This window comes from Chlorocebus sabaeus, chromosome 20 (genome assembly GCF_047675955.1).
Source record: "Chlorocebus sabaeus isolate Y175 chromosome 20, mChlSab1.0.hap1, whole genome shotgun sequence".
In the NCBI taxonomy this organism is placed as follows: domain Eukaryota; kingdom Metazoa; phylum Chordata; class Mammalia; order Primates; family Cercopithecidae; genus Chlorocebus; species Chlorocebus sabaeus.
Genome location: NC_132923.1, coordinates 113534622 through 113643940, shown reverse-complemented (window position 1 = coordinate 113643940; position 109319 = coordinate 113534622). Strand labels below are relative to the sequence as shown.

At 49.5% G+C, this 109319-nt stretch overlaps 2 protein-coding genes across 4 annotated transcripts; both read right to left on the bottom strand.

Annotated features, from left to right (window-relative positions):
* Window positions 1-2961: 2961 nt before the first annotated feature.
* ASAP3 (ArfGAP with SH3 domain, ankyrin repeat and PH domain 3) lies at window positions 2962-59027 on the bottom strand. 2 transcript variants are annotated; one of them, XM_073007709.1, is made up of 25 exons: window positions 58786-59027; window positions 29463-29535; window positions 29222-29367; window positions 26066-26140; window positions 24850-24899; window positions 17066-17177; window positions 16753-16838; window positions 16221-16296; window positions 15953-16039; window positions 15668-15777; window positions 14043-14112; window positions 13637-13724; window positions 12306-12354; window positions 12026-12216; window positions 11806-11939; window positions 11455-11549; window positions 10722-10899; window positions 9125-9210; window positions 8846-8961; window positions 8215-8282; window positions 8014-8121; window positions 7666-7861; window positions 6276-6498; window positions 5560-5717; window positions 2962-4312 (listed from the first exon to the last, which is right to left on the bottom strand). In XM_073007709.1, exons 1-24 carry the CDS (start codon window positions 58912-58914, stop codon window positions 5579-5581), a joined length of 2685 nt encoding a protein of 894 aa, XP_072863810.1. In that variant the 5' UTR covers window positions 58915-59027; the 3' UTR covers window positions 2962-4312; window positions 5560-5578. The 2 variants fall into 2 exon arrangements, with proteins under 2 accessions (XP_072863810.1, XP_007978269.2); XM_007980078.3 differs by having other exon boundaries at window positions 5627-5717.
* A 21658-nt stretch (window positions 59028-80685) lies between these two features.
* On the bottom strand, window positions 80686-105594 carry E2F2 (E2F transcription factor 2). Of its 2 annotated transcripts, none has more exons than XM_007980076.3 (7): window positions 104833-105594; window positions 98716-98821; window positions 95964-96177; window positions 94992-95150; window positions 93108-93222; window positions 90473-90665; window positions 80686-84395 (listed from the first exon to the last, which is right to left on the bottom strand). In XM_007980076.3, the coding sequence occupies exons 1-7, from the start codon at window positions 105082-105084 to the stop codon at window positions 84127-84129; spliced, it is 1308 nt and encodes a 435-aa protein (XP_007978267.3). In that variant the 5' UTR covers window positions 105085-105594; the 3' UTR covers window positions 80686-84126. The 2 variants fall into 2 exon arrangements, with proteins under 2 accessions (XP_007978267.3, XP_007978266.3); XM_007980075.3 differs by having other exon boundaries at window positions 95958-96177; window positions 104833-105593.
* Between the last annotated feature and the right edge of the window lie 3725 nt (window positions 105595-109319).

Genomic DNA, 109319 nt, shown 5'->3' with positions numbered 1-109319 from the left:
GCTATTTTGTTAGTAAGGCTTTGCATTTTGAACAAGCTCCTAGGTGCTGGGGTTGCTGCTGGTCCCAGAACTACACTCTTGAGTAGTGAGAGCTTGTGGGGGAGATTATTTTTATTTTTTTGAGACAGGGTCTCCCTCTGTTGCTGAGGCCAGAGTGCAGTGGAGCAATCAGGCTCACTGCCTCGACCTCCCTGGCTCAAGTGATCCTTTCTGCCTCAGCCTCCTGAGTAGCAAGGACTACAGGCGGGAGTCATATATCACGCCCAGCTAATTTTTTAATTTTTGTAAAGACTGAGTCTTGCTATGTTGCCCAGGCTGGTCTGGAACTCCTGGTCTCAAGGGATCCTCCTGCCTCAGCCTCCCAAAGCTGTGATTACAGACAAGATTCATTCTTACGTGCACCAAATTTTGAGAAATACTGATCCAGGTGCAAGGCTGCCAGGTCAGGCCAGTGCCCCCTCAGTGGGGTTGGGTTTCGAAGGGTCATCTTGGTGGAGTGGTGGAAACAACTGTGTCTACCTTCCCCAGCCATGCACAGATCTGCCTTCCCATGGAATGATCTCCAGTGATCTCCAAGTATCTCCTACAGACCCAGTTCTCTTGCTAAATGAGTTTAATGGACAGAAAATGATCTTCCTGTGATGGGAGTGGAGCTCAGGAACCTGGAGGGAAGGCATGAAAAGTGGTCCACAGGGTGTGCAGGTTGCGACCGCGGGAGCTGGGGTTGGGGTATCGAGTGAAATCTCCCCATTTTCCTGACCGAACGCCATTTCAGCTTGGGTCGCAGAGGCAGCTTGGTGTGAACACCTATCTTCTAATTGCTTTGTGACTGGGATCAAGGTAGGACAGAGTGGGTTTTTTCATCCATTCAACAAATACATATTGAGTGTCCAAGCAATGGACAAGACAGACCCGGTCCCAGAAAGCTTGAGACTCAGTCTATGGGCAAGAGAAACCTTAAACACAAACAGACATGGTCAATTAATGTATTTATCATAGCTGGGGTGAAGGGCAGGAAGCAGTGAAGGACCTTAAGGACACATTTGAGGGGACCTGCACTATTTAGGGTGTCATCTTCTCTGAAGAAACGAAGTTTAAACTTTGGGCTGAAGCACACAGCGGCCATGGAGGGGAGGAGGAAGAGTGTTCACGGAAGAAAGGAAGAGACATTCAACATATATTTATGGAGCACCTAATATGTGCCAGGCATTTCTTGTTCTGGATATCCAGAGAGGAACAAAACAGTCCTCTTCTCTTGGAGTGAGTTCCAAATGTGCAAAGCTTAGGGATGGGAGGGTGCCTGGCCTGCCTGACAGTGTTGGAGGAACTGAAAATTTGGCATGGCTGCAGCACAGAGGTGAGGAGTGTGGGGGAGAGGCAGTGGGTGGGACCTGAGCATGCAGAGCTACCAGTCACATTTGGGAGGTTAGACTCTAACGGTTTGGGATTTGGGGAGGCCTTTTGGCCAATCCCAGCCAAGCCCTTCTGGGTTGAAGCGATTCAACCTCAGCAGCCTGAGGCTACTTAGGATTGCCTTTAAAAAAATAAATAAATAAATGGCCAGGAGTGGTGACTCATGCTTGTAATCCTAGCACTTTGGGAGGCCAAGGCAGAAGGACTGCTTGAAGCCAGGAGTTCAAGACTAGTCTGGGCAACAGAGAGAGACCTTGTCTCTACAAATTATTTTAAAAAGCCAGGCATGGTGGCATGGGCCTATAGTCCCAGCTACTCAGAAGGCTGAGGGAGGAGGACTGCTTGAGCCCAGGAGTTCAAGGTTACAGTGAGCTCTGATTGTGCCACTGTACTCCAGTGTGGGAGACAGAGCCATAAAAAAAAAAAAAAAAGAAAGAAAGAAAAGAAAAAGAAAAAAAAAGAATTTTTCTCAAACTTCTACCCAGTCCCCACCCTAAGCTGTGTGACCTGAGCATGGTGCGCTGCCGGTCACCTAGAATATCCAGGTATGAAGGACCCTAAGAAAACATGGAGTCCAACCTCTTTATTGTATAGATGGGAAGACTGAGGCCTAAAGAGGGTGATGATCCTCTCAGGGTTGGACCCTGTTGATATCATCATATCCCCTCTGCCTACTTATCCACCCTGCAGGTCACTGGAAGATAATTCCTGGACACATCTTGGACAGCTCCCCACATTTCTCTGATTAGGAGCTTTGGGGTGATAGGAAATTGATGCCCTCAGAAAGGACACCCTCAACCAGCAAGAAACCAGAGTTGGTGGAAAACATCCAGTTTCTTTACTCTCAATGGGACAATGTGAAGGCATGTTGTAGTCAATACTGTTTCTCACAGGTCCTCAACAAGAGTTAGAGACAGAGACTCGCTCTGTTGCTCAGGCTGGAGTGCAGTAGCGCCATCATGGCTCACTGCAGCCTTGAACTCCTGGGCTCAAGCAATTCTCCCACCCGAATAGCTGGACTATAGGTTCTCACCACCACACCCAGCTCTTTATTGCTCTTTGACTTTCTGTTTCACTTCTCTATTCCCTCATTATGCTTCCTGGGATCATTTCACAGATAAGCTACTTGCTCCCAAATCCTTGTCTCAGGGGCAATCAGCAGAGACAGTGGCAGAGGACCACGGGATAGCTAGAATTTCAGGTCTCCAGACTCCCAGTCCAGTGTTCTTTCCAGGGTTTCTCAACCTTGGCATTATTAACATTTTGGACTGAATACTGCATTGCTATGGAGGGTTGACCTGTGCACCATAGGATGTTTAGGAGCATCCCTGACCTTTGTCCACTAAATGCCACTAGCACCCTCCAGTTGGGAACAGTCAAAACTGTTTTCTGCTTTATCAGAAGTTCCCTGGGGCAAAACACTGTGGTTGCAAACCACTATTCCACATCAGGCCATCTCCCTTGCCAGGTCCAGAGAAAGAATTTCAAGCCCCAAGATTCTGTTCCCCTCCCTGTTGCTCTTTAGATCACATAAATGAAACCACTGGAAACTGACCCCCCAATCTTTTATTAGAGATGAGTGAAATAACAAATCTGAGATGAATGAAACCAGACACTGGGGGCTCAAAAGACAACCCTGTTCCTGTGGGAACCACAGACTGGTCAGGTCTCCAGGGGAAACAGCACAGCCTCCACAGTCAGGCAGCAGTGTTGGCCATTGGTGCTCTCTGGTCTCCCCTGCTTGGCTTGGCCCGTTCCTGCCAGGGCGCAGCACCCAGCAACTGGCAAGTTGAGATGTTAGCAGCTGATGATGGCTTAGGTGTATCTGCTTTCTCATTGGGGCTGAGCAATGATAGAATTTCTAGTGCTGCGAAGCAGAACCCTTAAGTCTCTGCCCTCCCATTTCTATTACTCTCCCTTATTTCTTTGCCTCTCCATTCCCTCAGACTAAAAGGCTCCTGAGTTGACCAAGAGAAAGAGAAGTGGGCATCCATCAACCCAGACCATTTCTTTCCTTCCTGCTAAATCAAGGACACAGGCAAATGTGGGTGCATTCGACTCTACTACTTGGCTGGGGAATATAGGAGAGTGCCTAGGGAAGGCTGTGCTGTCCCTCAAAAGGGGTGACATTCATAATATTTTTATTTAACAGCCAGTATAGCATGCATGTTGACCAGCCAGAATGGATGTGGTCTATAGACAACTGCAATGGTCACACAGGTATAAACCCGCTGAGTCCAGAGTCATGCCCTGGAATCTGACCCTGCCTATTCCCAAGCCCAACCCTTAAGAACAGCTTTCCACCAAAGGACCACCCCTGCAGGGCCCCTGTCTTACTCGTGCGGCATCTGAAGTGATTAACACAGGTCCAGACATAGAGCTGGAATTTAGTAAAGGAATACTAGACTAATAAATGGCTGGCTGAGAAGACAGTCCCTACTTGGCAGGGTCCCTGATTTGGAAGTCAGTGATGGAGGGCTCTCCTGCCCTTGTGAAGCCCCCAGACAGATGGGGGAAATAGAGTCTCGATCTGATGAGGGACTGAGAGTTCTGCAACTGAAGCCAGCTCAGGAGCACTCAGATCCAGCCACAGGGCTCCCAGGCCCCTAGCGGGTAATGAGATAGAAAAGAACTGCTATCAGCCCTAACAGGGAAAGGCCATGTGTCCTTGGTAGGGACATGGCCCATGGCAGGAAGAAGGCCAGTCACAGAGGTACAAGTGACAGAGAGAGTGAGATCCAAGAGAACAAACATCTCAGCTCCCCAGTTTTGTGAGCGCTGAACGTTGGGGCCCAGAATGGGACATGAGGGGGCCAGCAAGGAGCTAGTCTTGCAAAAGTTGCACAGAACTTGCTGGGAGACTCCCAGTCCTTGAACCATCTCCTTCAGTGACGCCAACCTGCAGAAAGAAGGATGAAACTGACACTTTCAAAGCACCTGTAACACACCAGGTGTTCACCTCACTCAGTTTCACATCTGTCCTATTGTGGATAGATTATTCTCACTTTACAAAGAAACTAGGCTTGACGAAGTGAAGCCACTTGTCCAAAGTCTCCTTACTCTAAAGCCCAAGCTCTTGCTATCATACACACCACAATCACAGGCATCAATTAAATGCCATCTGATGGATACTTGGTTTTCAGGGCAATAGTGGAACCAGGATGTGGACATAGATTTGTGTCTCGTGCCTAACTCTGGTGGATTAAAGATGATGATTCCCCGGACAGAACCAGCTTCTGCCCCTGCCATTCTGACTCCCAACATAACCAATGCCATTCTGAGGAATTCCCAGAGGAACAAGGGACAGAAGAGGCTTCCTTCCCAACACAACTGGCTTTGATCTGTGCCCCCTCCTAGGTTCAATTAATATATGCCATTGTTGGAGACTTGGTGATTCAGCAGGGAGAAGCTGCATTAAGGATGACAGCTCTTGCCCTGTCCCTGTCACATCCCTCTATGCCTGGGATCTGAAAGTCCCTGTGGATTCCAGGAGACTAATGAACAAGGGGAGAGTTAGGCAAACAAGGGCTGGTACATGGCCACCTAATCCTGCCTCTTCTGCAGGGAAGTGATGCCTTCTCTGAGCAACTGGCCTGGATAACACAACTTCCCTCATCCTCCCCCAGGGAAAAGCCAGAGCTTGGGCCTCATCACCACTGCCATCCGTCAAGGCCTGGGTTCTCCTCAGCTTCACCCAGCCCTGGGCCAGAGCAGGGAAAGAGGAGCACCAGGACAGGGACTGGCCAAACCGCAGCCACCTAGCACCAGGACAGGGACTGGTCAAACCACATCTGACTGGGTACCAGCACAAGGACTGGCCAAACTTTGCCCACCTGGACACCAGGACAGGGACTGATCAAACCGTGGCCACCTGGGCACCAGGAGAGGGACTGGCCAAACTGTGGCCACCTGGGCACCAGGACAGGGACTGGTCAAACTGTGCACGCCTAGGACAGGAACTGGCCAAACTGTGGCCACCTAGGCACCAGGACAGGGACTGGTCAAACCGTGGCCACCTGGGCACCAGGAGAGGGACTGGCCAAACCGTGGCCACCTGGGCACTAGGACAGGGGCTGTCCAAACTGTGGCTGCCTGGGTCCATTTGTACCCCAATCATGGGGAGGTCTCCCACCCCAATACACTTACTCTTGACTAACTCTGCCTCTCAGGCACCCTGCCACTGCCCCTCGAACCATGGTCCCAGAGTTCCTACCGGCATGTTCCTTCTGGGCAGAGGCTGCCTGGCTGAGGGACCATCTTCCGGGCTCCGCGCCCCCCGCCGATAGGAGCGAGTGCTCTCAGAGCTGGAAGGCAGGGAAAGGCCAATGTGACCCTCGTGTCCAGAGAGCCCCTCAGAGTAGGGAGAAAGGGCTCAGGAACAGAGTCAGTCTGGGGGCTTAGGATGGGTGGGTAGAGTCCACAAGGTCCCCAGACCAGGTCCATCACAGGCCCAAGAAGGCTGGAACTGACCTCCAGAAGACTCTGTGGATATCCCCAGTCTACTTCTCCCCAAACTCCAGACTGAATAGGTTTGCAAGGAAGGGAGAAGACTGGATCCTGGGTTGGAGGTGGGGACAGAGTGAAGACCCCACTGAGAGCCTCTAGAATAAGCCACACAGAGGGCTTATTCTTTACTCCAACATCAGCAGGCAGGATCCCTGGCTCCTCCTCAGCTCTCCATGCAGGATTTGGGAGCAAGTGTGTGAAGGGGAAGGGGTCCCAGGGTCCAGCATTTCTGCATAAGTGATGGACCCAGAGATGGAGTGTGACCCAGGCAGGTACTGTTTAGAGGTGTGGAAATCAATGGATGCTCGGAGAAGTCAGGGGATTTGCCCTGGTCACAGAGCTGAGCCCTCACCAACCTGAACCTGACGGGGAGGTACATCTCCAAAGCGGTGGTCCCGGATGTCAGGCTCGGTCTGGAGGTGCCTGGGGGTTCTCGGAGGCCCTCTTCAGAGTTGGGTGGGGCTTGGCTGGGACCCCCAGGTTCCACGGGGCTCATGAGGCTGGAGGAGGAGGCTGGACTGCCCAGGCTCTCAGGGGTCTCAGGGGCCTCTGAACTCAGGCTGGAGACTTCAGAATGATCTGGAATCAGAAATGACAAAGCTTTTCTTTATCAGTTGCTCTGTGCCCAACCTCAAAGCAGTCTCTGGCCTCTAGGATCTTTTTTCTTTTTCTTTTTCTTTTTTTTTTTTTTTTTGAGACAGAGTCTCACTCTGTCACCCAGGCTGGAGTGCAGTGGCACGATCTTGGCTCACTGCAACCTCCGCCTCCTAGGTTCAAGAGATTCTCCTGCCTCAGCCTCCACAGTAGTTGGGATTACAGGTGCATGCCACCATGCCTGGCTAATTTTTGCATTTTTAGTAGAGATGGGGTTTCACCATGTTGGCCAGGCTAGTCTCAAAATCCTTACCTGAGTTGATCCGCCTGTCTCAGCCTCCCAAAGTGCTGGGATTACAGGTGTGAGCCACCACGTCTGGGCTAGGATCTCTTCTGGTTCTCTGCCAATAGTCCATTCCCCATCTACCTGTCCAGTATTCTCCTTCAACTGATGACGCCTTTGTTCGCGGTGGCCAGGACCATGCTGACTCACTTTTTTGCTTGTGCGTACACCCCATCCCAGTTTGGATTCTCCTGCCCATCCCTCAGGTTCACTCAGATGCTGTCCCCACCAGGAAGCCTTCCTAAACCAACCCCCAGTCCCAGCAGGACATGCTCCCTCCCCAACCGCCCTGACCTCCCAGAACAAGTCTGTTCCTTCATTCGACTAATAGTTCTTGAGAACAGCCAGGCTCTGCATTAGGCACTGGAAAAACAGTATTCAACAAAACACTCGAAGTTCTTGTCCTTTTGGGATTCACATTCTATATCACACTGTGCCTTGTATTATAATGAATTGCATTCCAGTTTTTATCTCCCCTACTAGACTGTGTCTTGGTAGCCCTCAAAGGACTCAGGATGAAGGAGATGCTCAATAAACTCTTTTCTCTCTTGTTAAGTGGAGCATTGAGGAATTTGGAATAACATGGGCTGATATTTGAATCCTACATCAGAGACTTATTACCTATGGGATCTTAAGCATGTGACTTAACACCTCTGTTCTTTTATCTGTAAGGGGAAGATGAGAACCCCTATCTGGGAGGTCATCGTAAGGATGCTATGGACTAACATATGCACTCAGCTCAGTGCCCCAGCATATACAGGCCCTCTGTGAATGGCATGGTGAGCATTTATCTGGGCATCCAACTGTACCTCCACTGGCACGTCTTGCACACCCTTGGACCACGGTCCGAGAAGAGTTTTTGACTGGCAAGGGTGGGGGACAGTCCTCACTCTCGCCCTGAGGGGTGGCTGCTCCCAGGCTGGTGACAGTCTCATAGGTCTTGTTGCTGATGTCCAGCCTCCCACTGGCCCAGTGGGCCTGGACCGGGAGCTTCAGCAAGCAGCGCTGCCAGGGCAAAAGAGTGAGGATGAGGGCAGCCTGGTTCCTCTGGTGTAGCCCTGTCCCCCCACCTCACCACCCCCGCCAACACACACCCAGCCCAATCTGGCTCTTTCCTTCTGCCATCCAGAGGTCTGAGGGACAGGGCTGGGACCCACCTTCTCTTCCTCATCCTCCTCACTGTCAAAGCCAGGCTCTGTAGAAATTACCCAGGAGTAGTCCACATGTAGAGGGAAGGCAAGGGTCCCCGCCTGAGCCTGCTCCAGCTGCCAAAAACAAAGGCTTGGCAGTTCAGAGGGTTGGGGGCTCAGCAGGGAGAGAGAAAGGGTCAGGGGCCCCTTGCCTCCCCGAGACCTCACCAGCTCCTCACACTCCTTGTGGTGCTTCTTCCTGGCTATGTCCAGAGCTGTCTCGCCTGCTTCGTTTACTGTGAGGGGGGGAAGTCAGGGGTCATGGTCATGGTCATGGTCATGGTCAAAGAAACATTACAGTTTAGAGATGAGGATGGGCCTCTGTAATCAGAATGTCTGGGTTTGAATCCTGGCTCTGCCATGTTCTGGCTATGTGACCACAGGGCAAGTTATATAACCTTTTGGGACAAAATTGTTTATGATGAGTACTTGGAACTACCTGATGAAGTGGTTATGAGGATTCGTTTAATTAACACATGTAAAGCACTTGCCCCATTGCCAGGCATATGTTACACAATAAATATTAGCTATTACAATCATTATCATTCAGATCCAGCTAATATTTATTTGCCTAAGTACTTCCAGAAATATTTTCTTTTCTCTTTAGCAGTCCCTCTAGGTCAGTGGTATTATTCCCATTTTATAGATGAGGAAGCTGAAATTCAAGAGATGAATGACAAACCCCTAAGATCACAGATGTGGTCAGAAGTAAGCCAGGATTAGAGCCCGAGACCATCGGAAGTCCACACAAGGGGCAGTCAGGAATAGGAGTCTGACAGAGGAGGTATTCAAACCCCACCTGTGCCAACCAAAGCTCTCCCCTTCAGCAGCAGCTTGAGGCAGTCGGGCTGGTTGTAGAGTGCTGCGTAGTGCAGAGCCGTGTTCCCATCAGCAGCCTTGGCATCCAGGTGACCACTGGGGAGAGGAGGGTTCAGGGAGAAAGGAAGGGGAACAGATCAATGAAGGGATCAAAGTCAGGGGAAAAAGTGGGAGGGGAAAGGAGGGAAGACAGTGGGAGAACAGGAAGGAAAGGAGCAGGAGTATGAGGAGCCAGAGAGACAGGCAGGGAGGCTCTCACCCATTCTGGATGATAAAATCCACCAGAGGCAGAGAGGCCTGGCTGGCAACTTTGATAGCCAAGTGTAGGGCAAGCTCTTCAGGTGCCTGAAAACACATCCACTCCTGAGTTTCCCCCTAGTGCACCTGCCTCCAACCCAGTATTTCCCTCTTGCACTCTTGCTACCCTCTTATCCTCCCATAGGAAGCTGCCAGAACCCTGGAGAGATGAGACTGCAAGGGCAGAGCCTCATGTTTGGCAGGAAGGTGAAGGGCCATTCTCTCAATGTTCCCTTTCATGGCTCTTCCTCCTCTGCCCCCAACAGGTGTTACCCAAACTTCTTTCTCGGCTCTGGGCTCCTCTCCCTGATTGTACTTCCCCACCAAGACCTCAGCAACCTCATGTTTTCAACTACCACACACGTATAGGCTGTTCCAAATTCTTACCTCACCTAAGTGCTGCACTGCTCATTGGATAGCCCACCAAGATATCAGACAGACAGTTCAAAGATACCCGTTTTTAGTTTTTCTGAGATAGGGTCTCGCTTTGTCACCCAAGCTGGAGGGCAGTGGCGCAGTCACAGCTCTCTGTAGCCTCAACCTCCTGGGCTCAAGTCACCCTCCCACCTCAGCCTTCTGAGTAGCTGGGACCACAGATGTGTGCCACCATACCCAGCTAATGTTAGTTGTTGTTGTTGTAGAGATGGGGGTTTCCTTATTTTGCCCAAGCTGATTCTGAACTCCTGGGCTCAAGTGATCCTTTCACTTTGGCTTCCCAAAGTGTTGGGATTACAGTGCGTGAGCCATCGCACCCAGCCAACATCCAATTTTTGATGTCCAATCAGTCAGCAACTCCTGTTGATTTACTTTTTCAAATGTCTCTGATATCCTTTCCCCATGCTCATGTGTTTGTTCTTGGAATAGCCAAAGCAATGTGGTCTTCCTGGCTCTAAACTGACCTGCCCTTACATTTCAGGGCTACTGAGGTGAAAGAAAAAGATATGAACATTTATTGCATACCCATTGTACACTAAGCCCTTTATATACATGACTTAATTCTCACTTCATCCCCATGGGTGCTATTATTAACCCCTTTTTTTTTTTTTTTTTTTTTTTTTTTTTTTTGAGACGGAGTCTCGCTCTGTCGCCCAGGCTGGAGTGCAGTGGCCGGATCTCGGCTCACTGCAAGCTCCGCCTCCCGGGTTCACGCCATTCTCCTGCCTCAGCCTCCCAAGTAGCTGGGACTACAGACGCCCACCATCTCGCCCGGCTATTTTTTTGTATTTTTTACTAGAGATGGGGTTTCACCGGGTTAGCCAGGATGGTCTTGATCTCCTGACCTCGTGATCCGCCCGTCTCGGCCTCCCAAAGTGCTGGGATTACAGGCTTGAGCCACCGCGCCCGGCCTTATTAACCCCTTTTATAGATGAGGAAATGAGACTCAGAGAAGTAACCTGCACTAGATCACACAGCCAGGAAAAAACAACGAGGATTCCCACCCAGGTCTGCTTGACTGAAGCTGTGCTCCTTCCCACTTACCACTCTGATGGGTGAGATTTGAGCAGATGTCAGAGTGTGAGGCAGGTGGGTTATAAGTGGCCCTTGGAGGGGGTTCTCACCTGTGCATCAGGCCCTGGCAGCGGCTGTCCAAAGTCTTGCCCATTGGCAAAGGCCTCCAGTACCGACAGGAGGTCCCTGTTGCAAATGGCTGTCCAGAGTCTCCGAGGCTCAGGTGTGCACCGGCGTGCAAACCTGTGCTCCACATACTTGGCCACGATGTAGTCCCTGCGGGTGCCCCTACCAAAGACAACCACAGGATCTCAGAGCATGGACCATGTCTGTCCAGCTGATCCCTGGGGCCCTCCCACAGGAGATACAGCTCTCCTTTTCTCCAGAACCATGTCCTGAAGATGTCCAGATCTCAGGCTCCCCTTCCCCAGCTCCTCAGGCTTTTTTTGTTTGTTTGTTTGAGACAGAGTCTCACTCTATCACCCAGGCTGGAGTGCAATGGCGCAATCTCAGCTCACTGCAACCTCTGCCTCCAGGGTCCAAGCAATTCTCGTGCCTCAGCCTCCTGAGTAGGTGGAACTACAGGCATGCGCCACCACGCCTGGCTAATTTTTGTATTTTGAGTACTGGTGGGGTTTTGCCATGTTAGCCGGGCTGGTCTTGAACGCCTGACCTCAAGTGATCCGCCCGCCTTGGCCTCCCAAAGTGTTGGGATTACAGGCGTGAGTCACTGCGCCCAGCCTCCACAGACTTCTGATCTAAGACCTTTCTGCGACCCTGGGAGCTGCGGAGGCAGAATCCCGTAGGCAGGGCAGGACGCCCCCTCTCTGAGAATCCCCTTACATGTCACTTTCAGGTGAGGGTTTAGGGCCGCCATGTGAGGGTAGCTGGGCCTCCATGACCTCATTGAAGCTCGCGTTTCCCATGTTCAAGGCCAGCTGGAGTCGTGGGAAAATAGGGGTGGGGCAGAGTAAGACCGGGTGGTTAGGCCTGCACTGGGTGGAGCTCGGAGCCCCCAGAGTCCCACCCCTCGGGCGCCCTCCCGGTTCAGGCCCCGCCCCTGACCACCAGCTACCTGGCTTGCCCCAGCCCACCTTGGCCAGGTCCCACCCACAACCTGCAAGTCTCGCCGCCGGATGAAACTACACCCCTATCTCCGCGTCTGGCCCCTTCGGGGCCCCGCCCCGCCCTCACCAACAACTCGGAGGGGCCCAGCAGGTCCAAGGTGAGTGACTGCATGCGCGAGAAGCGCACGCCCAGTTCGCGGTGGACTCCCGAGCACTGGATGCAGGTGAGCACGCCCAGGTTGGTGCTGAGCCACGTGGGGTCTGCAGAGGAAAGCAGCTGGAGCCTGGAGGTGCAGCCCCTCCCCTCTACTTCCCCCTCCCTCCAGCCCGGGCCCCCGAGGCTTGACCTGCAGCTCCGCAGTCGCAGCACTGGCTATTCCCAGGCCTGCTCTTCACCTCCGCGATGAGCAGCTTTGTGAGGTCATGGGGCTCCCCGTCATGCCCGGCGGCCCCCCAGGACCCCGGGCCACCGCTGGGCTCCCCAAGGAAGGCGCTGCTCAGGGCTTCGTCCTTGCTGTTCTGCAGCACTGACACCCACCTGCGGAGATTGAGCGGGGTGGGACGGGGATATCGGGCGGGAAGAGATAGGGCCGCCGCCCCCACCCACAAGCCTGGCCGGGCACTCACGCCTCACACTCGTGCTCGTCCTCTGCCTGGAAGTGGTAGGTCCGGTTGTCTGTCGGGAGAGAAGGGGGCTTCTGGCCCACAGAAATGCTGCTGGCCTTCCCGAAGCCCAGGGAGCCCCCGCCAAAAGCCGCTGGGCCACATGGAGATGTGTCCCTGCCAAGTTGGACTCTCAAGCTAGGAGTGGGAAGGGAGCGGAATGACAGTGGCCAACAGCAGGGGCAGTTTCTCAGAAGTGGCCTCCGAAGTAGGATCCCAACAAAGCTCTCTCTGCGTGAAGCCCTGGTTCCAGGCTCAGATGAGGTCTCCCAGGGCATAGAACCCCAGAGAACCCAGCTCAGAGGCAGGGCATCCTCTGAACCAACTGTCACCATCCCACTGGGCTCCTCCTGGTCTCCTCCGGGGTGACCAGGCTACCTCTCTGGTCTCCCTGCTTCCCATTTCCTCTTTTCTCCAGCCTGTACCAGCTCCCAACTGTTGTGCCCAAGGCTCTGCTCTAACTACACCACTGTCCTACTGCCCTGCTCCAAGATCTCCCATGGCTCCCTATTGCCAGGAAATAAGGTCCAAACTTTTAAGAGGGATTTCCAGGCCTCATCTCTCACTCTGCTACATGAACCCTCCACTCTGGCCAAACTGGCCGGCCCCACTCTCCTGCTTCCATGCCTTTCATCATGCTAATCCTGTCTCCTCAAAAGCCCCCACCCCACAAACTCTTCATTCTACATGTCCTTCAAGGCTAAATTCAAATACTCTCTCCTCCAAGAGCCTTTCCTGGTTCCCCACAGCAGTGCAGGCCTTCCTGCTCCCTAATCTCCTATGGGGCTATATCTGCACCCATCATCTGCACAGCCCCCTCATCTTACAGTCCTGGGTACCCACCCCACACCCCTGCCAGAGAGCTTCCTGAGGACAAGATCTAGGTCTTTCTCAGCCTGTGTCTGCTCTCACACAAAGCCTGCACCAACGGCTCCAAAGAACGAAAAGTGGAAAATGTAAAGAAACAATAATTTCATCTCCTTCAGCTCTGGGTATTTGGGGAAAAAAGGTACAATTTTTTTAAAAAAAGAAATGATTTAAAAACCCAGATGATCCAAATCCACTCAAATATACTCTATATAAAATAGTCCCATTTATTATGGAAAGTGGGTGCATTTTGACGTTTAATGTGATGTGGGTGTCCTGGACCTAAGGATTCTTATGCCTGCAGTAGCAGCTCTTCAATACTATGTGTGGAACTGGACACAGACCCCTCACTGAAGTCCCCTGGGAGCTGATAGGTGTCTTAGAGAAGCCCTGGGCAGCTGTAGGGGAGAGGCACAGAGACCACTCACGGGTCACCAGGTCGAAGCACTTTTTCTCCTCGGGGTTTGGCCTCACTTGGCACGTCAGCAGGGTCAGCTTCACTGGGGGCCGGTTTATCTGTGGGAATTTGGGGGTGGAGGATGTATGCATTACCTCTGGCCCTCCACACTCTTTAGGCCTCCATTTTCCACTCTGTTAAATGGGCATAATCCTGTTCCATTTGTTTCTCTTCACCCAGCAGCACCTCAAGGATGTGGTGTGTAGACTAAGACTAGATTGGGGCCTTCGGGTCCCATCTGTCCTCCCACAAGGGTCTGCAGCTCCCTGGACCTAGGTTTGCGGGTCAGTCTTGGAGGGAGGGCTTGACATTGTTTGCTCAGAACACCAGAAGAGGGTCCATCGTGCCCTGAGACACCCACCACCTCTAGGCCTCACCGTGCTGTGTGAGATGGTCAGGCAGCCATACTTGACTCCACACTTCCTTTTCTGCCAGACTCTTCGAATTCTAAGGCCCAGAGGGATAGAAGGACAGTGACCCAAGACTCACACCTAATTCCCTGGTGTCAGAGAACAGAGATTTGCCCCCACCTGTATGATCTCTAGCCACATCCCTTTACCTCTTTCTTCTCCTAACCCTACACCTCCCCACAACCCCCGACTCTCTGGGGCTCCCTTCTGATGGAGGAGACACAGTTCTGCTCTTAGGAAGATCCCAGTTTGATGGAGAAACACAGCCTCACTCCCTGGGAATCCTTATTCTAAGGAGATGATGTGACTTTGGCTCTCTGAGAGCTTCTAGTCTGATGGGGGAGACACAGCTTATATCATTAGGGAGCTCCTAGTCTGAGAAACACAGGCTCTTGACAACAACAAACAAATTATGGTTCAACTAAGCAAGATCAATATTAATACCCCAAAAATAAAATTAGCAAGTCCATGATCCAAAACTAAACACTTCTCCTGTAACAGGTAAATATTCATTGGTTTCTTCTTGAAGGTTATTCTTCTCTGATTAAACTGATTGGTAGGTAGAAACATGAATATATCCCACAGGGGCCTTTGCATTTCACAGCCGTTTGTTTTTGTTTTGTTTGTTTGTGTGGTTTTTTTTTTTTTTTTTGAGACAGGGTCTTGCTCTGTTGCCCAGCCTGGAGTGCAGTGGCATGATCTCGGCTCATTGCAACCTCCACCTCCTGGGTTCAAGCGATTCTCCTACCTCAGCCTCCCAAGCAGCTGGGACTACAGGCTCATGCCACCACACCCGGATAATTTTTTGTATTTTTAGTAGAGATGGGGTTTCACTATGTTGGGCAGGCTGGTCTTGAACTCCTGACCTCAAGTGATCCACCTGCCTTGGCCTCCCAAAGTGCTGGGATTACAGGTGTGAGCCACCATGCCTGGCCCACAGACTGATTTTTTTTTTTTTTTTTTTTTTTTTTACACTAGGGAGCAAGGCACAGCCAATAGTTTCATTTCTAGGCATATTCAGTATATTGTAGAGGTTAAGAATGAGGTCATAGGCTGGGCACAATGGCTCACGCCAGTAATCCCAACACTTTGGGAGGCTGAGGCAGGCAGATCAAGAGGTCAGCAGATCGAGACCATCCTGGCTAACATGGTGAAACCCTGTCTCTACTAAAAATATAAAAAAATAGCTGGGTGTGGTGGTGGGCGCCTGTAGTCCCAGCTACTTGAGAGGCTGAGGCAGAAGAATTGCTTGAACCCGGGAGGCGGAGGTTGCAGTGAGCCGAGATCGCGCCACTGCACTCCAGCCTGGGTGACAGAGGGAGACTCCGTCTCAAAAAAAAAGAATGAGGGCATAGTAAGTGTTCAATCAGTGTTAGCTACTGCTATTCTTCTTTAACTTAAAACAACCAATCACCTTTAGCAGAAGTTCACGTGCCCAGGTGTCCTGGACAACCCAGGATTTGAGGAGTTTGCATTGTAACCCTCCGTGTCTACATAAATGATCCGACCAGTTCCTCTGGGCAGCTTCCCCAACCCTGTCATTTACTTGCAGTGTGACATTGGGCAAATTATGTAAGCTCTGAATCACTTACCCGTCGCTTTTCTTGTATAGAAAGCCCACTTTCTCCGTCCCAAACTGTTTGTTGCCTTGGTGCTGGTGGATACTGTAGCCACATCCTGAATTCTTCCGGCTCAGGTGTTCCTGTCCCTCGGACATGCAAAGGAGACCTCAGGGCATCTCAGTGGAAAGAGCCCCAATCTGCGGGGGCTCACTCAGGGAGACTTTTCCAGGGGACCCTGTGGGTCTTCCTTCTCTCCCTCCCTCCATGGTGGGCCTTGGGGGAAGGCATTCCTTTTGGGATGGTTCAGGGGCTGACCTCTCTGCTCTCAAGCTGCAGTGTCCCTCGGAGGGAGTCCCGGAGCTGGGTTAGCTTCTGTAGCTCCTCCTCCTGGGCTTGATGGAGCTGTGGGACAGAGGAAGGGACCCCATCACCAGCCAACAAATGTGTCAGGTACAGAGCCCAGAACCAGAAGAGCAGAGCAGTAGCCTCACTCTGTGGGCAGGAGCCAGCTCTTCCACACCCACAGACTTTCCTGGAAGGACAGGGGGCTTGATCACGTGCCCAAGGGTGAGACCCAACTTACTGCATGTACTGAGGCCGCCAGCTTCTCGATGAAGGGGAACAGGCTCTGGGCAGCCTTCCAGCCATCTTGGAAAAAGCTAAGAGGTGTCAGAGGCCAAACAAGGGTCCAGATAAAGACGGAAATGAGAGATGAAGCCAGAAGTGTGGGAGAAGCTGCTGTAAGGCTCACAGGGCACCTCAGGGCATTGTAGTCTGACGGTCAAGAACAGACACTCCATAGACAAGTCTCTCTTGACTAGATTAAAATCCCACTTAATAGCAGTGTAATCTTGGAAAATGAGCCTCAGTTTTCTCATCTATAAAATGGGGATAATATAGTACCTGCTCCCAGAAGTGCTGGGGGATCAAGTGAATTGATGTTTGTAAAGTACTCATGCCTGACATTCAGTGAGCACTCAATGAGGAGGAGCTATGAAAGTTCCGCCAACAAGACGCAGGCCTTCAAAGAGACTTGCCAGTCTTCCACACCCTGAGAGGGGCCTTGTTCTGTGACACTGGAAGGGTTAGTGGCAGGGACATGGGGAGATACCTACTTGTGCTGGGCGTGGAAGAATTTGATGAGGCTCTGAAGGAAGTCGGGACCTTGCTTCATCTGGCTCTCCCCAGCTTTGAGCAGATACTAGGAGGAGGGCAGGGCAAGATGTGTCATGTGAGCTGAAGCAGAATCCTGGGAACGAGAGGCTGCAGTCCCCATCCCAGGCTAATCCTCCTGGCTGCGACTGGGCCTTGGTGACATCCCACAGGGCCATGTGGCCAGGACCTGAGTTAGCCTGTGACTGGTCCCCTGGAGAGGCAGACAGGAAGACACATCCCACGCTCCCCTCCCTCATCCAGAGCACCCCTTACCTCACACATGTGCAGCTGGAAGATGCGCCGCTCTCTCTGCGTGTCCTGGGCCACCTCCCCAGGGATCCCTCCTGTCACCCTAGCCCGATCGCGCTCCTTCTCCAGCTTGGCCCTAGATCCCAAGGAAAGAGAAGCCTGAACAACTCTCACCAGCCCCTACATCCTCTTCTGCCAGGGATGCATGAGCAAAGGGGCCACATGGTGCAGGAGGCCCTCCTGTGCCAGCTGCGTGGTGGGGCTGGGTACAATGAACAAGACAGCTTAGGGAATCCACAGAGTGATGGGGGAGAAAGACATGAATCAAATCACAGCCACACAGAGAACTATGGGAGAGAAAATGGGGATCCAACTTCGTTGGGGCTGCTTCGTTGATGTCTGAGCTGGGATCTGAAGCCTGAGAAGCTTGGAGGAAACTACTGTTGGGCAAGAGAGCTGGACCATATGATGGTCCCAAGGCAGGAGCAACAGTGCTAAGATGGAGAGGGTTGGTGCCCACTGAGGTGAAGAGGTGCCAGACCATGCAGGGTCTAATTCACACCATGTTAATATATTCTTGGTCTTTATCCCAAGAGTAATGGGAAGGATTTGAAGGTTTTTATGCAGGGGGATGAAGGGCTCAAACAAGGGCCAAGTGAGATTTGGGGCAAACAGTTCTGATTTTCCTGGAAGGGATTTAACAGCACAGGTGCCTTCAATCTTTTTTATTTGTATTAAATTCAGGGGGTACAAGTGCAGTTTTGTTTCGTGGATATATTGTGCAGTGGTGAAGCCTGGGCTTTTAGAGTACCCATCACCCAAATAGTGTACATGGTACCCAATAGGTAATTTTTCATCCCTCATCTACCCTCCCACCTTTTGAAGTCTCCAATGTCTACTATTCTGCTCTGTCTGTCCACATGTACCCATTGCTTACCCCCCACTTATAAGGGAGAACATGCAGTGTTTGACTTTCTGTTTCTGAGTTATTTCAAAGTGCTTTCATTCTTCTGAGCCCAGGCTGGAGTGCAGTGGCGCGATCTCAGCTCACTGCAACCTCCACCTCCCAGGTTCAAGTGATTCTCGTGCCTCAGCCGCCTGAATAGCTGGGATTACAGGTGCCTACCACCACGCCCACCCATTTTTTTTTTTAGACGGAGTCTCACTCTGTTGCCCAGGCTGGAGTGCAGTGGTGCGATCTTGGCTCACTGCAACCTCCGCCTCCCGGGTTCAGCGATTCTCCTGTCTCAGCTCCTGAGTAGCTGGGACTACAGGTGGGTGTCACCATGCCTGGCTAGTTGTTTGTATTTTTAGTAGAGATGGGGTTTCACCGTGTTAGCCAGGATGATCTCGATCTCCTGACCTCAGGTGATCCACCCACCTCAGTCTCCCAAAGTGCTGGGATTACAGGTGTGAGCCACCGTGCCTGGCCGATGCCCAGGTAACTTTTGTATTTTTAGTAGAGACGGGATTTCACCATGTTGGCTAGGCTAGTCTTTGAACTCGGGCCTCAAGTGATCTATCCATCTCAGCCTCCCAAAGTGCTGAAATTACAGGCATGAGCCACCACGCCCCACTGTGCTCTTTTTTTAAGTGGAGACAGAAAGTGCTTCCCATCCTTGTAGCTAAGAGTAACGGGGGCCTTCCCTCTCAGAGGTTGGCTGTTTTCCGTCTTTGGGGATGGGTGGATCTGTGTGTAAATGGTTTCCTGGAAATCCCATGCCCAGCAGACTACCCACTCGCAGCCAGGAGAGTATTTCCACATCTCAGGCTGGGTGCATGTGACTCTGAATCCCATGTAAAGGAGAGGGCTTAATAGTTCTGCTGTCAAGCAGGGACAGCCCTGAGCAGAGAAGACAAAGACAGAGTGGGATTAATACAAGTTCTGCTGCTACTAGCTGTCTTCCCCTCTCTGAGCCTCTGAGCCTCCTTATCTGGAAAATGGAGATTCTTATCTGTAACCACTGCACCCCAGCCTGGGCAACAGAGTAGACCGTGTCTCAAGAAAAAAAAAAAAGAAGGAATATCTGTACATGCAGTCAGCCCTCCATATCTGTGGGTGTAAAGCCTGAGGATATAGGCGGCTGACTAAGGGGCTTTAGCATCCTCAGATTTTGGTATCTGCGGGGGTCCTGGAACCAATCCTTCATGGATACTGAGGGATGACTATACTGACATGGAAAGATATCTGCTCCAGAGTAAATGGACAAAAAGCAAACCACAATATAGTACAGTGGTTAGAAATGTAGATTCTGGATTTGAATGGCAGCTCCTTCACTTACTTAACCTTTATAAAACTTTCTGAAATGGTTTCCCCATTTGGAAAATGAGAATAATACTGTAGTCCCCCCTTCTCTGTAGTTTTGCTTTCTGTGGTTTCAGTTATTCAGGGTCAATCCCTGTCCAAAAATATTAAATGGAAAATTCCAGAAATAAACAATTCGTACTTTTTTTGTCTTTTGGTTTTTTTTGAGATGGAGTTTTGCTTATCACCCAGGCTGGGGTGCCATGGCACGATCTCAGCTCACTGAAACCTCCACCTCCCAAGTTCAAGCAATTCTCCTGCCTCAGCCTCCCAAGTAGCTGGGATTACAGGCACCCACCACCATACCAAGCTAATTTTTGTATTTTTAGTAGAGCCAGGGTTTCGCCATGTGTTTCAGGCTGGTCTCGAACTCCTGACCTCAGGTGATCTGCCTGCCTTGGCCTCCCAAAGTGCTGGAATTACAGGCATGAGCCACCATGCCTGGCCCAATTCGTAAGTTTTAAATTATGCATCATTATGAGTAGCATGTGAAATCCTGCATCCTTCTGCTCCATCCTGTGTGGAACATGAATCATCCTTTTGTCCAGTGTATTTACACTGTCTATCCAGCAGTCCCCAACATTTTGGCACCAGGAGCTGGTTTCATGGAAGACAATATTTCCACAGATGGCAGGGTGGCGGAGGGTGGTTTTGGGATAAAACTGTTCCAGCTCAGATCATCAGGCTTAGATTCTTATAAGGAGCATTCAACCTAGATCCCTGGCATGTGAGGCTCACAATAGGGTTCGTGCTCCTATGAAAATCTAATGCCATGCTGATCTGACAAGAGGCGGAGCTCAGGCGGTAATGCTCGCTCGCCTGCCAATGCTCACCTCCTGCTATTCAGTCCAGGTTCCTGACAGGCCTTGGACCAGTACCAGTCCATGGCCCAGGGGTTGAGGACACCTGGTCTATACACTGTTGGAATTACTTTTGCACCAACTTAATATAAGGTTCAGTATCATCTTCAGTTTCAAGCATCCACTGGGGGTCTCGGAACATATCCCCCAAGGATAAGGGGGAACCACTGTAATGACACCTAGTCCTTGGATAATATAATGCATAGGAAACAGTACAGTTCCTGGCCTATGGCAAGCCCTCAATGAATGGTAGGATTATGATGTTTCTAATGATGGCAATGATGCTAGAGTGGTAAATACTGGTGATCCCTTTTATATAATTTTTTTCAGCATATGGTACTTTCTTCTTTCTTTTATTTTTTGAATGCTAGTAGAGATGAAAAGATGGTGCTACTTAACTCGGTGTAGATAAGCTGTGAAGTACACAACTTTGTCAATGTACTTCAGCTTTGACAAAATGTACACAGCTTTGACAAAATGGCTTTGTCAGTTATCAAAGTTCTGTCCCTCAGCCTCAGCTAAGATAATTCACGGAGATTTTCCCTACAAAGTCTGATATAGTCATTCTGAGATGACCTAATAACTGGGGAGTGCTTTTCTTCCCCTATAAAATAACAAGTCCCATTCCTTCCCTATCCTCAAAGGACAGCCAACATTTTTTAAACATTTCAAATGTTAGAAACATTTTTCTTTCTTATGAGTGGAGTTGCAACAGAAGGAATGAAATGAAATAGTGGGTGAAAGTACTTAAATGCTAGTTACTAAGACTGAGATCATTGCAGAAGGAAACTACAGCAACAGTCCAGTGTTATTCATGGGATGGGTACAGGTACTCCTGGTACAGGCAGGAAAGTATTTAAAACAAATCACACACCCACCAACCTTGAAACCTTGAGCCACGCTTAGGTGCCATGTCACCCGTGATGCCTTTTCTGACTACCCTTCCCTCCATTAAAAAAAAAATACTTTTTTTTGCCATCTCTGTGCTAATACTATCATTATGGCATTACCACTTTGTATTTTAATTATTTATTGAGCTGCCTCTCTTCTTGCCTTTCAAATCAGGGGGCATCCACTAAGGCAGGGATTGTGGGCTGGGATTCCTCACTACTTACCTATAAATTGGGAATAACAATAGCAGCTTTCCCTGCCAGGGAGAATAAATCTGGTAATAGATGCAAAGACCTTACTCCAGTGCCTGGCACAAAGTAAACGCTAAATAAGTAGAAGCTGCTATTATTACTAATTATTATTATTCTTTTTTAGAGACAAGGTCTAGCTCTGTCTCCCAAGCTGGTCTCAAATTTCCTGGCCTCAAGCAATCCTCCTGCCTCAGCCTCCCAAGTAGCTGAGATTACAGGCATTAGCCACCACATGTGGCTTCTAATTATATATATATGTATTATTTACATTTGTTATATAGGTATTATTATTACTAATTTTTTAAATAGAGGCAAGGTCTCACTATGTTGGCCAGGCTGGTTTCGAACTCCTGAGCCCAAGTGATCCTCCTGTCTTGGCCTCCCAAAGTGCTAGGATTACAGGCTCCTAATTATAATTTTTAGGCCCAGGCACTCTGCTAGGCCCTTCACATGCTAAAATGATGGCCCCATAAGGCAGAATCATTATCCCATTTTATAGAAGAGGAACCTGTGGTGAGATAAGTCACTTGTCCAAGTCAAACAGCTTGATGTTTGTAATGATCAAGTTAAATGGTGGGGCCAGGAGTTGAACCCAGGACTGGCTGGTGCCTGAGCCTTAGGGGCAGCCCTGGCAACCAACACTGTGACTCAGGTTTGTTCCGTTCCTCCTTCCCTGCCTCATTCCTGCGAGCTGCTGACAGTCACACTGTTTCTTTTCTGAGAGATAACAGTCTCTCTCAGAACAGGGACCATTTTACAGATGATGAAACTGAGATCCAGAGAAGGAAAATGGCTTGCACAAGATTAAAAGCTGGCCAAGGGAAATGCTATTAGCAGATGTGTGGGTTTCTGCCTCTCAGTCTCTTCCTGTGTTATTCTGGTCCTAGTTCTGGCTCAGAGGTGGTCAATAAATACTTGCTGAACTGAAGTGCTGAGTGCTTTACATGCACTATGCTTATTCATCGCCACATTCATCACCCTGCAAAGTATTACTGTCCCTATTTTATAGATGAGGAAACAGACCTGTACATGGAACTGCCTAGATAAACTTGGCCTCTGCACAGGGCCCGGGATGCCTTTCTCAGCAGCCCCACGTGGAGATGGAATCCTCTTCCTATATGAACAGCCAGGGGTGAAGCTCCCAGTGGTATTTGACAGATGCTATCAGGGCCCTGGGCCCTTCCAGCTGCTGCTCAGACTTGTTTGGCAAGAATATGATGGAATTACATAGCAACTTATGGCTCACGCATATCTGGCTACACCTGGAGCCCATATGGAAAAGGAATATACAGTCACCCGTGCCAAGACATTAGCTCAAACTATGTGGCTCCATGGTGGGAGCCAGGAGGTCACGTGGCAGAAATAGCACTAGACTCAGAAGGCCTGGGTTCTAGTCCAGATCCTGTCTATAACTCATCGAATAACCTCAGCCAAGCCCCCTTTCCCATCAACTAAATGGAGCCTGGCCTGTAAATGAAATCCTACAGGAAGGTTCAATATAGAAACCTAGGAAAAGCAGACCTGCTTCGGGAAGGTCAGCAGAGTACAGCTTATTATTTCCATTTGGTAGACGATCCCCAAAAGTCTAAGGGCTTAGTAAAGGTAACTCAGGAAGAAGAGGGCCATGTGGCCCCACAGCAAATCATAAAGACAAGGTCAGCCTGTGCCCTCACTACCCATCCCTGGACCTCCAGTGACAGCAGATGGCCGTGCCCCGTCACAGGCAGGGATGGGGCCCCACAGGGATGGCCACACAGTGCCTACACCCTTCATCACAGGATCTATGCCCACAGCTGGGGATGGAGATGCTTGTGTAGGGACAAGATGTGGCCTTCCTTCAGACCTGGAACAGTGCCATGGCTCTGGGAGCTGAGGGAACAATAAAAAGCTCCAGGATCTACTACTTGAAATTGATCCTGCAGAAATAATTATGAGTAGGGGCAAATATTTAAATCCAAGGATGCTTCTCCAGTGACAGGAACAGATTAAATACATGATGGCTTATGCATGTTTTGGCACAACTGTTTGATGTTGTGGAAGAATATGTAATGGTGTACGAAGATGGTTACAATATATTTTTGAATGAAAAAAGGAGATTACAAAATAGTACATTGTTATGATCTCATTTTTATAAAAACATTTCTTTGTACATAGAAAAATAAATGGTAAAATGTTGGCCAGGCGCGGTGACTCAAGCCCGTAATCCCAGCACTTTGGGAGGCCGAGACGGGCGGATCACGAGGTCAGGAGATCAAGACCATCCTGGCTAACACGGTGAAACCCTGTCTCTATTAAAAAATACAAAAAACTAGCCAGGCGAGGTGGTGGGCGCCTGTAGTCCCAGCTTCTCGGGAGGCTGAGGCAGGAGAATGGAGGTGGAGCTTGCAGTGACCTGAGATCCGGCCACTGCACTCCAGCCTGGGCGACAGAGTGAGACTCTGTCTCAAAAAAAAAGAAAAAGAAAAAGAAAAAGAAATGTTAAAATGTTAATACTTTAGGCTTGAAAATTAAGAATTTTCCTCCTATTTTTGGGTAGTTTCTCCCCATCCAACTTTTTTTTTTTTAAATCATGAAAATTGCAATGTTACCCAGACCTTGTAAAAAAAAAAAATTCAAACAACAGAGAGTATTATCCCCCTGCCATGACCCTAATCCTCTGCTAAGGATAATTAATTTTTTTTCTTCTTTTACTTCTCCACATCTTCTGAATTATTCATAATAAGCATAAATTGCTTTGGCAAAATGCAAGAGAAAACAAAATTTTACAAAAAAGCACAAACAATGCTCCCCAGTATGGGCCTGGCTGGGCAGAGAGTGAGGGCTGGGATCTGGACAGACTCCTCAGAAGACAGAGCCCAAGGAGTCTCTGCCCAGGAGGAACTGGCCACTGGTTACCTGAGCTCCTTCTTTCCCTATGATGTCCCAGTAGCTGGTGAGAGATCTGGAGTATCGTGTGGTGTGCATAGGACACAGGAAGCCTGAGTGTGACATCAACTCCATTTGCTCCTCTAGATATACCACCTGGCATTGAAGAACGAGGAACAAGGGGTATAAACCCCAGTTCTGCCTCTGCCAAGCTGTGGGGCCCTGAGCAAGTGACTTAACCTCTCTGAGTCCTGCTGTGGTAACTGTGATACTAATACCTCTCTCTCACATGACTGGGTGACTGTGAGGATTAAATGGCCAGCACGCAGAGGTGTTCAGTCAGTGCTAGCTCCTCTCCATCCCTGCCCATGTCTGGCACCACTGAGCAGATGGGACTCTGAGAGCAGCATCCTGAGGTCCCTTCACAATAGCTCCTTTGGTGGTCTCATGGCCCAGTCCCCAGAATCCAGTCAGGTCTGGGTATAAACAATCCCCTGTAAAGGCCTCTACAGAGCCAGATGCCACCCACTTCTGGATGACATGTCTCAGCAGCATTTAGGTTCTTCCCTATCCAGCCCCCTGCTGCAGTGTAAGCGCTACTCTCCTGGACAAACCACCCTGGCTGTGGCCACTTACATTTTGGCTTCATAGTCCTTCCATGCCTTTTCCAGCTGCTTTTTGGAATCCTGTGGGTTAAAAAGGACAATTTGCCCAAAGGGAAGCTGGAGCACTGGAATAAACAGTATGCTCTACTGCCTGTAGGGGGACATGCTAGTGTGCTCCCCTGAGCAGCTCAGAGCCATCTCTAACCGGCCCCTGCCCCCACAGTCCTGCTGCAAACCTGCCCCCACCAAACAGGCTCAGCTGACCCCATTTCTCAGGGCTGAGGCCCTCCTCCCAGCAGACCTTCTCCTCCCCAGAGATGCCAAGAATCAGTCAGGTTTGGTGGGCCCTGGCTTGAGGTATGGAGAGATCTTTGGGCTCTACCCTGAGTCCTCTTGCTCAGAAGAGAGATCAGTCATGACCATGAGGATGGGAGGATGAAGGCCAAACTCCCCCCGCCTAACTTTATCCCAGTATTTTCTCCTGCCTGGTGCTAGATCATCCTCTTAGAGCAAGGGTACAGGTCAAGGAACATGCACAGAAAGGTTGAGAAGTCTACCCAAGGCCATACAGCAAGCCAGGGAGACCTGGCTACTCCTCACCTAGCTTGCCTAAGCCTCATCTAGCCAGGCTGCTCACACCCTTCTGAATAACCCTGAGACTCCCAAGGTGAAAAAGCTGCCTGTCTGGTTTGTGTGGTTAGCAGACTGGTGCCAGGCTGGCAGCCTAGGGCAGGGAGGGAACCCTCTTGGGGGAGCATGGCTCCTCCCCTGGGCCGTCTGGGGCAGATTGCCCAGGGAGATTATTCTGTCACCTTCTTTGAGCTCCACTCTGCATCCAGCCAAGGGCTGCCAGGCACAGAGAGAACAGCTCGAGTATGGGAGTCAGGATCCCTAGATTCCCACATGGGCTCTCTGCTTCCTAGCTATGTAAACCATCAGCAGGTTACCTAACTCCCTAGGCCTCGAATTTCAACTGCAAAATGGGGATGAGCGTACCCACAAAGCCTACCTCATAGTATGGTTGTAAGATTTACAAGACACGTTTCACACAAGGGGCCTGGCAGACAGCAGGTCAGCCATCCTAGGCTGGCCCGAGCCAGGTCCTCCAGATCTCCCCAGGCTCAGCACTCCCGCTAACACAGCGCCTTCACTTGGCCTCCACCCTCAGTCCAGCCCTGCCCCCTGACAGTCTCCTGCCCACCCCTCTTTCACTCTGTCCCAACACCACTCCCAGCATGGAGACTCACCTGTCGACCGTCCCTCAGCTGTCCCTTCATCAGACTGTCCAGGGGGAAAGAGACAATGTTGTTCAGGTTCTGAATCTGGAAAAAACAGACGCCCATTCCTACCTCAGGTGACTGGCATCCAGCCCCCAGGGATTCGGGGTATGGTGAAGTATCACTTGGCAAAGAGAGCAGTGGGGAAGGGAAGCAGGGGAGAGGAAGAGATATCATCAAAGAGATGACAGCCAAGTGAGAAGGGCCGTCATGGCAGGAATGCTGAGCCTGGGGAGGACTAGAGGACCCGGCTTTGGGGTCAGCTTAGGATGGCTGACCTGCTGCCCACCAGGCTTCCTGTGTGAAAGGGGGCAGGAGGGGAGGCCGAGGCATGTCGGAGTGAGCCCCTCCCCTGATGGCTCCAGCCTCATTGCTGCACGGCTCCAGCAGCATCCCATGGTCAGTCTCTCTCCTGTTCCTCTCCAGAAGCAGCCTCCCTTCTCCTCTCTGACTCTCTCGAGTTGACCAGTAGAGCACATCTGTTGTTCTGGGCTGGCTAACGTTTCAGAGCCTCCCTTACTAATGGTCATAGAACCCCCTTTCCTGTGGGGAACTCCTCCTCTGTGGTCAGATGGGGTAAACGCAGAAGTCAGATCTGAGCAGGGCACCCCAGCCCCAGGATAGAGGGACTGGATAGGGAACAGGCACGCAACCCAAGCCAGCCAATCACAATCCTCTCTGGGATTTTTCTGCCTAAGTCATGGGAGAAAGACCGTCTTTATTCTGGTAAGATGGGCATCCGGGCCTGCTGGGCTATCCTGCCCACTGAGCAGAGACAGAGAAACTATCTTAAAAGGAAAGCCAGCTGTACCCCTGGACTCCCCATTACAGGAGCTAATGAATTCCCTTTTTAAAATGTAACCTAGTTTGAGTTGGGTTTCTGTAATTTCACAACCTAAAGAGGCCTAATATTTCAACCAGCTTCCAAAATACAGCTTGGGTCTCGACTTCTCCTCCAGGAAGCCTCTCCTGGCTACTCCTCCTGCCTGATCTCCCCTTTTCTGAACCATGACAACACTAGGCCTCTGACACCAGCTGCTGGGTCCTTGAGTTTGTACCATGCTGCTGGTATTTCTTGATACTAGTCCACACCTTAGTTCTTCTATCCCCCACTAGACTGTGGCTCTCTGAGGCAGTCTGACACTTTCCTGCATCACCAACCCCTGGTACAATGCCCACCAGACAGCAGACCCCCAGGAAACACTAGTTTGACTGAAACAGGGAGAGAAGAGGTGAAGACAAAGGAGGACACTAATTCAATTGAACTCATATACTATTTTTTTTTTTGAGACAGGGTCTCACTCTGTCGCCCAGGCTGGAGCACAGTGGTGTGATCACACTCACTACAGCCTCAGCTTCCCCCAGGCTCAACTGATCTTCCTACTTCAGCCTCCCAGGTAGCTGGGACCACAGGCGTACGTCACCACACCTGGCTAATTTTTTTTTTTTTTTTTTTTTGAGATGGAGTCTCACTCTGTCACCCAGGCTGGAGTGCAGTGGTGTGATCTCAACTCACTGCCACCTCCACCTCCTGGGTTCAAGTGATTCTCCTGCCTCAGCCTCCTGAGTAGCTGGGATTACAGGTACCTGCTACTATGCCCAGCTAATTTTTGTATTTTTAGTAGAGACAGTGTTTCACCATGTTGGCCCGGCTGGTCTCGAATGTCTGACCTCAAGTGATCTGCCCACCTCGGCCTCCCAAAGTGCTGGGATTACAGGCGTGAGCCACCTCACCCAGCAATTTTCATACTTTTTTGTAGAGACAGGGTCTCACTACATTGCCTAGGCTGGTCTAGAGCTCCTGGGCTCAAGCAGTCCGCACATCTCAGGCTCCCAAAGTGCTGGGATTAAGGTGTGAACTGTTGCACCCGGCCTCAAACATTGTTAAAGGCTTTTACATGCAGGACAGTGTACGAGGCACAGCTATGCCAAGAGCTATAACAATGACAGATTTTATTAGGTTGATGCAAAAGTCATTGCTGTTTTGCCATTAATATAATATTAGCCAACATTTACTGAGCGCTTACCATAAAGTAGGCACTAACTTGCTTAATCCTCATTACCGCCCTGTGAGGTTGGTAGCATTATTATCCCAGTTTCACAGATGAGAGATCTGAGGCTTGGGCAGACTGAGTGACTTGACTTAGTAAGCAGCAGAGTGGGGATTCCAAGATGGAGTCTAAGTCCAAGGTTGGGTGCTTAACCACTGAGCACACTGCCTCTCAAGGGTGATGTGGCCCCTGCCAACCAGGGAGGATGCTGGGTAGGACTGGAGCCACAAGAGCTGGTCCAGTGCCATAGCCTGGAGGGAGACAAGAGGCTTTCCTGGGAGGTAGTGCAGCCAGGCTTATGCTTGGATTCTGGAGTCAGACAACCTGGGTTCAGACCAAACCGTGTGACCTCGGGCAAGCTGCTTAACCTGGAGGTCCTAGTTTCCTAGCCTGTAAGGTGGAGACAACAGTCACACAAGTCCCACAGAGCTGTGCACCTTGGATTGAATGAGTAACATGTGAAGTAGTGAGAACTGTGCCTGCACATGGGAAGAGCTGCTATCACAGGGTGGCCTTGAGGCGAGGACTTGAAGGACCAGAGAGGAGGTAGTCACCAAGGGGGCCATCAGGAAGCAACCTGAGGCCACTGGGCCATGTGCAGGGGCTGAGAGGCTTGTGGGGCAGGGACGGGTCCTGGGATTTGAGTACGAAGCAGATGTGATTGGGAAAGCAGAGGATAAAGAGGGACTGAGGAGAGGAGGCGGCGGTGGCGGTGGCAGCAGTAGCGGTATAAAGGTAGGACCCCCCGAGCCTTTCTCTCCTTTATCCCAAAGCTCCTCCAGGGAACTCTCCCTTGCATGGGGCTCTTCCCTGCTGTAAGACCCTCCTCTGCTCCTGGGTGAAGAGAAGGAGGAGAACAGAGAGAGAACAGTTAGTTGGGTAAGAAGCCAGAGAGAAAGGAGGATTATCCAAAAGAAGGGTCAGGGCTGAAAAGGGACCTCAGATCATGGATCAGAGGTCAAGGGAAAATCGGGAGAAGGAAGGAAACGGACTCTTTCCCAGTCAGGTTCTTAAGACCACGAGATTTACCCTGAGTCCGGCTGAGGGCTGGGCAAGGAAGAGACAGGGGCCTCACCAGGTTCTTGAAGAGTGCGGCAACCTCGCGGGTGAACACGGCCAAGTTCAAGAAGCCTGTGGACAGCTCATGGCTGTTCTGGGACAGGTGGCTGTTGCCTAAGGATTCCACGGCCTCTCGGTACTGCTCTTCATTCTCCACATGGCCTGTGGAGGTACGGACGGGAGCTTGGAGTTAGCTCCAGGCTAGGGCTGGGAGAGGAGTTTCCTGACCAGGAGGGGCACCCAGCAGGCTCCCTTACCAAGGCCGGAGCTGTGGATTGCCCGCACAGCCTTCTTTATTCTCTGCAGGATGGCTTGGTCTCCTTCCAAGATCTAGAAGCAAATGTGGATAGACGTTCAGGGATGCTGAGCTGGAAGAAGGTGCTTCCTTCAGGAACCCTGTCTCTGTGATTCCCAACCCCCACACCCCCAAACAAATACATTGAGTTTTGCTGTCCTCTGGAACTTCTCTCTAGGGTCTTCCTATTTACCCCACCAAACAAAAAAACACACAGAAACCAGAGACCAGTCACACCACCCCAAGAAGACCACGGACTTTTCTCCCTGAATCCAATGCAACGTAAATGTAGTGAGTCAAAGTCATGTGGCATGACAGGGTGTGCCAGGCCTGGGTTTGAATCTTGCCTCTGGCACTAGCCGGTGTGTCCGTTAGACAAATCTGTTAACTTCTCTTAGCCTTAAGTGCCTTGTCTACAAAATGGGATGATACTAGGGGACTTGTGGAGTTGCTGAGCAGATGAATGATCTGTAAATATGTACAAAATGTTGAGCAAAAGGCCACAGGGGAGAACACAGACATCTCTATCTTCCCTTAAGATAAAAGCAGGGGACACTTGTTCACCAAACCCCAGGCTCAATAAACAGTTATGTCAGGACAAGGAGGAAGAGGCCAGGATGCTATGGGTGAGCAGAGAGGGGTTGGAGGCATTCAGTTACCCGGATCTGGGGAGATGGCAGAGGGTGGAGGGAGCACACTTCAGCCCCACTGAGGAGAACTGGAGAGACACCACCAGATAACCCCAAAGCCCAGAGACTGCAGAACAAACATCAGAATGTGGGAAAGGCCAGAGATGTGATGACAAGAACCAAGTCTCACATGTCCCAGGCAGGCTCAGCCTAGATGGGCAACTTCCCAGACACACTCCCTCTTTCAGTGGGGGGTGGAAGTTGACAACCTCATGAAATCCTTGTGAAATGCACAGTTAAGTTGGAAAGCACAGAATGTCAGAGCTGGAAAGGGCCCATAGATGAGAAAACTGAAGCCAAGAGAGGGGAGGCCCTTACCCAGAGTCACATGGTGGGGAAGCCGCAGAGCTGGACTTCCCTGGTGCAACAGAACAGTGCTCCATCCATGTACCACAGCCCCACCCTGACCCCAGCCCAGCTGTTCTTTCCAATGACAAAAATAAAATGGGATCAGAGTCTGATTTCCAGAGTTACATGACAAGAGTTAGTAAACACATTTGAAATGGTACCGCCAAAGATGCAAAATGATACGCACAGGAGGACATGCGTGGGGCAGACCTCAGAGGCAATGTGGAGTGTTCTCAGAGGCCTGTGGCACGTGGGAAGCCTCTGGAGTAAGGGGGGTCTAGTTTCGAAGCTCAGCTCCACTACTCGGGGGCTATATGACCTTGAACAAGTTGCTTATTCTTTTTTTTTTTTTTTTGAGACAAAGTTTTGCTCTTGTCGCTCAGGCTGGAGTGCAGTGGCACAATCTTGGCTCACTGCAACCTCTGCCTCCCAGGTTCAAGCAGTTCTCCTGCCTCAGCCTCCTGAGTAGCTGGGATTACAGGCACCCGCCACCTGGCTAATTTTTTGTATTTTTAGTAGAGACGGGGTTTCCTTGTGTTGGCCAGGCTGGTCTCAAACTCCTGACCTCAAGTGATCCACCTGCCTCAGCCTCCCAAAGTGCTGGAATTACAGACATGGGCCACCGTGCCCAGGTACAAGTTGCCTGTTCTTTCTGAGCTTCCTGATTAGCCATGTGTAAAATGGGGAAATCGATGCCTACCTCTCAGGGTTGGTATGAGGGCTATATGTATGAGAGGATGCACATACAGGATTTAGCTTGGTGCTGGACATGGAGTATGTCCTCAATGAACAGCACCGGTGATCATTATCATCTGCTGCTGCTGATGCTAGAAAGGTCTGCCAAGTTCTGGGTTCTTTTCCTACAGGGGCTAGAAACCTAACATTTTCCTCCTCAGGTGTGAACTTGAGACACTTTCATATTTGAGACCCATGGAGGCCCATCCCAGGGCTGAAGAAAGAAAACAAAAGAATCAGGTAGATTAAGGAGAGGGCAACATATTTGAGTTGGTTAAAACATGAGGCTGGGCATGGTGGCTCATGCCTATAATCCCAGCACTTTGGGAGGCCGAGGCAAGAGGATCACTTGAGACCAGGAGTTCAAGACTAGCCTAGGCAATATAGTGAGACCTTGTCTCTACTGAAAAGAAAAAATAAACAAATAAATTAGCTGGGTGTGGTGGTGTGCACCTGTAATTCCAGCACCTGGGGAGGCCAAAGCAGGAGGATCACTTGAGCCAAGGACTTCAAGACCAGCCTGGACAACTTGGCAAAACCCCATCTCCATGTGGTGGCATGTGCCTATAGTCCCAGCTACTTGGGAGGCTGAGGTGGGAGGATCACCTGAGCCTGGGGAGGTCAAAGCTTCAGTGAGCCCTGACTGTGCCACTGCACTCCAGCATGGGTGACAGAGGGAGACCCTGTCTCAAAAAACAAAGCAAACAACAAAAAACAACCAAAATGTTTCTTACTAAAGGGACAAAGACAAGGAGGGGAGAACATTTCTTTCTAAACTGGTCAACAGAAAAAGAAAAAAAAAAAAAAAGAGAAAACATGGCCATCTCTATGGTTCCCCAAAATCCAGATGGGGAAACAGAAGCATGTGTTTACCAAATCCCTCGATCCCCATCTTGAAACCTGGAAAGCTAAAAGATGAGTAATTTAAAGAGCTATGATTTTGCTCTAACAGACAATTCAGGTTAAATATATGAAGAACTGGGCCAGCACAGTGTGGCTCACGCCTGTAATCCTAGCACTTTGGGAGGCTAAGGTGGTGGATCACCTGAGGTCAGGAGTTCAAGACCAGCCTGGCCAACATGGCGAAACACTGTCTCTACTTAACATACAAAAATTAGCCGGGAATAGTGGTGCACACCTGTAATCCCAGCTACTCGGCAGGCTGAGGAAGGAGAATCTCTTGAACCCCGAGAGGTGGAGGTTGCAGTGAGCTGAGATTGCACCACTGCACTCCAGCCTGCACAATGGGAGTGAGACTTCATCTCAAAAAAAAAGAAAAAGATATGAACAATTTCCAAAGAGATTTCCAAAATCCCTAGAGGGCAGATCCATGTGCCTAGCACACAGAAGGTGCTCAATAAATGTTTACCTAAATGAATGACGGTTTGCAAAGTCCTGGGACATGGACCTGAGAGGAATATGTTCTGCTCTAGATATATTTTGAGGAGTCTTCCCATCCCATGACACCCATTTTCTGAAAACTGCCCTCCTTTCCTCTGGAGGTGGACCCCTGCAGCCTTGTTTGTTCTAGCCAGACTCAACAGACACCTGATTCAAGCTAAACCAATCAGATTCTCTCTCCCACCTGATCCAAGCTGGACCAATCAGAGTCTCTCTCCAAGGACTTTGGAATTGGGCTCTGGAAAGCTAGTTAACTGACTGAAATGCTAAAGCGGGGATGTCCTTCCTGCCACATGCAGAGAGAAAAGAATGGAGCAGATGTGTAGAAAGAAGTGAACGAGCCGCATACCGCCGCAGCAAGGCAGAAGAGGAAGAACGGTGCTGGTTTCTGGCAACTTTCCAGATGCTGCCTCTTCAGAGGCAAACTCCACACATCATGTCTTTGGTGAAATTCCATAAAATACCCCGGAACCCACCCAACAAAGTTCCTTTAAGCAAGTTTGAGATTTCCCTTCCCTATAATGTGGCAGAGATCACTGGGTGGCTCCCAGTGTCCATTCTCTCTTCTTCCTCCACAAGAAACCTGACTTTTCAGATGGCCACTTGGCCACCCAGAATAAAGACTACATTTCCTACCTGGCAGCTAACTGTGGTCATGGGACTAAGTCCTGGCCATGGAATATAATATTTTATTTGTTAACTTCCAAAAGGTATCTTACAAAGACGGGAGATAACTCCCAAACTCATCAAGTTGTATACACTGACTATGTACAACTTTTTACATGTCAATCCTACCTCAATAAAGTGGCTTTAAAAAAATAAAAAATAAAAAAGGAAGGGAGGAACTACACACCTGTTAGAATGGCCAAAATCCAAAACACTGACAACACCAAATACTGCCAAGGGAGGCCGGGCGTGGTGGCTCACACCTGTAATCCCAGCACTTTGGGAGGCTGAGGCGGATGGATCACTTGAGGTCAGGAGTTCAAGACTAGCCTGGCCAAGATGGTGAAACCCCGTCTCTACTAAAAATACAAAAATTAGCCAGGCATGGTGGTACATCCCTGTGGTCCCAGCTACCCGGGAGGCTAAAGCAGGAGAATCACGTGAACCTGGGAGGCAGAGGTTGCAGTGAGCCGAGATAGTGCCACTGCACTCCAGCCCGGCCATCTAAACACATACACACACACATGCAAAAAAAAACAAAACAAACAAACAAAAAAACCCACAAATACTGGGAAAGATGTGGAGCAACAGAAACTCTGTTGGTGAGAATGCAAAATGGTACAGCCACTTTGGAAGACAGTTTGACAGTTTTTTAACTAATCATTGCCAAATGATTCAGCAATCATACTCCATCATATTTTCTCAATGAGGTGAAAATGTATGCACACCTGCACACGGATGTTTATGTCAGCTTTATTCATAATTACCAAAATCTAGAAACAACCAAGATGTCCTTCGGTAGGTGAATGGATAAAGAAACTGTCATACATCCAAAGAGTGAAATATTATTCAGCACTGAAAAGAAATGAGCTATCAAACCATGAAAAGATGCAGAGGAAAGTTACATGCATATCACTAAGTGAAAGAAGCCAATTTGAAAAGGCTGCTACGGTTGGGCGCGGTGGCTCACGCCTGTAATCCCAGCACTTTGGGAGGCTGAGGTGGGTGGATCCACGAGGTCAGGAGTTCAAGACCAGCCTGGCCAAGATGGTGAAACCCCCATCTCTACTAAAAATACAAAAAATTAGCCATGCGTGGTGGTGGGTGCCTGTCATCCCAGCTACTTGGGAGGCTGATGCAGGAGAATTGCTTGAACCCAGGAGGCGAAGGTTGCAGTGAGCCGAGATCGCACCCCTGCACTCCAGCCTGGGTGACAGAGTGAGACTCTGTCTCAAATAAAAAAAGAAAAGGCTACTACATGATTTCAACTATATGACATTCTGAAAAAAGCAAAACTACGGAGACAGTAAAAAGATCAGTGGTAGCCAGGGATTGGGGGAGGGATGAGGAACAGGTGAAGCACAGAAGCTTTTTAGGGCAGGGAAATATTTCTGTATGATGCTATAATGGTGGATACATGGACTTATACAGTTGTCCAATCCTACAGAATGTACAACACTAAGAGTGAACCCTAATGTAAACTATGAACTTTTGGTGATGATGTGTCAATGTATGGTCATTGATTGAAACAAATATGCCACTCTGGTAAGAGCTGCTGACAGACTGGGAGGCTGTGTGTATATGGGAACTCTATGTACTTCCTGCCAAGTTTTGCTGTGAACCTAAAACTGCTCTAAAAAATAAAGTCAATTTTTTTTTTAATTAGGAAAAAAAGGGGCTGGGGTGTGGTGGCTCACGGCTGTAATCCTAGCACTTTGGGAGGTTGGGGCTGGAGGATCGCTTGAGCCTAGGAGTTCGAGGCCAGCCTGGGCAACATAGTGAGACTTTGTTTCTGCAAAAAATAAAAAACCAGGCATGGGGGCATGTGCCTGTAGTTCCAGCTACTCAGGAGGCTGAGGTGGGAGGACTGTTTGACCCCAGGAAGTTGAGGCTACAGTGAGTCGTGATCATGCCACTGCACTCCAGCCTGGGCAACAGAGTGAGACCCTGTCTCAAAACACTGCCCCCCAAAAAAAGAAACAAAAGAAAAAAGGTGAATGCAAGGGTACCCTCTGTCACCCCTTTCTTCTGGCTACAATGTGCTTGCAATGTCTAGAGCTCAGGCAGCAATCCTGGACCATGAAGTAGAAACCATCTGTAATGGATGGCGGAGCAACAAGATATCAGCCTTGTCCTGAGTGATTAGAAACTACCCTAGCAGCCTCGGCCTACTTACCTGTGGACTTCTTTAATATGAAAGAGAAATCTCTTATTTGAGCCACTGTTATACTGGGTATTCTGCCACTTGTAGCTGAAACTAGTTTTAACCAGTACAGGGAGACAAGTCACCCGAATCATTCAGAGACTGTTTTTATTTTTATTTTTATTTTTTTGAGAAGGAGTCTTACTGTGTCACCCAGGCTGGAGTGCAGTGGTGCCATCTCCGCTCACTGCAAGCTCCGCCTTCCAGGTTCCGCCATTCTCCTGCCTCAGCCTCCTGAGGTAGCTGGGACTATAGGCGCCCGCCACCATGCCTGGCTACTTTTTTGTATTTTTTTAGTAGAGACTGGGCTTCACCATGTTAGCCAGGATGGTCTGGATCTCCTGACCTCGTGATCCGCCCACCTCGGCCTCCCAAAGTGCTGGGATTACAGGTGTGAGCCACCGCACCCAGCCACAGACTGTTTTTTGATGCCCTTGTCAGACAGACATCTATCAGGAAACGGCTTCCCAGCCAGATACCCTTCCCGTCCCTAATCCTCTTGGCTGCCAAGTTCACGTGGCTGTTTAGTCATTCAACTAGTTATTGAGTGCCCACTACAACCTGTGTAAAAAAGACACAATCTCGGCCGGGCACAGTGGCTCATGCCTGTAATCCCAGCACTTTGGGAGGCCAAGGCTGGCGGATCACAAAGTCAAGAGATCAAGACCATCCTGGCTAACATGGTGAAACCCCATCTCTACTAAAAATACAAAAAATTAGCCGGCGTGGTGGCATGTGCCTGTAGTCCCAGCTACTCGGGAGGCAGAGGCAGGAGAATAGCTTGAACCCGGGAGGCGGAGGCTGCAGTGAGCCGAGATTGCGCCATTATACCCCAGCCAGGGGGAGAGTGCCAGACTCCGTCTCAAAAAAAAAAAAAAAAAAAAAAAAGACACGATCTCAGCTCTCAAGAACATCATCATTGAAGGGAAGAAAAGGCCATTATAGGCCAGGCGAGTGGCTCACGCTTGTAATCCCAGCACTTTGGGAGGCTGAGGCGGGTGGATCACGAGGTCAGGAGATCGAGACCGTCCTAACACGGTGAAACCCCGTCTCTACTAAAAATACAAAAAATTAGCCAGGTGTGGTGGCGGGCACCTGTAGTCCCAGCTACTCAGGAGGCTGAGGCAGGAGAATGGTGTGAACCCAGGAGGCAGAGTTTGCAGTGAGCTGAGATCGCACCACTGCACTCCAGCCTGGGCGACACAGCGAGATTCTGCCTCAAAAAAAAAAAAAGAAAAGAAAAAAAGAAAAAGCCATTATAAGCAGACACTTATCATGCAATGTGATGAGGGCTATGATGGAAGGTTCCTGGGAGTCCAGGGAAAACAGCCATGTCTGCTTTGAAGGAATGAGGAAGGCTTCCCTTAAGCTTTGATGCTTAACTCTGGCCCCTGGACAGGCAGAAAAGAGACTAAAGAGACTGCACTGTGAGGTAGAGGGGAGGGAACGCTTGGTATAAATGGTAGGACTGCCAGGAAGGCTTGCTCTGGGAAGAATGGGCAAGGAGAGGAACATAGTTCCTCCATTCATTCATTCATTTCAACAAGCATTTCTTGGTGACTGCTTCAGCCAGGCATGGTGCCAGATGGTGGGGACACATAAGACACGGCCCCTTCCTTCAAGAGACCCACAGACTTCAGAACATGCAAGTGCCCAAAGGGAGCATGAAAAGGGAAAAGTTCTAATGACTCCTTTCTCAAGAAAATATCTGAAAATCATTCACACTGGGGTATAAATGACTGATAACATCTATCCTGTGGTGTAATGGGGCTCAAAGATCTAAGCTAAAGAAATGCAGGGTTTTTTTTTTTAATCCACTCATCTGCACACCGATAAAAAAATTTAGTTTTAAGGAGACAATTCTGATAGTAGCCTGGGGAAAGGAAGATATTGTGGGGAAAGGCGGAGAGGTTTCCAGAGTGCTGTGATGAGTCAGTAGCTAAGATTCTAGCCCCAGCCTCTTCGAAATTATCTCCTTGGGTGATATTAGCCCAGTTAGTTTTCTAAACTTCTTCTCTTTAAAACATTTTTTTTTTTTTTTTTTTTGAGATGGAATCTCGCCCTGTCACCCAGGCTAGAGGGCAATGGTGCAATCTCGGCTCACTGCAACCTCCACCTCCCGCCACCACGCCCGGCTAATTTTTTGTATCTTTAATAGAGATGGGGTTTCACCATGTTGGCCAGGCTGGTCTCAAACTCCTGAACTCGTGATCCGCCTGCCTTGGCCTCCCAAAGTGCTGGGATTACAGGTGGAAAAAATCCATTCTCTGCTTAACTCACAGAATTACTCTGAGGCTTAATGAGATCACAAACATGGCAGCATGTGGCAAGGCTTGAGGCATTTGGAAAACATGAGCATGGTTCTTAACTGTGGTTTGTTTTCTGCCTCTGTGTGAGATCAGCCCTCATTCCCCATGAAACTGGAGAGATTAAGGAAAAGCCGGGCATGGTGGCTCCCTCCTATCATCCCAGCACTTTGGGAGGCCAGGGTGAGAGGATCACTTGAGCCCAGGAGTTCAAGACCAGCCACGGCAACAAAGTGAGACCCCATCTATACCAAAAAAAAAAAAAAAAAAATTTTTTTTTTTTTCGAGACAGAGTCTCTCTCTCTTGCCCAGGTTGGAGTGCAGTGGTGTGATCTCAGCTCACTGCAACCTCTGCTTCCCAGGTTCAAGCGATTCTCCTGCCTCAGCCTCCTAAGTAGTTGGGACTACAGGCGCCCACCACCATGCCTGGCTAATTTTTGTATTTTTAGTAGAGATGGGGTTTCGCCATGTTGGCCAGGCTAATCTCGAACTCCTGACCTCAAGTGCCTTGGCCTCCTGCCTTGGCCTCCCAAAGTGCTGGGATTACAGGCATGAGCCACTGCACCCGACCATCTACAAAAAATTTAAAAAAAAAAAAATTAGCCAAGTGCTGTGACACACACCTGTAGTCCCAGCTATTTGGGAGGCTGAGGTGGGAGGATCCATTGAGCCCAGGTGTTTGAGGTTGCAGAAAGCTATAATCATGCCACTGCACTCCAGCCTGAGTGACAGAATGAGACCTTGTCTTAAAAAAAAAAAAAAAAAAATCAGCCTCTAGGTTCAGGTGGGCCCATTTAATCCCTATAGTCAGCGATTCTCAAGGTGGGGGCCCTCAACCAGCCGCAGCATCACCCAGGAACTTGTTAGAAAAGCAAATTCTCCAGCTGAATCAGAAAATCTGTGGGTGAGGTCCAGCAATCTGTGGTTTAACAAGCCCTCCAGGTGATTCTAATGCATGCTAAAGTTTGGGAATTTACTGTTCTAATTCTCTTCAGAGATGCAGTACATCATTATTGCTAAAAGTATGGGGCTGTCCCCAAACTACCTGGATTTGAATTCCAGCTCCACCAGGTACCTGAGGTGACCTCTCAGTCCCTCAATTTCCCCATTCATAAAATGAAGATGATAATATTGCCTACCACATAAGGTTGTTGGGGAGATTAAGTAAATTCTATAGGTAAAGTGCTTAGAATACTGCCTACTATTTGATAACTAAAAATGTTACCTACTTCAAAATTAAATTGAATTTGGTTTAGGAATTTCTCAAGTTTCATTGAATTAATTAAACATATCTCCCCACACTCCCAACTCCATGTTGATCCTCATCAGCAAGCTGTGAAGAACCACAGGTGGAGAGGGACCACAGCAGACCTCCACCACCAGGAAGGGAGAGTGCAAGCAGCATGTCCCGAGTGCCTGCTCTGTGCAGCCTCATTACTTGTCACTATCCTGGCCACTCTTTGAGGAAGGCATTGCCATTCCCATTTTAAAGATGAAGCTGTCAGGGGGAGGAACATATCCAAGTCACACAGTGATGAACAGTGGCAGAGCTGTAACTTTTTCTTTTTTCTTTTCTTTTTTTTTGAGACAGAGTCTTACTCTGTCACCCAGGCTAGAGTGCAGACACATGATCTCAGCTCACTGCCACCTCTGCCTCCTGGGTTCAAGCAAGCCTCCTGCCTCAGCCTTCTGAGTAGCTGGGATTACAGGCATGTGCCACCATGCCCAGCTAATTTTTGTATTTTTAGTAGAGACAGGGTTTCACCATCTTGGCCAGGCTGATCTCGAACTCCTGACCTCAGGTGTTCCACCTGCCTTGGCCTCCCAAAATGCTGGGATTATAGGTGTGAGCCACCGCACCTGGCCCAGAGTCATAATTTAAACCCAGGACTAGCCAAATCCAGGGCCAATGTTCTTTCCCCATCTCCAAGCTGCCCCACAAAGGTTAGGGGGCACAGCTTCTTTGATCCTGGGACTGGATCTGCCTTCAAACCTAAATCCCAATTCCACTACTATACCATATTCCCTCACCATTCCCTCAGTCTTAGGAGAGGGAGAAGGCGGGGCACAGAGGGAGATCTGTCCAAGGAAAACAAGGTTGACAGCAATGGTGAGGCCCCAATTACAAACACTCTAAAGGATATCCTACTGAAAAAACGAATTTGTTCAGGCTGGCCTCAGAGAGGATTCCCAGGACTGAGAGGTGGAAGTTAGGGAGACAGAAACAGATTTCAGCTCAAACAGGGGACATTCCCAAGGAAGAAGAGGCCACCCCTGAAGGGAGTGAGCTCCCTGTCACTTGAAGTATTCAAATACTTTAGGTGCTAGAGAGTGATTCAGACACTGGATTTTGGATTAGAATGGACAGCTATTTAGATTTCATTCAAAGCTAAGAGTCAATGGATCCATGCAAGAGCCTGGCAGGCACTGCGCAAAGGTGGCTGAAACATGTCTGAGTGTAAGAGACACGTCTGAGCTTGGAAAGCCCACTGGAGACCTCTGGGCAGCCTACCCTGGCTGGCCCTAGACAAGGCCTAAATTCCAGCTGCTGGCACTGCCCTTTGTGTCCCCTACCCTGATCCCAACACACACACACACAGACACACACACACACACACACCATGCTCTGGCTCCCTGGTTTGTGTTCTCTGCAGGCAAAAGACCACAGATGGCAGCACTAGGCCATGCCCAGCTGCCCTGCCTAGAAGGGCCTTCTGCATGCCCCCCTCTTGGGTCAGCATTCATCAATAGGACCCATTCTTCATTCCTATGGTTTATCAGAGCCAGCTGTGGTTACCAAGGCAACTCAGCCAAGGGGGCAGAGCTGCTAGAGCTAAGGCCTTGGGAGATACAGATTACATTTCACCATTAGACATTCATTCCTTTGGACCATTATAATACAGTGCATAGGCATCACTTCTGTGTCATCCCATGACCATTACAGCCATTATGATTATGATTATTATTATTACTATTATTTTGAGATGAAATCTCACTCTGCAGCCCAGGCTGGAGTGTATTGGCATGATCTCAGTTCACTGCAACCTCCACCTCCCAAGTTCAAGCGATTATCCTGCCTCAGCCTCCAGAGTAGCTGGGATTACAGGCATGCGTGCACCACTGCACCTGGCTAAGTTTTTGTAGTAGAAATGGGGGTTTCACCATGTTGGCCAGGCTGGTCTTGAATTCCCAACCTCAGGTAATCCATCTGCCTCAGCCTCCCAAAGTGGTAGGTCTACAGGTGTGAGCCACCTCACCCAGCCCATTACAGTCATTATTATTATTATTATTGTTATTATTATTATTGAGATGGAGTCTCGCTCTGTCTCTGTCACCCAGGCTGGAGTGCACTAGCACGATCTCAGCTCGCTGCAAGCTCCGCCTCCCATGTTCACACCATTTTCCTCTCCTCCCAAGTAGCTGGGACTACAGGCGCCCACCACCACGCCTGGCTAATTTTTTTGTATTTTTAGTAGAGATGGGTGTTTCACCGTGTTAGCCAGGATGGTCTCGATTTCCTGACCTCGTGATCTGCCCGGCTTGGCCTCCCAAAGTACTGGGATTACAGGTGTGAGCCACCACGCCCGGCCCATTACAGCCATTATTAATCGATCACAGTATTTTCCCCACTGACTGTGGGTTTGGTTCATCATTCTGTTAAGATATGACAGTAGCTCCTACCAATTAAACTAGAGTTGGTACAGGAAATGAAAAACATTTTCTATCTTTGCTTTGGACTATGGTGTTGTTCCTTAAGAGGCGAAGTCACAGAATATTAGAGATTATCTAACATTACCTCCTCATTTTACAGACTGCAAAATAAAGGCTCAGGTGAGTTTCTTGCCCCAGGTTTCACTAGAAATGCAAACAAACTAAGGAACAAATACAAACTAGGCCGGCGTGGGGGCTCATGTCTGTAATCCCAGCACTTTGGGAGGCAGAGGCAGGTGGATCACGAGGTCAGGAGTTCAAGACCACCCTGGCCAAGATGGTGAAACTCCATCTCTATTAAAAATACAAAAAAATTAGCCGGGTGTGGTGGCAGGCGCCTGTAGTCCCGGCTACTCAGGAGGCTGAGGCAGAGAATTGCTTGAACCCAGGAGGCGGAGGTTGCAGTGAGCTGAGATCACACCACTGCACTCCAGCCTGGGCGACAGAGCGAGACTCCGTCTCAAAAAAAAAAAAAAAAAAAAAAAAAAAAAGGAAAAAAAATGCAAACTAAAACTTGTATCAAGCTTTGCAGTTTGTAAGGGAGTTTGACACCCACCGTTTAACACACACAGCATCTTAAAAGGGCAGTCATCGTTTTTGTTCCCATCTGGCTGATGAGTCAGTGAGGCACAGAACAGTGAAGACCATTGCCTGAACTCACACAGCCAAAACGTGGACCTGGGAACTAAACTGTTAAAACTCTAACTCCCTTGTTCATTTCCAGGCAATGGACCCAGACCCTGGAGGTCCACGGTGTTACTAGCAGGACCCTTTGAAGCTACACTTATCATGAGCACTACCAACGAGTATAAAAATGTTTCACAGCCGGGCGCGGTGGCTCAAGCCTGTAATCCCAGCACTTTGGGAGGTCGAGACGGGCAGATCACGAGGTCAGGAGATCGAGACCATCCTGGCTAACACGATGAAACCCCATCTCTACTAAAAAATACAAAAAACTAGCCGGGCGAGGTGGCGGGTGCCTGTAGTCCCAGCTACTCGGAGGCTGAGGCAGGAGAATGGCGTGAACCCGGGAGGCGGAGCTTGCAGTGAGCTGAGATCTGGCCACTGCACTCCAGCCTGGGCGACGGAGCGAGACTCCGTCTCCAAAAAAAAAAAAAAAGTTTCACAAATTAGTCTGACCACATTCCAAATATGTGCAACTCTATGATCAATAAGACACAGAACTCTTTAAAAGCATTCCTGAATTCATGGTAGCTTTTTGTTCTTTCCCGTATTTTTCAATCAATCAATACTAACAGTATAAGTGATGTGGGAAGATCAATGAAACTCCAACGCTAAAAAGGAGTTTTCCTGTGAGGTGGCTGAATCCTGGCTCTTTGGTCTTTGACTCCAATGTCCACAAAGATGATTAAATTATATGTACTACATATTAAACATGATCCTAAAAATACAATGTTTGGTCGGGCGTGGTGGCTCACACCTGTAATCCCAGCACTTTGGGAGGCCGAGGTGGGCAGATCACGAGGTCAGGAGTTTGAGACCATCCTTGCCAACATGGTGAAACCCCGTCTCTACTAAAAATACAAAAATTAGCCGGGTGTGGTGGCACGTGCCTGTAGTCCCAGCTACTCGGGAGGCTGAGGCAGGAGAATCACTTGAACCCAGGAAGTGGAGCTTGCAGTGAGCCAAGGTCACACCACTGCACTCCAGCCTGGGAGACAGAGTGAGACTCCGTCTCAAAAACAAACAAACAAACAAAAAAATACAATATCTTAATGAACAAACCAAGTTACACTTAAAGTATTTAATAAAATGATAAATAAAGTACAAAAAAAAAACAAAAACAAAAACCCAGGGCTTCTCACTTCCAGATCCAATTACCAATTTACAGAAAATGCAGGCCAAGTGTGGTGACTCCTGCCTGTAATCCCAGCACTTTGGGGAGCCTAAGTGGGTGGATTGCTTGAGCCCATGAGTTTGAGACAAGCCTGGGCAACATGGCGAAACCCTGTCTCTACAAAAAATACAAAACAATTTGCCAGGCATGGTGGCACACACCTGTAGTCCCAGCCACTTGGGAAGCTAAGGTAGGGTATCACTTGAGCCCAGGAGGTCAAGGCTGCAGTGAGCTCTGATTGCACTACTGCACTCCAGCCTGAGCAACAGAACAAGACCGTATCTCAAAAATAATAATAACAATAATAATAAATACATAAACTCAAACCCAGGCAGTTGGGCTCCAGAGTCTATGCTTTTAACCAAACCTCTAGGTTTTATTCTATAAATGATGGGGTGCTCCTGAAGGGTTCTGAACAGGAGGGCAGTTACTTGGTAATTCTCAACATAAAAAGTTTAACTCCAGGGCTTGGCTGCAGATCCATGTTCAAGCGGGACAAAGAGGGTTCAGCCGTGTCCCCCAGGCATGACAGGGTGATGGGAACACAGCCAGGCCCTGGCCCGGAGCAGATCACCCAACAGGAAGGACTCCCATTCCAAGCACCCAGCTTGAGTCTATTATCAGCATGAATTCACCTACCTACCGCCCCACTCACTGACTGCTCACTTTGGGACAGGCACTTTATGTTTGTTACCTGGCCTATTCCTCCCAACAGCTCTGTGAGGTAGTTATTATCCTCCCCATCTTCCAGATGAGGAAACTGAGGCTGGGGTAGGTTAGGCAGTTTGCTCAAGGTCATGTACCAAGTTCTAAGAAGCACAGAGGGCCGGGCACGGTGGCTCACGCCTGTAATCCCAGCACTTTGGGAGGCTGAGGCGGGTGGATCACGAGGTCAGGAGATCGAGACAATCCCGGCTAACACGGTGAAACCCCGTCTCTACGGAAAATACAAAAAATTAGCCAGGCATGGTGGCGGGAGCCTGTAGTCCCAGCTACTCGGGAGGCTGAGGCAGGAGAATAGCATGAACCCGGGAGGCGGAGCTTGCAGTGAGCAGAGATCGCGCTACTGCACTCCAGCCTGGGCAAGAGAGCGAGACTCCATCTCAAAAAAAAAAAAAAAAAAAAAAGTGCAGAGAACTCTGCCTCCAGAGCCCTTTCTTGCTATCACACTAAAGCAAACTATGAGCTAAATCCTCTCTCTCTGAGCCCCAGTTATCTCTGTAAGGATTGCTGTGAAAACAAATTGAGATAATGTTTTCTCTAATGCTGGACGCCAGGCATCTTCAGAGGAGCCGCAGAAACACTGTGAGAACAGCCTTCTACTGCATATAGAACAAGGCCATGAGACCAAGAGCCCTGAACTGGAAAGTGCTGAATTTTAGGGTTGTCTCTGCCATTAAGCCCTCTGTGTGCCTCTGAGCAAGTTCCCTCCTCCTTCTATGCCTCAGTTTCCTCATCTGTCCAATTTTGAGCTAACAGACATGAGCTCTAAATCCCCTTCCAGGCCAAAGCGCTGGGACACAATTGAGGTCAGTCATACCCTACAAGGCTGCTCCAACCTCAGCCGCCAGCAGAAGCGAGCAAAAGACTCCAAATGGTTTTCCTCTGGATCAGCCCCCACCCCCAGCACCTGAGAGTCCAGGCTGGGGCAGAAGGAGGTGCCAGAGGAGGGCAGTGCTCTTCCCAGCTATCCCTCTACCTCATCCATGCAAAGGTGGCCCTTGGCCCTGCTTGCCACCCCACAGCCGCTGCGGTGGCTACACTGCAAGGCCTGGGAGCCAGGACCCAGAGCCAGCCCCAGCCCTGCCCCTGTCCCGCAGTGTGACCTGGCCAGTCTCCTTCCCACCCTGAGCTTCTGACTCCTCTTCTGGAATGAAGGGTTTGGGTGGTGACAAGGAAGGCTCCTGTCTGCTCTGACATTTATTATTTCAGGATCCTTTGGCCTCTTGCTGTTTTCCTTCCTGCACTGCTGGAGCCCGTGACTGGCCGTGCGCCCCTTGGTCAGGCCTCTGCAGACGTCTTCCTAGCCTGGGCACTTGTCCAGCCTCACCAGCTCAGCCTTACAGGCTGCCCCTTGTGGGGTGGTGGGAAGCAGGGAGGAAGAGGGGTTGCAGGAAGGGAGCCACACCCTCAATATATGCTGAGGCCTCTGCAAACCCCAAGTTTCCTGGCTGGGATTGTCCTCAGGAGATTGCTTGGCGGTGATGAGCTAAGAGAACAAGAACTTTGCTGGACTAACCGCCAAAGGTTTCTACCCGACCCCTGGCCCCAAGCCCTGAATTCCACCCCACCCTGGGGAAGAACCTGGCCTGCCCTCTTGGACAGAGCAACAAACGGTACTTCCCACCTTTGGGTTCCCTTTTTGGCCAGGATTAATCCCTCCCTGCCCCCCACCTGGACTTGCTATCCATCACTGATCCCTTAAAACCAGCCCTATCGAACTCTTGGCAATTTCCTAAATATGCCAAACTGTTTCCAGTCATCAGACCTTTGCTCATGCTGCTCCCTCTGCCCCATTCTGTCTAGTAAACACTTCATCTTTCCCGACTCAACTTACAGTCACCCCCACACCACAACAGAACTGATCCTGCCTGCCTTTATTCCATCCTGTGCCCACTACAGGCTTTCATTAGAGCATCCAGGACCTTATTTGCCATACATGTCTGATCTCTGTGGGGCTGAAAACTCCAGAAAGGCAGGGAATGGCTCATTTACCTTTGTATCTGCAGCACTCAACACGAGACTCAGGATATGGGTGTTAATAAGCACATGTGGAATGAATGAATGAATGATTAAATGTATGAATACTTATTAGCAAGGCCCAGTGGCAATACAGAAAACAGAGCAAGGGTTAAGGACTCCAGCTTTCAAGTCGTACTGTCCTAAAGTCCAAATTATGGTTCCAGTCCTCTTAGCTGTGTGACATGAGGCAAGTGACACAGCTTCTCTGACAGATGTCCCCCATCTGTCAAATGGCATAATAACAGCATCTATCTAATCAGACTGAACTCAGTCAGGCATTTAAGCACATGGCCCAGCACATGACACACAGAAAGGGCTTCACGGTAGCTCTTCCTGCCCAGCAGACACCTTCTATGTATCCAAATAACTGGACAGGCCCTGTGTTATGATGTGTTAATATCTGAAAAATGCTTACAACACTGCCCGGTGTGTTTATTATTCCTATTTTTATTGCTTTTTAACACAACCCAGACAACATGGATGAATCTTGAAAACATTACGCAACTGAAAGACATCAGACACAAAAGGCCACATATAGTAGGATTTCATTCACGTGAACTGTCCAGAATAGGTAAAGCCATAGAGATGGAAAGTTGCCGGGGGCCGGGTGAAAGGGAGTGGAGAGTAACTACTGATCAATACAGGGTTTCTTTTTGGGGTGATGGAAATGTTCTGGAATTACATAGTGGTGATGACTGCACAACACTGTGACTATACTTAAGGCCACTGAATTGTATATTTTAAAATGGTTGAGTTTTCTGTTATGTGAATTTTATCTGAATGAGAAGAAATCTCCCTAGAAGCAACCTAAGGGATTGTAGGGTGCAGCCAGGACTGAGAACTGCTAGGTAGCCTCTCAGCAAACATTTTGTTTTGTTTTTGTAGAGACAGGGTCTGTCTTTGTTGCCCAGGGTGGTCTCAAACTCCTGGCTTCAAGTGATCCTCCCACCTTGGCCTCCCACAGTGCTGGGATTACAGGTATGAGCCACTGCACTGGCCTCAGCAAATGTTTGACAAAGAAATGAACAGAAGGCAGAGAGCAAAGGGCAGAGCTGAGGGAAGACCCTGCCTTGTCCAAAATCAGGCTCAGCTGTTCATTCCCCAACACCTCCAACGTATACAAGGTTTCCCTTTTTGCTCTGGTGCCAGGACCACACAGATAATCTCAACACTCACTCATGGTAATTACCTCATCCCTATTGCAATTACTTTCCTCTTTTCTCTGTATGTTTCCTGATCTCTTTAACTACGCTGTGTGCAGGTGGACTTGTGTTTACAGTAAGAGGGAATTTTTAAAAATTACTAAGTACCTGTTAGGCGCTAGGCATATGCTTGCTAGATTTTTTATGTGTTATTCCCTCAAACAAACCCATAAGACAGTTATCATCATCCCTAATTCACAGATCAGAAAACCAAGATTCAGAAAGGTTAAGTCATTTGCCCAAAGTCACACAGCCAATAGGAATTGAAACCCAAGTCTGTCTGACTTTAGTTACTGGACTCTCGCCACAGACCTCAGCCACATCCCTGCAAGCTACAGGCTGTCAATCAACTTTTCACTGGCAGAGTCCTCCCACCGAGAAGGGGACCTTGTCTGGTTCTCTCCATGCCCTCAGAGCCTGCCTTTGTACACCACAGGCGTTGAGTAAATATGGCTTAATGGATTACCAATCTTCAGTGGGCATGCAATAGCTCACCACAATAGTTTTCACCCCGACTGCCCATCAGTTACCTGGGAACTTCTGAACTGCACACTTGCCCAGGCCTCGCCCTTGGGAGATTCTGATTCAGTGGGTCTGGGTGTAGCCCGAGGCAGCTGAGATTCTTAAACGCTCTTTCAAGGTCTAAAACCAGTCAAGTGAGAGAACCTTCAGCAGCAGCTGTTCCCAGCTCAGCCTCCCATGCCCTCTAAAGCACCTCCTGTGACGTTGGTGAGGTGGAATCACAGTTTTCCCAGGGCCCTGCCCTAGAGCCACAGAAGCCACTCACTGTGCCCCTGTGGGTCTCACTCCCTCATCTGCGCTGGGCCCAAGTTCTAGGTCCATCAGAGGGACTCTCTAGCAGCATCTTGTCTGCAAATGATATGATCAAGTCGCCTTCAGGGAAAGCATGTTCCTTCTGCTCTGACCTAAAGTTACAGTTTCTGCCTCCAAATCTGCCTGAGTCATCTGTCTCCTTGCACCTCAGTGACCAGAAACAGCTGAACACTAGGCAAGGAAGTGAGTACAGAAAAAGACAAATTTGGGGAGAGAAGGAGACTTTGAGAGACAGGCTCAAGGCTGACAACTCTGGGAAGACCCTTGGCCCCCAGTGCAGAGGCTGTTGGTAGGGAGGAGGCTGGCTCAGTGGAGTTGGGTCCCCAGTCCATCCTAGAAAACCCTGTTGATCCCAGGGCCCTAGCCACACCCTATGTCTCTGCTTCCCTTCTCGGGAGAACTTCTCATCTACCCCCTCCTCAAATCAGTCCAGGCTGGTGTGGAGGCGAAAATGGCATTAAATCTGCTCTTTTTTTTTTCTTTTTCTTTCTTTCTTTTTTTTTTTTTTGAGATGGAGTCTTGTTGTGTCTGCAGTGGCACGATCTCGGCTCACTGCAACATCCATCTACCGGGTTCAAGCAATTCTCCTGCCTCAGCCTCCTGAGTAGCTGGGATTACAGGTGCCCGCCACCATGCCTGGCTAATTTTTGTATTTTTAATAGAGATGGGGTTTTGCCATGTTGGCCAGGTTGGTCTCGAACTCCTGACCTCAGGTGATCCACCCACCTCAGCCCTCCAAAGTGTTGGGATTACAGGTGTGAGCCATAAACCTGCTCTTAAGGTTCCCAATGACCTCTATGTCGCCAAAGCCAGAGGCTGTGTCTCTGTCATTGTCTTATTTTACCTCTGGGCATCTGGACAGCATCTAACAGAGTCGAGCACCCCTTCTCCTCAGAACACTTCTCTCCTGGCTTCTGAGGCACAGCACTGTCTTATTTCCTTCCTTCCCCACTGGCAGCCCGTTCTTGGTCTCCTTTATTAATTCCTCTTCCTATCCCAATCTCTTGATACTGAGGGTCCCCAGAGCTTGGGCCTGGGCCTTCTTCACTCCTCTCTCTAGGTGATCTTGTCCATTCCACAGCTTTATTTATTTTTTATTTTTTTATTTTTTTGAGACACAGTCTTGCCCTTTCATCCCAGCTGGAGTGCAGTGGCGCAATCTTGGCTCACTGCAACCTCCACCTCCCAGGTTCAAGCGATTCTCCTACCTCAGCCTCTGAGTAGCTGGGATTACAGGTGCGTGCCACCACACCCGGCTAATTTTTTGCATTTTTAGTGAGATGGGGTTTCGCCATGTTGGCCAGGCTGGTCTCAAACTCCTGACCTCAAGTGATCCCCCTGCCTCAGCCTCCCAAAGTGCTGGGATTACTGGTGTGGGCCACCACGCCCAGCCCCCACAGCTTTAAGTACTAGTTCAAGCAATGGATGCAAATGTGATTCAGGCAGCACCTGCACGGGAATTTCCAGGGTGCTGGTTTAAATGCAGATTCCCAGACAGTCCCACAAGCTGGCAAACCTGCTGTCAAGTACATCCGTCATTGTGTGCCAGTCTGGCAGCTGACCTCCTTCTTATGTCTGGGGACTTCCTCGCTGCACAAGTCTTGGCAGAGTTCACCTCCTATGAAAGCTGAAAACAACAAATTCTTGCTTTTCCAGCCTCCCTTACACCTAAGCTCAACCAATCAGAAGCCCTCATTACAGTTTGAATCAGGAGCACAGTGGAAGATCCATTCCAATGCTGGTGGCAACAGCAGCAATGGTGCCTAGTGTCCAGGGGACAGTGACACAGCAATGGCATTTAGTGTGTGGCAGCAGTGTCCTGCCAAACTGGCTCGGTGGCATGATTTTGGCTGAGATCCTGCCTGCTACCCAGCCCCAGTTTTCCAACTTCCCAGAAATTCTGTGAGCTACTGAACATTCCCTTTCGGTGCAGCCCTTTTCTGCTTAAATCAGCTCAGGATGGTTTCTCTTGCTTGCCATAAAAAGCCTAGGATACCTCCACTGAATCATACTCTCTGGGAACGATGCCAGGTGATTCTGACACAGATGCAAGTTTGAAACCCACTGTCTCGATGCTGACAGTTCTCAAATGTGTATCTCCAGCCTGCTCCTTTGAATTCCAAACTCACATATTGCCTTCTTGACATCTCCACTTGGATGTCTCAAGACCTATAAAGATATACAGATAGAATTATTGGCCAGGCGCAAGTGGCTCATGCTTGTAACCCTAACACTTTGGGAGGCCAAGGCAGGAGGATCACTTAAGCCCAAGAGTTTGAGACCAGCGTAAGCAACACAGTGAGACCTCATCTTTACCAAAAGAAAAAACAAATTAGCATAGATGTGGTGGCATGTGCCTATGGAAGTGGGAGGATTGCTTAAGCCCAGGAATTCAAGGCTGTGGTGAGCTATGATTGCACCACTGCATTCCAGCCTGGGCAAAAGAAGGAGACCCTGTCTCTAAAATACAAAAAAATTTTTAAAAAATAGAATTCTTGTTTTCTCCCAAACCTGTTCCCCTGCCAGATTTCCCCTTCTCGGTATATGGCACCCTTCCATCAGAAATTTAAGGCTAGGCACGGTGGCTCACACTTGTAATCCCAACACTTTAAGAGGCTGAGGCGGGCGGATCATTTGAGGCCAGGAGTTTGAGATCAGCCTGGCCAACATGGTGAAACCCTATCTCTATTAAAAATACAAAAATTAGCTGGGTGTGGTGGCGGGCACCTGTAGTCCTAGCTACTTGGGAGGCTGAGGCAGGAAAATCACTTGAACCCCGGAGGTGGAGGTTGCAGTAAGCCGAGATGGTGCCACTGGACTCCAGCCTGGGCAACAGAGTGAGACTCCATCCTAATCAAACAAAAAAAAAAAAGAAAAAGAAAAAAAGAAATGTGGGACCCAGTCTTGAGCACTGCCCACATGTACTACATCAACAAATCTTGACTGCTTATAAAACACTTCTACAATCTGTGCTCTTCTCTCCTCCTCCACCAACCACAACCCTATCCACACCACCATCATCTCTTCCCTAAATAACTGCATGGCCTCCTTGGGTCCTCTCCTGGCCCTTCCAATCTAGTCTCCACACAACAACTGATACGATCTTTCTAAAATATAAACTAGATTATGTTGCTTGCCTGTATATGAAATAAAACTTAAACTCGCTACCAGGGCCATCAAACTTGAATATGACCTCGCCACCGCCACCCGAACTCAGCCAGTGCCACCCTTCCCTTTGCCCACCTCAGTGCTTTTGCCCCTTGGGCCCCCTTTCAGGGTCACATATATTTCAGCTTCTTTACTGCCTCAGGACCTTTGCCAGATGTCCCCTCCATCTGGAGCACCCCCATACCATTATTCTCTACGAATGCTCCTTTTTAGTTTTTTTTCCTTTCATTTGTTATTCAACCAATATTTTCTGAAAACACACTATGGTTCTATGGTAAATACTAGGGACACAAGAGTGAGATTAGTTTATATCCTCATAGAAGTCAAAATCTATTGATAAATCAGATCTTAATAAAATAATTTTTTGCGGGGGGGACAGAGTCTTGCTCTGCTACCCAGGCTGGAGTACAATGGTGCAATCTGGGCTCACTGCAACCTCTACCTCCCGGGTTCAAGCAATTCTTGTGCCTCAGCCACCTGAGTAGCTGGGATTGCAGGCATGTGCCACCACACCTGGCTAATTTTTGTACTTTTAGTAGAGACAGGGTTTCACCATGTTGGCCAGGTTGGTCTCAAACTCCTGACCTCAGGTGATCCACCTGCCTTGGGGAGGCTGAGGCAGCAGAATCACTTGAACCCGGGAGATGGAGGTTGCAGTGAGCCGAGATCGCGCCACCGCACTCCAGCCTGGGTGACAGAGCAAGATTCCGTCTTAAAAAAAAAAAAAAGAAGGTAAAACTGATGATCCTTGGTGATGAGGGGCACAAGTGTGGAGGTGAGAGGTCACACCACTCATTGTGAAAAGAATGCTGGAAGGGAGCCTGAAGGAAAGTCAGAAGTGTGGTCAAGTGTGCAGTGGCACATGAGGATCTGGGCTACAGGTACAAATGTGTGAGTCACCTGGAGATGAGAGGTAACTAAGGCCACACGTGTGGACGAGATTCCCTGAAGAGATGAGGACCCAGAACAAACCTCAAGGAAGGCCTTGACAAGGAGGATGAGTCTTCGTGCCACTTAGTACAATGAGCAATTTCTGATTTATTTGTTCTTTTTGTTTGTTTTGTTTTGTTTTGGAGACAGGGTCTTGCTCTATCGCCCAGGCTAGAGTGCAGTGGCACCATCAGAGTTCACTGCAGCCTCAACCTCCTGGGCTCCAGTGATCCTCTCACCTTGGCCTCCCAAAGTGCTGGCATTACAGGCATAAGCCACTGCACCTGGTTGTGACTTGTTTGCCTGCTTACTGTCAGGCTTTGCCAGAAGACTGTAAGGTCCACAGGGCAGGGACTGTATCTCTTTAACTGAGCGATGCATCTGCCCAGTGCCTCACACAGGGCCTGGCATGGAGCAGGCAGGGCCAACCTCATCCATTCCTTGAGCAACATGATTGGGTCCACTTGTCCCCACTGCCCAACAAAAAGTCAGAATGCTCAACTGGCATTCAAGACCCTCCAAGTCTTGCTGCACCCCCTTAGCATTCTAATCTCATCTTTTAAATCTTTTAAACCCCTATACCTGGCTGGGCGCAGTGGCTCATGCCTATAATCCCAGCACTTTGGGAAGCAGAGGCAGGTGGATCACCTGAGGTCAGGAGTTCGAGACTAGCCTGGCCAACATGGCAAAACCCCTCTCTACTGAAAGTACAAAAATTAGCCAGGCATGGTGGCGGGTGCCTGTAATCCCAGCTACTCAGGAGGCTGAGGCAGGAAAATCCTTGAATCCCAGCTTGAACCCGGGAGGTGGAGGTTGCAGTGAGCCCAGATTGCGCCATTGCACTCCAGCCTGGATGACAAGAGTGAAACTCTGTCTTTAAAAAAAAAAAACAAAACAAAACTCCAGCAGGGTACAGTGGCTCACGCCTGTAATCCCAGCACTTTGGGCGGCCGAGGTGAGTGAATCACAAGGTCAGGAGAACAAGACCATCCTGGCTAACACGGTGAACCTCTGTCTCTACTAAAAATACAAAAAATTATCCGAGTGTGGTGGTGGGCACCTGTAGTCCCAGCTACTCGGGAAGCTGAGGCAGAAGAATGGTGTGAACCCGGGAGACGGAGCTTGCAGTGAGCTGAGATCGCACCACTGCACTCCAGCCTGCACGACAGAGCGAGACTCTGTCTCGAAAAAATAAAAATAAAAATAAAAAATAAAAAAACTCCTGTACCTGAGTTTTCTAAACGGGTTCTTCTATATCTGAGAGTATGCATAAATGATCTAAACCAGGGAGGTACAGAACAGGATGGGCAAGGCACCTCTCCCTGGAACCTGGACTGTGTGAAATAAAGAGGAATCGCCATAGATACTTCTGAGGGGACTTTCCAGGCTGCGCCCCTCTTCTCTGAGAAGTGCCCCCTCCCACACCGTAGGTCTCAATGGCCATGTTTACCCTGCCTGTCACTTTCCCTCCATGACCTCTGGTGATGAAACCAGGGGTGGAGACCCAGCTACTGGAATCAATCCAGAAGCTGGGCCGGGCTGTCAACCTTTGCCAGGAACTTGGAAGTGGGACATGAGACTGGCTCAATCTTGTGTCCGGTTACCTTTAGACACTGGCCCAGTGAGGTCACGTGAGCATGGGGGCTGTGCTTTGGGGCCTGTGTGATGATGAATGAGCAAAAGCACTGATCAGATGTGCAGAGAGAAGCAGAGGCAGGAAAGAACAAGAATGATGAAGCAGCTGCCTTAGTTCCTGACAACTTCCCAGCCTCCAGTTCCAGGCCCTGGAGAGGTGTACTTTTACCTCTCACTCTTCAGTCCCATGAGGCACATCTAATTCTTTAAAGCCAATTTCCCTGAATCTTCTTGCCTGATGGTCAAAAATCAAACAAACAAATTTCCCTCCAACAGAAACAAGCTTGACAGGGTTTATGTTTCTTGCAAACAATCTCTAAGATTACATAATTTTAACACTAAAATACATATTACAAAGCAAACTGTAAAATTCACAAGAATATTAAAAATTAAGAAGGAAATCCTTTCTAAAACAAGATTCAAAAAAGCAAAAGTCACAAAGGAAAAGAAAAATGTGACTCCAAAACAATTTGAACTGTGCATTATAAGACCTGATACCAGTTTAGGTAAACATTCCCCCAGCCACTCCCATTCCCCCACTGATAATATATTTTCCATGAGAACATACATTGGGAAGCACGTACATTTCCATAGCAATTACCTCTGGGGAGAATATAGGGACTGAGATAGTTGTTCATAGGCCTTGTCTGTTACGTTTTAAATTTCTTATTAAAAATTATGCCCTGGCCGAGCATGATGGCTCACGCCTGTAATCCTAACATTTTCAGAGGCCGAGGTGGACAGATCGCTTGAGCCCAGGAGTTCAAGACCAGCCAGGCAATGTGCTGAAACCCCATCCCTACAAAAAATATAAAAATTAACCAGGCACACCAGGTGTGGTGGCTCACGCCTGTAATCCTAGCACTTTGGGAGGCCGAGGCGGGTAGATCATGAGGTCAGGAGATTGAGACCATCCTGGCTAACACAATGAAACCTCGTCTCTACAAAAAAAAAAATACACACAAAAAATTAACCGGGCATGGTGGCATGTGCCTGTAGTCCCAGCTACTCGGGAGACTGAGGCAGGAGAATCACTTGAACCCAGGAGGCGGAGGTTGCAGTGAGCCAAGATTGCGCCATTGCACTCCAGCCTGGGCTACACAGTGAAACTCCATCTCAAAAAAAAAAAAAAAAAAAAAAAAAAAAAATTAACCAGGCGCCTGTAATCCTAGCTACTCAGGAGGCTGAGGTGGGAAAATCACCTGAGCCCGGGAGGCTGAGGCTGTGATAAGTCATGATTGTGCCACTGCACTCCAGCCTGGGTGACAGAGTAAGACCCTGTCTCAAAAAATAAAATAATAATAAATTGTGCTGCTTGTCAAATTAAAATTTTATTTTAAAATTTCAAAAAATATATACAAAACAAGCCTTTGAAGACCTCCTATTTGTGGCAGACTGCTTCATCTGACACCTACTCAGGGGGCGGGTATGTGTCCACTAGCAATTTGAGGCACACAAAATAGTATGAATTCTTAGCTTTGGTCAAAATGGCTTACTTGGTTCCCAATATGCACTCTTCCCACAAGACTCTGAAATCACCCCCCTTGTCCTCTCCGCTAAATGGGGTTCATCTATCCTTCCACCTGGAAGTATCACCTCCTCCAGGAACTTCTCCCACATTGCACGAGTCCTTACTGCTCTCTCCCTCTCCTGCTCTACTTGCCTCTTATGGCATTCACTGTACCCTTCTCTGGGGACTCAGGACAAACTCCTGGGGTTCTTACTGATCTCCCTGTAACAGGCTGCTTCTCCCTAGTCAGTCAGCACATCAAAGCAGCATCTTTATGTCCTTAGCGTCCTTTATGTCCGTTGAGATGGCATAGAGAGCTGGCCAGAGCCCAGGCAGAGCACAGCAGAGTCAGAGAGACCCACTATGTGACACAGGGCAGCTGCCTTCACTGCCCTAGACCCGGTTTCACCTGTTGTTGTGAATATCAATGACATCATGGGCATAAAGGGGCCCAAGACAGGAAGAGGCTGGTTGACGTAATGACTATCTTAACATACTCCCTCACAGTTGCACGCTGTTTCATAATTTAACACAAAAAACCTTAACAACCCAGTAAGGTAAGCAGGGAGTGATTAAGAGATCCATTTTAAGGATAAAATAACGAGGTTCAGAGAAGGTACACAGGGAGGACAGACAGATGGACTTTAAAAGGCAAGAGAACAGGACCAGGGGTAAAACACGTGGGTAGAAATGCTAATTTTCCCACTATCCAGCTGCAAGAGCTTGGACAAGTCTCTTGGCCTCTCTGGACTTCAGTTTCTCCATCTTATCTGGGAGACTTTCTAGCTGGTCTCTATCTTGAAAGGGTCCCTCAACCCTGACATCCTAGTTTCCTGTGATCTGCCCAGGGTCCTTCCCAGGAGGACTGTACAAAAGGGCTGCAAGTCCCAGGACAGGGTCCCTAGTTACTCCCAGGAAACCAGCCAGAACTGGAAGACTTGACTTAAGAATCAGTTGCGTTTTGATTCGGTCAAGTAGAGCTTCAAGCCTGGGGGTGGGTTAGTCATGCCCAGAACTGGGGGAAAAAATTGCAGCATCAAACTACATGTAAACACAATATAATCGCAAAATATAAATGCCAATGCAAAACCAAACAGGAAACCTCAGGGAAGTCTAATCCAAAGGTCAGACTCTAACTTTTGGGGCCCTGAAATGCTGAAGAGAAAAACTGTGTTTGGGGGCCACAAGCCTTTTTGTTGGAACCTCTGCGTGCACCAAACCAAAAATCTGAAGGCAAAGGAGTATGGGTTTTGTCTTGCCTGAACTGGGACAAAGCTGAGCCCTGAACAGAGCCTGCTGTGGCCTCTAGACCCATTCTAAGGGCCCCTCCCCAACACACACGGTGCTGACACTTACACTTACATAAATGGGCATTTCTGTCCATGGATAAGGTTCATATTGGAGCCCCTTCTCCTGCTCTAAGATTCTAATGAACAACCTGGGCAGAAGGATGAACCATGAAACCCCTAAGAATGCAGACGGCACTGAGCTCTTCTGAGTCGTGAAATGTAAGGCTATGAAGACAAACCTCAGGAAGCTCTCCAAAGGATGGGCTGGACAGCAGTGTTTCCCTGTGAGCCCCACAGTAAAATATAACCCACATCCACAGGCAGTAGACTCCAAGCTACTGGCTCTGCCCAAGGAAGGAAGCCAAAGCTGACCAGCTGCTTATTTTAATAAAACATGTACTCCCACTATGTGCAAAGTAGTAGGCTAGGCTCTGTGAGACAAATGAGACATGGCTAGGCTCTGTGAGACAAATGAAGACAAAAGAGACCCAATCACTGTCTAAAGAGATCTGCCAATTAAACTGATGATAATCATTCCATTTATCAAGAAGCACGGGCCAGCGCAGTGGCTCACGTCTATAATCCTAACACTTTGAGCGGCTAAGGCGGATAGATTGCCTGAGCTCAGGAGTTCAAGAACAGCCTGACCAACATGGTGAAATCCCGTCTCTACTAAAAATACAAATATTAGCCGGGTGTGGTGGCGGGCGCCTGTAATTCCAGCCGCTTGGGAGGCTGAGGAATGAAAACTGCTTGAACCCGGGAGGCAGAGATTGCAGTCAGCCGAGATCGCACCACTGCACTCCAGCCTGAGAGACGGAGCGAGACTCTGTCTCTAAAAAAAAAGATGCATGCTTTATATGCATTGTCTCATGTGAGGTACACATTATTACCCCCATTCCACAGATGACAGAACAGGTCACATGCCCACGTTCACCCAAATGGCAAATTGCAGAGCCAGCGTCTGAAAAAAGGTCTGCCTTCCCCAAAGTCGATGCTCCTTCCACAATCCTCTATCACCCTCACAAAGTGATACAACCAGACTCCGAGATGGAGGGCCAGCCTGCCAAGAGAGAAGAGAAGGAGAGATTTCCCGACACTGGTGCAGGGTGTTATGAACTACTGAGCTTTGTATCTGCCCCACAGTGGGTGCCTAGTACACTTAGGGTGAAGGGTGGAAGGGTTGCTGAGGTCCAAAATGCCACCCAAATTCAGGGCATCCTTTGGACGGGGAGCTGTAAAAATTCAGGGCATCGTTTGGATGGGGGCTGTAAAAACACATTATCCTTTGGATGGGGAGCTGTAAAAACACATTATTCTCCGTTGGACCAAGGCCACGGGGTGTCTGTCCTAGAATATTCCTTGCAGAGGAGCTGGGGAAAGTTGCAGCAGGTTCGGAGAAGAGGAATGGAAGGAACTCCGAAGCGCATGGGAATGGGGTGGGGCAGCCTGCAAGGCCGAAAGAAAAGGCCTGGGACGCTTTGCTGGGAAAGACAAAGAGGAGAGGGGAGGGGAGAGGAGACGATAAACTTGCCAACAGCCGGGCCAAGGTGAACCCCGGCTCCTGGCGCCTTCCCATCCGCATTCATTCCACAAACGCGGGCCAAATCTCCGAACCAGCCGCAAGGGGGAGAGGGCCTCCTTGCAGCCCGGGGAAAGTTAGTTCAGGACTGAGGCGGGAAGCCTGCTTCTCAGAAGAGGAGTGACTCGGGGGTCACACTTGTGGGGCTCCGAAGATGAAAGCGCAAACTGCGGCTGGAAGGCGCTAGGCAAACACATATGTGATAAGGTGGTCACGCGGGGCACTTGGGGTACGTCCCCCGACCTGTGGAGTCTGTCATCGAAGTGACCTCGAGGCCCCCCAAAACGGTCCCTTGGGCCTCTCCCCGCCTCGACGGTAAGGACGCAGCTGTTGGAGATGCGCTCTGTCCTCCCAGACCTAGGGAGGGGGCAGGTTTCGGGGCGCGGTGAAGGGCCGTCGCAGCTCGGGTCACGCCTGTGGAGGTCAAAGCCAGGCCCGGCGCCGACCCCCGACCCCTCCCGCCTCGGCCCCCTTACCTCCTCCCGCGCCAGCGCCGCCCCCCGGCACCGGGGCATCTTGGCGGCGAAGGCAGCCGCCCCATCCGGGGAGCTGAGGTCTTCCGCGGTGACGGCCAGGAACTCGGCGACGCTGAACTGCTCAGGCATGGCGGGCGCGGGCGTGGGGCTGCCGGAGCGGGGCGCGGGGGGCACTGCGCTGCTCCGCGCTCAGCCGGCCTCACTGCCTGCCGGGGGCGCAGTCCCGGCCTCCGCACGCCCCGCCCCTCCGCAAGCCCCGCCCCCTCCCCCGCCCCTCCAGCCGCTCTCCGATCCTCAGCTGGGACGGCCCCGCCCCCGGCCCTTCGCCGGCCTCCACGGCCACAGTCCGCGCCCCGGCCCCAGTACCCGCCCCGCGCCGCCTCAGGCCGCACCCCCGGGCCCTCGCCAGCCCCCTCGGCCCCGCCCCCAGCCCCTCACGGCCTCAGACCCCGCCCCCTGGCTCGATGCCCCGCCCCTGGCCTCAGTCGAAACTCCTCCGCCTTCTCCCGTCCCTGCCCCTCCAAGGCACAGTCTCCTTTCATCCGCTCTGGGTCTTCCAAATTCTCCTCCCTTGCACCGCCCAGGCTGCCCCATCGCCGCGCCCAGTCTTAGAGCCCCCTGCCTCTTCCTCCCTCCTCTGCTGATTCGTTCCGAGTTCCCCATGACCTCGCCCCTTCTTCCCTATCCAAACCCACCCTCCCCTCTTTTCTCCCCAGCCCCGCCCAATCTCCTTGCCTCGCTCCGCCCCGAATCGCCCCACCCCTCCCTTGCTGCTTACGTCCAGCTCTCAGCCTAAGCTCTGCAAGCATCCAGGGATTCCCTTCTGATAACCCCCGCCGCCCCGGGGATGTGTGGCTCGGGGCGTGTGACTTGGGGAAAATTACTTCTCTTCTCGAAACCTCAGTTTCCGTATCTGTACAATGGGAAGCTTGACGCCCGCTTGCTTGTGATGTTGCGAAGAACCGAACACGTGCGTGTACCAGTTCCCTCTTACCAGACCATCGATCGCACCCTCGCCTTTACTCTTCCTGCTCTTGCCTTTCGCTCCTTAACCTGGCTCACCATCCTTTGGGGCGGATGACGGATGGGGTTCAGGTTAGAAATCCACTTAGGTTTAGTTTTGAAGCCTGAGGTCCTCTGGGGGAAAGTTATCCAAGTAAAAAACTAGGAAAGCACCGCGGCAAGGAACATTGGTTTTGAAGTCAGAGGAACCTAGATTCCAATCTTGGTTACTTTGGATAAATTACCTGCTTCTCTAAGCCTGAATTTCCCCCTCTTAAAATGGCCTCATGGTATTTTACCCCACAGGGCGGCGATTTAGAGAATCTTTTCTTTTCTCGCACAGAAAAGGAAAGAAAAAAAAAGAAAAAACCCGGAAAGATATGCACTAAAATGTTACTAGCTGAAGACATTATGAGTAATTTGTTTTCTTTTGGTGAATCTGTATATCCTAACTTTTATACAATGACCATATACTACTGTGTAATAGAATTAAAAGTTGACGGGCGCGGTGGCTCACTCCTGTAATCTTAGCACTTTGGGAAGCCGAGGTGAGTGGATCGTTCAGGAGGAGTTCAAGGTCAGCCTGAGCAACATGGTGAAACCTTGTCTCTACAAAATATACAAAAATTAGCCCTGCTGCGTGGTGGCTCTTGCCTGTAGTCCCAGCTACTTGGTGGGCTGAGGCAGGAAAAATGACTTTAACCTGGGAGGTTAAGGAGGCAGTGAGCTGAGATTGTGCCATTGCACTCCAGCCTGGGTGACAAAGTGAGACCCTGTCTGAAAGAAAGAAAGAAAGAAAGAAAGAAAGAAAGAAAGAAAGAAAGAAAGAAAGAAAGAAAAAGAAAGAAAGAAAGAAAGAAAGAATTAAAAGTTGAAAAAAAAAATGTGTACCATCTGATAGAGAAGACAACTATTCCAACAGTTCCTTTCAAGGTCAACTCTTGAAACCAAACAGGCACTTTTCTTGTTATTTATTTTTAGAGACGAGGTCCCAATCTGTCGCCCAGGCTGAAGTACAATGCAATGATCATAGCTCACAGCAGCCTCAAACTCCTGGACTCAGGCACTTTTCTTGCTTGACTTCTAGGAGCACCTGACAATGTTAACCACTCCCTTCTTGAAACACCCTTGCCCCTGAATCCTAGGAGAACTATTTTACTTGGTGGCCCTCCTTCCTCTGGCTGCTCCAAGAGCCCTTTCTGAGATGCGCTTCCTCCGCAGGAATCCTAAATGCTGGAGTCGTTGGGAGCTCTCTGCTAAATCCTCTGCGTGTCTCACCCTGTCAGCCTTCCTGGATTTCCTCATCCAAGCCCAATGGTAATGTTGATGTCTTCTGTACTAGTTTCCTGTTGCTGCTATAACAAATCACCACTAACTTCCTTCAGCCTCCCAAGTAGCTGGGATTACAGGCATGTGCCACCACACCCAGCTAATTTTTGTATTTTTTAGTAGAGACGGGGTTTCGCCATGTTGGCCAGGCTGGTCTCAAACTCCTGAGCTCAGGTGATCCCCCCCACCTTGGCATCCCAAAGTGCTGGGATTACAGACATGAGCCACCGCACCTGGCCACATTTATTCTTTTACATTTCTGGAGGTCACAAGTCTGAAATGACTTTCACTGGGCTAAAACCAAGGTGTCAGCGGGGCTGTACTCCCTCTGGATGCTATAAGGGAGCATCTGTTTTCTTGCTTTTCCAGCTTTAAGAGCTGTATTTTTTGCATTCTTTGGCTTACGGCACCTTCCACCTTCAAGGGCAGCAGTATCTTCAAGCATCTTACTTGCCTTCTTCCCTGTGGTCAAATTTCTCCCAGCCTCCCCACCCCTCTTCTTTTTGTTTTTTGAGACGGAGTTTCACTCTTGTTGTTGCCCAGGCTAAAGTGCAATGGTGCGATCTCAACTTACCACAACCTCCGCCTCCCGGGTTCAAGCGATTCTCCTGCCTCAGCCTCCAGAGTAACTGGGATTACAGGCATGCGCCGCTACGCCCAGCTAATTTTGTATGTTTAGTAGAGATGGGGTTTCTCAGTGTTGATCAGGCTGGTCTCAAACTCCTGACCTCAGGAGATCCGCCCGCCTCAGCCTCCCAAAGTTCTGGGATTACAGGCGTGAGCCACGGCGCCCGGCTCCCTCTTTTTTTTTTTTTTTTCTTTTGAGACAGGGTCTTGTTCTGTCACTCTAAGCACTGGAGTAATCACATCTCACTGAAGTCTCAACCTCCTGGGCTTTTGCAATCCTCCCACCTCAGCCTCCCAAGTAGCTGGGACTGCAGGTGCATGACACCATACCCAGCTAATTCAACCTCTTTCTCTCTCTCTTTTTTTAAGACATGATCTTGCTCTGTCGCCCAGGCTGGAGTACAGTGGTATGATCTCAGCTCACTGCAACCTCTGCCTCCCAGGTTCAATGGATTTCTGTGCCTCAGCCTCCCGAGTAGCTGGAATTACAGGCACATGCCACCACACCTGGCTAATATTTTATTTTTTATTTTTATTTTTATTTTTTGTATTTTTAGTAGAGACAGAGTTTCACCATGTTGGCCAGGCTGGTCTCGAACTCCTGACCTCAAGTGGTCCGCCCACCTGGACCTCCCAAAGTGCTCAGCCTCCCTTTTATAAGGACATTTGTGATTATATCTAGGGCCTATCCAAATAATCCAGGATAATCTCCCTATCTCAAAATCCTTAATTTAATCACATCTGCAAAGTTTCTTTTGCTGTATAAGTGCCATTTACAGGTTCCATGGATTAGGACCTGGATATCTTTGGGAGCCATTACTGAGCCAACCACATCTTCCAAGGCTGTATTTCCAGCCTGGACTCTTTAGTTCAAGATTTATGTATCCAACTGCCTGTGAGACAGTTTCATTTCACCGTCTCACAGACAGACACCTCAAACTCTACAGTTCCAAAACTGAACTCACCATCTCGTACGCCCACCCCTTGCACCAGATTGTTTTCTGTCCCTGTCTTGATGGAAGGCACCACCATGCGCCCCCTTGGAGTCATCCTCTCCTCCCTTCTTCTACCAAGCTCCCCTCAAACAAGTCTTGTCACTAGTCTCACCAGTGAGACCACCTTCTCCATCTGCAGGCCACCCCCAGTCCAGACCACCGCCACCTCTCACTTCCTCGCTGGTCTCCCTGCCCCTAATCTTGCATATCTGTTCTGTTGCTCCTCTGCTTAGAACTCTTCAGTGTTCTGCCGTTGCTCTCTGAATAAAAGCCAAACTTCTTTTCGTGGATGTCTAGCCCTGCACGGTCTTGCTGCTCCTGCCATTCACAGACTGATCTCTCACTTCTTTGTCCCCACTATGATTGAGCCCCTGCACTGTTCTCCCCTCTGTCTATAATGCTCTCCCACCTCCTTTCAGCTGGCCAACTTAGATGTCAATTCCTCCAAGAACCCTTCCTTGACGTCCTTACTCTGGACTCCTACAGGACCCAGTATCCCCCACCACAGCAATTACCACTGTGGACTGTAATCATCTGTTTCCTTATCTGGGGCTCTGGCACACTTATTTATTTATTGAGCATTTACTATGTACTAGTCACAGGGCCAAGGGCTATACAAGCAGTAGCTCACTCAACACCACTCAATGCTCACAGCAGCCCTATGAGGTAGGTGACGTTACGCTTCCCATCTCAGTGAAATGAAAGCTCAGAGAGATTAATTTGTATAAACTCAGAATGAACAAGTAATATCACCAGGTTTCCATCCCAGGTCTGCATGACTTCAAAGCCTTTTTTGTTTTGTTTTATTGTTATTATTTTGAGACAGGGTCTCACTTTGTCACCTGGGCTGGAGTGCAGTGGCATGATCATGGCTCACTATAGTCTAAACCTCCTGGGCTCAAGGGGTGCTCCCATATCAGCCACCCAAGTACCTGGGACCACAGATGCGTGCCACCACACTGGGCTAACTTTTAATTTTTATATGGAGGTCAAGGAACAGGGGTCTCACTTTGGTCTCGAACTCTTGGGCTCAAGTGATCCTCCCTCCTTAGCCTCCCAAAGTGCTGGAATTATAGGTCTAAGCCACTGAGCCTGGCCATTCTCTCTCGCTCTTTTTTTTTTTTTTGAGACGGAGTCTTGCTCTGTCGCCCGAGCTGGAGTGCAGTGGCCGGATCTCAGCTCACTGCAAGCTCCGCCTCCCGGGTTTACGCCATTCTCCTGCCTCAGCCTCCCGAGTAGCTGGGACTACAGGCACCAGCCACCTCGCCCGGCTAGCTTTTTGTATTTTTTAGTAGAGACGGGGTTTCACCATGTTAGCCAGGATGGTCTCGAACTCCTGACCTCGTGATCCGCCCATCTCGGCCTCCCAAAGTGCTGGGATTACAGGCTTGAGCCACCGCGCCCGGCCTCGCTCTCTCTTTTTAAGTAAAATAACTTTTTGTTTTTACTTAAATATTATGTGAACAATTCAATTACAGTGAAATTTTTTCTGAACTCTTAGGTTTGGGGTAATCTTTAAGTAATCTATGGGTGTTTGATATTTTGTCATGCCCAAGACTATGTTTATATTGGATCAAAATAGAGAAGGAGAGAAAACTGTAAGGATTCCCAGTGTCTGATGTACCTAATGCATTTAATACTGTACTCTCAATGCCATAATTTTTAAAATAGAACCTCTCAAGATAACTTATCCTCATTTCTGCATACAATCAATAAATACAGAGTCAGGAGCAGCTACTCGAACAGTCCTCTGCTGGTATTGTTACTGGAAAGGGGTCTAAACCCCAAGAGCGGGTTCTTGGATCTCGCACAAAAAGAATTTGGGGTGAGTCCATAGAGTAAAGTGAAAACAAGTTCATTAGGAAAGTAAAGGAATACAGAATGGCCAACCCCTAGGCAAAGCAGCCCCCAGGGGCTACCGGTTGCCCATTTTTATGGTCATTTCTTGATTATATGCTAAACAAGGGGTGGATTATTCATGAGTTTTCCTGGAAAGGGGTGGGCAGTTCTCAGAACCGGGGTTCCTTCCCTTTTTAGACCCTATAGGGTAACTTCCTGACGTTGCCATGGCATTTGTAAACTGTCACGGCACTGGTGGGAGTGTCTCTTAGCATGCTACTGTATTATAATTAGCATATAATGAAAAGTGAGGATGACCAGAGGTCACTTTTGGAGCAAGCTTGGTTTTGGTGGATTTTGGCTGGCTTCTTTACCGCAGCCTGTTTTATCAGCAACTTCTTTGTGACCTGTATCTCATCCTGTGACTTAGAATGCCCAACTTTCTGGGAATGCAGGCCAGTAGGTCTCAGCCTTAGCCCCTATTCAAGATGGAGTCGCTCTGGTTTAAACACCTCTGATGGTATTATTAGATTCTCGTGCTTGATTTTGGTTCACTGGCAAACTGCCACGTGCTAAGAGGAGGGTCCAGGACGCTGCTGGGGTGAAGCAGTGGGGAGGGTAAGAAATGAGCTCAGAGAGGTCCTGGGATGCTTGCTCTCTTCAGCAAGTTTTTTTTCCCAGATAAAATCAAACCATCAAGGGGTCGGGCACAATGGCTCATGCCTTTGGGAGGCTGAGGCGTACAGATCACTTGAGCCCAGGAGTTTCAGACCAACCTGGGCAACATAGTGAGACTTTGCTTCTACAAAAAATTTAAAAATTAGTCAGGTATGATCTCACGTGTCTGCAGTCCTGCTACGTTCTGCTACTCAGGAGGCTGAGGTGAGAGGATTGCTTGAGTCCAGGAGTATGAGGTTATAGACAGCTTTGATCACGCCACTGGTTAGAGACAGGGTCTCGCCCTGTCACCCAGGCTGGAGCACAGTGGCATGATCATGGCTCTGTAACCTTGACCGATCCTCCCGCCTCAACCTCCAGAGTCATTGCGACTACAGGTGTGTGCCACCATGCCTGGCCTTGCGATATTCTCTTAAACTCCCCCGATCAGGATTTTGCTCCCACCAGCCACTGAACTGCTCTCATCAAGGCCACCAGTGACCCCCTGCTCGCTGAACCCAGAGGTCAGTGCTCAAAGCCTTTTTTGTATTGTTTTACTGCAGCCCCTCCAGCAGCTGCCTAACGTCTCCCCCATTTCTTCACTTGGCCCCAAGACACCACACTTCTTTGATTTTCTTCCTCTCTCACTAGTGGCTCCTTCTTGAACTCCTTGGTTGGTTCCTTCTCTTCTTTCTGATTTCTCAGCACTGAAGACTCCTCTCCACTCTCTATGCTCACTCCCTTGGGGATTCCACCCAGTCCCATGGCTTTAAATATCATCTAGATCCTGATGATTCCCAGCTTGTAACTCCAGCCTGGACCCTCTCCCTTGACCTGCAGATTACTATATCCAACTGCTTCCTGACACATCTGCCTGGAAGTCTGGTAGGCCATCTTGAACTTAACCTATGCAAAGCTGAATTCCTGGCTTCCTTACCCAAAGCACCTACGCACACACACATGCACACATGCACGCACATGCACATGCACACACCTCTTCCTCATCTAAACTGGAGGCAACTTCCATTTTCTTCTTTTTTTTTTTTTTTTTTTGAGACAGAGTCTTGCCCAGGCTGGAGTGCAATGGCGCAATCTTGGCTCACTGCAACCTCCACCTCCTGGGTTCAAGCGATTCTCCTGCCTCAGCCTCCCACATAACTGGGATTACAGGTATGTGCTACCATGCCCAGCTAATTTTTGTATTTTTTAGTAGAGACAGGATTTCACCATGTTGGTCATGCTGGTCTTGAATTTCTGACCTCATGATCCGCCCACCTCAGCCTCCCAAAGTGCTGGGATTACAGGCCTGAGCCACCACGCCCAGCCCACAACTTCCATTTTCTAGTGTTCAGGATGAACATTCTTGATGATATTATTAGATTCTTGACTCTCTTTCTCTCACACCCCACATCATGAAATCCATTGGCTCTAGCCCTAAAATATATCCAGAACCCCACTCCTCATCATTCCACTGCTAGTGACCTGGTCCAAGCACCATGACCTCTTGCCTGGATCACTGCAGGAGGCCTCACTGTGCTCTCTGCTTCCACCCTTGCTCCTCTACAGCCTATTCTTCTTCTTCTTTTTTTTTTTTTTTTGGGACAGGGTCTCGCTCTGTTGCCCAAGTTGGAGTGCAGTGGCACAATCTTGGCTCACTGCAACCTCCCAGCTTCAAGCAATTCTCATGCCTCATCCTCCTGAGTAGCTGGAATTACAGGCATGTACCACCATGCCCAGCTAATTTTTGTATTTTCAGTGGAGATGGGGCTTCACCATGTTGGCCAGGCTGGTCTTGAACTCCTGACCTCAAGTGATCCGCCCATCTCGGCCTCTCAGAGTGCTGGGATTACAGGTGTGAGCCACCGTGCCTGGCTTATAGCCTATTATCAACTGAGCAGCAAGTGACTGTGATACCAGATTATATCACTGCACTCTGCAAAACCCTCTAATGCCTCTCACTCAGGCCAAAAGCCAAGCCCTTGCATGGCCTTACCTAATTTGCCTTCCTCTGACCTCATGCCTTCTCACTCTCCCTCTCCTCCACTGCTCCAGTCACATTGACTTCCTTAGTGTTCCTTAGTGTTCACTTGGCACACTTGTGCCCCAGGACCTTTGCACTGGCTATTCCTCCTGCCTGACATGCTCTTCCCACAGATATCCACATGGCCAATGTTCTCACTTCTTTCTGCCAAGTCTTAGCCCAAATGCCACCATCTCAGGGAGGCTTATCCTGACCACCCAATTTAAACTGCAATTGGCCGGGTGTGGTAGCCCACTCCTGTAATCCCAGAACTCTGGGATGCTGAAGCAGGCAAATCACCTGAGCCCAGGAGTTCAAGATCAGCCTGGGCAACGTGGCAAAACTCCATCTCTACAAAAAATTTGATGGGTGTGGTGGCACACGCCTGTAGTCCCAACTACTTGAGAGGCTGAGGCGGGAGGATCACCTGGGCCCAGGGAGGTTGAGGCTGGGATGAACTGTGACCACACCATTGCACTCCAGCCTGGGCAACAGAATGAGACCCTGTCTCAAAAAACAAAAAGACTATGATCATGACTATTATTATTATTATTTGAGACAGAGTCTCAAATTGTCACCCAGGCTAGAGTGCAGTGGTGTGATCTTGGTTCACTGCAACCTCCACCTCCCAGGCTGAAGCAATTCTCGTGCCTCAGCCTCCTGAGTCACTGGGATTACAGGCGTATACCACCATGCTTGGCTAATTTTTTTTTTGTATTTTTAGTAGAGACTAGGTTTCGCCATGTTGGTCAGGCTGGTCTCAAACTCAGCCTCAGATGATCCGCCTGCCTTGGCCTCCCAAAATGCTAGGATTGCAGGCATGAGCCACTGTGACCAGTCAGGACTATGATTATGTTAGGTCTACCTAGATAATCCAATATAATCTCCCCATCTCAGGGTCAGCTGATTCGCAGTCTTAACGCCTGTAATCTTAATTTTCCCTTGCCATGTAATATCACAGATTCACAGGTTCGGGGGATTAGGACATTGGATATCTTTTGGGAGTAGAGCATTATTCTGCCTACCATGATGGGTAAGTAAGAAAACACTGTTGGCCGGGCGCGGTGGCTCACGCCTGTTATCTCAACACTTTGGGAGGCTGAGGCGGGTGGATCATGAGGTCGGGAGTTCAAGACCAGCCTGGCCAAGATGGTGAAGACCCACCTTTATTAAAAATACAAAAAAATTAGCCGGGCGTGGTGGCGGACGCCTGTAATTCCAGCTACTCAGGCGGCTGAGGCAGAGAATTGCTTGAATCCGGGAGGCGGAGGTTGCAATGAGCCAAGATTGTGCCACTGCAGTCCAGCCTGGGCGACAGAGTGAGACTCTGTCTCAAAAAAAAAGAAAAAAAAAAAAAAAGAAAGCACTGTTGTTGGGCAATGACATATAGGGACTTTGAGCTATGAGTACACCTGTGCTCAAAAAGCTACCAGGGATCCCCACTGCCTCCAGGATAAAGGCAAGACCTCTCAGCCTAGCAGGCAAAGCATGTCATGAATTGACCTATATTCCCATTTTATGAACAGGTACTTTCTGGCTTCCTTGCTTCCATTCTACCCAAAAGCCCTTTTCTTCCATTTATGATCTTGAAAATCCTTCAATTCATTATGGTCAAGTTCAAATGTTACCTTTTCCATGAAACCTTTCCACAACCCCCAGAATGATTCTCCCTCCCCTGTTGCTATTATGGAATTTGTCTTGACGGGAGTTGTTTGTGTATGTACCAGCTGGGGGTCGTTCCCATCTAAGCGTGGACACCTGGACCACGGAGACCGCCTCAGCATAGGTCAGCAGTTCTCACACTTGAGTGTGCATGTGAATCACCTGGAGGATTTATTAAAATACAGACTCCTGGGGCCAACATCCAGAATTTCAGATTCAGTTGATGTGGGATGGGACCTAGTCATCTGCATTTTTTTTTTTTTTTTTTTTTTGAGACAGAGCCTTGCTCTGTCGCCAAGGCTGGAGTGCAATGGTGCGATCTCGGCTCACCGCAACGTCCGCCTCCTGAGTTCAAGCGATTCTCCTGCCTCAGCCTCCTAAGTAGCTGGGATTACATGCGTCCGCCACTGTGCCCGGCTAATTTTTGATATTTTTAGTAGAGACAGGGTTTCACCATGTTGGCCAGGCTGGTCTTGAATTCTTGACCTCAGGTGATCCGCCCGCCTCGGCCTCCCAAATTGCTGGGATTACAGGCGTGAGCCACCACGCCCGACCGGTCATCTGCATTTCTAACAACTACCCAGGTAATCTTGATGCTGCTGGTCTGGGGAGTACACTTTGAGTACCACAGGCACAGAAGTTGAGATGGTGTCATCAGGCTAGACCTGTCTTCAAATCTCAGCTCTGCCTCTTACTCTGTGATTCTCGATATGTCCCTATCCCTCTCCAAGCTGCTTTCTCATCTAAAAAAGGATTCATCTTCCCCTCCCAACTGGGGTGATGTGAGGAGTAACAGGCTTAAGACAATTCCATGTACCTCGCAGGTTCTTAATAAAAGGCATGAAGTTCTACCTCTAAAATTTTCCTCCGCCTGTGTTTTGCCTTCCTAGTAGGTGCTCAATAAAAACTCGTGAATTGGTTTTAGGGGAAACTACTGCCTTGGACACTTGGAAAAAAGGTGCTGGCAGCTGGGCGCCGTGGCTCATGCCTGTAATCCTAGCACTTTGGGAGGCTGAGGAGAGCAGATCACTTGAGGTCAGGAGTTCAAGACCAGCCTGGTGAAACCTCATCTCTACTAAACTAAATAAATAAAATAATAAAAATACAAAAATTAACTGGGCTTGGTGGCATACACCTGTAGTCCTGGCTACTCGAGAGGCTGAGGTATGAGAATCACTTGAACCCAGGAGGTGGAGGTCGCAGTGAGCCGAGATTGTGCCACCGCACTCCAGCCTGGGCAACACAGCAAGATTCTGTCTCAAAAAAAAGCTGGCAACATGAGAAGAGATGGGTATGTCTGGGTCAAAGGAATGTGAATGACCTTCACACTGGTGAGCATTTTCCTGACAATAACCATCATGTCAGAAGTGACAGCAGATCAACTGTATTGCAAGTTCACGGCCATTTATCCACAAAAGCTTCCCTAGTACCTCCAAGGAACATGGTGACTGGTGGCCCTGCCAGGGTTACAGAGCTTGAGAGAAGGCGGTGATCCTGAAAGGGCTCAGACCATGAGGAAGATTTATGTAAAGAGAGAAATAATGAGGCCAGGCATAGTGGCTCATACCTATAATCCCAAAACTTTGGAAGGCTGAGGCAGGAGGATGGCTTGAGCCCAGGAGTTTGAGACCAGCCTGGGCAATGTAGTGAGACCCCATCTCTTAAAAAAAAAAATACAAAAATTAGGCTGGGTGTGGTGGTTCACGCCTGTAATCCCAGCACTTTGGGAGGCCAAGGCAGGCGGATCATGAGGTCAGGAGATCAAGACCATCCTGGCTAACATGGTGAAACCCCGTCTCTACTAAAAATACAAAAAATTAGCTGGGTGTGGTGGCGGGTGCCTGTAGTCTCAGCTACTCGGGAGGCTGAGGGAGGAGAATCGCTTGAACCCGGGAGGCAGAGGTTGCAGTGAGCCCAGGTCGCACCATTGCACTCCAACCTAGGCAACAGAGCAAGGCTCTATCTCAAAAAAAAAAAAAAAAAAAAAGAAGAAGAAGAAGAAGAAAAGAAAGAAATAACAGGATCAGGCTTGTCCCAGGGACCTGAAAGTACAGCCTAGTAGTGGTGGTGGGGTAGGGGATTGCTGGCCTCAGGGGACACATTGTCTGGGAAGAGGATTCCTTGTGGCTGGGACACTGCCTATAGGCTTCCCCAGGGGCCTGTTTCCTTAGAATACCAAATACACACACATGCATATCATGCTTCCTTTGCTGCTCCGGAAGCCAGGTGTCTTCTCACAGTTTATATTTGAGGGACCACTAGTCAGATTTTTTGTGGGCAAAAGACTATGTCTTTGTTTCTCCAGCATCTGGCAGTGTACACACACAGGAAATCTCAAAGGTCAGAATGGAGCCCCCATAATGTCAGTTAGGAGGCTGGACCACATGGAAGTCACAAGCATGGTCCTTGGAGCTTAGATGACCATGTTGCAGTCTGGTTGTATCACCAGGTGAAGTGCCTCTCCTGCTCACCCTTACTAGCTGTGTGACCTCACATGAGTAAATTCACCTCTTTGAGCCTCACTGGTTATAATAATGACTATTCTATAAGGTTTTCGAAAAGATGACATAGACTAAAACCTGGTCCCTAAAGAGATCTCAATAAAAGTTAGCTTTTCCCAATTGCTGCATTTGGCAGAGTGGCCACCAGAGGGCAGTGGTCCCCATGCTGGGAACATAACCTGTCTGGGCAGAGGCCTAGAATAGAGTGCTGACCAGGCAAACACTCTTAGAGTGGTCAGGGATCCCTTTAATTGAGGGACTACACACTCCAGGAAGGGGTATGTGGCCATAACTAGGTCAACACAACCACCAGCCAACAGATACACTGGGCATCCTGCTGGTCACCCTTTACTATGGTCATTTGAGGACTGGCACAAGCCTTAGAATCAGTTAATTAAGATGTACTGGGACGCTCTATTCTACGTTTGTTTTGTTTTTTGTTTTTTTTTTAGACGGAGTCTCACTCTGTCACTCAGGCTGGAGTGCAGTGGCGTGATCTCAGCTCACTGCAATCTCCACCTCCCGGGTTCAAGCGATTCTCTTGCCTCAGCCTCCCAAGTAGCTGGGACTACAGGCACATGCTGCCACACCAGGCTAATTTTTTGTATTTTTGTGGAGACGGGGTTTCACCATGTTGCCCAGGCTGGTGGTGAACTCCTGAGCTCAGGCAATCCGCCCGCCTCAGCCTCCCAAAGCGCTGGGATTACAGGCGTGAGCCGCCACACCCAGCCCTATTCTACATATTTTAACCATGGAGCCACCTGGCCTTTTCCCAAAGAGCTCCTTCTGCCTGCTGTGCAGCCTTCTCCCGTTCTTTCCTTTGGCAAACGTCTCCTTCAGGCCCATCCCCAACCCTCTCTGAGTCCATCCTTCCATAGATGGAGTCCATCCTTCCATAAATGGAGTCTATCCGAGCTCCCAGAGCATTCCGTACTTCCTTGATGGTGGCGTTAATAGCAATTTAATAAATGACATATTTATAATACATGAGGTTTGGCTAGAGGTTAAGAGTAGGGCTTCCTGGGGATGCACAGCCTGGGATCCATCACATGCTGTGTGACTTTGTACACATTGCCCTACCTCTCTGAGTCTCAATTTTCTCATTTGTAAACATGGGGCTAATAAGAATACCTACTTTATAGGGTTTTGCTGGAAACCACATAGCCATCACTTTTAATGGCGAAAACCGCAATTACTTTTGCACCAACCTAATAAATGATTTTTGTTTGTTTGTGGTTTTTTTTTTTTTTGGTTGTTTGAGATGGAGCCTCACTCTGTTGCCCAGGCTGGAGTGCAGTGGCATGATTGTGACTCACTGCACCCTAGACCTTCTGGGATCAGGTGATCCTTCCAGCTCAGCCTCGCAAAGGGCTGGGACTACAAGCATGCCACCACCATGTCTGGCTAATTTTTGTATTTTTTATAGAGATGGGGTTTCACTATGTTGTCCAGGCTGGTCTCAAACTCATGGGCTTAAGTGATCCACCTGCCTCCCAAAGTGCTGGGATTACAGGCGTGAGCCACCACGCTAGGCTGGAGGCTAAATGATGTTACGCACACAAGGCCCTAATTTGTTGAACAAATGAATGAACAAGTGAGTGAATCCACTGGGCTGTGAGCTCCTCAGGAATAGGGATTGTTTTCTTTCTTTTTTACATTTTGCAGTGTCTGAATCCCAGTGTGGGCATTGCATGTTATCCGGTGCAGTGGTCCTCAAAGTGGTGTCCCCCTGACCAGCATCCTCAACATCACCTTGGAGCTTGTTAGAAATGCCCCCTGTTTTTTTGTTTTTGTTTTTGTTTTTTCTGAGATGGAGTTTCGCTCTTGTTGCCCAGGCTAGAGTGCAATGATGCAATCTCAGCTCACTGCAACCACCGCCTCCCAGGTTCAAGCAATTCTCCTGCCTCAGCCTCCCAAGTAGCTGGGATTACAGGATACACCACCACACCCGGCTAATTTTGTATTTTTAGTAGAGACAGGGTTTCTCCATGTTGGTCAGGCTGGTCTCGAACTCCCCACCTCAGGTGAGCTGCCTGCTTTAGCCTCCTAAAGTGCTGGGATTACAGGCATGAGCCACCACACCTGGCCCAGAAATGTCCATTTTTAGGTCTCACCCCTGACCTACTGAATCAGAAATTCTAGGGATGGAGCCCAGCAAGCTGTACTCTAACAAGCCCTCTGATTCTGATGAGCACTGAAGTTTGGGATCTACCAGCCAGCACATAGAGGCTTAAAGGTGTTTGTTTAAATATGTGTTCAAATCCATAAACTTTATATGGTTGGAATTAGAATTGGCTGTAAACTCCATAAAGTCAGGGGGCATCGTCTCCCTAGCACCAGGCAGAGGCAGGCACATAGTAAATGCTCAAAAAAGGTTTGTGGGCTGGGCTCAGTGGCTCATGCCTGTAATCCCAACACTTTGGGAGGCAGAGGCAGGTGGATTACTTGAGGTCAGGAGTTCGAGACCAGCCTGTCCAAAATGGCAAAACCCTGTCTCTACTAAAAATACAAAAATTAACCTGGCGTGGTGGTGGGCGCCTGTAGTCCCAGCTACCCAGGAGGCTAAGGCACAAGAATTGCTTGAACCCTGGAAGCGGAAGTTGCAGTGAGGCAAGACTGCGTCACTGCACACTAGCCTGGGTGACACAGTGAGACTCTGTCTCAAATAAAAAAAAAAAAAAAGAAAAATTCTGTGAAACAAATGAGTGAAGAGCCTTTTTGGTTCTTTTTATGGTTCTCAGTATCTTAGATTTTCCAAAGTTCAGTGTTATTACCTGTTCTCTCTTCCAGGATCTGCGGAAGGATCTACAAGCAAAGTAAGCAGCTTAATATACATAACAAAAAAGTATTGTCACACTGTTGAGCCCTTTGAAACTCTCAGTTAAAACCCCCTGAAAGGTTTGCTTTTCTATCCCTGCTGCAACCCAGAGCTTGAGGCATCTCAAGAGTCCTGCTGCAGATGCACACCTGCCAGGCCTTGGCCATCCAGGGAAAGAGGAAACAATTTCTTAAGGCAGGTAAATAGCCTTGACAAGGAGGGAGCAGTAGTTATGACCCAACCTTGGAACAGGGTAGATGCCCAATAAATGTCTGATAAATAAATGACCCTTGTTCGGGACAACATTGTAGTTAATTGCATAAGCTCTAAACAGACTGGCAGGGGCTTTTTTCTTATTCCTTGTTTATTGCTTTGTCCAGGATCACTAATACGATGTTGATTTGTAGGAATGATACTGGATGTCCTTCTCTTATTTCTAAAGTTTCACCATTAAGTTTGATATTTGCTGTAGAAAGTAATTCCTGTGTATTCTTATTTAGCTGTCAGTTTTCTAAAAATCGTGAATGAGCGTTGAATGTTTCAAGTGTTTTTCCTGTATCTATGGAGATGGTCACATGGGTTTTTCCTTTAATTTGTTAATGTGAAGGGTTGTACTGATTGCTAAATAATACACAGGAACCATCACCATATCACTTTTAGAATATTTACATCACAGCCCCATAAGACTCTGTGTCCATTAGCAGTCATTCCTCTTCTCCCCTCCCCAACAACCTTAAGTAGCCATGAATCTCTATACATTTGCCTATTCTGGATATTTTATATAAGTGAGATCACATAGGTCGGGCATGGTGGCTCAAACTTATAATCTCAGTATTTTGGGAGGCCAAGCCAGGAGGATCACTTGAACCCAGGAGTTTAAGATCAACCTGGGGAACATAGTGAGACTTTGTCTCTATAAAAAATAAAAAAATTAGCTGTAGGTTGGTTTTTTACTTTCTTGATGATGTCCTTTGCAACAAATAAGTTTTTAATTTTAGGTTGGGTGCGGTGGCTCACGCCTGTAATTCCAGCACTTTGGGAGGCTGAGGCGGGTGGATTACGAGGTCAAGAGATCGAGACCATCCTGGCCAACATGGTGAAATCCCGTCTCTGCTCAAAATACAAAAATTAGCTGGGCATGGTGGTGCTTGCCTGTAGTCCCAGCTATTTGGGAGGCTGAGGCAGCAGAACCACTTGAACCCCGGAGGTGGATGTTGCAATGAGCCGAGATCGCGCCACTGCACTCCATCTTGGCGACAGAGAGAGATTCCATCTAAAAAAAAAAAAGCTTTTGATTTTAATAAAGTCCAATTTATCTATTTTCTTCCTTTTGTTGCTTGTGCTTCTGGTGCCATATTTCAGAAATTATTATTTTGAGAGGCAAGGCAGGAGGATCACTTGAGGCCAGGAGTTCAAGACCAGTCTGAGCAACACAGGAAGACCCTGTCTCTATAAAAAATTTAAAAATTAACTGAGCATGATGGCAGGCAAGTAGTGCCTGTAGTCCCAGCTACACAGGAGGCTGAGGTAGGAGGATTGCTTGAGCCCAGGAGGTTGAGGCTGCCGTGAGCTGTGCTCACATCACTGCACTCCAGCCTGGGTGAGAGATGAGACCCTGTCTCAAAAAAAAAAAAAAAAGTGAGAAATTGTTGCCTAATATAAGGTCACAAAGATTTATGCCTATGCTTTTTTCTAAAAGTTTTATAGTTTTAGCTTATATATTTAGATCTTTGATGCATTTCTGAGTCAAATTTTGTATATGTTGTGAGTTAGGGGGTCCAACTTCATTCCCTTTCTTTTTTTTTTTTTTTTTTTTTTGAGACAAGAGTCTTGCTCTGTCACCCAGGCTGGAGTGCAGTGGCACCATCTCTGCTCACTGCAACCTCTGCCTCCCGGGTTCAAGCAATTCTCCTGCCTCGGCCTCCTGAGTAGCTGGGATTACAGGCATGCACCACCATGCCTGGCTAATTTTTGTATTTTTAGTAGAGACGGGGTTTCACCATGTTTGCCAGGCTGGTCTTGAGCTCCTGACCTCAAGGGATCCACCTGCCTTGGCCTCCCAAAGTACTGGGATCCAGCTTCATTCTTTCACGTGTAGATCCAATTGTCCCAGGGTTATTTGTTGAAAAAAATTCTTCTTTCTCCATTGAATTGTCTTGGCACTCTTCTTAAAAATCAATTGACTATAAATGAGGGCTCATTTCTAGACTCTCAATTATATTCCATTGATCTATTTGTCTATCCTTATGCTTGTGTTGACTACTGTAGCTTTGTGTAAGTTTTGAAATTGGGAAGTTCTCTAGCTTTGTTTTTCTTATCGAGATTATCAGCCAGGCACGGTAGCTCACGCCTGTAATCCCAGCACTTTGGGAGGCCGAGGTGGGCGGATCACAAGATCAGGAGATCGAGACCATCTTGGCTAACACGGTGACACCCTGTCTCTAATATACATCTAAAAATACAAAAAATTAGCCGGGCATGGTTGCGGGCGCCTGTAGTCCCAGCTACTCGGGAGGCTGAGGCAGAAGAATGGCCTGAACCCGGGAGGTGGAGCTTGCAGTGAGCCGAGATCACGCCACTGCACTCCAGCCTGGGCAACAGAGCAAGACTCTTTCTCAAAAAAAAGAAAAAAAGAAAAAGAAAGAGAGATTATCTCGGCTATTCTGAGTCCCTTGAATTTCCATATGAATCTTAGGATCAGCTTGTCAATTTCTGCAAAGCCCGCTGGAATTTTGATGGTGACTACATTGAATCTGGAAGTCAATTTGGGAAATACTGCCATTTTAACAATATTAAGTCTTCCAATCCATGAATATAAAATGTCTTTCCATTTACTAAGGTACTCTTTAATTTCTTTCAATTAAAATACAAAGTATTATTTAGTACTTTATTGTTTTCAGAGTATAAGTTTTGCACTTCTTTTGCTAAATCTATCTCTAAGTATTTTATTATTTTTGGTGTTACTGTAAAAGACAGTGTTGTCTTACTTTTATTATTTGGGTTGTTCATTGCCAATGTATAGAAATACTACTGATTTTTGTATACTGATCTTTTATCCTACAACCTTATTAAACTCTTTTATTAGTTGTTCTTTAATGCATTCCTTAGAATTTTCTACATTGTCTGCAAATAGAGATGATTTTGCTTGTTCCTATCAATCTAGTTGCTCCCCATGCTATTTTCTTGCCTAATTGTCTTGGCTAGAACCTCCAGTACAATGTTAAATAGAAATGGAGGGAGTGGGTATCCTTGTCTTGTTTCTGATCTTGGGGCCAGGGTTGGGGGAGAAGCATTCAGTATCTCACCATTATGTATGACACTAATTGTGGGTTTTTCATAGATGCTCTTTATCAGGTTGAGAAAGTTATTTTCTATTCCTAGTTTCTTATTTTCAGTTTCTGGATTTTTTTTTTTTTTAAATCATGAAGGGGTGTGAAATTTTTTCAAGTTTTTTCTGCATCTATTAAGATGATCACGTGGTTTTCGTCCTTTATTTTACAGATACGCGTATTACACTAATTGATTTTTGGATGTTAAACCAATCTTGCATTCCTGGGATAAGTCCGATGAAGTGTAATTCTTTTTATTTATATGTTGCTGGATTTGGTTTGCTTGTGTTTTGTTGAAAATTTTTGCATCTCTATTTATAAGAGCCCTCATCCTCATTTATAATTAATCCCATTCCTACCCCAACCCCTCAGGCAATCACAGTCACCAATCTTTCTTTTTCTCTTTTTCTTTCTTTACTTACTTCTTTCTTTCTTTTCTTTCTTTCTTTCTTTCTTTCTTTCTTTCTTTCTTTCTTTCTTTCTTTCTTTCTTTCTTTCTTTCTTTCTTTCTTTTTCTTTCTTTCTTTCTTCTTTCTTTCTGTCTCTCTCTCTCTTTCTTTTTCTTTCGTTCTTTCTTTCATTCTTTCTCTCTCTCTCTCTTTCTGAGGCAGGGTCTTACTCTGTCACCCAGGCTGGAGTGCAGCACCATCTCGGCTCATTGCAACTTCTACTTCCTGGGTTCAAGTGATTCTCCTGCCTCAGCAGCCCAAGTAGCTGGAACCACAGGCATGTACCACCATACCCAGCTAGTTTTGTTTGTTTTTTGTTGAGGCGAGGTCTCACTATGTTGCCCAGGCTGGTCTTGAACTCCTGAGCTCTGGTAATCCACCCGCCTTCGTCTCTCAAAGTGCTGGGATTACACGCGTGAGCCACCGCGCCCAGCCTACTTATTCTTTGTAGATTTTTCTGTTCTTCATGTCTCATGTACATGGAATTATATGTGATCTTTTGTGATTTGCTTCTGTCATTTAGCACCATGTTTTTGAGGATCATATTGTATCATGTATCAGTACTTTGTTCCTCTGTATATTGAATGGTATTCCACTGTATGAATCTAATACATTTTGTCTATCTGTTCACCAGTTGATAGATATTTAGGTATTTCTGGTTTGGGGCTATTATGAATAATGCTGCTAGAAACATTTGTGTCCAAGTGTGTGTCCAAGTCTTGTCTTTGCATAGACATATGTTTTCATTTCTCTTGAAGTAGAAATGAACCTACTTCAAGTAGGAATAATTCTATACCTAGGAGTAAAATTGGGTCTTATGGTAGTTTTATGTTTATCTTTTTGAGGAGCTGCCAAACTGTTTTCCAAAGTGGCTTCAAATTTTACATCCCCAACAATGTATGAGGCTTACTTGGGAACTTCTGAGTGTTTCCGTATCTATAAAGTGATTATAAGAGTAACTCTGATTTCCTGAAGTTGTTGTGAGCATTAAATGACATTATGGTATATGAAGGCCAGGAAGCCTTCCAAAATGACCAACCCCCCTCCCACCAACTCCTGTAATGTATACCAATCACTACCATTGTTACATTATTTATAATTACATTTTTATGTTTGTGTTTTGTGAGCATCCTGAAAATGGGGACTAGGTCTTATTCATATTTATCTTCTCAGTGCCCAACATGTAATAGATATTCAATAAGCTATAACAATGTCCATGTGCAAAGTACTAATGATTACACGTTATGTCAAGAAAACTACAAAAAAGATTCTTGAACTGGGCCTTGAAGAATAAGTAGGCGCCCACTCAGCTGAAATGGAGCACAGGGCATCCTAGGTGGAAGGAACAGCATGTAGACAGGCCCAGAAGAGGGAAGACATGTCGATTTCAGGAGATGACAAGGAAGCCCAGTGTGGCAATGGTGGTGGGAAAGGGTGGCCAGGGAGGCCACAGGTAAGGTAGAGGAAGCCAGCTGGAAGTTGTAAATAGCCATTCATACCACACAAAAGGGTTAGAACTTCATCCTGAGGGCAGAGAGGAGTCATGCATGGGCATTAAGCAGGAGAGTAACATGATTAGAACTACATTTTAGAAAGATCTCTCTGGGGATTGCTTCTTAGCCTTTTGGCTAAGATCAAGTGTAGAAAGATCTCTGTGGGGTAGCAGAAGTCAGCTCAAACTTCACCTGCATTAGAATCACCTGGGAGATTCATGGAACCTCAGAAATTCTGAGTCCCACCCCGTGAGTTTCTTATTCAGCAGGTCTGAGGCAAGGTCTTTTTTTTTTTTAGACGGAGTCTCGCTCTGTCGCCTAGGCTGGAGTGCTATGGCGCCATCTCCGCCTCCTGGGTTCAAGTCATTCTCATGCCTCAGCCTCCCGAGTAGCTGGGATTACAGGTGCCTGTCACCATGCCCAGCTAATTTTTTTTTTTTTTTTTTTTTTGTATTTTTAGTAGAGATGGGGTTTCACCGTGTTAGCCAGGATGATCTCAATCTCCTGACCTTGTGATCTGTCTGCCTTGGCCTCCCAAAGTGTTGGGATTACAGGCGTGAGCCACTGCACCCGGCCTTTTTTTTGAGACAGAGTCTCACTATGTAGCCCAGGCTGGAGTGCAGTGGTGTGATCTCACTGCATCCTCTGCCTCCTGGGTTCAAGCAATTCTCCTGCCTCAGCCTCCTCAGTAGCTTGGATTACAGTCACCTACCACCACGCCCGGCTAATTTTTTTATATTTTTAGTAGAGATGGGGTTTCAGCATGCTGGCCAGGCTGGTCTTGAACTCCTGATCTCAAGTGATCCACTGCACCCAGCCTGAGGTATGGTCTTGAATATGCGTGCCTCACATTTCCAGATGATACTGCTGCTGCTGGTCTGAGGACTACAGTTGGACCCACTGATGTAGAAGGTGGGATGGAGAGTGTGGGCAGCAAGACCATTCAGGAAGCTGTGGAAATAGCCCAGATGGGAGGTGACAGAGGCAAGGCTGATCACATTTTAGATCTGGGTGCTGCGAACTTTTCAATGCCTTAATGGTGAGATTGTAGGCATGGTGATAAGAGGCTGTTTCTTGGAGGGAAATCCACTGGGCCATCATGCGCCCCCGGCACTGGCCAGGACAGCCCCCAACACCCAGCTTGGGGGGGCCAGATCCACAAAGACAAGATGCCCAGAGTTGCAGTTTAATGTTTAATGCCCAATTATCTCAATACAAGGAGGCTTACATGGTGCTCATCAAGACAGGACCAGCGAAACCAGGCCGCAGGAACTGACCCGCATGAGTCCCAGCACGGGGACCATGTTCTCTCGGGTCCAGCTCACCCTCGAAAAGTGCCACAGGCAAGGTTCTTCAGCTCACCCAGGAGCCAGCAGCCTGGCCAGGCTTATGGCCATCATGGTCACTGAGGGTCCTCGTGGGAGAGTAGGGTTCTGGGACCTCAGGATACAATGACAAGAACCAGAAAGCTGCTTCCAAACAACCACAAAAGGTTTTCACTTCACGTGCGCTAAGCCACACAACACCTGGATGCTGGGGCACCCAAACCCTTTCCTAAAACTCTAAACACTGCAGAATGGAGGCTGAGAACACTAGGGGAGGGAGAACAAAGTCAGAACCATCCTAAAGCCAGTTTTTCAAGCCTGACCACCTCCCTCTTCCTCCCTGCAGGCACACCAGCCGATCCCATTACTGTGGAAAAGGAACACCCTCTGGTCTAACACCTTTAATGGGAAGGGAGTTAGGAGCATGTTCTTGTCTTCAAGAAATCTCTGAATCTCCAACTCTACTGGATGATTTCCTGGAGCCCCAAGCTTTAGACATCCCTGAGGACATGGATGATTTTGCGGGGGCTGCTGGTGGGGCTGGGAAGTTTCCTGACAGAAATTATTTACCTCAGAAAGAAACTGGTTTTTCTCCTACCCTAGTTTTAAAGTCTACCTGGTCCCTAAAGAAAATACCACTCAGGCTGGGCCTGGTGGCTCATGCCTGTCATCCCAACACTTTGGGAGGCCGAGGCGGTGGATCACTTGAGGTTAGGAGTTCAAGACCAGCCTGACTAACATGGCAAAACCCCGTCTCGACCAAAAATACAAAATTAGCCAGGCGTCGTGGCGCATGCCTATAGTCCCAGCTACTTGGGAGGCTGAGGCAGAAGAATCACTTGAACCTGGGAGGCAGAGGTTGCAATGAGCCGAGATCAGGTCACTGCACTCCAGCCCGGGCAACAGAACGAGTCCGCCTCAAAAAAAAAAAAAAAAGAAAATACCACTCAAAATGTGTTCTGAAAGCGCTCTGTGGAAGTCGGGAGGCTTCAAGTGTCACTGGCAGGAAGCGGGCATGAGATTGCGTTCTGCACTGAATCTGAGGCTTAGCCTGGAAGGTCTAGCCCCGTGGCCAGGCAAGGTGTGAAAGGGACAGTAGAGGGGGACAGAGACAGCTGCTGAGGACACAGGGCACAAGCCTGAGGGCAGCTCCCCTGTCCAGCCATACGGAGAGGTGTTTAAGGCATGAGCTTACATTCCAGACTTCAGTATTAAACTCATTCCCAATGGGTCCTGCAGGCCTCTTCTTCCTTTTCTCTGATGTAATTCTTGGGGAAAGCTCCAGACAGAGCCCAAGGGATGGGAGTCAAACACCTCTGGCTCCAGGGATGGCACATGGCTAAATGGCAGCCCAGTGGAGACCTCAGAAGAGCAGACCACTCACCCCAAACGAGATCCCACGCCGGGTCCCTGAGCATGCTGGACTTTAAGATGGGCTTCTGATAAGACCCTTGTATTTGGGGAGGGGAGACCAAAAGTATTTCTGTAAAGGGTACAAAATTAGCCTTGCTTATAGAGTGGGGGCAGCTGTGACCTGCTGACCACTCCCGGGAGGGGGCTAACTTGGGGGCCCAGGAATTTGAGCAAATGAAGAGGCACAATTGTCCCCAACCGGGCATTAGATCACATTGGGCCCCACCCTGAAATAATCCCCCGTCTCAAACTTCAGACATCAGTCAGTTAGTTCAGGAGCCATCCAACAAAACCAACTTCATATATGAAACCAGCTTAATGCTACAGACTTTTTTAAAAAGTGCTGTCCAGCTGAGCCTCTGAGAAAACCTAGCTCCCTGAGGGGTGGGTGGCAGGCCTCTCAGACCAACCCCTGCGCCTCTCTCCAGAAGGCATGGCCTTGGTTCAGCCCAGAGCACCCACATCCCAGGGTGAGTGGAGGACAAGAGCAGCTGGGCTGCAGGGACAATGTGGGATGATCAAGCCTCCGGGGGAATAGGCTGAAGCCAAAAGACCCCCTTAGGACCCCAGGCCTGAAGAGGTAACATGAGTTCCTCTCCCCATTAGCTGCGAAGGCCTGGTCTGCCATGAAGACCTCTCTCTGTCACCCCTTCAGTATACCTGGGAAAAAAGGGGTGAACAAGTCACCAAGCCCCAGTCACCTCTGTCCTTGGGGGTCTGAGTGAGCTCTGAGGGGTGGAGCGGTCCTTAAGGAACCATCCCCTTCAATAACATGGTGAAAAACTTCCTCCCAGGGAAGCAGAGAATGATGCCAGTGCCACATCGGGGGGCGGAGGGGATGCTTTGGGCAGTTTTTTGTTTTAATCTGACCCTTCTTTACAGTGGGGCTGCCTCTGCCTACCAAGTCCTTGGTGCAAAATGGCTCCTGGACCACAGCAAGGCAGAAACTCTGAGGAAAGGTGCCCGTCACAGCCATGACAGCTGCCCCCATGTTCCTGTCTGTTTTCCTTGGGAGCTTGTCTCTGCTGGACCATTTTTACATCTCAGAGGGAGGGAGAGGTAAGGACTTCCTCAGGAAAGGGGTCTCCTGAGCAGGTGGCTCCTGTTTCCACAGGAGCCACAGTGCTACCTGCCTTAGGATGGCTCCCTGGAACCATCTCTGGGACAGAGGTGACCAGGAAGCCAAGACTGGCGGCTCAGCTGGAGATGTGAGGCCAAGAACAGGGGGAGAGGCGAAAGGGCCCACAGCTGCCGTTTACTAGAATTGTGAGGCCTAAGTGCAATTAGCGTTCCGGCCGACTGGACAGCCCTTCAGAGACCCAGCCCCACCACTGTGGGGAAACCAGGGACGTGGCCTGGGTCCCTCCCTTGGAAACCCAGACCTGCCCTGGAACATGGACAGCGATGGGCCCTAATGGGCCTGTCTGCGGAGGCCTCACTAAAAACTAGAACAACCTCCCTGCTAAAACTCAGGGAGCACAAACCAACCACTCAACCTGAAATAAATACAAAGGCATTAAGTGCTTCTTGGTACGTCGAGGGTCCTAATTACCCCTCAAAAGGAGGTAGCAGGGCCTTTCCCTGGACTTGGCCACCTCACCTGCAGCCTTCTCGTGAGAGGTCAGAGGTCAGAAGACTGGATGGGCCTCCCCAGGCCCAGCTTCCATTAGGAAGGTGAGGACCCACACCCTTATCCCCTCCTCACCCGTACCATTCACATCTCCCCACACAGCTTCTGCCGGCTGGGGTGGGAAAGGCGAGGAGACCCCATTCCCTGAGGGCAGCACCTAGTGTCCAATGTCCCTGTGCAGGCAGAGGGCCTGTCAGCCTGTTTGTGAGGAGGTAGAGTCAGGGGCAGGCTGCTGGGGGCAGGCAGGGCCACTCAATTAATCAACAGGTCCCCGAGGTCGTAGGAGTCGAAGAGGTCGCTGATGCCCTCACCCGCCTCCAAGCCCCACAGGTAGTCATCCTGGTCCAAGGACGGGGAGAAGCTGATCAGAGGGGAGCTGCACGCCAGGGTCGGGGACAGGAACTGGTCCTCAGTCTGCTGCAGGAGTGGGTGCGGCAGCTCCAGCATGCTGTCAGTAGCCTCCAAGGGGACCAGGGATGGAGGCGGTGGGGCCTGCTGGGGGGTTGGCGCTGGCGCTGGCACTGGAGACAAACAGACAAAGGTTACGCCTGGCCCTGGCATCCAAGCCCTCAGCACATGAGGACAGACTTCCGGTTCTCTGGACGACTGCACCTTTCTCCTCTCTCCTCAGCCTGGGTGCAATGCCCTGCTCTCAAAATCCACCTTCCAGAGTCTACACCCAACCCTACCCCTTTTCATGTACTTTTTATTTTTCTGAGACCGGGTGTCACTCTATCACCCAGGCTAGAGTGCAGTGTTGTGATCTCGGCTCACTGCAACCTCCACCTCCCAGGTTCAAGCAATTCTCCCACCTCAGCCTCCCGAGTAGCTGGACTATAGGCACACCCCACCACACCCAGCTAATCTGTGTATTTTTAGTAGAGATGGGGTTTCACATGTTGACCAGGCTGGTCTCAAACTCCTGACCTCAAGTGATCCGGCTCCCTTGGCCTCCCAAAGCGTTGGGATTACAGGCCTGAGCCACCGCGCCCGGCCAAAAAGGAAAGAAATTCTGATATATGCTACAACATAGATGAACCCTGAGGACATTAAGCTACGTGAAATAAGCCAATCACAAAAAAACAAATATGTGTGATTCCACTTATATGAAATACTTAGTCAAAATTGCAGGGACAGAGAGTAGAAGGGTAGTTGTCAGGGGCTGGGGAGAGAGGGGAATGGGGAATAGGTACAGAGTTTAGTTTTACAAGGTGTTATGGACATGAATGGTGGTGATAGTTACACAACATTATGAATGTATTAATTACCACTAAACTGTACATTTAAAAATAGTTACGATGGCAAATTTTTGTTATGTTGACTCTACTCCCCACAACACACAACTATACCTTACCTCGTCACCCTCCCCAATTACTGGCCCATTTTTCTGCTCCTTTGCACAGTAAACTTTCTCCAGAGTAGCCTGAGCTTGTCTCTACTTCCTTATTACTATTCTCTCTTCAACTCACTCCAGTCTGGGGTCTCTCCCCACCATGTCCCTGAACCAATGACCTCCATGCTGCTAAATTCAGTGGTCATTTATCTGGCCTCATCTTATTTGACCTTTCAGTAGCCATTCTCCAGCACTCTAAGCTCATTTCTTTTTTCTTTTTTTTTTTTTTTTTGTTTTTTTGGAAACAGGGTCTTGCCCAGGCTAGAGTGCAGAGTGCAGTAGGGTGAACACGGCTCACTGCAGCCTCAACCTCCTGGGCTCAAGCAATCCTCCCGCTTCAGTCTCCTGAGTAGCTGGGACCACAGGTGCATACCACCATGCCCGTCTAATTTTTAAACTTTTTTGTAGAGATGGGGTCTCACTCTGTTTCCCAGGCTGGTCTCGAACTTCTGGGCTCAAGCAATCCTCCTGCCTCAGCCTCCCAAAGTGCTGGGATTACAGGCATGAGCCACCACACCCAGCCTGCTCATTTCCACTAAGAGGTAAGATGGTGATTTCCCATACAGGGACATGCAATGAGGCACTGGAAACTGTCTGCCACATACATCCTGATGCTCAGAACTCCCCCCATTGGAGTCATTCCTTAAGCCCCAGCCAAGTATTATTTTGAAGATACAACTGCGCTGGGATGCTAGGCTGCCTGTTGAAACTGGAGGTGCACCCGCGGACATGTGATTTCACTTATTTATTTATTTATTTATTTTGAGATGGAGTCTTGCTCTGGGCTTCACGTTTTAGGGCATCTACTTCCTCCCCTCTGCAAGGGGCACGGTAGCTCTACCTACCTCAAAGGGTTGCTCAGAGGACTGCATGGTAAGTGCATATGAAGCACTGGTTTGGCCTGGCGCAGTGGCTCGTGCCTATACCAGCACTTTGGGAGGCTGAGGTGGGCAGATCACCTGAGGTCAGGAGTTCGAGACCAGCCTGGCCAACATGGTGAAACCCCATCTCTACTAAAACTACAAAATTTGCCAGATGTGTTGGCGGGCACCTGTAGTCCCAGCTACTCAGGAGGCTAAGGCAGGAGAATGGCGTGAACCCAAGAGGCGGAGCTTGCAGTGAGCCTAGATCAAGCCACTGCACTCCAGCCTGGGAGGCAGAGCAAGACTCAGCCTCAAAAAAAAAAAAAAAAAAAAATTGCTCCCATTTACCAAGACTAATGGGGGAGGTGGTGACACTGCCCTTGAGGCGAGGCATGGTTTAGCCTCCTTGGACACTCAAACGGCCCTGAGGGAGTCCATGTTACCCCTATTTACAGATGAGAAAACTAGGGCCCAAATAAGTCAATTAAATGTATTTGAATTAAAAAAAAAAATCTAAAGTTTGTTTGGCACGCTGCTGATGTTACAGTCAGAGGCCTGGCTTGGGAGCGGGGAGCATGTGGGCTCAGACTCTGGCGCCTCCTCTCACCAGCCATGGAACCCCAGAACTGTTTCCTCATGTGGAAAAACAGGGATGAGTATTAGAAGCAGTAACTGATAAAACACATGTGAAAATGTCTATTATAGATCAGACCTTACTGTCTCCTGCTGTTGACCACGTCCAGAAATAGAATCGCCTTTTGTAATATGTCTCTCCACCACACTCTGAATGGCTCTTTCTGTCTCTAAAACAGCACTAGGCCCAGCTAGTAGATGGTCTTCACACAAGCTTTTTTTTTTTTTTTTTGAGACGGAGTCTCACTCTGTCGGCCAGGCTAGAGTGCAATGATGTAATCTCAGCTCACTGCAACCTCTGCTTCCCTGGTTCAAGTGATTCTTGTGCCTCAGCCTCCTGAGTACCTGGGATTACAGGCATGCACCACCACCTCCGGCTAATTTTTGTATTTGTAGTAGAGATGGGGTTTCATCGTGTTGGCCAGGTTGGTCTGGAACTTCTGGCCTCAAATGATCCACCTCCCTCGGCCTCTCCAAGTGCTGGATTACAGGCATGCGCCACCGCGGCCGGCCACATAAGCTTTTTTTAAAAAAAGCACATTTATGCCATATCATCTCCTATAACCTACTCAATATTCATGAGGAAATTTCAAGTGTCCCCATTTGAGAGATGTGGGAACTGAGGCTTCGAGGGGTTAAAGTGATTCACTGACAGTCACCAAGTCACTAAGAGGTGAGATACAGGTTTGAACCCAGGTCTCCCAATTTCAAATCCTGTGCCATCAGCTATATTTAGGTTTATCTCAGAATGTCAGAGCCTGGAGAAATGTCAGAGACGATGTTGTTCAAACCCCTTCTATTACAGATGAGGGAAACTGAGGCTGAAGAGAACACTTCCCCTGGTAATGCATAACCAGGGCCAGGACCCAGGTCCCAAGACTGTAGCAGCTTCCTCTCTTACATGGCCCCTGGCACTCAGACCTCAAAATGACACTACTTCAGAACACAGCACGGAACACGCGTGTGGGGGCATGTGTGTGTATCTGTGCAGGAGAATCGCTTGAACCTGGGAGGCGGAGGTTGCAGTGAGCCGAGACCAGGAAAACTTCCTCTTCCTCCCTTCAGCAGGGTAACACTGAGGCTATGTGACAAGGGTCGTGGGGACAGCCATGACATGAGAGCTGGCCCCACCACTGATTGTTCTGTAAGCCTCTACTCCTCTCTAGGCCTCAGGATCTTGATTTGTAAGACTCAGGTAAAAACTTCCCATCCGGCCGGGCTGGGTGACTCACGCCTATAATCTCAGCACTTTGGGAGGCTGAGGTGGGTGGATCACCTGAGGTCAGGAGTTCGAGACCAGCCTGGCCAACATGGTGAAACCCTGTCTCTACTAAAAATACAAAAATTAGCCAGGCGTGGTGGCACATGCCTGTACTCCTAGCTACTCGCAAGGCTGAGGCAGGAGAATCGCTTGAACCTGGGAAGCAGAGGTTGCAGTGAGCCGAGATCATGCCACTGCACTCCAGCCTGGGTGATAGAGTGAGACTCTGTCTTAAAAAAAAAAAAAACAACTTCACACCCTTGTTTATGCTTTGGGATCTGCCACCTCCACCCAACGTCTCAGAGGACAACTGAAGCGAAGGTGATTCCAGCTTTGGAGGGCTATGCGCATGCTAACACTTGAGTGAGGAGGCACAGCAGGAGGAGGATGGACCAGAGGGTGGGGCACAGGTCTGGGATGGGAGATAGGCATTGGGGAGGTGCCCCGAGGGACAGATGGCTGGCACAGGGAGAAGCTCTGGTCCCTGATGAGGCCTGACAGACACAGGAGAGATCATTAGAGAAGAGTTGGGAGGCTGGGCTCTGGTACCAGCTCTGCCATCAACTTGCTGTGTGACCTTAGGGAAGCCACTTGCCCTCTCTGGGCCTCTGTTCATTCATGTGTAAAAAGAAGGGTTGAGTTAGATGGGGACAGCAAACTTCTATAAAGAGCTGGAGCCTGTAATCCCAGCACTTTGGGAGGCTGAGGCAGGTGGATCATCTGAGGTCAAGGGTTCAAGACCAGGCTGGCCAACATGGGGAAACCCTCTCTCCACTAAAAATACATACACACACACAAAAATTAGCTGGGCATGATGGCAGGCACCTGTATTCCCAGCTACCTGGGAGGCTGAGGCAGGAGAATTGATTGAACCTGGCAGGCACAGGTTGCAGTGAGCCGAGATCGCACCATTGCACTGCAGCCTGGGTGACGGAGCGAGACTCTGTCTCAAAAAAAAAAAAAAAGCTTCAGAGTATTTTAGGTTTTGTGGGACACTTGTGGTCTCTGTCACACAGTTGTCTTCTTGTTCTTTCTCCTACAACTCTTTAAAAATGTAAAACCATTCTCAGCTCATGGGTCATTAAAAGCAGGTCAGATTTGACCTGCAGGCAATAGTTTATTAACCTCTGAGTAAGAGAAACGGACACAACCAGGGTACTGCAGAACCCTTCCAGCAAGCCTATTCCATCAGCCCAGCTCTAGCCCTACCTTTGTCTAAACACTACGGTTCTACTTAAGAGAATTCTGCTGCTAAATAAGAAGACAAAAAGTGGAACACTGGCCTACACAGCCTTGAAGAATCCTGCCAGTCTAACTGGATGTGTGATCCCAGGAAAAGGCAAAAACTCTTCTGGAGAGCGGACTTTACAGGCTTCCATTTGTACTCCTTCTGGACTCCCACCCTCTTTGGGAAGCTCTCAGGAACTCTGCTCCCTGGCAACTTCCCTGTACTACCTTCCACCAGGGGTAGCCAGCTCTTAACCATACTGTCCACCTCCCAGCCAGAAGCCCCGTCTTTGATTTGTTCTATGCCTTGTGGAGAGAGCACTGGGCTGGGAGTGCATAGACCAAGGTTCAAGACACAGCTCTGTTGCCTCCCAGCTGGGAGACCTTGGGTAAGACACATCACCTCTATGCCTTAATTTTTTTTAATGGGCAAATTTTATTATTTTATTTTATTTTTATTAGAGATGGAGTTTCATTATGTTGCCCAGGCTGGTCTTGAACTCCTAGGCTCAAGTGATCCTCCCACCTCACCTTCCCAGAGTACTGGGATTATAGGTGGGAACCACAGCATCTGGCCTATTCTTTTTAAATTTTATTCCTATTTTTATTTTTGAGACAGGGTCTCCCTCTGTTGCCCATGCTGGAGTGCGGTAGCATGATCATAGCTCACTGCAGCCTCAACCTCCATGGCTAAAGTGATCCTCCCACCTCAGCTCCCCGAGTAGCTGGGACTACAGGCGTGTGCCACCACACCCGTCTAATTTTTAAATTGTTTTTGTAGAAACAGGGTATCCCTGTTGCCTGGGCTGCTCTTGAACTCCTGGTCTCAAATGATTCTCCTGCCTCGGCCTCCCAAAGTGCTGGGATTATAGGCATGAGCTATAATCTCACAACAACCTATGAGTTAGACAGTATTAATTACTGTGCCCAACTCACAGATGAGAAAAATTGAGGCCAAGAGAGGTGAAGTGACTTGTCCAAGGTCACAAAGCTGGTAAGTGGTTGGGCTGGGATTCAGATCCAGGCCTTCCTCTGCCCTGGAGCAGCACCAGCCTTCCTAGCGGGGCTTTATAAAGCATGAAGTACAATGCACATGTGTGGGGTAGGATGACTGCATCTCCAGCTGCTGGATACAACAGGAGATTTTCAACATTGATGTGGAAGAGAAAACTAAGGCCGGTTGCTCCCCCGACCTCCTGTCCCTCTGGACAAGGGCCCTACCTGAGGATGCTGTGGGCTCCATGATGCTAGGGTCGGTGCTGCTGCTGGGCTGGGCAGAGTCAGGGCTGGGGCAGAGGTTGGAGGTAGAGGGGAGAGGCTCCTCGGAAGGACTGTCCGGCTCCTGCACCTCCTCTGGGCACAGGTAGACTTCGATGGGCCCTTGGGTGCTCTTGAGATATATCTGCAGGTTGTCCTGAAGGAGGAAGAGAAGCCAGGTCATTGCTCTGGGCAGCTGGACACTTACACTCACTGTGTATGGACAGACACACATGGCTGCTGCCATCCCTGGGTGCAAGCTCAACCCCTGGGCTGGCACTGAGACCAACTCCATCTGGCCTAAGGTGGACTTCCGCTGTTTCTGCTGTCTGGCCCCGAAACCCACTTCTTTTAGGGGGAACACCTTGATTTTCCTGTGGGAAATCACTCTTCCCTCCACTCTCAGGTCATGTCATTTTGGGGCAGGGGGGCAGAACCCTTCCCCAATGCCAGTGGGTGAGCTTGTGACGCAGCCAGGAAAGTCAGTGTGACATGATTGGTTCGGGATGGCAAATGGCTCAGGTGGATCCAACCAGCACTAGGCCCATGACTTTTGCTGAACTTGTGGGAAATGGGAGCCCCCTTCCCACTGGGGTTGCTGAGCTGGTATCATAAAAGCTGTCTCTGCCACCACAAGGAGAGAGTCCACCTGAGAATGCAGTCAGCACAGAGAAAAGCAGAGAGACGAAAAGCGTGAGACAGACCTGAAGTCATAGTTTGAGCATCTACATCCAGCCTTGCCCGCAATCTCTGAATCTCCCCCAGGTCTTGTCACTTGCTTCCCGCCACCCCTACGCATACCTCCGGCTGAAGCCAGTTGGACTTGGCTTTCTGTTACTTGTAACCAAGAGTCCTCATATTTGGCCTTCCCACTCTGCCTCTTCCCTACCACATAACTACAACTTAAGCCACAACTGATGACATGCCTGCCATCCCGGCACATGTCCAGGTCTCCATGCCTGTCCTCCCACAGGACTGCACCTAGCAAAAACCCTATTCGTTCTTTAAGACCTAGTTTAACTGTTCCTATCTGGGATACCTCCTCTAACTACCCTTTCTCTATGCCCTCAAAGCACATCTTTTGTCTATAAATGACAGCGGTTTTTTTCCCACTAAGTCCTGAACTCCTCCAGGGGAGGGGCGGGACGTTAATCGTCTCTGCAGCCCCCATTCTTCCTGGGGCTGGCTCTGGGCAAGGGATACAAGGTGAGCAGAACATTCTCTTGTGAAGCTTACACTCTAATAGATGAAGCAGAATGCAATCGTGTAATCATGCCAAATATACCTCAGCAAATGGAGATTAAAGGCAGTGGAAAAGCACAGGTGTTTACGAAGTCTGGAGGTAATCAGAGAAGGCTTCCTTAAGGAAGTGACATTTGAGTTGAGACCTGTAGGATGAAGAGCAGTAAACCAGGCAGAGAGGGAAGAGCATTTCAGCTGAGGGGAAGAGCATGTATGAAGGTCTTGCACAGCTAGGTGTGGTGGTTCACCCCTGTAATCCCAGCACTTTGGGAGGGCAAGGTGGGCAAACCACTTCTACGCTGGAGTTTGAGACCAGCCTGGACAACATGGCAAAACCGCGTCACTACAAAAAATACAAAAAATTTGCTAGGCATGGTGGCATGCACCTGTGGTCCCAGCTACTGAGGAGGGTAAGGTGGGAGGATGGCTTGAGCCCGGGAGGCAGAGGTTGCAGTGGGCTGAGATCATGCCACTGCACTCCAGCCTGGGTGACAAAGCAAAACCCTGTCTTTAAAAAAAAATCAAATAGGTCGAGCTCGGTGGCTCATGCCTGTAATCCCAGCACTTTGGGAGGCCAAGGCGGGTGGATCACAAGGTCAGGAGTTCAAGACCAGCCTGACCAACATGGTGAAACCCCATCTCTACTAAAAAAAGTACAAAACTTAGCCGGGCATAGTGGCAGGCGCCTGTAATCCCAGCTACTTGGGAGGCTGAAGCAGGAGAATCGCTTGAACCTGGAAAGCGGAGGTTGCGGTGAGCCGAGATCGCGCCATTGCACTCCAGCCTGGGCAACAGAATGAGACTCCGTCTCAAAAATAAATAAGCAAATAAATAAATAATTAAAATAAAATAAAATAAAACAGAAGATCTCATACTAGGAATGAACTTAGTGCAATGGGGTAACTGCAGACAGGTCAGTGTGGCCAAAACAAAGACAGATGGGGCAGCAGGGAAAAGGACGAGGCCAGCTGGGGTCAGAGCACCGAAGACTCATAGGGAGTGTCAGGAAATTTGGTCTTTAACTTGGGAAAGCACAGTCAGCATGAAGGGATTTTCATGAGTACTGACACCGTCATACGTGGGCACGAGTGTGCATGTGTGCAGGAACCCAGAGTTGGTGGAATGCAGAAGAAACTAGGAACAGAGATTTTCTCAGGCCACTGCTCAGTCTCGGTTGCCCTTTCCAGCTTCTGCCATTTCTGCTCAAGCTTGAAGGCCACCAATATTGCCATGGTCACCAGAATGGGCCTGGGAAGCATGGGGCTAGGCAGTGCCTGGGACAGAGTCTGCAGAGCTGCCTGGAACCCTCCCTAGCAGGGTCTCAACCCTGCTCTCCACCAAATATTTCGCCTCTCACCTCAGTCCTGTCGGGCACTTCCAGTCTCGTCTGCGGAGGGGCCTTGACGGCAATCACTGTCTGCTCCTTAAAGTTGCCAACAGCACGGATATCCTGGTAAGTCACATAGGCCAGCGTAGGGCAGGAGAGTCAAGAAAAGTGACTGTCTGGTCAAAATTCAAACCCCAAGCCTGCCAGGAAGCACCTTCACCTCCTAAGCCTCTGAACATTACTTTCTCACTCCTTGTGCAGCTTAGAAATAACTACAATCTGTAACCTGTTAAAATCATAAGCTATCTTGGATCCCTTTGGAAAGCCAATGGGGATATAAATCATAAAAATTGTTGCCTTATATCAGTTTTTTATATAAAGGCTTCATCTCTCAAACTAGATCATTAGTTCTGAGAAGGTAGGAAGACGTGTTTTATTTCTTTATATTTCTCACAATGCCTCACATCCTTCCAAAAATACAAGATCATATCCAAAACCAATTTGATATGAAACAATTTTGGAAAATGTATGAAAGAGCCTTAGCAAAGTCCATGCTCTTTGACCTCATCATTTCACTCCTAGGGATCTGACCTAGGAAAACAAGTAAAAATATGGGAAAGCGTTCTATGTATAAAGATATTTGGCCGAGCGCGGTGGCTCATGCCTGTAATCCCAGCACTTTGGGAGGCCGAGGCGGGTGGATAACTTGAGGTCAGGAGTTCAAGACCAGACTGGTGAACGTGGTGAAACCCCATCTCCACTAAAAATACAAAAATTAGCCGGCCACAAAGTCTGGGTGTGGTGGCTCATTCCTGTAATCCCAGCACTTTGGAAGGTCAAGGCGGGTGAATCACCTGAGGTCAGGAGTTTGAGACCAGCCTGACCAACATGGTGAAACCCCGTCTCTACTTAAAATACAAAAATTAGCTGGGTGTGGTGGCAGGCACCTGAAATCTCAGCTACTTGGGAGGCTGAGGCAGAAGAATCTCTTGAACCCAGGAGGAAGAGGTTGTGGTGAGCCGAGATCGCACCACTGCATTCCAGCCTGGGCAACAAGAGCGAGACTCCATCTCAAAAAATAAATAAATAAATAAATTAGCCAGGCATGGTGGCGGGCACCTGTAATCCCAGCTACTTAGGAGGCTGAAGTAGGAGAATCGCTTGAACTCGGGAGGTGGAGGTTGCAGTGAGCCAAGATTGTGCCACTGCACTCTATCCTGGGCGACAGAGTGAGACTCTGTCTTAAAAAAAAAAAAAAAAAGAAAGAAAAGCTATGTGCAGCAGGCACACAACTATATTACAACTATATTTAAATAACACACATTCTGTGTGCAGTTCAGGAACAATGGCTATGTTAAGGTGGCAGTTTGTCATTCTTTTTCTCCATTTTCCAGATTTAAAGGCAAATGTACTTGGCTTATTTTCAATAATGAAAAAATACCTTTAATAAACTGAGGCCAGGCACAGTGACTCATGCCTGTAATCTCAGCACTTTGGGAGACGGGAGACTGAAGTGGGAGGATCGATTGAAGCCAAGAGTTAGAGACCAGCCTGGGCAACAAAGTGAGACCCTGTCTATACAAAAAATAAAAAATTAGCCAGGCATGGTGGCACACGCCAGTAGTTCCAGCTATTCGGGAGGCTGTGGTGGGAGGATCACTTGAACCCAGGAGTGTGAGTCTGTAGTGAGCTATGATCATGCCATTGTACTACAGCCTGGATGACAGAATGAGCCCTTGTCTCTAAAAAAAAATAAATAAATAATTCAAAAAATAGACTTGAGAAGAAAGGCCACCCAGGAAGGAAGAAACAGATGCCAGACCCTTAGGGTAAGTTACTGAATCAACTCAGGATAGATATAAACATGCAACAGGTTCCTGCTCCCTGACACCTTCCCCCAACGAAGGAGGATATCTCTTGTTGGCCTTGTCCTCAGTCAGGTGCTTGAAGCTCAGAGAGCAGCTCTGGATGAGCTGGTCCAAGGCCTCCTCCATGTTCATCAGCTCCTTCAGCTCCTGCCCCAGCTGTTGCTGCTTCCCAGGCCGGGTGGGGTCTTCAAACATTCCCCTGCCTCTGGGAACAGAGCAGCCCCCCAGTGTCAGTCTGTGAGTGAAACTCCAGAACAAGGCCATTCAAAAAATACTCTGTGAGGGTGCTCCCCTGGGTTGTGTAAATCAGTGGTCATGCCTGCTTCTCAGGGAGCTACCAGGGATTGGAACGAAAGGTTTGGGGGTTGGGCTTGGGAGAAGAAACAAGTCAAGGCCTGAACCCCACTTCTGGGGGGCTCTCGATTCTGTTCATCCCTATCCCCCAGCCTCCTCCAACTGGAGTAGCCTCAGTCCTGACTCCTCCCTCTGGGTTCTCTTAGGCCAGGGCTGTAGGCCACCTCTTAGGTTGAACTCTTAGGTTCTCTTAGGCCACCTATGCCAAGGGCCGTAGGTCAGTTCTTTAAACCCTGTTGAAATGGAGAGAGGAGGCTGGAGTACTCCTATCTCAGATCTGGAAGAAGTCCGGAATCCCCCTACTTAGCTCCCAGGGTACTGCCCTAAGCTAGGAGTGGATATTAGGATCTCTGACTCAAGAGGAAGAATCTGGGGTCCCTTTGGCCTTTACACCTCCCAGATGTCATTCGTCACTCTGCCCCGCATCACGTTCTCCTATTACTTCAGCAGGTACACGGCGCTCTTCCTCACCATACATTGGCTCTACCCCCAGCAATAAGCCTATTGGATGTTGCTCTTGGTCCGCCTCAGCCCTTGTGCCCATTGGATGTTGCTCTCAGCCCTGCCCCTGCCACTCACACCCACTGGCTATTGCCTCTGGCTCCGCCCACAGCGCAAGTACCCATTGGAGGGTACGACAGGCCGCCCAGGCACTCACACCCACTGGATGTTGTTCTTGGCCTTCTTGCGGATGAGCTGGATGCCCTCCAGCACGTTGGTGATGTCATAGATGCGCCGCTTCTGCACGTCCAGCACCTCAGCGGCCCAGTTCAGGTCCAGGACCCCATCCTCTGACTCGCTCAGGAGGTAAATGAACTTCTTGGTGAGCAGCCCCAACGAAGTGTCATACCGAGTCTTCTCCCCGGGGGATTTGGGGGCTGAGGAAGAAGGGGACCCAGTCACAGATCAGGGAGGGCCCGCCCAGGACCCTCGTCCATTGACCTAGGCTCATTAAGTACCAACTTTTCACCCACTTTCCAGTCTACAAAGCACTGTGAGCAAAGGCATCCATCACCACCACTGTCCAGACAGGAAACCTGATATCTGAGAGGGAAGGTGACTTGCTTAAGGTCTCACAGCCAGTGGGCAGTATTGGAAGCCAAGTGTCCTGACTCCTGGTTAAATGCACATTTCCACCACAGCTTAGGGCTGCCATACCACCATCCACAACTACTGTCACTGTTCTAAGTGCTTTCCATATACGAACACATTTAAGTCCTACAACACCCTATAAGGTTGCTGTACAGTCATCCCCATTTTATAGATGAGAATACTGAGGCACAGTTTAAGTAATTTGCTTAGCTCACTCAGCTAGAAAGTGGCAAAGCTGGAATTCAAATCCAGGCAGTCTGGCTCCAGAGTTTTCCTTCTTTTTTTTTTTTGAGACGGAGTCTCGCTCTGTTCCCCAGGCTGGAGTGCAGTGATGCAATCTCGGCTCACTGCAAGCTCCGCCTCCCGGGTTCACGCCATTCTCCTGCCTCAGCCTCCTGAGTAGTTGGGACTACAGGTGCCCGTCATCGTGCCCGGCTCGGCCTCACAAAGTGCTGGGATTACAGGCGTGAGCCACTGCACCCGGCCCGAAGTTTTCCTTCTTAGGCATTACCCTATCCTGCCACTTAAATGTCCGGAGTTTGGAATTAGCATAGGGTAGAAACGATAAGCCTGGATTTAAGAGCATTTTTATAGATACGCACTTGCTTTTTCTTCCCATGTGAATCACAGTGATCTGAAAAAAATCGGTCCTGTAACATAAAGTGGGGGAGGTTCATGAAAAAGGTCCCTTTCTCAAATGAGGTTGATGTTGCAAGACCACATCTCAGCTGCAGCATCTTAAACCACAAGGGGACTTTTGTAATCGAGTGACTTCCAAGTCATATGGCAAGTTAGTGGCCAGTCTAATAATTCTGGAGCCTGAGTTTTAGAGAGTCTTAGGTTCCTCTGGAAGAGGACCAGTTATCATGAGCCTTAGGATCCTTTAAGACAGTGCTTTGGGCAGCTTTGACCAATCAAATGTAGAGGAAACTTTCTTGCCATTCCTGATCTAGCTATGCCTCCTTTCACACGAGACAACTAAGGTTCACAGGAGTGAACTGTCAGGTCGGGGCATAGGCTTCCCTGGACCCCCAAAATTAGTGTTCCTTCCAAACACAGTTGCTTAAACTCCTGCTCTAACCCGGAATTTTTTTTTTTTTGAGATGGAGTCTCACTCTGTCTCCCAGGCTGAAGTGCAATGGCATGATCTCGGCTCACTGCAACCTGCCTCCCAGGTTCAAGCGATTCTCCTGCCTCGGCCTCCCAAGTAGCTGGGCTTACGGGCATGCACCACCACGCCCAGCTAATGTCAGTATTTTCAGTAGAGATGGGGTTTCACCATGTTGGCCAGGCTGGTCTGGAACTCCTGACCACAGGTGATCTGCCCGCCTTGGCCTCCCAAAGTGCTGGGATTATAGGCGTGAGCCACCGCGCCCGGCCTATCCAGGATATTGACTGAAAATATCAAGAGGCAGCAACCCCCTCCAACTTAGCTTTAGGAAGGCACACCTGGGCAGCCTCTGGATCTTAAAAACCTCTGGGGTGGCAGAGACTGGATTAATCTGTGCTTCCTTTCCCTTTGAATCACTTGTTCAGCTCCTTGTCTGCATGTGGGAGACAGACCCTGGTTAGCCCCTGCTCCTCTGATTGAGAAAAATTTACATTGACCTAAACATTAAAACTTTTTAAAAATAATAAATTCCCAAGTAAAACACTGGTCATTGCATTTAGATCACGAGAGCAGTACATGGCGTGTTAGAAGTAGTGCGAGACTGGCTGGGCACGGTGGCTCACGCCTGTAATCCCAGCACTTTGGGAGGCCGAGGCAGGTGGATCACTTGAGGTCAGGAGTTCGAGACCAGCCTGGCCAATATGGGGAAACTGTGTCTCTACTAAAAATACAAAAATTAGTCAGGGATGATGGCATGCACCTGTAGTTCCAGCTACTTGGGAAGCTGAGGTGAGAGAGTTGCTTGAACCCCAGAGGTGGAGGTTGCAGGGAGCCAAGATGGCACCACTGCAATCCACGCTTGGTGACAGAGCGAGACCTGTCTCAAAACAACAACAAAAAACAAAAACAAAAAGCAAAAAATGTAGAAGTAGTGTAAGACTTACATGTCCAGGCTCTAGTCCTGACTCCAGTCTGAGACTATGGGCAAGTCACTCAAGCTCTCAGAGTCTCAAGTTGCCTGATTAGTAAAGAGAGAAAAGCCTACCTACCCGGCAGGATCAAGTGATAAAATGCACAGGAAGCTTTTGATAAAATGCACAGGAAGCTTTTGCAAACTGGAAAGTGATCCAAATATGACTCCCAGTGATTGGGCAGGGCACTGCCCTCTGTCCCTGCCCCACCCCACCCCAGAGGCCCCATCAGCACTGCTTACTTTTGGGGCTGGGGAGGCCATCCACTCTGATGCACTTCCCCTTGGGGGTTGGGAACTCAGGGACAGCGGGCCTCCCAATCCCCTCCAGATCCAGCTTCCTTTTGGCCTTGGAGAGAAGGGGAAGAGAGAGGCAGAGTTTGAGAATCATTCCTCCTTTAGTCTTTCCCTGATATGGGGCCAAAGCGATGAGGCCACTTAGCAGCCACCTCTGTGCCTCAGTTTACCGCCAGTCCTGGTGAAGCCCTGCTGTACTTGATAGGAAAATATCAATGACCTGAGGAAGTGAGCTTTCAGGGGAAGTTTTGTTTTCTGAAGAGCAAATAAAATTCCCATCCTCTGAGGCCCAGGCACTTGAGACCCTACCAAAGTCAGTCCGGCCAGGGGCTCAGGGTTCCTTAACCACAGGCCTCAAGCCTGCTCCTACACCCGCTTCTCACCCCACCACACCCAGAGGATGATACCAGGAGGAAGCAGTGGGTAGGGCCTAAACCACATCAGGGTGGGGAAAGGGCCCCCTACAGAAGCAGCTGGCCCAGCCAGACTGAGTGCCCATCACAGTCCCACAGCTGGTCCTTATCAGGGTGGGGCTGGGCATCCGCCCAGACCCAGTGGACTTCCTGGCTCAGTGCCACACCCCAGGGAGGTGCCCACAGTGGAAAGCAGTACAAACATCCCCACCCCCATGTTTGGGCTCCAGCTTGAGGGCCCCAGGGCCTCCTGAATAGACTGCATTTGCCATTCTTTCTTTGCCGAGAGGGGCAGACAATGAATCCTTCCCGCAGACAATGAATCCTTCCCGTGTCTAAGGACAAGCAGCTGAGGCCACCCCCCTCCCGCTCCCCCTCTCTGTTCCCGCCAAGCTTGGGAAACACCTGCCGGGGAAATCAAACCACAGACCCATCTGCTCCTCTCCACCCTGTCGCCACCCGGGCCCCAATTAGGCCCAGAGCTGCACTGGCCCGGAAAGGGCCTCTCTCCTGGTTAGGGCTGGGCAGAGGCAGGGCAGGGGCAGGGCTGGGGCACTGGGACACTGGGACATAGGTCAGAGACCCATGCTTGAATCTCCAGCTCCTTTGCAGGCTCACTGTACGAGCTCCGTATCTAGGAGCCTCAGTTTCTTCCTCTGTAAATGGGGTAGAAAATGCCTACCTCAAGGGGCTATTGTAAGGATTCAAGGAAGGCACCACCTGGGCAGCCTCTGGATCTTAAAAACCCTGGAACAGGCTGAATTAATCCCCGCGTCGCTTCCCTTTGAAGCACTTATTTAGCTACCTGTCTGCATGCTGGAGAAAGACCCTGGGTAGCTCCTGCTCCTTTAACTTCTGTAAAGTTCTCAGCCTGTGTCTCAGCACACAGTAGGTGTTCAGGAAATGCAGAGTCCCTTCCTTAAAATCTAATCTCGACCTCTTCCTTGATACATCCTTCTGGGGGTCATCAAGCCCATTTCTTTCCTCCTTCCAACTCTGGATCCCCCAGACACCCCTACCCCGGCTTGGACAGGGAAGCCTATTTTAACATTTGGTGTTGAGGTCATGCTCGGCAGGGCTGAGACTTCTAACTGCTGCTGAGCACAGCTGGGCTGACAGGTGTTGGGGGTGGTGACAGCTCTTCCTGCTGTCAGTTCCCCTGCCCCCACTCCTGCCCCGTCCAGGAAGTCTTCCTGGGCTGATTTGAGGAGGCTGGATATGACACTCCTGCTCTCCACCACTACCCAGACCTGGAAACCATCCAAACACTTTACTGCTCATTCTTGAATGAGTCTCTTGAATATTCCTTTTCTACCTTCCTAACTGGTGAAAACCTATATTCTAGGGATTTAGCCCCACCCTGTCAGTAGAGAAAGGGCCAGGCACTGGCAGAGACCTTCCACATGCCCTGCACCACGCCCCAACATTCATCACTTCCCTGAATCTTCCCACGCCACTAATCCCCATTGTACAGCTGAAGTAATTGAGGCTTGGGGAGCTCTGAGTCCTCCATCAATCCTGACCAAGGCTGCGCATCCTAGTATTCTTCATATATCCCCCGGCAGGAGCACCAAGGGCAGGGAGAAGGGACGCCCAGGTGGAGTTCTACTTGATGCAGACGTGGGGCAGCCCAGAGCCTCCCCAGCCACACCCGCCTCCCCGCACAGAACACACCAGGAAGAGCCCCGGGAAGACCTTGCACAGAATATCTATGCTGGGCCTATTACATGCTCATAACAGTCCTACCGCATCAGTATTGGCACTGGCTCTCGTAAGACAAGAAATGGAGACTTACAGAGGGTAGGCACATGCCCAAGGTCACACAAAGGCCAGAGCCAGGGTCTGAACCCAGGCCTGACTCCAAAGCCATGTACCAGGTTGCCTCAGCTCCATCCCACACACGCTGCCCCAGGATTTGTTAGAATTTGGGCCAAGGCCTGGGCTATGCCCACCTGTCCCCATCACTGCATGCACGTGCACACACACACACACACACACACACACACACACAGCCGTCTCTCTTTTCTCACCCTCCTTTACCCTTAGTCTGCACTCCCAGGGTCCCAGTGCAGCAAAGTGTCCCCCTAAGGATACCTCCCTGACACCTTTGGGCAGTGCCCAGAGTAAAGTCAGCCTATGGCTTGGGCTGAACCTGCAGAACACAGGTGGCAGAGGACAAGCCCAGGAGGATCAGGATCAAGGTGAGGCTGAGCACAGGTCTTGGAGTCAGACCGGCCTGGGTTTGCATCTAGGCCTTCCCCTTCTTAGCTGGGAAATCAGTTGACCTCGAGTCACCTATAAAATGGGCATCATTGTCTCCACCTATGCTGAGGATTCAGCGAGATAGTGCAGCAAAGCGCTTTGCCCACAGGGAGTGCTCCCATCGGGGGGCTACTAGCACTGACGTATGGGGAGCACCAGTGGGAAAAGGGGAAAGTTCAAGGGTGAGCTGAAAAGAGACTGCGGTGGGAGGAGGAGAGCAAAGGTTATGGCCACAGCCAGAGACCGGCTTAGCTCTATCCTGGACGCTCTTAGGTAGCCCCTTTGGCTGGATCTTCAAGGCCCGGTCAGGACTCAAGCCCACCCTGCCAACCCCTATGGAGAAGAGTACAGCTCCTTACTCAGGCAGCTGCAGAAGTGCAGAGGGTCAGAGATCCCCAGGCACAACCCCCTTACGGGCACCAAGGTGAGGAAACTGGGACTTGGGGAAGAGGAAGTGACTTGCCCAAGGTCACACAGAGTGGAGCCTGGTCTCTCCTAAGCCCTAAGTTAGATGGTGGGGGTAGGAGCAAATGTAAGGGGTCGAATCTTGCCTTCAGATCCCAGCTCTGCCACTTGGTAGCTGGGCAGCCTGGGATTCACTGTCTGCCTCTCTGAGCCTACATCTCCTCACCTGACCTGGCTTGTAGAGTTGTGTGTTAAAATTTTTGTGTTCTTTCTGCCTCACAAGAGGAAATTTGGAAAATGCAGACAAATTTTCTGCTCACGCCTGTAATCCCAGCACTTTGGAAGGCTAAGGCAGGCAGATCACCTGAGGTCAGGAGTTCAAGACTAGTCTGGCCAACATGGTGAAACCCCATCTCTACTAAAAATACAAAAAATAACCCCGCATGGTGGCAGGCGCCCGTAATCCCAACTACTTAGGAGGCTGAGGCAGGAGAATCACTTGAACCTGGGAGGCGGAGACTGCAGTGAGCCGAGATGATACTACTACACTCCAGCCTGGGCAGAGCTTCCTGCAGGGATGAGAGAGAATGATGCCATGCGCCTGGCCAGAGGAGGCATGCGATAAAGGAGCATTCCCTGAGCTTTCCTCAGAGGACTTGGAAAGAGCTCTGGACAGGGAGCCAGGAGATCTGGGTTCTGGCCTTCATTCTGCCACTGAACTTGGTTGCCATCTTTGGACAGTGCCTGAGGTCGCTTTAAACAGAAGCTCCCCAACAAATCCTGCTCACCCTGCACTTTGCAGCCTGGCCACAAAGCAAGTGGCCACACCCAGGGTTGGGTTTGGAGCTGCTCCAGGTCACACCCTTGTAAAATGAGTAAGCAGAGGGCAGGCCTACCCACGGGGCTGGGCCCCGGGCATCTGGGGATTGACAGGAGTGGGAGCTCTGGGCCTGGCAGGCCTTTAGGGTGGTCTGCCGCAAGGAGACTCTCCTGCTTCTTTGCTTGTGACCCAGGCAAGTGACTTCCTTTCTTTGCTCAGTTTCCTTATCTGCAAGATGCCTCATTCTGAACATCTTGACCAAGATAATGAACGTGAAGAGCGCCAAGCAGTGTCTGGCACATGAGAGGCACTCAGTAAAAAAGAGACCTTCTTGCTAAGATCACTGAGCCCCTCTGGGAGGGAGGTACAGATAAGATGCACTTGGGCTCCTCTGGGAGGGTTCAAAGCAGTGTAAAACCACAGCTGTTACTGAAAATTCCAGTGTGAAAGCAGCTGGCCAGAGGAGAGTGGGCCTGCTGCAAAGTTCCCTTCCCTGGGGGGTACTCAGCTCCTAAGTCAGGCAGTATTAAAGAAAGTCAAGGCTACATAGAGAAGAGCCTACTGCCTGACCAGGTGCAGTAGCTCATGCCTGTAATCCCAGCACTTTGGGAGGCCGAGGCAAGAGGATCGCTTGAGCCCAGGAGTTTGAGACCAGCCTGGGGAACATCGAGAGACCCCTGTCTCTGCAAAAAATAAAACAGAGAAGAGCCTACTGCCTTGTGAGTCCCATCACTCTACCCCATCCCCATCTCTGACCTTAGGTCACATCCCCTCTCTGAGCCTGTTTCCCCCGTAACATGGAGCTACTAGTGCCACCTATTTCACAAACTACAAAGATGTTTTGGGCTATGAAACGCTGACCACAAGATCACCAATCCCAGTTATCCTCAGTTGCTTAACCTGTAATATGGGGACAATACCATTCCTGCCCACTGCCCTCCTAGTTAGAAATCATGTGCAGGAAGGGTCTCCGGGAAGGTTAACGTTTTGAACATGGGCAAAGCCTGAGTCCACTGGCAGGGAGTGGTGGCTCTGCCTGCATCCAGAGCTGGCTGGGCATCCGTGCCTGCTGACTAGCACAGGTCTGACCAGATGCCTCTGGGGCAGTGGGGGGTGGTCTTATCCTTGTACCTGAACTTATTCACCACACCCACAACTAAGCAAACCTATAACACCCCAATCCTCTCCCTGGAGCCGGCTTCCAAAACCCAGGACCTGGAGTTGAATGTGGCAGAGAAGAGCTAGCCCCACAGCCACCCTGTGCACACACGCATTGTCAAGGAGAGGACACTGAGGCCCAGACTGGGGCCAAGACTTGTCCAAGGACACACAGAGAATTAATGGCAGAGTCACACCAGAAACCAGGCTCCTCAACCACCACCACCCCCACTTCCCCGGGCTTTTCCCATTCCACCCCCCACCCTAAAGTTGTTTTGATTCACATGGGCTCCAGGAATTCCACTCCCACAAAACACACCCTGAGCCCAGGTCGGCAGGCAGCCTGGTGCCACTACACTTTGGGCCATCTCTGGCAACGAGCCTGGGAGCTTAAGGAGAGAGCAGCCAATCTGAACCGAACCCAGGGGGCTGCCCACATTTCTATCTGCTACAGGCTGCCTGGGAGGGAAGACTGGGCCAAAGGAGGACCAAGGGCAGATACTTGGGGCTATACCAGGAGTTGGCTGGACAATTTGGAGTCTGTCCATGGCAGATTGAACCTGAGAGACTCACTAGACCTATCCCTCTGTCTTACCAAAGTCCCACAGTGTCCCCAGGCACGCTCTTTGCCTGGACAATAGCAGGCACCCAGTGCTGGTTTCTGGCCAAACAATGAAGTAATGAATGAATGGCGGCAACTTTGGCTGCATGGGCTTCCCCAAGGTCACACAGTGCACTGGGAGTAGTGGGTTGGGTCTCCCTTCAGACTCGCAATCCAGTGCTCATTCCACTCCACTAGAATGGATGAGATTACTTCATCCAAAGTCTGAAAATGAAGGGGTCTTCTACTCAGATATTGGGGGCACTGGGTCCTGGAAACTGAAAGCTCATCTTCCCTCTTCCCAAAACTCTACCTGCTCCACTCAAACTGGATCTCAGGCACCCCTCCCTCCTTTCCCACACCTGGAAAAGCATAGGGGGAAGCGGTGGGGGCCCCAGCATTACCGGCAGCCGGCCTGCCGGCAGGCATCGACCAACTTGGCCCTCGGGTCCGTGGGGAGTGGCGTCGAGGCAGGTGCCGGGCGCCACTGCGGGAGGCGCCGTCTGCGGGTACAGCGGCGTGTAGTAGGTGGTAGTAGCTGGGCAGAGCTGGGGGCTGCTGAGGCCAGATGGCCACAGCTCTGTTGGGCTCATCGCGGGCACCACCTTCGGGGGCTGCCCAGCGGCCGAAACCAAGGCCCGGGGCCCTTGCAGCATAGCGAGTAAGGCGCCCCCTACCCAAACGGGCCTGGCGCGCCCGCGGACACCTGCAGGTTCCGGTGCTGCAGCCGCTCACACGGCCCGCGGCATGGCGCGGAGGCCGGGGGAAGCCACCAATGGACGTCTGCGGGGCAAGGCCGGACCCTCCCCTCCTGGCCCGTAGCCGAGCAGAGCAGCGCTTGGAGATCGCCGCTTGGAGATCGACCGGCGGTTGCGGTGGTGGCACTGCCCGGGGCTGTCTCGCCCCGAGGGCACCGCGACCCGGGACGCCCCGCGTCCCCCAAGGCCTCGGCACCTGGGGTCCGGCCGGCTCTGGGGAGGAGTCCCCGGCGTGCCCGCGAGCTCGGTGGAGACGCGATGCGCTGGGACGGGGAAGGGGGTCTCGACTGCACCGACTTCCTTGCGGCCCGCTCTCTAGTCCCTGAGTCTTTCTCTGCCTCTTTTTTTTTCTTTTTTCTTTTTTTTTTTTTTTTTTTTTTTTAGCGCCAAACGGCGTGCCGCGAAATTCGGATCTCCCGCGGAAAATGCCGCGCTCCGGTTGGCTGCTGCAAGAGTACAGGCTCCACCCCCCGGAAAGAACCAGTCCTCGAGGCGGCGATTGCAACACGAGCTTCGCTGCTTAAAGGGGCAGCCACACCTGCTGTCGGTGCCGCCCGCCTCTGGACGCGCTAGCTAGCAGCCGGCGAGACGGAGACAGGGTGGTTCTGGGATGCACAGTGCAGAGGCGGCCAGAACAGAGCACAGCGCCCCGAGAAATGGGCCCGGATTCCCTGAGGTTGAAGGGAAACATTTTGGCGCCGGGTCCCGACCTGAGCCCAGACTCAGCAGTGTATTCCCCAGGCCACAGGCCCTTTTGTTAGTTTGCATTGTTGCTTAGCTAGCACATGTGCATTCATATCACCTTTCCTGCTAAAATGAAGGCCAGGAACTTGTTCCGTTTAATGGCAGAGGGGTGAGGGATGGAGGCAAACTAGTCTACTTCTTTACAGGGAAAACTAACATCTATTCAGCGCCTGCAGGATGCCAAGCACCATGCTAGATCCTTGCAAGGGTTGTTTTGGTTAATTTATTCCAACAATCCTGGGAAGAGGAATGATGATCCCCATGATAAAGACTGACAGTCTGAAAGGCTGGGTAACTTGCCCAAGGTCATACAGAGAGATTCCCTGATTTGAGAGCTGGCAATGGAATCTGGGACAGGTCCCAGCTCTGGAGCCCTTGTTTTTCCAGTTAAGGGGTTCTTCTCCTACCCTCTCAAGCTGCCTGCCGGCACAGCAGGCTCAGAGGCCCACTGCAGAGCTTTGTCTTATTCACAGTTGTATTCTTAGGACCCAACACTCAGTAAATGTTTGAACATCTCCAGGTTTCTTTTAAACAATCCTTTTGTCACAAGAGCCTCCCTGACTCATTCAAAAATCTTCATTGCTAATAATATATTCCTCATCACTCCAGTTTAGAGAGGCTCAGAGAAGCAACCTTTGGTAGTGAGTGGTAAAGCTGCTAGAAGCTGCTGCTACATTCCAGGTCTGATTCTTGCCTGGTGCTGTGTGATTTTTATGCAAGTCTGAGCCTTGGCATTCAAAGCCCTCCAGAGACAGTCCACAGCTTAATTCCTCATTAGATGGTTGAGGACAAGGTGGCAATAACCCATGATGATTAAGAGCCCAGGCTGTGTGGCCAACAGCCCTGAGTTCAAACCCAGGCCCAGACACTTTATTCGTTGTGTGACTTAGGCAAATTTTGTAAATTCTCTGATCCTTGATCCTTGATTTTCTCATCCTAATAGCACTTACCTCATAGGATCATGAGGAAATCTGAGATAATGCATGTAAAGCTTTCAGCACAGAACCTGGATCATAAGGAGGCTCAAGAATTGGCAGATGTTGTTATATCTCTGACTTTTTTTTTTTTTTTAGACAGAGTCTCACTCTGTCACCAGGTTGGAATGCAGCGGTGCAATTCTCCTGCCTCAGGTTCAAGTGAGTCTCCTGCCTCAGCCTCCCAAGTAGCTGGGATTACAGGCACCAGCCACCATGCCTGGCTGATTTTTGTATTTTCAGTAGAGACGGGGTTTCACCATGTTGGCCAAGCTGATCTCGAACTCCTGACCTCAGGCGATCCACCCTACTCGGCCTCCCAAAGTGCTGGGATGACAGGTGTGAGTCACCACGCCCGGTCACATCTCTGAACTTATCTCCAGTGCATAAGACCCCTTTACTCTAGTCTACGTATCTCACTGGTCCTTTGTGGCCCAGCTTAAACTTCACCTCCTTCAAGAAGCCTCCCCTGCCTGCTTCCTCTCAGTCAAATGATTCTTGCCCTCTTGGGACCCTTTGTGTGTTCTACCTCAACAAAACGAGGCTTTGTTTTCATACCTTGTTTATCAGTTAGGTTCTATGCTCCTTCAAAAATCTAGGTCAGATCTCTCTAGAATGCCCCTTAGCATCTAGGGCCTGGCGTGGAGTGCAGAAGGCAGGTAATAAATACTGATTATGATTCACTCATCTGCCTGGCTGCAAAGAATAAGAGAAGTTAATGAGATCTGAAGTCAGAAAATCAGGAAGCCCAGATTAAGTCCCGCTCTCTACTTCCTAGCTAAGTGACACTGGACAGCTGCTGCTTCACTTCTCTTAACCACAATTTCCCCAACCATCAAATGTGGATAATGCTATCAGTCAGTCAGTTTCAGAGGACTTCAGAGACACTACTTAAATGACAGTGGTGGTGAGGTCACTGATTTTTATTGAGAACCTACTATACGCTGGGTTCTAAGCACCTTGAGCCCCTCCTCTGATCCTCACAACACTACCCTGAGGCAGACACTATTATTATCCCCATTTTACAGATGAGGGAACCTGGAAGGAATTGTGGTGGAGCAGGTTTGGGGAAGGAGCAGAGCCCCAGGGCCAGGGAGGGAAATGGGGGTGGCAGGGTGGAGCTGGGAGAAAAGAAGGGAGCTAGTGAGGGGCTGGAAGCCAGTGAGGGGCTGAGAGCCAGCTCTCTGTGGTTGAGTTTCAGGCAGCTGGGGCTGGCTTTAGAGTTTCACTGCCTGGGAACTGACTAATTCTCGCAAGAGGTGTGGGGCACAGATCTGAAATCTGCCTCCCTGAGCTTGAATTTCTGCCCCATTCGTTCCTAGCATTGTGATCGTGGTCAGGTCGGTGGACCATTCTGAGCCTCAATTTCCTCATCTTTGAAATGGGGGTGCACAAGTGACCTCTCCACTCACTGTGAGGATTTAGTAAGGTGTTGGTTATAAAGTCCGTAGAGAAATGTCAGATGCATGGTAGGTACTTAATATATTTTGGCTAAGATTTCTGTGAAATGGACCAAAAGAGGCCCTCACATGGAACCAGACTAAATACTTGCAGTTTCAGGCCGGGCACAGTGGTTCATGCCTGTAAACCCAGCACTTTGGGAGGCCAAGGTGGACAGATCTCTTGAGCCCAGGAGTTCGAGACCAGCCTGGGCAACATGGTAAAGCTCTGTCTCTCCAAAATATAGAAAAATTAGCTGGGAGTGGTGGCACATACCTGTAATCCCAGCTCCTCAGGAGGCTGAGGTGGGAGGATCACCTGAACCCAGGGAGGTCAAGGCTGCAGTGAGTCATGATCATATCACTGCATTCCAGCCTGGGCGACACAGTAAGACTATCTCAAAATAAATGAACAGGCCGGGCGCGGTGGCTTATGCCTGTAATCCCAGCACTTTGGGAGGCCGAGGTGGGTGGATCACTTGAGGCCAGGAGCTCGAGATCAGCCTGGTCAACATGGCAAAAATCCATCTCTACTAAAAATACAAAAAAAAAAAAAAAATTAGCCAGGCATGGTGGTGCATGCTTGTAATGCCAGCTACTCGGGAGGCTGAGGCAGAAGAATCGCTGGAACCCAGGAGGCGGAGGTTACACTGAGCCAAGATCATGCCACTGTACTCCAGCCTGGGTCACAGAGCAAGACCCTGTCTCAAAAAAAAAAAACCTCAGAGTTTCTGTCATACATGCCCTATACTTTCCCATCTCCTAGGCTTTGCTTACCTGGCTCCATATCCTCCTATTCTCCAGGCGCCTCCTCTCCTCCATCCCCATGTGCCCAAATCTGACTCATCCTTCAAGGTCCAACTCAAATGGAGTAGAAGGAGTAAAGAATCTGAAGTCAGACACCCCTGGGTTCAAACCCAGGCCCTGACACTATTAGCTGTGTGACCCACACAAATTTCCTAAAAGATTCTCTGAT

Excerpts from the sequence above, each read along its gene's own strand:
- ASAP3 (XM_007980078.3), bottom strand. The coding sequence starts at position 58,914 with ATGCCTGAGCAGTTCAGCGTCGCCGAGTTCCTGGCCGTCACCGCGGAA. Across the intron at positions 29,368-29,462 it reads AATCCACAGCTCCGGCCTTG|GCCATGTGGAGAATGAAGAG; the intron begins GTAAGGGAGCCT and ends GTACCTCCACAG. Across the intron at positions 8,122-8,214 it reads ACAAGGAGTGTGAGGAGCTG|CTGGAGCAGGCTCAGGCGGG; the intron begins GTGAGGTCTCGG and ends TGTTTTTGGCAG.
- E2F2 (XM_007980075.3), bottom strand. The coding sequence starts at position 105,084 with ATGCTGCAAGGGCCCCGGGCCTTGGTTTCGGCCGCTGGGCAGCCCCCG. Across the intron at positions 98,822-104,832 it reads TGCCGGCAGGCCGGCTGCCG|GCCAAAAGGAAGCTGGATCT; the intron begins GTAATGCTGGGG and ends CTTCTCTCCAAG. Across the intron at positions 96,178-98,715 it reads TGGCCTCCCCAGCCCCAAAA|CCCCCAAATCCCCCGGGGAG; the intron begins GTAAGCAGTGCT and ends CTTCTTCCTCAG.